Source organism: Bos taurus, chromosome 17 (genome assembly GCF_002263795.3).
Source record: "Bos taurus isolate L1 Dominette 01449 registration number 42190680 breed Hereford chromosome 17, ARS-UCD2.0, whole genome shotgun sequence".
Classification (NCBI taxonomy): Eukaryota; Metazoa; Chordata; class Mammalia; order Artiodactyla; family Bovidae; genus Bos; species Bos taurus.
In genome coordinates, this window is record NC_037344.1 from 18,302,269 (window position 1) to 18,446,447 (window position 144,179).

Here is a 144,179-nt window from a genome sequence, read left to right on the forward strand (position 1 = left end):
AAAAAAAAAAAAACCAAAACAGTCTACCTTAAGAATCACTGGGGTAGTCTTTAAAGAAAGAAAATAAAGGACCAATTTCCAGGCCTGGCTCCAGATAATTTAAATCAGAACTTTGCAGGTGGGCCTGGGCACTGGGGTTTGTGGCTTTTAAATAATCCCCCTGGGACTCTAATATATAACTAGGATTAAGTTTTAAAAGGTTCAATTGCCAGCCCTAAGTAGATAAGATCAACTAGACCACAATTCCAGTGGTCAAGTGTTTAGAAGTAACTACTACAGACCTCCACCTCGTGTCTCTCCTTACTTGTAATGATTAAAAGTGGAGATACTATGATCCATGGGGCCGCAGAGTCAGACATGACCGAGAAACTGAACTAACCGCAGAAAACAGAGCCTTAATAAAGGTTAAGTGGTTTGTGTTACCAGTCTCCCTATACTGTTTGAAAGAAAGAAAAACTACTGAGTGACAATCTTTGAAGTAACTTAATTCCACTGGACGTGATTGTTACCTGGCTGGTTGGTTGCTAAAAACATGAAGGATGAGAAGATTCACTGCCAACTAATGCCACAATGAACAGGCAACTGAGAAAGAGGATGGTCCTTCAGTCATCTGCTTCCTACAAGGCCAGTCACAACCACTCCTCTGACAAACTATAGGAAGAAAACCAAAAATTAGATGTGAGAAGTTCATTCAACATAAAAATAAAATAAAATGGATCTGTGGTATTCTGAGGAAATCTCTGAAGCCCAAGAGACAGGGACAAAGGGAAGAAAAATGGGAATATTCTAAATCAATAGATTAAAAAAACTCTTTAAGCCTTTGCACCAAATGACCTGAAAATTAAAAGTGCTTTATTGCTATTTTCTACCATCTGTAGGCCAATATTCATAGCAAATTTCACAAAGATTTGAATATCAACTATGCACTTAGTCACTACCCTGAAATGTACCCTGTGTAAATTCTTAAGATTTCATACATCACATTAAAAATGGCTTTTCATGAGTTTGTTAATTAATACCAAAGTATTAATCATTTGACACTGTAATTAGGTATTTCTCTAAGAAACAAGCATCCTAGCAGGTCACTGAAAAATACTATGAGAAATGGAATGCGTCAGCCAATAGTAGGACTATTCAAAGGCAAATATTAATAGTTCAAAAGAAAGATGAGAGGTGGTTAGTTATTCACTATTAAGAAACACCAGGAGTTTTAGAAGAATACTTTAGAAAACCCAGTACCTAGACCAGTTGTGATAAGGCATCAGGCACTAGACAATGGACTTGATAAACCTGCAGATCAAAGTAAACAAATGGCAGGTTTATCAAAGCTCAATGCTAGAAAACTACGGTAGACTGGAAAGACAGCCAAAAAAATGGTATGGAGACTCAGACAATTCACAGGTAACTAAATATAGAAGGCAAATTTAATTATTAGCTGAAAGCAGGCCATGGGATCCAGAATATATTCAAAAAATCTCTTCACTCCTATGTTGTTTCTGAAACTTTATACTTATTGAGGCCAAGTTGAGGATTTAAGCAACAGCAGAATTCTTTATAACACAGATAGGAAATTTCCCATCATCAATTTTTTTTTTCAGTTAAAGAGAACTATACCAGTTGTATGAAATAAAAGTTTTTAGACACCAAAAAAATGTGTATTAAAAAATGTAAGAACTATATTACAATCTTATTAGATTGCCAAGGATTACTTTTGTTACAAGAAGCCTTGAAACAAAGTGTATTCTATTTCTTGCACATAGAACCCTTACAAATAGCACTGAGGATTAAAATTCCAAGTTTATCTATAGTTGACAGTTCAGTAAGTTCTAATTTAAATAGTACCAATTTTTCTTTCTTTGGCTATAATCCCAAGATGGGATCACTTCAAAGGCCAACTGGGAAAACCAAGAGGCTGGGAAAAGTCTCTCCTACAACACACTGCTTTCCTTACTGCTTCCCTTTCCTTCTGCCCATTTTTCCATCACCATGAGGGAGGGTATGTCCTGATGGACGCAGCAGTGTTAAATAGGCTGTGTAACCTAAAGTATGTACCCAATAATCTGCTTCATCAAAGTGAGAGCATTCTTTTCTCCAGAACCTCCTGCACACTACCAACATCCCTCTAGTAGGAGCATACTGAAAGTGCAATTCAACAAAGAATAACCTTTTCCAAAAATGTTTTATTGCTACAAGTTGTGAGATTTCCAACCATCAAAACTGGAACAAAACTTGATAGGTTCACCCCCTATGGGGCAGCATGGCCACTTCATGGGAGTTTTTCATGTAGATCTGGCAGTGGGTTTAGCAAAGTTCAGATGTCAGCAGGATGGTATCAAGAAACCTTGCCTGTAACTTAAGAGGTGGAACACAAGGCAGAACAAAACTACCTCCCATCGGAAAGGTCAGTCTTTCTTTGAATTCTTAGTCATTTCAAAGTTTAAGGCTGGTAATTATTAAGACAAATACATACATATCTTGTAAGAAAATCCAACACTTCACTTTCAAACTTTTTCCCAAACAGATGCTACATGTGGTAGCTGAAATATTCCTAGAAATGGTGTACAAGAGACTTCCCTGCATTTATCACAAATGATAAATGATCTAAACCTACCTGATCTAGACCACATTTTTCTGGCCTCTTCTTACAGTCACAGCTTTCATTTCACAGCTCTAACAGCAATATATCGTGGAGTACAAACAACACTGTGAAAAACAAGGGAGTGATAAAACCCACAGGAAAGCTGTTCACTAGTATCGGGACTACTTTTAGTCATGCTATCAGATCATCTTTATTCTTGTGCATAATAAATAGGTACAGAAAAATGTTGAAAATGCTAAAGACTCAACTATCGAATTAAAGCTGAGGAAAACTAATCTGATAGTCAGATTTTAGTTTTTAAATGAGAAATGACAAGAGTAGTAAATATAAAGAAAAACAAAAAGAACTTTACTTCTCCTATGTTAATACAGGTCAAGGAACCCTTTCTTTTCAAAAGGGTTGATAACACCAGTTCTTAGCAATAAACATAAGGCACTTGTTTAGATTACAACGTCACTGCATTTTTCCCCCCACTTTTTTCCTAACCCTGTTTTCCCCCACAGCATCATTTGGAATAGAGTGAATGAGGCAAATGTGAGATGATTCAGTTCATACTATCCAGGGTAAGATAGCACAGTACAATGTTTTAGGGGTGATGTCTGGACATTAAATGAACCTCTGTCAATATCCTCTGAGACCAGACAATGTATCCACTATCAAGTAAACCTGAAAGAAAATAAAATATTTATTTAATAGTTCCAGTAAAATTGGTTTGGAATACAATATACATGTTAGGAATTTCGCTCCTCATGGGTGGCCTCTGCATCAAGAGTTCTTAGTACTTATGAATATTCATTCTAAGACAATCTACATCATTTGAACATTGTCAAGACAAATATAAGAATTTTGTTTCAATATACAGTAGAGTTTAAACATAATTCACACATACACCCCCTGTTTTATGGCTGGTGCCTCCTCCAAACACCTCACTAGTGGCAGAGGTAGCACTAAGTGTTCTCTACCAACAATAAGAACTTCAGTTGCCACTCATAGGAGAAGTTGAAAAAAGTTTTGTTTTTTTGCCATCTGTTAAGATGTTCCTGAGTCAGGGCCAGTTAATAAACATAACAAAGCTCTAGAGTCCAGTCTGTACTTGTCTTTACACCACTAAATTACTAGACTGGGATGTGGAATGCAGGTCATGTACTATGAAATGCTGAGTTTAGCACAACTGTTCAATCAGTAAAAGGATCAGGTCTCCTGAAAATTCCCTTTAGAATATACTTTCTATAAACTAAAAGTACCACAAAAAGGTCAATTATATACAATCGATTCATTTTACTTAATATCCTTATTTGTTGAGATCTTGAAAATGCAATGAGAATACAGAGCCTCTGGCTAGTTCTCAGTGTTTGGGTTTAAAATTTTAAGGCTCACTTTCTCAAACAAAATAGCAGTTCTCACTTTTCCTTTCAAATTACTAATATATTCATAGTACCTGCTGCCATCCTAGCCCTCAAGGAAATCTTAATGCAGGAACAGCACTATGCTTGCTTAATGGAATTTCCCTGACACCAACACTAAGTCCATTCCAAAAAGTTCCCATCTGAACTAGCCTTACAGCACACTACACTGCCTCTGGCTTGCACCTCTGTTTCCACCTGTGTATTTTCACAGAAGCCCAACACATATTAGTTGAAATATTCACACAACTGTTTTTCAAAACAATTTATTGCATCATATTTGGTACCTTATGTTTGACAACAAAAAGGAAATTACATCTGTAACTGCAGGAAAAAGAAGCTGGTCTGTTATTGAAAAAAAAAAAAGAAAGAAAGAAATCTTGGGCCCTTTAAAAATTACAAAGTCTTGGGCTTGCCTGAAACAACTGAGCAAGAAATATATTCTTAGAAATGTAGGGCTTCAAGTATTACAAACCTGTGACACTGTGGAAAAATTCCAGAGGTATCTAAACTGCAGCACATTTTTTTCTGCATATCGTGAACAAGGCCTGCTGAGGTTTTTAACTATTAGTCTCTTGATCAGTCATAGAATGGTAGTCAGGAGTTCTGCTCTTTAACTTCAAGCCATGGTAGATTTTCTTTTTTCACTCTTGGGTGAAAAGTTCATGCTTGCTAATTAGTTGGTGCCACATCACAGTGCATTTGGTTCTTGCATTACAGTTTTAACAAGTTTGGCCAAAACAATGCTGAAAGGTTTGCATTGTTATTTTAGTTCTTCAAGTTTTAGTTAGAATTGAGATTGTTCCAACTGGTTCCTTCAGTTAAAAACTGTGGTACAAGAACACCAAACTGATCATGTACAGTGAATTTTGGAAACACAACAAGCGTATTGAACACCCTCTAGGTTTTCTTATAATTCTGCTTGGTATCTATATGTCCCAGCTTCTACAACATCAAGCATCTGTTGTAGGTTTCTCTGTAAATAGTGATTCACATTGCATACTTCCTATGGTCATAATCAACCCCGTAACAAAATCAGTTAGATGCTAAAGCCCCAACAACTCTTTGTGCTCAGTGAAAGAATCCAGTGCTAAAACAGCATTTACGCTGTCTGAGATATAGTAAAATCTCACAAGACAAATTTAAAGTAATATTTCTGCCACACACCTGCTTTGTTAGCTGTAACAGCCTCCAGATTTTATATAAATTAGTTTAAAAACATGGGTGGGTAGGTAGGAATAGGATAAGGTATCTTTTTTTAACCCCTCAATTTTAGCAGCTTTTAATTTTTTAAGAAACTGAACCTATATCCTGTAATATGTTAGATATTTTATATATACTTTTTCAGCAGGATAAAAAACGTAAAACACTATTTGAAGGCAAGAACATTTACTCTTCTCATTCTGTGTAAGTTAGAGCAATGCAGCAGGTGCGTGACAAAAATATTATACACTAGATATGGTCCAAAGTCATTCCGTTTGCTTGTTTGATGATGTTCAAATTTCATTGGCCAGTTCTTCAGTTTCTGCAGAACTATCTCCATTAACTGTGATCTTCATATCCTCTTCATATCCAGGAGGCATGAAAGCCAAAGCGTAAGGGAAAAGCTTATGACAATTTGCTCTATAAACTTCAGCAGCTTCTTTACAGTCTCCTAGGCTACCATCACACAAGGCTTCTAATACCTCCATACATGTCTGGAGAAAGAAAAAAGGTCACATTATAATTTGCTTAAAAGGAAAAAATTTACTGTGAATTTATTGGACATTTCATTCCCAAAAGGTTTTCAAAATGAGAGGCAAAATGTACATATATAGGAAAGTATTTACTCCCACTATGCATTCCATTAGAATTATGTTCTTCAGAACTGCGAGGTTTACACAAAAGGATGGATATATAAACAGGGTCAGGATTAAGGTGACACAAGCAAGGTGCTACATCCAAAGACACTCAGCGCTCAGAGGTAACCTCTGGAATGCAGCCTGAACCTACCTGGCCCTGGGCGTTAACTGCTGGAATTTACATGCCACTGTCAATGACTATACCCAAGTCTTTAATTTTTTTGGAGGCTCAGAGCCAGATGGCAAAATCAAACATTATTTTTTAACCTTCTATTCAAATTAAAGAGAACCTTTATGGTATGTCCACTGATGAAGAAGGAAAGAGTCTCAGAAACACAAAGCATATACATCCAAGGAAAAATTTTCATGAATACTAGTAATTCTTTCAACCAAACCCTTAAGTCTGTTTATATTTTTAAATGAATCATGGTGACTTGCATTTTCATGTTTTCTTTCTTCACCTTTTCACTTGGAAAACACTATGAAGTTTCCAGATATTTAGTACCCCACAAATTTTCACTCTTTACAAGGTTCTAATCTAACTGAAAGTGGAAGTGTTAGTTGCTCTGTCCTATGAGATCCCATGGACTGTAGCCAATCAGGCTTCTCTGTCCGTGGAATCTTCCAGGCAATAATACTGGAGTGGACAGTAGCCATTCCCTTCTCCAGGGCATCTTGCTGTATATGTGTGCACACATATACAATCTTAAATAAATTTAAGATAAACTAAGTTTCTGAGATGGAGTCATAATAGTTTGGAAAAGAGTATGCATAAATAACAAAAAAAAATTAATTGGTGAAAATTATCCTGGTAAAAACAGAAACAAAGAGTCAAGTAACTCTTACAGAGAAATAATGAAAAACTCTTTACCTGGAGGTTTCTGTTAGTGAGGGATTCATCAAGTGTTGTTGCCAACTCTATAGCTCGCTTCTGACTAGAAGGGTCTAAATAATATACCATTTTGGCAGCTAAATGAGAGGGAAAACGCAAATGTTTATTTCAAGGTAAACCCAGCGTTTTTACCTACTATCCATTCAAATATAAAAGCAGGATCGATGTGCACACAGTGTGGCACTTTACTAGAAAAGTGCAAACAGCCATTTGAAAAAACAAAAACCTGAGAGAGTAGACCAGAAAGTCTAACTGTCCAAACCAAGAGAATGATTAAGGTGAGAGAGACTATGAAAAAACACCAATATTTCTAATAATATTTGTCTTTGTGTGGTGGGACCATGGATAGCTTTCTTCTTTCTAAAATGAAGGTAATTTGGGATTAAGGAGAATACTTGTGTGTGTGTTTTGACAGGTAGGGCGGTGTGTGTGTGTGTCTGGTGTGACGGAGAGGGGTGTGGGAGATACCCAACCCTGACAGGTATGAGTACACTGCTAAAGCACTACCCAGGGGTCCCATCAAGTCCAGACCTTGGCTCATTAGCACAGACTCTTGCCAGATGATCCCTGCTTGGGAGATGGTTTTAGGTGTCCAGCACTGCCAAGTCTCACAGCTTATATAAGCATGAGAAATTAAAGACGATGGTTGCATCTACATGAATTTTAAGAGCATGCTAATGAGAAAAAAAAATAAGAAGATCCTCCTTCAGTGTATATAATAGCTAGCTAAATTCAGTTACACTTGCTTCTTTATAATGCCTATGCAGAACCAGGAGAAACTACTAACCTTGATTCATAGTAATGATTTTATCTAAAACACTAAAAAATGTATAGGAGGTTAAGCTGCCTGTTTCATAGGATTAAAATGTGATATATACACATTTGCCTCTGTCATACAAAAAGTGTGTAACCTGTCAATGACCCACTATAGTAAAAACTGAAGCTGTTTTAGAGGCTGAGATAAGGACAAAATAAACTGATTACCTGATAATCTGTGTGGCAATGAATCAGAATTCCTTTTCAGAAAAGTTTCATTAAAGTTCTTTGGATTTGTTGCTCCAAAAAGACGATTCATTTCTTGTTTTAATACTGTTCTAACTGCATCGGGTAAATCTTTACTTTCACACACTGCTGAACAAATTAAAAACAAACTCTTATTAGCAGTTAGATACTGATACAATTTATAGAATTAAGAAATTAATTTATTGAGGTCAACAAAGCAAAGCAATTATATATACAAAGACTGAATAAACTTACTAATAATCCAACAATTTTCTAAAGGCTACCAAATATAGTGCAGAAGATCAAAAGAATTTTCCTCACCCTATCCCATCTTCTTCTATATCCAAGTAAACCATTACAAATTTATCAGTTTAAAAAAGCCATGGATCTTTATATTCAATGATTATGTGAACTAAGCTATCACTACATAATAATTTCCAAACGACCACCAAAGCATTTTCCTGTAAGGAATACACTGTTGTCATCATATGCTTTGGCATTCGGAGATGGAAAAACTGACTCCCAATCTCTCTGGGCTGAATCCTAGTTTGGTATAGAGAGATAGTCTGGAGCTTTAAGCCAGACAGACCTGAGCATGATTTGAGTGTGGACAAATCATAAGCTCTCTGACCCTATTCCTTGATCTGTAAAATTGAGGTGATATCTAACCCAGAAGACCACAGTAAGAAAAAGCTACAAATAAAATGTTACTGTTTAGTCGCTAAGTCATGGCTGGCTAGCCAGGCTCCTCTCTCCATGGAATTTTCCAGGCAAGAATACTGGAGTGTATAGCCATTTCCTGCTCCAGGGGATGGTCCCGACAAAGGGATCAAACTATATCAAGCCCATGTCTCCTGCGTTGGCAGGTGGATTCTTAGAGCTGAGTCATCTGGGAAGCCCCACAAATAAAATAGCTAATGACATAATAGATATTCCATATACTGTAGGCACTATTTTTGTCACAGACTGAAGAAAACATAAATAGATTTTCCTTATGATTAGAAACTATTGTGGCTTTCAAACTCTTGACTACAACCAAGTATCTGTACTCTGATAAGCATGTTTCCTATAGACATAACTTATTATGGGAAGCAAAAATTTCACAGAACACTGACCCTTACACTGTGCAGCACATTCTTGTATCTTATACTCTAATTTATTTCTATTTTAAGTTTTCAAATGCTTTCAAACGATAATGACCCACTCAACTTCTTTCATTTTCTCACTAATAGATCACTACCCTAAGTTTAAAAAACACTGAACTTTTGAATAGCAAACTTTCAAATGAAATATTCTACATGTAGTCAGTAACTAAATAATTGATTGATATGTTCCCTTTGCTGGTTGAACAGCATTTCTTCTATCATTCTATAGAATTGGTTAACTCAAATAAATGAGCTACTAATTAAAGGATTTAGCTTAATCTCCATTATGCCTGTATTTTCAACTTGGATTTGGCAATTTTATCAATATTTGTCTTGGGGGTGGGGAATGGGCTTAGGAGTACAGAGTGAACTGGAAGGAGAAAATCTGTTCAAATAGGTTATAGCCAATTACAATGAACATTATGTCAACAAACAGGTATCTATAAAATTTATTACTTCTGTGGGCCTCAGTGGTTTGCCTGAAATGCTTTCAGGACACTTTATATATGCAGACAGGAAAGTAATTTTATGGTTCATAGCTGGAAACCATACGTTTCATGTTTTTCATCACTTTTATTAACTTGTTTTCCTCAGATTAAAAAAATCGCAGAAAAGTAATTAAAAAAAAGCCCATACAGTTGAAAATACATAAATACATACGTCTTGTGTTTAGGATGTGTCAAAGAGGGAATATTTAAATAACTACCAACATCGACTAATAGCTATTTCCCCTTTTTTTGTATTAATAGTTTATATTAATAAATCATTCATTTATTTAATAGATTTAAAAAAGAATGTTTCCAAAAATACTTCCTTACTGGTTCACAAATTGTTTTTGGTCAACTAACTCAGTTTTCTCCTCTAATCACTAATCATGTAAACTGGAACTGCAATATTTTTCCAGGAAAATATTACAATCAACCAACCAATCAATTCTACTGTAGCAAAATTTAGAATGTCCTATGGAAGGAGTAGCCTCAAATGTCCCAGATTTATTAAATAATCTTTTATGGGTGAAGACTAACGGAGGCACAGGGAGTCAATCTAAATATTTTGTGACACTGATAAAAAACTAACCAAAAATTACTGACATCTCAAGAAAGTAAAAAATCTCAGACTATCTAATTGTCTCCCATGCTATATTAAACCTTTTCCAAGGGGCCTATGAGTTGAGTCCTGAGATACCCTAAAATTAAAACAACATTTGGTTCATGTTATTATCAGACTGAATAAGTTTAGTTATCACCAACAGTTAAAAGTCACATTAAAGAGGGGGCTGATTCTTAGCAAAAAGAGTTTCCCTGGGTTCCCACACTAGTCAGCATTTTTTGGTTAAAATTTCGGTAGAAAAGGATATTTTGTGTGAGATAATTATTACTCACTACTGATTAAGTACAAGCTACTAAGTGATTACTACTTAACACAGCAAAATAAATAAATGACCATATTAATTAAGCGAGGTTTTTTTTGGAGGAAATACATAAGTACAGATGAGAAATAATCTGCAGAGAAAAGGAAAAAATGAGTTTGTACAAATGAGAGAGGAAAATAATATAAGATTCATTATAGATTAAGGTGACCAAAACCTACTAATTTTAAAAACATTTAAGGGAACATAAACATGTAAGCAGGTATCAAAACAAATGAATACCTAAGGTCCTATTTCTACTTAGAACTGACCAGAAATATAATAAAAATTGCCTTAAGTTCTACAACTTAAAACAAAAGTGAAAAACTTGGAAGAGATACTATCATTCTCATAATTAAAGGGGGAAGGGGACATCCTATACAGTAAATGACTTCGGGGGTGATTACTACTTACACTGGTAATGTAATGTTCTGGAGATTTGGAAGACGCTCATAACTACGCTACAGTGAACATTCACTTAGAGATGCTTCTACAACTAATAAAGTAAGTGTGGAGCCATTGTTTTTTCTTTTTCCTCCATAATTTCTGGAAAGGTGTTATTGTGAGGGTTTCTTTGTAAAGAAATTACTACAATATAACTTAATATGACAAATGTGTTCCTGAGAAGTTACTTCAAAATCAAGTATTTTTCTCAAGAACCAAATATATTAATTAGTAAAAGGAACTCAGGGGGTTTGCAGTAACAGATGCCTAAATGTAGTCAAAATAAGGATTACTTTGTAAATCTCTCCCTGACAATGATGTGAGATAATACCTGAAGCAATGACAATAGGTAACATTAACTCCACTCAATTAATTCTAACTTTTAATGTTGGATCATTCTTTGTTCTTCTAAAGTTCATAAACATTTTAATTTCTGAAACAACTGTTCCAAGAAAATGGTTGTATGTTCATCAAGCCATACACTCATTAGAACTATATGTTTGTCACTTCCAATTTATACTTCAAATGAATATAACTCTAACTCCATAAACTTTATATGTACTATTTTATTATCTTTCAGGAAAGGACTGTATAAAAATGAAGTGTGTACATACTGAAAATAACTTGAATGCATTTCATCCTAACTAAAAATGATTTATGCTGTTATTTCCAGCCTTAACGTTTTGATTCATGATTTCAAAATTTTTTTTTCTTTAATATCAAAAAAAAAGACTAAAAAGAAACTTCCTTATTTTCACTAAATACAGCAATTAGTTCTACTTTCTATAATATGACTACATTCTTACTTTCAGAATTTTTTAAAATTGGGGGGAAATTTTCTATGATTTAGCCTCTATAACAGGAAATCACTTTTTTGACAAGCATAAATATGATCTAAATAAGGCTTTACCTTTTCTTATAAGTCAAAATAATGTTAACTGGGACAGTTTAGCATTTTCAAAAGAATGATTGGGAAACCTGGTTTAATCTCATTATTTTTATATAATGCATGGATTCACATGGGGTTGAGTATTTAGCAATGAGACAGCTAACAGTATTTTCAAATTCTGCAGACTGTTCTACTAAACATTGAATTTCTCCTTATCCAGTTACTTAAAAACCAAAACAAAAAAACATTACTTGACTACAGAAGTACTTTATTCTAAATTTAAAGCTCTGGTAGTAGAAAGAACAATATGAAGATCTGGGTCTCATTCCTGTTTCTTTACTAATTATTGGTGTTACTGTAAATAAGTAATTTAGTGTTTTAGCGTCCTAGATTTCTCAACTATGAGAGACAATTGGCATAATATTCCGCCTTTGTTTCTAAAATTCTGTAGCTTTACTTGACATTAAAACTTCATATGGATCTTACTGACTAAACATTTGAAAAGGACAACAATTTGTTTTAAAGTTACTTTTACCCTACATTTACTGACAAAAATTTTATGATTCAAATTATTATACTAGAGACAGGTAAATGAGATAATTTGTCAATTTCAAAGAGATTTTTTAATTTTACAACAATTAACTACATCACATAATGAAATATGATTCAAAATTTCAACTTATTAACCTTTAAGAAACAGAAATAAAGATGATTCTCAAATATCTGGACTGAATGAGTCTGTGTAAAAATCAGGCAACATTTCTAGCCTTAAAATAAAGACCTTCGCCACAAAGAAAAGACTTTTTTTTTCCACAGGCTAATTTAATTTAAAATGATTTGAGTTTATAACAAACTTGTATAAATCACTTATTCAGTCACTATCAGCTACTGTAGTCAAATACTTAAGTAACAGAAAATTAAAACATACCAGTACTAAAGAGTCGAATCATACATTCATGAAGCCAGGGATGACTAGAATCAATAGCAAATGCTCTCTTTACTGATTGTAGCATCAAAAGAAACTTTTCTATAAAAAGAAAAAGATATATTTTGATCATTTAATAAAAAGAGATACCCTCCTTTAGAGGACTAATAGTATCTTACAAATAGAAAAACTCATTTAGAGTCAATCACATCTGGACAGCAACATATGACTGAAGCAATTGACTTCCTCAGGTTAGCAACATTAGCTAGTATTTTCCACACAACATTAAGAAAAATGGTTTTATTAAGTATAAAAAATTTAGATAGAAAACTTCATTGTTTACACTTGAAAGCAACATTGTTTACACCTTTCTTGTGTTTTGTGACATGTGAAATCATTTCCCTTCCACCTCACTGTTCCTCTCCGGTCAATCCCTGGCTTCTCTTCCTCATCAAAGGTAGAGTATTGACCAAGGTTATGTTTTTAATCACTTTCTAATCTTTCCCAATGCTATCTCTTCCCACCCCATCCCTCATGTTTTCCAAGCTTTAGTAGTGTCTCCACCTGTTGGATGGAAAAGTGCACCCCAATACTCACCACAATTCCAAGTCTCATCCACAGCCGTCTTTGTTAAGGCTTCTCTAATAGGGTACAACTCTCCAAATATCAAAATTTGAAACCCTAGGCTCCTCTGACAATTCCTTTTCCCCTAACCGCTACACTCAGAAAGCTAAAAATACGGCTATGTCCTTTATTATTGCCCTTTTCATGCTGTAGCAATGGACTCCAAATGCTGGAGAGTGACTGAGAGGTAGTACATAGCAAAGAAGCCAACTCAGTAGGATTCAGACTGCTTTTCACTACTTAAAGCAGAATAGCTTTTGTATTTTACATTTTGGGGTTCCATGCAAAAATATTTGTTTAAAAAATATTTGCTTAAAAGAGAGCTATGTTAACTATTAACAAAACTTTAAAATTACTGGACTATTTATTAAAATAATTTTCCCAATTACGACAGGAGCACTGTGGAAAACAGAAAATATAGAAAAAAGTATTTTAATCACTCAAACTCCATCAAGAGACAATCTCTTATGTTTTGATCTTTTTTCTTCTTAGCTAGTATTCTATTTTACATACTCATATAAGTATCTTAATAAAGATTAAAATAAACTATAGTTAGTTCTGAATCTTATTTTGAAACAATGTTATACTGTAACCTTTCCCCAGAATTTGATCATCATGATTTTTTAATGGATACTCTACAGAGGTATCATTTTATTCTATGTCTTTTAGCAGGACAGTTACTGTTTGGAGCAGTATTTTATCAGATGTTACTAACCAGTTTCTCTTTCCTTGAATACATATCACCCTAGTGATAAAATTTTTTTTTCAATGAACCATTTGGATTACATCAATTCAATACCATAAAATCTTCTTAGTATATCTACTACATTTAGCTTATAAGAATTCTAAATCTAGCAACCAAAATCCTCCATCTAACCTTTACCTGGCTTAGGCAGGTAACAAAGGCAACCTCAACATCATTTATACACACTTGTTTTCTCTTAACAGATATTCTTCCCTTCTATGCATCTTTTCTTTTAGAAGTATGGTCTGTTCTTCTAGATACACCTCAAACATCGCATCTTCTATCTGTAACAATGGCTAATGGTTGACATTATTTACTGCTTATTGTGTACCGGATACTATTCTAAGATCTATGTGTATTATTTAGTTACTAAATTTTATCCACATATGAGCATGATAATCACTATATTTCACCTTAATTTTAGTTACATATTGTAAATCTATTTTTTATTTTAATGCCCTAGGAGACAGAATCACATCACTGTACTTCCATATAACATGTTGTAAAAAGCAGGCATTTCTTTGTGAGGAAGCAGCACTTGCATTTGCCAAAATATCCTACAGTGGTGAGGCCATCAGAATTGGCAACTATATTCTGAGAAATAAAGTGATCAATTTTATCAGAGCCACTATTCCCTAATTGCCTACCTTTCCTAAAGTAAATCTCAAAGGCAAAAAGATGAGTTTCTATCTTGTTCTTCACCAAGTTCTTCAATGGCGTTAAAAATTTAATAGCTTCTTCCAATGGAGTTTCAACCTAACAAAAATAAGATATATTATATACAAATAGAAGCAAGATTTGGGGACGGGATGTCACTTACTCTTTCTATTTATTAAAAATACTTTTTCGGTAAAAACCACTTACCAGTCACCCAGAAATACACTGCCATATTTTACCCTCCCACAATCTAAAGGTAGGGGATTCTGAACTCCTCATTCACTGAGATTATACATTATCTGTGGATAGAAACTATCCAACAAGTAAAGAAAAAGATAAAATAGAATGAGAACCAGGAAACGAAAGACAGTAAGAGAAACACGTAAGATAGCCAAGGACGGGGGCCAGGGGGGAGAAAGGATGTGGAACAGGATGACAGGATGACAAGGGCTAAGAACTGTAGAGAACATTAAAGAATGAGTGGAAGTTGAGTATAATCAAGCCATTAAAAAATAGTACAATATCCATTCTGTGTTGCTTTGTTCCACTCCGAATTCTACAGAAATCCATATTTCTTCAAATGCCATACTACAGGTGCGGTATCATTTGAAAAGTTTTACATTTACAGAATGCTGTCTCTACCACCCTGTGAGTACTGAGACAGGCCTAGTCTCTGTAGACTGGGGCAGGGCTAGGGCACAACACTATATTCGCACTCAGCACTGGGTCCTTATACTTGCCCTCTCTTACCACTGAGGCAATAACAATGTATCCTCAGTGGAATTCAGATGTGCCGTATCTTTCCAACGTGACTCTGCCCATACAGTAATTTGTGGCTTCACCAACACAGATTTAGGCCAAGGCAATTATTTAACAGCATTAAAAACAAAATCAAGTTAAACAGTAAGTGGTATCTATAGGATTTACCCTATACTAGTATGTAAAACCAGAGAAGGCAATGGCACCCCACTCCAGTACTCTTGCCTGGAAAATCCCATGGACAGAGGAGCCTGGTGGGCTGTGGTCCATGGGTCGCAAAGAGTCGGACACGACTGAGCGACTTCACTTTCACTTTTCCCTTTCATGCACTGGAGAAGGAAATGGCAACCCACTCCAGTGTTCTTGCCTGGAGAATCCCAGGGACGGGGGAGCCTGGTGGGCTGCCGTCTATGGGGTCGCACAGAGTCGGACACGACTGGAGCGACTTAGCAGCAGCAGCAGCATGTAAACACCTACTCATTATTCAAGGATATAAGCTCTAAACCAGAAATCAGTATCTGGCAGTATCACTACTGTAATAGTTGTAGATATGAAGAGACAGAGGAGAAAATAGAGGCCCCCATAAGTATACCTTTCTCACACTGGTGAATATTCTGCTTCTTATTCCCATGACTCTTTTTTAAATTAATTTATTTTTTATTGAAGAATAATTGCTTTACAGAATTTTGCTGTTTTCTGTCAAACCTCAATAACTCTATGCTTTAATGAGTTAGAATTTGTGGTATACAGGGGAGAAATGGTTACCAGGGAAAAGTAGAGAACTGGAAACTGAAATTACCACCCAGCTATAGCAAGCTTTTCAATTCCTTAAGAAGTATAGACTGAAGTGAAGGTCACTACATTGACCAGGATAATTTACTGGAGAGAGACATGGCTGCTATCATTATAAAATAGAAACAAAAAAGGATATTGTGAAGTTGAATCATTACAAGCATTGGTAGTGGTGATGAAAGCCACTCAGTCATGTCTGACTCTTTGAGACCCCATGGACTATACAGTCCATGGAATTCCCCAGGCCAGAATACTGGAGTGGGTAGCCTTTCTCTTCTCCCGGGGATCTTCCCAACCCAGGGATCGAACCCAGGTCTCCCACATTGCAGGTGGATTCCTTACCAGCTAAGCCACAAAGGAAGCCCATTACAAGCACTACTGTGACTGAAATTGAGTATTTTAATTTAAAAAGAGAAAAGAGAGAAATTAATTCTGTCTGAAACTCTAATAAATGAAAACATATGCCCTCAAAGGAGATGTGGATTTCTTGTCCCCACATGCTTCTGTGGGCCTCTCAGAGGTAAGACTTTGTCAAGTTAAATTTAAATGATAAAATATTATGTACATAACCAAGACAAAGCTAACTACATTCTACAGCTACATATATATGATGCAGTAGAGAGTGATATAAACAAAAGCATATAAATAGGGATGATGTTTTATAACCAGTGCTTTAGGATAAACTACCCTTGAAAATCCCTGAAGTTAAGACACACAGATATAGCTATGAATATACAATATCACTAGTTTGTGTTGTATGTATGAAAATCATATATTTAAGTATCAAAATCGCAATCACTGTAGTAAGACAGTCACACTATGACAGGCATATAAGAACTGAGATGGCCGTCAAACCTCCCACATCTCAAACTCAGGTGGGGTTCTGACGCTCACTGAGGTAAGCACTGGGTGGAACTGCCGGCATTATGTACACTCTTTCCTGCCTCTCTCTCAAAAATGCAGGGGGTGCAGATTCAAGATCAGAGTTAACATCCCACAAGCCTTGCAGCCAAAAGCCCAAAACATAAAACAGAAGCAATACTGTAACAAATTCAATAAAGACTTTAAAAAATGGTCCACATCCAAAAAAAAAAATCTTTAAAAAAACCAACTAAAAACTACTGCCTCATGGTAGTTGGATAAGCAATACATTCCATCAAGCTTTCAGATTTACATTCAGTTAATTCAATATTAAGCTAATAAACCTCTTATTTTCCTTCTCTCTTTCTTAACTAGAATAGCTGCTAATTTAACAATGCTTTTATTTAAATTATCTTGATCTGCTGCTGCTGCTAAGTCGCTTCAGTCATGTCCGACCCTGTGCGACCCCAGAGATGGCAGCCCACCAGGCTCCCCCGTCCTTGGGATTCTCCAGGCAAGAACACTGGAGTGGGTTGCCATTTCCTTCTCCAATGCGTGAAAGTGAAGTCGCTCAGTCGTGTCCGACTCTTCGCGACCCCATGGACTGCAGCCCACCAGACTCCTCCATCCATGGGATTTTCCAGGCAAGAGTACTGGAGTGGGGTGCCATTGATCTGGTGAACTAAATTTATCATTTACTACCTGGAAGAATGATGAAATATAAGATCACCAAAACAAAAAGAAACAAACAAAAAAAGCAACTATAGATTAGAGACCCATAATTGGCAGGCAGTTTTTAAATCAGCCTTCGACACCCCTCCTGATTGTGGCAGTGGTGTGAAGTCTGGCCTTGCACCACATGGGGTGTGGGTGAGTGTGGATTCTATGAGATGCAGGCATCTTGGATGCAGGCATCCTAGAAGGAGAAAGGTGTTACGTGCCTAACAGGTAAGAACAGTATATACTGAAGAGGAGTCCATGAAACCGGGTGCCTTCCACTAGGCTCCTTCCAAATAAAGGAGTCAAAAATACTTTCTATAGTGCTTTTGCTGTGAGACTTTACAACCCTCTAGCTACAAATGACTAGACTATAACTTGACATCTGGCCCCAAAGCAGCTATCATAGGCTAAGCAAAGAAAATGGAACAGCGTGTAAGGAGACAAAGTGTGAAAAATCTGCTATGCAGGGCATTCCTTATCAGACAGCAACTACAGACAAATAGAGCCCTTCTTTAAACTATAAAGAAAGACATAAAGAGTTACAGGAAAAAAAAGTCATTGAGTCATGAGACAGAGAGAAAACGTAAAGAATGAGAGCGGCAGGCAGTCAGTGATGGTGGTAAAAGTGGTAGTAAGAAAAAAGCGGAGGCATAAAGATGGAAGGCCCGTAAAGTTGGTATTATCCCAAAGGAACTCTGCAGTTCTCCATGGGGCCTGAAAGGTCAATTTTCCGTGCTTCTTCACATCCCTGTGTAATAGTCTTTCAATAAACTCCCAACAACAATAAAAAGGCAGTATCTTTGTTTCTAAAAAGCACAAAATTATTTGTCAATACAGCTTTGTGAAATCCAACCTACATTTATCAATGGTTCTTAAATAGCAATAATGCTATGAGATATTACTGTCCATCTGCTAGGATATAATTCTAAAAGTATTTTCGAACTTTATTTGTTAGGTGTTACAACTTTCCTTAGTTATAAAGCAATCAATGACTTTGAATTTTTAGTTACTAATAAGGCTAAAGCTCAACTCTAGGGTTATTATTTATTATATTGCTTTAACATAATAAAGCATGCAGTTACTCACACATGGAGTAGGAAGGTGTCAAGGGTCAGAAGAAAAGTGCATAGGTATGTTACTGATCAAAATGATTTACATGACAACGAATGCCTTGGTTTCAGTCTAACAGTTAAAAATGGCAGATAAGATTTTTGGCTTGGGGAAATATTTGAGGACTTTAAAGACATTAGGTACAAATAGTTAAGTACAATATCCTGTAAGTTGACAACACGAGTGAGAAACATATAGAATTCACTTTTTAAGACGCTCAATTTAGACTATATAAAAACTTAAATGCTACCTACCACTTATAACTCTGATGCTGGGAGGGACTGGGGGCAGGAGGAGAAGGGGACGACAGAGGATGAGATGGCTGGATGGCATCACTGACTCGGTAGACGTGAGTCTGAGTGAACTCCAGGAGGTGGTGATGGACAGGGAGGCTTGGCATGCTGCGATTCATGGGGTCGCGAAGAGTCGGACACGACTGAGCGACTGAACTGAACCACTTATAACAGACTACATTCTTTACACATATATTTTCTCTAGTCCTAACATCTTGTCTAGTAATGATTTTTCCTAGTCACATTTTATAATTGAGAAAACCATCAGAGAAGTTAGACAGAGTGTCTAAGATACACAGTGACATCTAAGAGCTAACTATGTGGTCCCAGATCAGAATGACTCAAAAGCCAAAACTTTCCAATATACCATACACAGTACTCAGAATCATTATTTCAAGTTTTAAATGTGACATACAATCAGAAAAGAGAGAAGACAGAAGAGACAGAGGAAAGAAGGAAAACGAAAAATAAATCTCTTACTCTAAAATCTATCATCAAATTGGCTAAAAAAGACTATAAAAACAAGAGCTGGTCATGAGATTTCACTCAGTTGTGCTAAGTACTATTTTTAAGTACCTTGGCCAGTTTCTCCGGAATAAGCTCTTCTTTTGGGCCTCCAATTTCCTCATCATCATCATCCTTCTTCTTTTTCTGATTTCTCTGCTGCTTTTCTTTTTCTGCATTTTTTTTCTCTTCCTCTATCTGGGCTTTCTTTTGAGCTCTTCTTTGTTTATTACGTAGCTTCTTTAGCTCTTTATCAGACATGTTTGCTGTAAGCAGTGTTAAGAAAACCATCAACGTGTTAATCAGATTTATAATGATCAATCACTACTATATATTAATAATATTCCCAACTCCCATTAAAAATATCTCATATTACACATGTTCATGTGCCTTTAATAAGGCTGCATTTGTTAAAGAACATAAACATCTTCAAAAAATTTGTGAAACCAAGAGGAGACCTCCTGTGACAAGCACAGCAAAGCACAAAAGCATGAGTTCCTCCAGCAAAATTAAACTACCTGCAGTTCTAAGAATGTAACAAGCGGTTTCAGATCCCTATGGCACTGTATTATGCTTTAGTTAGGCCTTCTCTAATCCTGTCAAACAGTGCTGCCCACCATGCCTTATTCTGCTTGTCATGATACTTTATACATCTGTTTCTCTTTTAGACTGTGAGCTTCTTGGTGGAAGAAACCTTGTTTTACTCAAAATCTTTCTGCTGTCAAGGCCTAGCAGCATACCAAAACACACAGAAAACACTCAAATATCTATTGAAGGAAGAATGAATAACTGTATAGTAAATTTAAAATGTGACATTAAAGATTAACAATTATTCTGAGGTAACAGCCACAAAATGTCTTAAAGAAAGTCTAGAAATCTCTGATAAACATGCTATAATACAGTGGTAACACTGTACTGTGTAGACTTAAAGCAATAAATCTGAAAGCCACATGTTCAATAGGTATTTGAAAAACACTTGATAATGAAATGAAAAAAGTCATTCTAAAATACTCTACCACTATGGTGATTTTTAAATATGCCCACAAATTCTTTCCTTCAAAAAGTAAAGCCCATTTCCCCTTCCCTTGAATGTGAGCTATACTTAGTGACTCGATTCTAACTAATAGAATGTACTAGAAGTGAATATTTATGACATCCAAGATTAGGAAATACAAGCACTGTGGATTCCTCTTTGCTTTCCCTTGGATCACTCAGAGGAAACCAGCTGTCATGTTGTGAAGAAACCCAAACCACCTCACGCAAACACCCATGTGGCCAAGAACAGAACTCTGGCCATGAGTAAGCCATCCTGAAGTAAATTCTCCAACCCAGGCCAATCCTTTGATGCCTTGGCTGATATCTTGACATTAGGAAGTGAAAAATGGGTAATAGAAACCTGTGTACCAACATCCATACAACATAGTTTTCAGTATGACTTTATAATAAGCTTTGGGCTTCCCTGGGGGCTCAGGAGTAAAGAGTCCACCTGCCAAAGCAGGAGATGCAGGTTCAATTTCTGGGATGGGAAGATACCCTGGAGAAGAAAATGGCAACCCACTCCAGTATTTTTGCCTAGAAAATTCCAGGGACAGAGGAGCTTGGCAGGCTACAGCGCATGGGGTTACAAAGAGTCAGACACGACTTAACAACTAAACAACAACAACAATAATAAATTTTAATATATGTGAGAACAAGACACCATGGCCACAATCCACCAAAATATTTTTTCAGAGCTTAGATTATGATAAAAGTGACATTTTAAACTTATGGATAACCTATTCAAATAAGAACTATTTCGAAGTCAGCAGTGTTTTATTTGGAGATAAAAAAGCCACCCTTCACCTCCCATCATATATAAAAGTTATCTCCAGATGATCACACAGCCAAATGTAAAAATAACAAAGCATACATTACGAGAAAACAAAGAAGATATTTATAAATGTGTTATACATTTTGAAGGAGAAAAGCCTTTCTAAGCCAAGACCCAGAGGCCATAAAGGACTAAAATAGTTTTGTCTTAGAAAAATTAAAACTTTTACATAATGAAAGATACCCATCATAAAGAAACCTAAGACCCAAGCAACAGGAAGAAAACATTTGCAACACATAAATAAGGATTAAGGTCCTGAACACATACAGAGAGATCTCCTACAAACCAAGAAGTTTCAAAATAAAATAGGTAAAAGATATGAACAGGCAATTCATGTAAGAAACCCAAAAGCAGGACTTCCCTGGTGGTCCAGTGATTAAGAATCTGCCTTGCAATTCTTCCCCATTGCAAGGGACTCAGGATACAGGGAACTAAGATCCCACATGCCTCAGAGCAACTAAGCCTGCAAGCCACAACTACTGAGCTCTGTGCCACAACTACTCAATCCGTGCGCTGCAACAAAAGACCCACACTATGCAATGAAGATCCTGTGTGTTACAACTAAGACCCAAAGCAACCAAATAAATAAATGATTATAAATTAGATGTTTTCCCCTAAGTAACAAAAATGTAAAGGATGAACAATTTTCAGTGTTAGCAATAAAATAAAAGACAATCTCAATACACTGTTGGTGGCAACAAAAACTTTTATGGAAGGCTATGCAATTCTCATCATCTTTGACCTAGTAATTTCCTCTTCTAACAATCCCTGCTAAACAAATATGTGCACAATGATGACTTACAGGACATTTACTTCAGCACTGTGATGGGGAAGAGGGAACCCTCGTTCCCATTAACAAAATTTAAAATGTTGTAAACTTTACAACATTGTGAATGATATCATCCCATTTATGGGTTAAAAAATAAAACGAACAAAAGAACCACCCTGAAACATATGTGCATATGAAACTGAAAATGGTAATTGTGCACAAAAGAAACTGAACATTTAATAGGGATAGCCCTTTGAAAGGAGAAAACCTTCAGGAGGGAGAAAAGTGAAGACGGATTTTCACATATGCTAGGTGTTTTTCTGAGTTGCTTTAACTTTGTATATTCCAGAGTTAATTGTGTATGGGGACTTCCCAGGTGGTCCAGTGGTTAGTACTACACACTACCACTGCAGGGGGAAGGGTTCAATTCCTGGTTTGGGAACTAAGTTCTTGCATGCCACATGCGTGGAAAAAAAAAAAAGTTAATTGTATATTATTTGCAGAATTTGAAGAAGATGTGGAAGGCAGGAAGAGTAAATAGGAAAGTAAATAAGCAAAGCCAGAGGATCACTGCTATCATCTTCAATTATAAATTGTCCTACAGATTCTCACTAGCATTTTCTTTCCAGCTGAAGCAATAACAACAGAGATTTAAGTGAAATCTGTACAAGGGTTTCAATATGTGACCTTAGAATCTAAATTGTTCTTGCTGCTGCTGCTAAGTTACTTCAGTCGTGTCCGACTCTATGCGACCCCATAGATGGCAGCCCACCAGGCTCGCCCGTCCCTGGGATTCTCCAGGCAAGAACTCTGGAGTGGGTTGCCATTTCCTTCTCCAATGCATGAAAGTGAAAAGTGAAAGTGAAGTCGCTCAGTCATGTCTGACTCCTAGCGACCCCACGGACTGCAGCCTACCAGGCTCCTCCGTCCATGGGATTTTCCAGGCAAGAGTACTAGAATGGGTTGCCACTGCCTCTTAAATATTGTATAATAACAAATTAACAAAAGGATCCAAAGGTCTTTAGCAGGAGGAAGAATATAAAAAGTAACCAACCATAACCTCAGAAGAGGAGAAACTCAGGACTGAGGAAAAAAATTCTGACACAGTTTTTATACCCCAACTCCCCTAACATTTTTGCCCTGAATAAAGTCACAAAATTTTTGGACAATTAATTTTTTATCTTTTTACATGCATAGGTCACTTTTATTCTGAGATCCTTTCCCAAATAATTATTTTAAGGAAGACTTCTTCCTACACATCCTGACATCTTGCTATTAAAATGGCATGTTAAAAATGGTCAAGTGATAAATCACTCAGCAATGTTACTGGCTTAATTTTAATTCTAACCTGGGTATTAACGTTCAAGCAATATCCATCTTTTAGTATGTCATGGTTTGTGCTCAGTCGTGCCTCACTGTATTTGCGATCCCTCGAACTGTAGCCCACCAAGCTCCTCTGTCTATGGGATTTTCCCACCAAGAATACTGGATTGTTTTAATTGTTTTAATCTGGGTTGCCATTTCCTCTTCCAGGGGATCTTCTCAACCCAGGGATCAAACCCCTGTCTCCTGCATTGGCAGGCAGATTCTTTACCACGGAGCCACCATATTAAGTTAAAGTTGATGAAATTCAACTCCTTAAAAGCTAATGATCTATGGCTGATTCATGTTGATATTTGGCTGATAACAACAAAATTCTGTAAAGCAATTATCCTTCCATTAAAAAATAAATTAATATTTTAAAAAGCTAATGATCAGTTACAAATTCTTGCTTAACTTTTAAAGACTATAGTCAATAGTATTTTTCTTTTGTTGCTCAGAGAAATTCACAAAACAGCCATCGCCGTTTTCTAAAGCATGGATAACATTGTCCCACAATGTGCAAACAGAAAGCTCAGGAAAAAGGCTTCCCTGGTGGCTCAGTGGTAAAGAATCTGCCTGCCAATGCAGGAGACACAGGTTCGATCCCTGCTCTGGGATGATTCCACATGCCGTGAGGAGGCCAGGCCTGTGCAGCACAATTACTGGGCTTGTGCTCTACAGCCTACATGCTGTAACTACTGAAGCCTACGAGCCCCAGAGCCCTGCTCCACAAGAGAAGCCCCAACAAGAAGTCCATGCAAAGCAACTAGAGAGAGTGGCCCCTCCTCTGCGTAACTAGAGAAAAGCCCCTGCAGCACTGAAGACCCAGCACAGCCGAAAATAAATTTATTTTTTAAAAAAACCATCTTTCAAAAAAAAAAAAAGCTCAGGAAAAATCTATGTTACACAAAAACATAAATATACATATAAACACCACAGAAAAGAATAACTCTTTGAATACTATACCTGTATCAGCTTCATGTTCTTTATTCTCATCTGTAAGAGGGCTGTCATGAAGCTTCAAATAGATCTCTATAGCAATTCTTGCGGCCTTGAAGTAAAATGGATGCTGTCGAAGTACATCTTCTAGCTTTAGTAAGTCCACATATGATCTAAGGGTAATCTTCCTCATACAGTATGTATGAAAGTCAAACTGGTCATCAGTGATTTCTATAAAATGCTAACAAAATTATCTTTTTTATTATAGTGAAGTACAGCAAAGAAGCTACAAAAATGAAAGCCTTGGAATTACTTGTTTCCAGGGCATGAAAATAAAAATCAGTAAAATTTTAAAATATTAAAAATTACAATAATTGGATTTGAATGCTTTACATATCAATTAAGCAAATACAATAGGCCATTACCTAGCATAGTTTGTGGCATACATTAGTGACTGAATTATTTGCTGAATGAAAGGAAACACAATGCTTTATTTTTCTAGTTATTTTATGTTTATTTGACGAATTCACATTTTAGAATATCAATAAATATCTTTTTTTCACAATGATGCTTTAAAATATATTATTCCTTCCTTAATCATATTTAAATAAAGCTACCATCATAAATCCAACAGAATTTATTAGCATACATAATGGTGCAGTACAGTAGATTTACATGTTAAACATTCAGCTTTTATATTTAGAACAATCTGCAAAGGATTTTAATATGTAGTATTTGGCAATTTTTCTGAGAATACAAATCTGAATCCTATGCAATGAAATGTTGGTATGTGGGAGAGAAATTAGTTAGGAAGTAAGTCAAGTAACCAGAAATTAACACATTTCAACTAACCTCTGGGATTCTCAACTTGTAGTAACAAAAGAAGCATGAGTTTATATAAATTATTTATATATATATTAAAAACATTCAAAAAAGTGAAAGCCAACTACTGGTGATAGAAATGACTAAAAAGTGAAAGGACTAAGAAAAGAATAAACATCAGAAAATGAGAAATTATATAGGTTACAGAAGTACTGTGAAAAGGCTTCAAAGCTTGTATCTAATATTTATCAAGGGCATATGGCACCACCAATCAAACTCACAACCATGAGATTTCTAGCATAGCTTAATGAGCTTTGTATGTATTAATGAAGAAGCAGCATCAATTTGAAAGAAACATCCAAAAATCAATGAAAACATAGTCAAGATACAAACTTTCCATTAAGTTTTTCACATGAATTCTGATGGGAAGAGTAGACAATGGAGAAGTCTGCTGAATATGTAATCTATATTATTTTTATTATAAACTTTGAAAAATGTGAATAGTGATTTTTAGCAATTACTTGTTATGCATTAGAAAGTGAGAGAAAAGAAAAATTAAGAGGATTTCCCCAAAACTGTCAATGGGTAACAGAATAAAATGAGAAACGTTTATGTATATATTACTTACTCTCTCAATCTCATGACATTTCTTAAGTGCTTCACCAAATTTATTCATTGCCTTATAAGCTTGGGCACATTCTGTCTGGAACCACATGCACTGCATTTCATTTAAGTTCTCGACTGCTGATGTTCCTTCCTATATGAAAAGCAGACATAATCAAAGACGATTTCTTACCAAATACAGTATTACACCATGGGATTTAATTGACTGAATTTTCAGAACAATTTTCTATTTTTTTAAAACCATTCTCAGAGTAAGAGGGAACAGTTAATATGTGAAAGAAATTAGAATTATATTTCTAACCACTAAAAAACCCTCATAAATGATTAATCAAAAAGATCTACATAATTTGGGATGGGACAGTAGCACATACTCAATTAATATGAGTATATTCACCCCTAAAAATTTCAACTGAACATATCTCAATATAAATCAGAGTTTAAAAACCCACTATAAACCTTATTTGAAAAATGATGCGTGTGTGTGTGCTCAGTCATCTCCACCTCTTTTGTAACACCATGGACTATAGCCCACCAGCTCCTCTGTCCACAGCATTTTCCAGGCAAGGATACTAGAGTGGGTTGCTATTTCCTACTCCAGGGGATCTTCCCAACCCAGAGATCGAAGCCTGGTCTCTTCCATCTCCTGCACTGGCAGGCACATTCTTTACCACTAGTGCCACCTGAGAAATGTTTTATAGTAATACTGATTTCAATTTTTTTTGTCAAGGCAATTTAATTAAAATCTTATCTTGATATGAAAAATATCAGAAGTAAACTTTGAAAAATAAACAAGTTATACAAGTATGAACTTTTTATTCATAAACAAACAAACTAGCTGTACAAACCCTTGTAAACTTGGAGCACATTTCTTCAGCCTCTTTTATCAAATTGGCTTTTAGCATGTACTTTGCACACTTGGAGTTGATAAACCTGTCTGCTGTGTCCAAGGCCTGGGCCTCATCCATCCACCTTGCAGCTTCTTTAATATTCCCAGCATGCTAAAGTAAGAGGACACAAAAACAAAATAAACCTGTCAGTATGCTAATTTTACTACGCAGGTAATTTCTTTCCTGTTCATAAATAACTAAGACACAAATGCTTCCAAAGGTAACCTTCTATCTCTTACAACCCTAATCAACACAGATGCATACCATCTACTATAAGTTCTGATACCTTTCTGGCAATGTAGACTATGAGCTCTCTGACAGTAAAGATTTGTTTTAAAAATTTTGTCTACTGTTATAACCTCATTGGCTACACACTACAACAGTGCCTGGCATACAGTGAATACTGAAAAATAATGGCTGAATCAAAGAATCAAAACCTTTTAAGTGGGAACAACATAATTCAATGTAAAGGTCATAACAGGCAAAAGGATGGCCAAATTTCTACTCTAAGCTATCGTGGAAACATTACAATTCGGACCACTAGTGGGCATTCCATGACGATCCTCATTCTTAATTCATCTAACTAGTCCATCTGGCAAAGCCACAAAACTAATGAGCATTACCCTGGCATTTAAAAACTGCTTTAAAATGTTACTTAATTTCATTATTTTTTGGTACATAAATTATTGGTTTAGAACTTCTTCGCCAAGAGCTTCTATTATTTAATTTATATTAAAACTTTTAAAATGATACTAGAACATATGACTAGAGATTCTCAAGCAAGACACAGGAATTGAAGAAGAAGAGATAACATGTAGAATTCAGAGTAGAAATCTCCAGTTTCATTTTATTAAGATTACCAGATACTGATACATGATCATATTCAGATGTTAAGAGAAACAAACATTTCACAGCAAATTTAATTACTTTTGATTATCTTTGCTAGTTAAAATCAAGAAAATAACCAGATATGTGTGAATGCATGAGAACATATATTATGAACAATCATATATATGAATAACCATTGTGTATATTTGTATACACGTGTTGATGTATATATAGATGCAAATAATTGAGCAAATCAGCATGACCATGAAAAGTCTAAAAAGCAATCAGACTGAGAAAAACATTTGTTATTCCATGTGTGCTGAGCTATCCAATACATCATTTTTCTTAGAGCATTTAGAATGTAACATATGTTCTTAAAAATTTATGTCTCATTACCTCATAAGAAAAAAAGCAGAAAAGATTTTTACCTTATAGATTTTAGCTTTCACAAGAAAGAGTTCTATCAACGTGGGTGTACTTTCAATAGCGGTATTTATGTATTCCAGAGCAATAGATGGCTGACCAATTTTATCATAATGTTGTGCCAAGTAGTACTGGACCCAAAGTAACGTGGTTGGTGGTTCCTCTTTTCCATCATCTTTAAAGAGTGGGGGAGGAGGTAGAGAAAAATTAGTCATTATCTATATTAAAGAGACTAGCCACCTCAAAGTGGCTCTATCTTTATTAATAAGGAAAGTAGGTCAAATCGTGTTATTTATGCATCTAGTTATGAAACTAGCTCTAAATGTATAAGATCTTTGGACAGCACCACACTTTCTGCTCTGTATCATTACAGCTCCTAGCACAATGCCATGCTTATCATAAACATGGCAGATAAATGAGATCAAAGCTGTAACAAATTACCCAAAAAGAAAACTGGGGGGTGGGGGATAGAGACAACAAATTGTACTAGAACTATGGTCAGGATGTTATGTATGAGGGGGGAAAATAAGAATAAAGAGAAAATTTCCATTAATGTAGGGTTAAAAAAAAAAAAAGAAAAAAAGAAAGGCATGACTGCTTAACTGGGTCTCTAGCTAATGTACCAAACTATACAGAAATATAATTGTGATGTGGTTATTTTGAATTCTGCTGATAAGATTCTTAATATATCTTTATTTTGAATATGCAAAAATGCATACTTTGGGTTAAACTAAAAATTATACCAAAAAATGAGATAAGTAAAAATACTTATTCTGTATTTTAGTTCAGTTTTATTTTTATATACTCACAAGAAAATGTGTAAGTTAAATATACAACCCACACATTAAAAAATGCTTTTTAATACAAATTTCTAAAATCTAAAGAACTGTTATTTGCTTTCAAAGAAAGCAACAGATTGCTTATTTTTATCCTAGTAGAAGTAGGATGGCTCAGTGGACAAACAATAGGAGTGGAACTCACCAACTCCCGATCTGATAGATCTGCAACTAAAGTGCTGCATATTCTTGGGCATGTCATTGAACCTCTTCCACATTTGTAAAATATGTAGGAAAATGCTGATAATCAAAGGAACATCATGATGATTAACCAATGAAACCATGGTAACGCCTTCTAAAAAGTACTATTAAAATTCACCTGAGACCTAGAAACAGTGATCAACTCAATAGCAATAAGCACCCCAGGTCCCATATTGGGTTTTCCCACTGTAGGAAACAGGGCTCCTTGGGAAAAACAACCGATTACAGGTCTGCTATGGGCAAGTATACAAGATGAACTAGAATATTTCTTTATACAAAACTGCAAGGAAGCTATCAACTACTACCCTAGTATGTGAAGGTTGGAACCATTTGAAACTGCAATGATTTAAAACATCAAATATGTTTAAAGCCATGAATTCAAAATAATACCTTTATAACACCTTTGAAGGATGCTACTAATAGTCAATTCACTATTTTGAAATTCATTAGTTCAAACTGGTAAAGAACAAAAAAGTAGGACAGGCAAAGGTGAAAAAGCATTTATCTTGCTTTTTCTGTATAACCTGAAATGCTACATTAGCAGATATTAATATTACTAGTTTGTAATTTGTAACAGTTCATGTAACACATGAAATAAACACTTCATGCCTTCTGATCAAAGGACACACCACCACTTGTGGAATAATCTTGCTCATCTCTTTGTCTTTAAAACAAAATGAGGGAAAAAAAAAAAATTTCATCAAACCTGTAGACAGTCAGATCTGTCCATGTGAAGTTTCTGCAATGATGGAAATGTTGTAGATTTGCCCTGTCCAATATGGTAGGCATTAGATTTACAAAGCTATTGAGCAGCACGTGAATGTGACTACTGTGACTAATTAAATTTACTTAATTAAAAAAAATTTAATAGCCCCATGTGACTAATGGCTACCATACTAGACTACATAGCTCTATATTTAACTTACAATGTATAATAAATCCAGAGGACAGAGAAACAACTTGTTAAGCAACACCATATGGGTATATTCAGCAAAAATCAGACTACAGAAAAACTAAACACATACACACACACACACACACACACACACACAACTAATAAATAAATTGCAGGAAAAAAGAAAAAACAGAGGGGAAACTTACAGATTTATAAAATAAAGTTAAAGAGACATATCAACAAAACTCAAAGTAAAGATTTCATCTGGCTCTTCATTCAAATAAACTTCATAAACAAAGAGAAAAAATATTTTTAAGGTACCTGGAAATGTAAGCATGGACATTTCCCTTTGATATTAAGGAAGCATTAATGTTCAAGTATGGTGATGCTATTATGGTTGTGATCTTTAGAATACTGAAATATACATGGATGAAATGATGTGATTTGGGGGATTTGTTTTCTAATAACAAGGGAGTAGAGGAATACCAGTAAGAAATATAGATGAAATAAGGTTGCCCATGAGGTAAAAATTACTGAAGTTGAGTGGTGGGTAAATGGAGGGTCATTATATTATTACATGTAGTTTTGGAGATGTTTTAAGTTCAACATAAAATTTTCAATAAGCTACTGTTATCATCTTCTTATCAAATATTTTCACATAATATACATATTAATGCATCTTAAAGGGAAAAATGTTTAAATATACTAAGCTTATTGACCAAATAATGAACAATACTAACCTTCTGATCAAGAATTTCATAATATAGTAAGATTTTTAAGACTTTTTTAAAACATAAAACTTGAGCACTTACCATTGGGGTTAAATAACCGGCAGCTTTTTAGAGAGGTTTCATAACCTACTACTAATTCTTCTATGATTGCCACCTACAGTACAAACACACAAGCACACTTTAGTAAAAAAAAGAAAAAAGAAAAATTATTATATAGTTACTATGCTTGTGCAAAGCATGTTATTTACTATTAGAGGGCTAAATAAATATTCCAATTCCCTCTCTCTTCTGATTCCACCCCCGGTCTCTCACATACATACCTTTTAACCTATGGATAAAAATTTAAGACTATACACTTTTGAAGGTGTGTTTTAAGGCAAAACTTACAGGATGGACAAAAAGAGGTAATGTTATGGATTATTTTTTTAATCTTGGTTCATTTTTATCTTAATTTACATAAATAATACCCACAGTTAATATCTGCACTTCAGAAATCAAGAATTAAATACTATGTGAAAAGAGAAATTCCACCAATAGATGACAGCATCAAGTCTCAATTTCATCATCCAGGGGAAACCATCAATAAAACAGAAGCATGGAATAGTAGGTGGGTTTCTGAGATCTAGGAGAGTGAGTGGCTGTCCCAGTTCTGGTTTCTCGTGAGTCATGACTATACTACTGACTCCTGGCTTTGTAAGAGATCTGTGAATACTTTTAATTTATAATCCCCTTCTTTGCTTAATCCATCTATAATGAATTTATTACTATAGAAGCTCTCTTAAATGACCTCAACTTAACTGACTCAACATATTAATACCAGCTCTCTCCATTATCTCAAAAAACTGTGGTCACAGCTAGGCTATTCTGAAACATTCATGTTCTTCTGCTCCCATAAAGTGAGCTACATGTTTATGAAGAGTTTTGTTTTCCCAAGCCTGTTTGAATTAGTTGCATTCATTATCATCACTGCAGAGTTTAATCCAATATTACATAAACTTAAGAAATGAGAACAAAAGAAAGAACTGTTTCTGTAAGTTGAATGAATACTGTGTGTGGAAAGACTCAAAAGATAAATTAGGTTGTTTTCTTTTCACCAATCTAGGTTTAAATAAGACAACCATAAAGGGAGAAGTCATAATAATATATATGATTCTACAATCAAGACTGCTTCACAAGCATCACGTTCTCACTCTGCCCAAACCAGAAGAAAAACATTTTATTAATGTGATTTAAGCAAGGAAAAAAAAAGAAAAGTGAAACAGTTGTCAATAAAGCCCATATCCTAGACCTCTCAAGAAAAGACTGGCAAATAAGCACCCTTTCTGTGCACTGGCTTCCCCGGTAGCTCAGTTGGTAAAGAATCCATCTGCAATGCAGGAGACCTGGGTTTGATCCCTGGGTTGAGAAGATCCCCTGGAGAAGGGAAGGCTGCCCACTCCAGTATTCTGGCCCGGAGAATTCCATGGACTGTATAGCCCATGGGGTGGCAGTCGGACACCACTGACCGGCTGACTTTCACTTATGACTTAGACTGTGCTTTAAGTGTTTAGTATGTTTAATCTGTTCCATCTTTGAAGTGTTTTTGTTTTTGTTTTTTTAATCCAGCCAACATGTCTTGTTGTCACTGCACTTAAAATAATCTAAATTAAGATTAAAACACACTTAAACAAGCATTTGAATACTGTATTCATAGCTGAAAGAACAAACTGACTTACTGGGACATTAAACAAATTCTTCTGACAGAATTTTTTTTCTACCAACTAAAAAGGATAAAGATTACTAAGCTAAAACTTAGTTTAGTTTAAAAACAAAAAATTACTTCTGGCTTTCACCCTGAGGAGGGAATAGAGACAATATTGAAGAAATCACTACTGTACCAACTTTTCATACCTGCACTGATTTATTAAAAAGTACAGACCAGAAACAAAAGATAGAAAACAAACAGGTGGTAAATTATTCAGCTAAAGAGAGAAGACAATGAAAAGGAAATAAACAGAAAGCATTTAAAGTCTAAGGGCTAGGAAGACTGTTAGCAGATTCACAAAGTGTGTACTACCTGCATGGGTAATCAAAAACCAATTATCCAAACACCAAGCAAAGAAATCATAGTCAAAAAATAAAACAACCAATGTATTTTGCTTTACCTTTTCTTTATCTTTGTATAACGACCTCAAAGTATTGAAGACTGGTGGACAACCCTTGCTGAAGTTCATCCTTAGGAACTTATCCAAACATTCTTTAAACTTCTCACCTTGGAAGAAAAAAATCTTGTTGACTTAAACATTTACCCAAACAACTCTAACACGGCATACCTTAAAATCTTAATATGCATACTCATATATTTAAAACCGAGGGCAGATATTGTATACCATAATATAATTTCCATTCCTTTGCAATTATTCTCACTTACCAGATAAAAAGTTTAATGGCAGCCTTCTTGGCACTAATCCCCTGGGATATTTAGTCCAGGCCTCCTCATAAATTTTTAGTCGTTCTAACATATTAGCTGCAGACCAAAAAAAATTTTTTCCTTATGTAATTATACATTTTGCTAGAAAATTACAAATTTCTGAAAATATATAAAAATTACCATATTAAACAGAAAATTTGAACATGGGGAAAAATTATCATAATGTAACCACCTAAATATACCAACCATCATTTTAGAATAATTCCTTCTAAAATTTCCACATTTTAACCCACAGTTACATAAAATACATGATTTTCCTTATCCTGTTCTGCTTTAGGTGGCCTTTCAAATTCTGATTCCTTTACTTAGTTCTAAGAAAGGCTCGGTTATTATGTTTCCATAATGGCTTTTCTAATGTTCTCTTCAGCCTCTTCTCTAACATCTTTCCTTTATTTTGGAACTTTGATTTATTACCTATCCTCTATCTTGATTTTTTCATATTTCTTTTATATTTTCTTTTACTTTCAGGTGAGAACTTTCCTTGTTCAATCAGTCTTCCACTTCACTAATTTTCCTCAGGTATGGCCTCTCATATTTAATCTATAAAAACTTTAAGTCCCATCAGTAAGTAGGTTTTGTCATCTCCCAGATTCCATTAGGTCCTTTCTCATAACTGTCCGTATTTCCCCACCTCTCTTCATCATGCACTCTTCTGTGCTCTCTACTCTGCCTTTCACCCGCACTCTTATTTCCATGCTAGTGTTACTACAGAGAATGGCCACTGTTACAAGGTTTCTCTCACATTTATCAATGTACCAGGAATAGTTCACTATCAGTTGTGTAGGAAATTTTGCTTCAAATTGTATCATCCTGGATAAGACTCTTGCCTTTTTGTAGACAGCATGTTTCTGGGACTTGTCCTCACAAGTGGGTCCCATTCATGCGAGAGAATGGTTGGGGGGAAGAGTCTCTGGACCAAGTTTATTTGCGTTCTTCTTCTCACATAGGAAACAGTGCTTCCCTTTCAGCTTGGCGACATTCACTTGCCCTAGCAGGCCACACTCTGCTATAGCCACAGGTTACCACAGAGTTACGCTTCCTTCTTTCCTTTAGGGAAACAGTTCCATTTCTATAAGTTAGCATTTTCCTTTCATATTTCTGACACTGCTATTCATTTGTGAATTTTTAAAACTTGTTTCCAAAACTCTTTTTACAACTATTTCTATGAATTTGTAGTAGAAGAGAGGTTTCAGAAAAACACCTCGCCTGCCATATTAAATGGAAGTTCACAAATGTACTTTTGTATTCAGATTTTGAACCAATTCTTAACCAGTTTTTCTAGTCAGCATTTTCAATGAATTAACACAATGTAAGTTAACAAAAGAAGCAATTAAAGCTTATAAAGTAAATTTTAATCAGTGTTACCTGGCTTAAGTGCCTTTTCCAAGCCTTTGTAATAGGCCCAGTTTTCAGGATTTCTCTCTTGCAATCCTCTGTAAACATCAGCTGCATCTTCCAAACGACATAATTGCAACAGAAGTTCCCCTGATTTAAAAAAAAAAATTGAGTTAACTAAGTATGTTTAACTTTTCCTTAGACTTTCTCTTAAAACCTCTTCAATATTGGGAAGTGGGTTCTCAACTCCCTTCAATAAGACTATTTACAATGTTACAGTATTGTCTCTCCTTTTTTAAAAAGTTCATAAGTAGAAATGTTATCCTCTTCACATCCTCAATTTATTCAGGTATATGTCTAATTCCAGGCTACTTTCTCAAATTGACTGAACACAGTCACTAAGCCATCATCTACTCAGTTACTCCTGACAACATACAGACAATTTGAAAATCTAAACTAATGGCCAGTCCATTACCCTAACCTTGTGATGTTTTAACCAGCTACGAAAAGATTCTGCTCTAGCAGCCCAAATCATGGCCACATTGTCTCTCTTCCAACTAATGAGTATACTCTCTTTTTCATCTACCAACTACGTATCCTGCTTTAAGCTTAACCATCTTGACTTTCTTCCTGTCTCACCAATCCTACCCTTCAATCTTAGAGAAAAACTGTTCCTGTTTCTTCAGGCCTTTCAGCAACCTTTAAAAAGACACTGCTTGTCTTCCCTGGGCTGTATGACCAATCTCATCCGTGAATGACATTAGCAGCCGCAAATATGGTAACTAATCTCAAAACCTAGGCTCCCTGGTTTACCAGTTTTAAGGTCTGTATGATCCCAACTATTCGCTTGCTGCACACCTTCTCATAAAAGAAGCTGCCAGATGAAGGCACTGGGGCACTGGTTTCACTAGAAGCATATTAGCTCCAAACTCACCTAAGCCTCAAACACTGCTCAAGAATCCTTTTCCCTACTTTAATGAGCTCCCATTCACCAAAGGTATTATTTTCAAGCCAAGAATGCATTCTTGCACCCCTTTTTATTATCAGGTAATAAAAATGAACACTTATTGAGTGTGAAAATGACTTTTCAAATGTTTCACATGCATTAACTAATTCAATTCTCAAAGCTCCATGAGATAGGCTACTATTATCTGTGTCATTTTAAAACAAAGAAAATCAGTAAATGCTCCAAGGGTCTCTCAGACAAAGTCAATTGTTAAAGAGTCAGGATGTGAACCCAAGCAATTTGGCTAAAGTAACCCATATTCTTAATGTCTCTATCCTGAGTGGTTCTTACCAGGTGCATTTTTGTCATCCAGGAGACATTTAGCAATACCAGAGGCATTTTCAGTGTCACAACAGGGAAGCGGTGCTACGGTATCTGATATAAGCTACCGATACTGCTAAATATTATGCAACATACAGGAGACTTCAATCTCCAACATCTCAGTCCCAAAATGTCAACAACACCAAAGTTAACAGTCTGCTCTACACTGACGAAAAGACTGCTTTACTAAAAACATAAATAATATCCTGTAACCTTTCTCCCATATGCCACACCCATCCATATTTCCTTCTCATAATCTTTACCCACCTTCTCCTTGTAGAAGGAACTGATTGCATAACAATTAACAATGAAATTTTCTGCCTAACTATGCCAACCACTCACTCCAGGAAATTCCTAAATTATCCTGACCACCTATCACTAACATCAATGCCTTTGTTACTGGAATGCCCAATGATTGATGATTCTACTTTTAGTTGTTCCCTTCTATTCTCTTTATATTCCCTGTCCCCACCACCTGATTCACCATAGATATTCAAAACATATTTTGTGGAATGAACTGATAGCTGTTTCCTATTTCACTGGGAAAATGAAAGCAAGATAAACTTCCAAATTATCCACCACACTGACACACCTACTTGCCCATACACTCCATCATCTCTAATTACTGTGGATGAACTATTCATGTTGTTCTCTAAGGCTAATCCTTCAATTTATCCACTAGATCACATCCCCTCTACTGTATCAAATATTCCATCTCATTATCCGGTGAGCACAATAAATACAATCTGCAAAAATCTTTTGATTCTGCAACCCTTCCACCCATCACTACCCTGGATGTGCTTCCTATACAGCAAAACTACTTGGTTGAGTCATTTATGCAAGCTATCCCTCAACTCCTCTACTAAAATCTCATTGAAATCTACTTGACCTGTTTGGGGTTTTACTACCCTCCTTCCAAATGTTCAGAAAGTCCTTTTGGTAAGGTCATCAGTAACTTCCAAATTGCTAAAATCCATAGGTCAATTCTGAGTCCTTAGCTTGATCTGTCATTCTTCCTCACTAATAAAAGTTATCAAAAGAGTAAAATAAAACAATGTACTTAAGAGTATTTGGAACAATGTCATGTATTTCCACAAAGAAACTGAAGCCCAACCTTGCCCCTCATCATATAGCTGGCTGGTAGACAATGAAGGAACTGAAACTGGTTTTTTAATCTCATCATCTTTCCAATTAGTCAGAAATCTACTCCTTTATAACTAATAGACTGCTCAGGAATGATCAAATCATGTGAAAGTGGCTGTCTTGGATCTAGAGTTCACAAATGAGTTCCAGGCGCCTTGGACTTCCATTTTTTTTCTTGCCAGTAGCATTATTCTCTGCTGAAAAGTTCATCACAGAAGAATAATGGCTAAGTCCACTCTGCACACAGACACCGCACTTCTCCAGTGTTCAACTTCAAAGGCAGTGAGAAATTTGAAACCAACAAACTTCAGCTGCCTGGTCTAACAAAGGCAAAGCAGCATTTCAGAAGGCAAGTCTTAGAAAGTACTCAATTACTTGTTCTTCTTCTTTTGTTTTCCATTATCAGTTCCTGAACTTTTACAACTACAAAGACTCCTTTTTCACAGCCCTCTAATAAATGGTAACACTGGAGATCTTTATTTAAGGATCTACCCATCCTCCTATCATAATCCACACATACAAACCTGAGTTTCTAGTTCATGTTTTCTGTATTCAGAAAGATATTCAGGTAAACCATACAGAAGCCATAAGTATACTGCATACCCATAAGCACTTCAGTGAAGTCTGATTTATCAACATATATTACTGACAATAAAGAAGTCTGTTGTACACATTCAGTTTTGCTAATAAGCAGTTTCTTAGAAACTTAATCTTATCTTTCAAAATTGAGCAAACTGCCTCCTATATTTTAATCAAACTGTAATATTTTCAGATCAGACACTTAAATAAACAATACTGCACTGAGTTACTTCATTCAACAATTTATTGTTCACCATTATTTTTTCCTATAACAACATCTACTGTTTAAATGTTTTTCCTACATTACAAATTATCTGAAGTGCATGAATAAGAAATAGATTTTGTCATCAAAGAGCTATATTATATGCAATGATTTTTCAGGCTTGTTTTCTGTCATAGTTAAATATCAGAATAAATTGCACTCTTAAAAAAAAAATACCTTTGGTTTCTTCTACAGCAAGTTTATCACAAATCTGCTTTTCATAGGTACAAAGATGTTCCAGAGCTTCTCTATAGAGACCTGCTTCACGAAGAACTTGATTCTGATATAAAAGGAGTTCACTATATTCATAATCCACTTTATCAGGGGATGTCTACATATGGATACAAGGAATACTAACAGTGAGAATTTTATTTTCATATTACAAAACTTTTCACACTTAAATACATACAAGCAGTCAAAGGATAATATACGGTTGATAAAACTCATTTTTAAAAATTCCTAAATATCTCTCTAGGAAGCAACTAAAACTGACAATATTAACTTAAAACCCACTGAATAAAATAAGAATCCATAAGTCCTTACATATAATAAATAAATAGGGGAGAAAGGAAAGCTTACTAAAAGTAGAATGTCAAATAAATCTAGAAGGAATAAGAAAAATCACCATTTTGCCACTATCATAGGAATGGCTTATCCAAGGACGAATCATAATCAAGGAATTTCGCTAAAACTAGTGGTGAAAGTCTGATGAGGAAGAGACTACTCATAAAGCCTCACATTATTTATTAAATACAAAAAATAACTGGTTTATAGTGAAGAAACCTGACAGTCACCACCTTAACCAAGAAACCAAACGGATCAGACACCACATGGCTTTTAATGTGGTGAGCGGAGAAGGGCTCAACATCACTTCTGCAGTCTTCTGCCAAAAATACATAACAGTGTCAATACTGAGGAAACATCAAAGAAGTCCAAACTGATGAATATCCTACAAAAGCACTTCCATGACTCTTCAAAACACCAATGTCATGAAATAAAAGAAAGCCTTCGAAACTTCCAGATTAAAAGGGACTATAGGAAAATGATAATTAAATGTGAGGTATGATTCTAAATTGAATCATGGAAATGAAAAAAAAAAAGAAAAAATCCTAGAAAGGATATAAATAGGCCAGTTAGTAAATATTGAATATCGGTTGTGGATTAGATAGTAACAGTCTATCAATGTTAAATTTCCTAATTTTTTGATAATTTATACAATACTATCTATAAGAGTTAACAACTATAGAGATTCTTAGGAAATACCACACAAAAGCATTTTAGGAGTAAAAGAGCATGGTGTCTACAATTACTCTTGAATGTTTTAGGAAAAAATAGCTAAGTACATACAGAGACTATAAACTAAATGTATCAAATATTAACAATTACTTAATGTGAGTGAACTTCTATTATGTTCTTTGTTCTATTCTTGCAACTGTTCTATAAGTTTGAAACTATTTCAAATAAAAAGTCAGTAAATCTGTATACACTTCTCTGTTTTAGTTATACTAAGAATCAGACCTAGTTTACTAGGTCTAACTTCTGGTTGTTACCTGCTGTGTTTTCCTAAATTCTTCTAAAATCTTTGCTGCCATTTCATAGTCTTCTAATAAATGGTAAGCAATAGCATAACCAATCCATGATGCTCTCTGTGCAGGTCGAAGTTGAAGTAACTGATACCTCGTTTCCTTTAAGGGAAAAAAGAACACTTTTTCTTAGGTTTACAAAAAAAGTAAATGCTCCTTGAAGATCATATTAACTCACAACAGTAACACAATGATGGAAATGATAATAAAAAATAGTTTTAAACATCCATATTGTGTAGCTTTATGGAAGCATAAAAGTATTTAATAAGCACAGTGAAGCTTCCAAGATAATCTTAGAAATAATTTTTCTAAAAGTTAAGACATGGTACCCTTTATTACTTACTCATCTACTTACTCTGAGAAGAAAGAATGGAAAAGATAGTCCAAAGGTAAAAAGTTTTTTATAAATGCAGTGCCCAACTACTGAGTTAAGATCTTCAGAAAGCAACTCAGTAGGCACTTCATGGAAGAAAAAAAAAGAGGAACTAAATAAATCTGATTTAATAGACTGATTTTTTTTTTTTTTTTTTGGCTGGGCCATGCGGCAGGCAGAGATCTTAGTTCCCATGCCAAGGATTGAACCCATGACCTCTACAGTGGAAGTGTGGTTTCATAACCACTGGACCACCAGGGAAGTCCCTTAATAGACTGATTTTTAAGGGTTACAATATAGCTATAGTGGTGATCATTTTGCAATGTATAAAAATATCAAAACACTATGTTGTGCACCAAGAACTAATATGGCAGTTAAGGGCAGTTAAACTTCAAAAAAAAAAGCCAAATAACCAACTAACGAAACTCACAGAAGAAGAAATCAGATTTGTGGTTACCAGAGGTGGGAAGGGGGCAGGATGGTGTACTGCATGAAGGTGATAAAAAGGTACACACATCCAATTCCAAGACAAAATTAAGTTCTAGGGATGCAATGTACAAAATGATTAGTATAATTAACATTTCTGTAGGCTATATGTAAAAACTGTTATGAAAGTAAACCTTAGGAGTTCTCATCATCAGGAAAAAATATAATTTTTTTTCTTTTTGTATTATTTTATATCTATATAACATGATGCATGTTCACTAAACTTGTGGTAACATTTCATGATGTAAATCAAATCATTATGATGTACACCTAAAATGTATGCAATACTGTACATTAATTGTATTTGAGTAAACCTGGAAGGAAAAAAATCTCCCCTCACCAATGTAGCTACAAAAACAGAATGTTAGTCTCTATGGAGGTAAAAAGAAGAAATGTGTGTGTGTGTGTTAATTTTTTACTAAATTAACTCAATCTTGTACAGTAATCCAACTGTGCTTCACAGTAAAGTAACTTTTAAATCTGCTTACTCCAGTTACAAACACAACCACTACTGGAGGAAGGAGGCAAATTCAATTAATTTTTTTTAATGGAAAATTTTTTATCAAAAAGTACTCAAAAAAGTTTTAAATACGTTAACAATATTTCCTCATTAGAATAAAAAAAATTCTCTACTTACCCTGTAACCCTCAAGATCTCGCATTTGAATTTGTAATAAAGAAAGGTCCCTTAAGATTTGAAGATTGTCTTTATCCCATTTTAGCGCATTTCTGTAACACTTAATGGCTTCATCATATTTCTTGTCTGACCTCTGGAGAAGGCCATAAACATGCCAACCTAAAGGATTTAGTTAAGGATACAACCTACAAGTCAAGAAATAATATTCCAATAATGTTCTCCAGGAAACTCAGAAAGTTTCAGCTGTTTATAAAATTACAAGCTTAAAAAAGAGATGGAGAAGGCGATGGCACCCCATTTCTGTACTCTTGCCTGGAAAATCCCATGGATGGAGGAGCCTGGTAGGCTGCAGTCCATGGGGTCGCGAAGAGTCGGACACGACTGAGCGACTTCCCTTTCACTTTTCCCTTTCATGCATTGGAGAAGGAAATGCCAACCCACTCCAGTGTTCTTGCCTGGAGAATCCCAGGGAGGGGGGAGCCTGGTAGGCTGCCGTCTATGGGGTCGCACAGAGTCGGACACAACTGAAGTGACTTAGCAGTAGCAAAAAAGAGAAAGAATATAAAATAGTAGTAGCTTGATAACAATGGAAAACAATACAGCTTCTCAAGACAAAGAAAACAGGTCTAGCCTGCCTTATTTTAAATAAGTTAACTTAATCTTACTATGTTTCCTTAATTATAAAATGTAAATAAAGAGAAAGTCCATACAGCAAAGCATAGCAGTATGGTGACAAAATAGAATAACATGTATAAAGTGTTCAGTGGCTGACCCAAATAAATGGCTCAATAGATATTAAGAATTATCTATTTTTGAAAGAGAACAGGTATCCACAACATAGCATGACATACATCAAAACTTCCTAAGTCTAGTAAGAAATACAGGTAAGTAAAATTACAGTAGGTCATACAACTGTACTACAAAGGGGAAAAGTATGTACAGAATCCCACTCTCCTAATACAGGTCTTTTTTCACTTTAGATTTTGATTATTGCAAATCACCCAACCTCCTGCAGTTTCTCTGCTTTCACTCTCACTTGCCAGAGTAATCTTTCTAAAATAAACACAATCAAAAGAAAAAAGTCTATTTCCCTTTCCAGAAAGTTAATATTTCTCTCAGATCAGGTTCAAACTTTCCAATCTGACAACTTTTATAACAAGAACCCTTAATGGAGTCAGGACATGCAGAATGTCTAGGGTGACATGTATAACTAAAAAAATATATATAATGTTATAAATTTTATTTGAAAAATGATCTTTGGTTTTATAATGCAAATCTTCTCAGTTGGAACGTGGCTTTAAAAGCCTGAGATATACTACCCTTCAAAATCTGGCCCTCATAACCTATTTTCTCATTCAGCCCACCCCCATTTTAATAATACCCTATTGTTTGAGGACTTGTTCAACTCTCTTGAGCATTGAAATGCCTTTTAACTGCCTCTAATCTTCACCGGTGGCTCAGTGGTAAAGAATCTGCCTGCCAAGGCAGGAGATACGGGAGATGTGGAAAGATGCCCAAGAGGAAGAAATGGCAATCCATTCCAGCATTCTCGCCTGGCAAATCCCATAGACACCGAAGCCTGGTAGGCTACAGGCCACAGGGTCGCAAAGAGTTGGACACGACTGAACACACAAGCACACATAAATCATCACCTTCTAAAAATCTATCCTCAAAATGTTTAACACTGCTAAAAATTTAAAGAAATTTATGTTCATCAAGAGGAACAGAATTATATAAAGCATGGTAAGTCAACAGAGAACACTACACCAATATTAAAAATGATGGGAAAATAGCTACAACAGCCTTATTAACTAACCCTTTGCTTACCTTTATAGTTTCTGGTTACTCCTAACTCACTTCTGCCTTACTGGATTAGTGATAATTTTTGAACAAGCTTTAACATTTTATGTAATACTTAGAAGTGTTAAGCTTCTATCAAATATCTTCCTGCACTAGGCTCCTAAGATCCTTGAGAGCAAAATCCATTTCTTTTCTTACTTTATATTATTCCAGTGGTTCAGTTCAGTTCAGTTCAGTCGCTTAAGTCATGTCTGACTCTTTCCCATGAATTGTAGCACGCCAGGCCTCCCTGTCCATTACCATCTCCCGGAATTCACTCAAACTCACATCCATCGAGTCGGTGATGGCATCCAGCCATCTCATCCTCTGTCATCCCCTTCTCCTCCTGCCCCCCATCCCTCCCAGCATCAGAGTCTTTTCCAATGAATCAACTCTTCGCATGAGGTGGCCAAAGTACTGGAGTTTCAGCTTTAGCATCAGTCCTTCCAAAGAACACCCAGGACTGATCCCCTTTAGAATGGACTGGTTGGATCTCCTTGCAGTCCAAGGGACTTTCAGAGTCTTCTCCAACACCACACTTCAAAAGCATCGATTCTTCGGCGCTCACCTTTCTTCACAGTCCAACTCTCACATCCATACATGACTATTGGAAAAACCATAGCCTTGACTAGATAGACCTCTGTTGGCAAAGTAATGTCTCTGCTTTTTAATACGTTGTCTAGGTTGGTCATAACTTCCCCTCCAAGAAGTAAGTGTCTTTTAATTTCATGGCTGCAGTCACCATCTGCAGTGATTTTCGAGTTCAAAAAAATAAAGTCTGACACTCTTTCCACTGTTTCCCCATCTATTTCCCATGAGGTGATGGGACCAGATGCCATGATCTTAGTTTTCTGAATGTTGAGCTTTAAGCCAACTTTTTCACTCTCCTCTTTCACTTTCATCAAGAGGCTTTTTAGTTCCTCTTCACTTTCTGCCATAAGGGTGGTGTCATCTGCATATCTGAGGTTATTGCTATTTCTCCCGGCAATCTTGATTCCCGCTTGTGCTTCTTCCAGCCCAGCATTTCTCATCATGTACTCTGCATATAAGTTAACACTTAAAAATTTGTTGTTTCAGCACTTAAAACTGTTAGCCAACAAAACAGGTAAAGAAATATTTGTTTAAAACTATTTAAAAAATAGCAACCCACAATTTTGTCTCTATCTTCCCTTAGACATTTGTACTTGTTCTGACTCTCACACTTCCCTTAATGAAATGAAATTTATCTCATACAGTACTTAGCATTATCAGGGACTATATTAAGCATCATTAAATCTTTACAAGACCACAGTGAAGTGGGTATGATTATTCTCATCTTACACTTGAGGTCTATGCTCTAAGATCACAGTTAAAAAGAAGCTGAGCTGAGATTCAAGCCTAAGTGAAGCATACTCCAAACCCTGGGCTTAATCAGTACACTATACTTGACTTCTAACATGCCTTATCATATATCCTTCTCTAAATTCATGCTATGATGAAACTGGCAGGGTGCCTCTTCTTTAAGTGTGGGAAGAGCTTTCACAGATATTAAAATAGGCAAGTCCCATTTATCTGTAAATAGTTATAATGTTAGGCCATGGTAGGTATACAAAAATGTTTCCTGAATGAAGGCAACTGATGGTACTCAACTGAAGAAAGAATCATCTCTTCTTGAGTTACACAGTACGAGAGATCTAAAACTTCTGACTCTCAAATTGCTGCCTAAACTCAAGCCATCCCAATTCAACCCTTAAATATATCTCAAAAAGGATACACACATGACTCTTCAAGTCATTTCTCAAACCTCTACGAACCAATTCATAAGCTTCTTCCTTTTTCCCCAAACAGTTCAATGTTAATCCTTTCATAGCCAGAGTTTCTATTTAAAAAAAAAAAGAAAGGAACTTAAAGATAACCAACAACAACAAAAAAGGTACTATAATCTCAAAAACAAATGTTACATTATCTTAAGTATTTAAAACTTCAAGGAGATTATTGGGAAAATGTCCAGGCTTTTACAGAATTAAAAAAATTTTTTAATTGACAAATGAAGTAACTACACATTTCTATAATATAGGCCTCCCTAGAACTGTTTTTTAGATAAAAAGATACAAAAATGCATGAATATCTGGTAATGTACATGGTAACAAGACAAAATTATTTTCCATGGGATGATCTAATTAAACCAATCCTTTATCTCTGTGAACCCAAGTTACACAGAAATTAAATTCACTGTTCAATGATTAAAATATATGCATCAATTATCTACATTTCTGATTTTTACAATTTTAAAATGATTCTTTGTGATTATATTAAAAATACAAACTAAAGATGTCAGACATCCACCATTCACAATCCAAAGAGCTGAGGAAAATACTAATTTTCAGAAAGAGAAAAAGCAATACTACTTTTACAATGTATATTCTATGAAACACAAATGAGTATAAAATATTCATTACAGTTACTCTGCCTAACTTTTAGGACTACAAATTAAAATTTATAGAAAAATTAGTTAGGTATAAAAGATAAGGATTAAAGATAGAAAGGAAGAATCAATATTTATAGTAAAATACAGATAAAGAAATGGAAGCAAAAAAAAGAAAAAAGTATGTACTAATCATCATAAATCTGTATAAATTCAAGGAAAAAAGAAGCAAACAAACAAAATATATTTGGCAATTAGCCAAATTAGCAAGGTACCGTAGAAAGTAACACTTTGTTGTTAAACAGATAAAAATCTATTCTTGTAAGAAACTCCTTCAAGTGTTTTCATGAAAATGTAGCTTGTCTGTAAGTTTAGAATAAATCATAACTTATTGCTGTTAAACACTATTGCAATTAAATTATGACACTTCATATGCAACCTGATTTCAGATGTGTTCCAATATGAGGGGAAAGTACACTTTAGAAACAATGAAAGCTGGTTCTATGCTGTACTCAAGCTCTATGGTGTCTATACCACTAAGTTACATTACTGTTACACATACTTTCGGAAAGAATATAAAACAACCTAATATACAACTGGCTAGCATATATATATACACCATGCAGCATGGCACACAGGATCTCAGTTCCCTGATAAGGGACTGAACCTGTGCCCCCTGCAATGAAAGCACGGAGTCAACCACTGGATGTTCAAGGAAGTCCCAAGCAAAACTATTTTTTAAGAAGGAAATGGAGAAAGAAAATTTTACACACTTAATACCCACGGCTTTCTGTCTTTAAACAATGTTATTATAATGAAAGTATGCAAGAGTAAAGAAAGCTAATAGAGAACTATTACTCTCTCTCTTCAATACTAAGAGATCACTATCAAATTAACAAAGAACCATGTTTCCTAACTAACGAATGAGACCTGTGAGAGTTCACTGCTCCTTTGTCTCTTCCGAAGTTGAGCTACAAGCTCTGCCTTTACCCTACAAACGTCTCACTGTCCAGTCTTCTACCCTCACACAGGCCAAAGCTACATAACTTTCACAATATGTATAAATTATGTCTTAAACATGACTGTCTTGAAAAGCTAAGATACAATGCTCTAAATAAGAAGATGCTGGTTCATGAGCAAAGGCCCAAATGGACACTTTCTGAATAAGTTTATTGTAAGGAATAAAATTTCTTCTGCTCAACCAAAGTTGTCAAGCAAAATTTTCTTGTAACCATTTTAAATAAACTTACTTATTAAACTTAAATTAGTATATTTGTTTTACTAGGTTCTTTTGCCCTGCCTATGATGCTAATATTTAAAGCAGAAATAAATCAGAACTCAAGAAGATCATGTTATCCTTTTCTCAACAATAAACTCAATACTAAGTATCTTCCCACAGACATAAGGATAAGGTCCATTCTCTCTGGAAAATAGTCTTGGCATCTGGGAGTAACAGAGCCCAAATAAGTGAAATCAGATAAGTAAGCAGAACCTTCCCTACTTATGCTTACATGCCAGTCTACTACATTTACACTTACCTCCATGCTCAGCAAATTTGGGATTAGAGAGGATTTGTTTACAGAATTTCAATCCATTTCTGTACTGTTTATGTTCATAACACCTCTGTCAAAAGAAAAAAGAAAAAATTTAAGTTTAGTAAAAAATGTAAACTTTAAATTTGGTGCTGCACTTTTGATTCTGTTAAACACAACAAAATGATCTCATGTTACTGCCATATTCTAAATTCCACAAAAATGCCAATTACGCACACACACGGAACTCCCTGGTGGCCTAGTAATTTGGATTTGGCACTTTCACTGCAGTAGCCTGGGTTTAATCCCTGGTTGGGGAACTGAGATCCTACAAGTCACATTCCACATTCAAAATTGAAAAGAAAAAAAAAAACAGTCATACTGAGCAACCAAATTTTTTTTTTTCATATAGACAGTTCAAATACAGAAAGTAAAAGGTAGACAAAGGGACAAAACACACATTAGAAAAAATAAGACAAGCATTAGCGGACTTCAAAAGGTCCAACAAGTGTTAATATAATGTGAAAATTGGGGTGGAGGGTGTAGAAATTATACTTTAAAATAACATTTTCTTTTTAACTGAAGGAAAGAAGTCTCTGAAGCCACAAGAGACAAACAAGTGCATGCAAATTAAAGAAGGGGGGAAAAGAAACACACGTCATAATGAAAATTCTAAGCCAAGAAATAAAGGTCCTTAAAAACTTCCAGAGAGAAAAAAAACAAGTCACATAAAAAGGATATGTAATCAGAACAGCACTGAAGGTTTATTCTAAAGTAAAAACGGTATACTGCTGAAAGTTATAAAATATCTACACAGAGTCTTCAAAATTCAGAATTCCTTACCCAGCTAAATTGTCAATCAAGTATGTAAGTAAATGGACATTTTAAGGCTTCTTAGAAAGTTAAAATTTTATCTTTGCACTCTTCCTTAGGAAGTTATTGAAAGAAATCAAAACAAACAAAAAAGACAACGTGGAACTTAGTAAATAAGTAATCTAATGTAGAAAAAAGAACAACCACTCCAAAATGAAACAGGATTCCAGAGGCCACCATGGAATAGGTTTCTAGCAAAGTCAAAAATGGAACCTGTGTACTTCATAATATGGAAAATATTATTTATAAGCACATGACAGAATACAGGCACATTTGGGGAAAATGACCAATGAGTCTACAGAAAACCAAGTGAATAAGTAAGACAGATTTTAACTCCAGGGAAAATAAAGGCTTGTATAAGAAATTATGGTCTCAGTGTAATATTTGGCTTAATAATAAATAATATACATATAATTATAGAAATGTAAATATTTAGTTCTGATTTATCAAAATACTGTGATATAAGCACAATGACAGAATGAGGAAAAGACAAGTGAGCAAATGTGGTAATGAAGTTCCAAGTTCTCTTTTTCTATAAATGTATCAACATGTGCTTTCATAACAATAATTTTTAAAGCACTGTATTCATTACAGAAAACCTCTGCACCTTAAAGATATGATAATTTATGTCAGAATTTACTGTCCTAAGTTTAAACAAATTTTAGTCTTAATTTTTGAAACAATAACACTCAAAATCTGGCTGAGATAGTTAATGCAAATGATAATAAAATCATAGGAGAAAAATGTGTAGAAACAAAAATGTAAAATTTTACATTCAGCACCAAGAAATCAACTCGTTAAAGCTCAATGCAAAAGCCAACCATAGAGCTGTTCTACAATCAACTATGTACTCACCATCTCTATTTTATTGTTCACATCTCAAACCTAATATACAGTCCAAAACACAACTGATTTTCCCTCCCAAGAATCTATTCTTCATCGTCTTTACCATCTCAAGAGATGCATTTCCTTCAACTCAACCTCATTCAGATGACAAAACAAGAAACCTAATTATCCTCTGTGCTTTCATCCCTGAGACTTCCATCCTCTAATAGATTCATCAGTCCTAGTTTCTCTGCAATAGCTTCCTAACTCTCTGCTTCTCCCACAATCAACAGGCAAGGTGATCTGAGGGATACAAGGGAGGGGAGAGCAGAAACAGTAACTTAACCATACACAGCCAAAGAAACATAAGACTAAGCAACTAAATTTAGTGTTCCTATTCACTCAGCAGAAAGGCTAAAGCAACCTTTTTCTTATAATAAAAGTAAAAGTCATTACAGGACGCTAATTAAAAGCAACACTCATGACTTCTCACTGTTTTCCAGGAACTACATCAAGGGCTTCCCTGGTAGCTCAGTGGGAAAGAATCCTCCTGTCAATGCAGGAGACAAGGGTTCCATTCCTGGGTTGGGAGGGTCCCCTGAAGAAGAAAAGGGCAACCTACTCCAGTATTCTTGCCAGTGAAATCCCAAGGTCAGAGGAGGCTCGTGGGCCAACAGCCCATGGGGTCACAAAAGAGTCGGAAAAGACATACAGACTAAACAACAACAAGAACATACAGACAAAGAACAATTTAAGTACATTGTTCTTAAAACATTTAATTAGCTTTCTACAATTTTATTTCTGTAAAGTGCAGTAAGGAAGTTCCACTTTTGGCCACAGTGAAGTGAGGAGAAATGTGTCCTTTTATCTTAAACAACAAAATGAGACAAAATGCATAAAATAACTGTTGTCAGACACTGGACAAGAGGCAGCACGGGCTGTGAACCATGGAGGCGGGGGAGGGACACGATACACTGGGTAATGTCACTGCTCTACAGATCACAGCACAGGAAGAAGGGTCTGAAACAGCACACGACAGTCCACAGAGATGAAGAGACAAAGACTGAAGTTCAGAGAGGCTGAGCTATTCTGTAGGACAGAGTACTGAAAATGATGGAACTATTAAGAAAAAAAGACATCCCCAAATCTGCATGGGATCCTTCATGCATCTCCTGCCAGAAATTAAAAACCAAGTCAGGGGCAAAATACCTACAGAAGTGCTGGAGGGCTTATCAGTTGAGGCCCTCTCTGAGTCAGTCCCGGTTGAGAGCTCTCTGCACCACATACAGAAATTTTATTAACATTTTAAGTATTATTAAAGCCCAGAGCTGTCATCTTCTAACAGATCTTCCAATCAACAAATTCAACTTTTATCTCACCTTTTGCTTCTTTGCTTATTCAGTGCGTGCATGAGTGCGTGCGTACCTGCGTGCTAAGTCAATTTGGTCGTGTCGAATTCTGTGTGACCCTATGGACTATTGGAGAAGGCAATGGCACCCCACTCCAGTACTCTTGCCTGGAAAATCCCATGGATGGAGGAGCCTGGTAGGCTCCAGTCCATGAGGTCAATAAGAGTCGGACACGACTGAGTGACTTCACTTTCACTTTTCACTTTCCTGCATTGGAGAAGGAAATGGCAACCCACTCCAGTGTTCTTGCCTGGAGAATCCCAGGGACGGGGGAGCCTGGTGGGCTGCCGTCTATGGGGTCGCACAGAGTCCGACACGACTGAAGCGACTTAGCAGCAGCAGCAGCAGCTATGGACTATAGCCTGCCAGGCTCCTCTGTCCATGGGATTTCCCAGAACACTGGAGTGGGCAGCCATCCTGGAAGATCCAGGAGATCTTCCCGACCCAGGAACTGAACCTGTGTCTCCTGCACTGCAGGCCAACTGAGCCACCAGGGAAGCCAAATAGGCAATAAAAATGCCAAAAATAAGGTGACAAAAATGAACACACATAAAACAATTAACCAACTAGAAAATTCCCCCAAATAACTGAGTCTGCCAAATGAAAATTAAAAACCATTCTATTTGAATATGAGATGCTATAGTACTTAGCTTTTTACTTTATCACACTTCAGAACAGTAATTATGTTTCAGTTCCTAATGATTATGTTCCCAATTAATGAAATTTGGTAGTCTTCCATATTGAAATTATACTCAATGCCACTAACCCAATTAGCTCTGTCAATGTGACCTGTAAAAATAATTAAAGATGGCATAACCTTCAGTGTGCATTTAAGGAAACAGACTTCAATCTATTTTTCTTTCTAAAAAGCACTACTCCTACAACAGGTCACTCATTACAAATGAGAGTAGTAGTCTCACAGTTTACTGGAAAAAATAACAATAGATATTCAACTTACTTTATCCCATAAAAATTCCTAAAAAATTCTGCTTTTGCCCAAGGATAAACTCTAATGGCATACAGGGTTTACAAGAAAAATAGCAAAGAGTGCATCATATTTCATTCAATAACTTCTTTCCTCCAAACATAAGACCAGATATATGCATAATTCAGCTTTAAGTGTCTATCTAATCAAAATCCAATCTTATAAAAGCAGTCTTAAAATATAATAGAAGATATAATCATAAGGTGTCCTTTTCTGAACCATTTAAAAGATGTAAATGAATAAAAAAAATAGCAATTTGCTTGTTTTTGCAACTCCCATGTAACACTATCACTAAAGTTCATTCTACAGAACCATGGAAATAAATTTACCACAATAAGATTCTTTCTTTTTTTTAATTATAAGGTTCTTAATATTGTTTTAACCAAACTTGTACACTTAAATTTTTTAGAGAATTTATTTAGGGAAAAAGAGATGGAAATACTACATAGTATATTGTGAGCAAAGATTTCACATCAATTCATTTAAAACAAGCTTTGTAAAATGACATAGCAGGCAGACGTATTAAGTCTTCACAGTAAAATTATCAAACTAAATAAAAATACATGTCCACAAATCTGTCTCTGAAATTCTTGTATATGGAGAGTTCCTGAAATTTCAGAATTATGAATAAGGGTCTCCCTTAGCATGCAATGAATGCCATATTATTCTATTCTTCACCTGCCTTGTTATTAATTCAAAATTAATCATAATAGTATCAAGATATTAGAACATTATAGACTGTTTTCATTAAGCAACTAAATTTTAAAATATCAACACTGCTACATAAACAGTAAAGCTAAACAGGACATAATTAAAACAGAATGAACTGTTCAAATTCCATGTGCTAAATGTTGACAACATACACTGAGACTACGGCTTCTAAATGTATAGGAATAACTGATACAGTTGATGTTCCTGCCAAGCATGAAACTGGTTAAGTAAATAAATAACTATTTTCAGCCACTGAACAAGGGCCAACACAGGATTGTGGACTTTCAGAAGAGAAACAAGGTAAATCTCAAGAAAATCTTTTTTTTTTTTTTTGCCCAGAGGCATTTTCCAGACTGTAGAATAGAGAGGAAGAACAAAAGCAAAACATAGTAGTCTTACTGATCTAAGCAGGTATCAGAGTTAGAAACTGTCTGAAAAGATGAAATTTATAGAGCAAGGTATCATCAAAATGAACTGTACAGTTATGAAGTTTTAGAAATCTGCACAAGAGTCTTGGTCAAATATTAAATTGGTCAGGTACACTGCAGATTTCTACTCAAGTTGGCAAAGAAATACTACCAAGTAGTATGAGCTAAACAGCTATTGCTGCTTATATATGGCTGGGAGACATTTGAGTGCCAAACAGTTAGGCCACATTAAATACTCAAAACCTTAGGAATAAGGATAATCTAGACTCATTTTGGAGAAGGCAATGGCACCCCACTCCAGTACTCTTGCCTGGAAGATCCCATGGACGGAGGAGCCTGGTGGGCAGCGGTCCATGGGGTCGCAAAGAGTCGGACACGACTGAGTGACTTCACTTTCACTTTTCACTTTCCTGCATTGAAGAAGGAAATGGCAACCCACTCCAGTGTTCTTGCCTGGAGAATCCCAGGGACGGGGGAGCCTGGTGGGCTGCCGTCTATGGGGTCACACAGAGTCGGACACGAATGAGGTGAATTAGCAGCAGCAGCAGCAGACTCATTTTTATTAAAACTTAAAAATAAGAACAAGCTGATGCACAAGCAAATTAATCACTTCCCAAAACAAAACTTTATTACAAAAGAACAAGATCCAGACACTTAATATCCTAGCGTCCATAATATACATTATGAAAAAAGAGGAATCATTAGAAAAGTGAAGAAACAGGAAATTGTGACCCTGACCTACAGAAAAAAAAAAAATCAAACAGAAACAGATTCAGAAATAATGGCAGAAGTAGCAGGCAGACTTTAAATGTTTCTGTTATGTACTCTTAAAGGACTGAAAGGAAAACCATGAACATAATCAGAAAACAAACAGGAAATCTCAATAGAGAAATGGAATTATTAAGGAATGGAGATTGTACAATAAAAAATATAGCATCGAAAATGAAAAGTTAATGATATGGGCTTAAAATATTAAACACTGTAGTGAACCTGAAACTTGTGCAGTGAACAAAACCATGACAGAGAACTTCAGTGGCTGCGTGAACTGGAAAACATGTAACAGAAACAATCCAACACGGACGATGAAATAGTAAAATGAGAGACAGAACACAGAACTCCTACCGATGGCACAATATCAAGTGGTCTAATGGCCTAGCACATACATGTAACGAGTCAGAAAAGAGGACAGAAAACTAAAGTGGGAAAAGTATCAAAAACTGCAAATTTGATAAAAACTCTAAACCCAAAAAACCCACAAATCATCTCAACAAACTCCAAGCAGGATGAACTAAAAAAAAAAAAGAAAGAAAGAAAAGAACAAAACAAAACAAAAAGCAAGCAGAAAAAAGGGGCGCATCATAATCCTAATGCTAAAAAATAAGGACAAAAGAGAAAATTATGAAAGCAGTCAGGGAAAAAAACCTGTATTCTAAAAGATCTCCAATTATCATCTTAGCTTCTACCTTAAGAAATTAGAAACATAAGAGCAAATTAAACTCAAAGCAAGCAGAAAAAACAAAAGTAAAAAGAACAGAATTAATGAAACAGGAAAAAACAAAAGGGAAATCAGTGAAACCAAATGCTGGTTCTTTGAGAAGATCAATAAAATCGATAAACTTCTAGCCAAACATGGGCATGATCACAAAAGTATGCAGCAGAGCAAAATAAGGAGAACCCCAGCTTTCTAGTCAGAGGGTGAGATAAGGAGCCAAGGAAACAAAACATCAGAAACATCTCAAAGGAGGTGGAACTGGGGAAAGCAATCTCATTAAGATGTTTACGGATTCCAGGGTTCATAAACACGCATGGATCTGATCACAACACACAAGACTTTGAGAACTGAAACAATAGATAGATCATGCAGGCCTCAGACCAGCTACTGGATGGCACATAAGCAGGACAGAGCCAATAGAACCACAAAGATTTTAAAAACTGAACTGATGTAAGAACTACAGTCCATAGAAATAGTTGGGGCTTACAGCCTGAATCTAACCAGATTTGCTAAAACAAAATTAACATTCTCCAAAGGATTTAAAATAAGACCCAAAGTCTGATACTAATATTCAGAACATCCAGGATAAAATCCAAGATTATGTGGCATTTGAAGAAACAGGAAAATCTCAACTTGCATAGGAAAAAAAAAAAAAAATCAACCAGACAAATACAGAGACTTCTATTCAATACTTTAAATTAGCTATTATGAAAATGTTGGAAGAAGTTAACTAGTGAACCCTTTGCAACATCTTAGAGGAGATGAGGACAGAACTCACTGTATAGACCCAAAACTAGAAAGGAGATAACTGGAAAGAATCATTGTACAGGAAAAACAGACCAATAAAATGTATCTAATCTGGATAACAGAAAAGAGTTTTAAAAACTGGTGGTGATGACCCAATCAAAAAATGGGCCAAAGAACTAAACAGACATTTCTCCAAAGAAGACATACAGATGGCTAACAAACACATGAAAAGATGCTCAACATCGCTCATTATCAGAGAAATGCAAATCAAAAAACCACTATGAGGTACCATTTCACACCAGTTAGAATGGCTGTGATCCAAAAGTCTACAAGCAATAAATGCTGGAGAGGGTGTGGAGAAAAGGGAACCCTCTTACACTGTTGGTGGGAATGCAAACTAGTACAGCCACTATGGAGAACAGTGTGGAGATTCCTTAAAAAACTGGAAATAGAACTGCCTTATGACCCAGCAATCCCACTGCTGGGCATACACACTGAGGAAACCAGAAGGGAAAGAGACACGTGTACCCCAATGTTCATCACAGCACTGTTTATAATAGCCAGGACATGGAAGCAACCTAGATGTCCATCAGCAGATGAATGGGTAAGAAAGCTGTGGTACATATACACAATGGAGTATTACTCAGCCATTAAAAAGAATACATTTGAATCAGTTCTAATGAGGTGGATGAAACTGGAGCCTATTATACAGAGTGAAGTAAGCCAGAAAGAAAAACACCAATACAGTATACTAACGCATATATATGGAATTTAGAAAGATGGTAACAATAACCCTGTATACGAGACAGCAAAAGAGACACTGATGTATAGAACAGTCTTTTGGACTCTGTGAGAGAGGGAGAGGGTGGGATGATTTGGGAGAATGGCATTGAAACATGTATAATATCATATATGAAATGAGTCGCCAGTCCAGGTTCAATGCATGATACTGGATGCTTGGGACTGGTGCACTGGGACAACCCAAAGGGATGGTATGGGGAGGGAGGAGGGAGGGGGGTTCAGGATGGAGAACATGTGTATACCTGTGGCAGATTCATGTTGATGTATGGCAAAACCAATACAATATTGTAAAGTTTAAAAAAAAAAACTGGTGGTGATTTAGCCACTCAGTTGTGTTCAACTCTTGCGACTCCATGGACTATAGCCCACCTGGCTCCTCTGTCCATGGAACGTCCCAGGTAAGAAAACAGGGAGTGGGTTGCCCTGCCTTTCTCCAGGGGATCTTCCCAACTCAGGGATCCAAACCTGCCTCTCCTGGATTGCAGGCGGTCTCCTGCATTGCAAGCAGATTCTTTACCACTGAGCCACCAGGGAAGAGCAGAACCTGCCCAGAAGGGAACCCTCTAGGTGTTCTGGCTCTGTCCATCAGCACCTTAGCTCAGCTGAGGCACTGATACCAATAGATCATGGCATCTGAAAGTCACAACTTTAAGACTTTTTTGTCATAATATGGAAAGTATGTCAAGGCTGAGAAAGGAGTACATCAAGGTTGTATATTTAACTTACACGCAGAGTACATCATACAAAATGCCAGGCTGGATGAAGCTCATGCTGGAATCAAGATTGCTGGGAGAAATATGAATAACCTCAGATATGAAGATGACACCACCCTTATGGCAGAAAGTAAAGAGGAACTAAAGAGCCTCTTGATGAAGGTGAAAGGGGAGAGAGAGTGAAAAAGCTGGCTCAACATTCAAAAAACTACGATCATGGCATCCAGTCCCATCACTTCATGGCAAATAAACAGGAATACAATGGAAACTGACAGACTTTATTTTCTTGGGCTCCAAAATCACTGCAGATGGTGACTGCAGCCATGAAATTAAAAGATGCTTGCTTCCTGGAAGAAAAGCTATAGCAAACCTAGACAGCACATTAAAATGCAGAGACATTATGTTGCTGGCAAAGGTCCATATAGTCAAAGCTATGGTTTTCTAGTAGTCATGTATGGATGTGAGAGCTGGAGCATAAAGAAGGCTGAGCACTGAAGAAATGATGCTTTCGAACTATGGTGCTGGAGAAGACTCTTGAGAGTCCCTTGGACTGCAAGGAGATCAAACCAGTCAAATCCTAAAAGAAATCAGTCCTGAATATTCATTGGAAGGACTGATGCTGAAGCTGAAGGTCCAATACTTTGGCCACCTGATGCGAAGAACTGACTCATTAGAAAAGACCCTGATGCTGGGAAAGATTGAAGGCAGGAGGAGAAGGGGACGGCAGAGGATGAGATGGTTGGATGGCATCACTGACTCGATGGACATGAATTTGAGCAAGCTTCAGGAGATGGTGAAGGACAGGGAAGCCTGGTGTGCTACAGTCCAAGGGGTCACAAAGAGCCGGATGTGACTGAGTGACTGAACAACAACAAGAAAATTATTTCACTAACCCTTTTAAAAACTCATTTCTAATTTTGCTAATAAGAATATGGAGGGTAAGAAATCTCCACAACAGTTGGCTACTTATATACATAAAATAGTTGGATAAGCTGTGAAAAGTTCAGACCTATCGCTAACAGGAAGTTCATCCTTTTTTTCCAAACCCTTGTTACAGGAAAAAAAGGTTCCCTGCCGAAGAATTGATGCTTTTGAACGGTGGTGTTGGAGAAGACTCTTGAGAGTTCCTTGGACTGTAAGGAGATCCAACCAGTCCATCCTAAAGGAGATCAGTCCTGGGTGTTCATTGGAAGGACTGATGCTAAAGCTGAAACTCCAATACTTGGGCCGCCTCATGCAAAGAGTTGACTCACTGGAAAAGACCATGATGCTGGGAGGGACTGGGGGCAGGAGGAGAAGGGGATGACAGAGGATGAGATGGCTGGATGGCATCACCAACTCGATAGACATGAGTCTGGGTAAACTCCGGGAGTTGGTGATGGACAGAGAGGCCTGGCATGCTGTGATTCATGGGGTCCCAAAGAGTCGGACACAACTGAGCGACTGAACTGAACTGAACTGACTAAAGATGTGGGAATGTGACATGGCAAGTAAAAGAATCTAGGCTATTTATGTTAAAAGAAAATAATGATTTAGGTGATTTAAAATAGAAGACTTAAGATTATATGTAACACAAATATATACCATTTAGATTTGACATTAACATTACACAGTGCAAGTGCAAGTCGCTCAGTTGGGTCCGACTCTTTGGGACCCCATGGACTACACAAAGCATGGAATTCTCCAGGCCAGAATACTGGAATGAGTAGCCTTTCCCTTCTGCAGGGACTCTTCCCTACTCTGGGATTGAACCCAGGTCTCCAGCATTTCAGGCTGATTCTTTACCAGCTGAGCCACAAGGAAAGCATTACATTATGTTAACATTAATCTTCTTTAGTATTAAATATACCTTTTCATTGTTTTCTTCAGTGCAATTTTTTTCAAAATTGTTTAAAAGGAATTCAGCCTCAAGTTAAGCTAAATAATAAAAGCAAAATTTAGCTTTAAAAGTCAGCCATTTTGAAATGATGCCTGGGATTTGACAAAATGATCCAGGTGGTAGGGGTGACAGATGAAAAAGAATAAACAGAACCATTGTTTTCATATGCTTGAAATTTTCACAATTAAAAAGTTAAAAAGAAAACAAACCTTAGATATGCTAAAAGCAATTCAAGCAACATTTATTTATTAACTTAATACGAGCCTGGCGGCACGTGGCAGGCCAGTGTCCTGTAGCTACCTTAGTAGCCCTGCTTTTGTACAGCAGGAAAGTGTGCAGAAAGGGCACCTGCAGTCTATACGCTCAAGAGCTATGGCTATTTAACATCTTAATCAGTTAGTATTAAAAAAAACTTTGTAATTTTCAGCAAAGCTCCTCAGCTACGCTAACCACATCTCAGGTGTTCAAATAGCCACATGTGACTAATGGCCAACGTAGTAGTAATTCAGATATAGAACATTTCCATCACAAAAAGTTCTATTGGACAACACTGCTCTACAGTCTAGAGTTCAATTCTTAGCACTTAACAGTTGCGTATCACTGGCTGAATTAAATTCATTAGCGCTTCAACAGTGTCACCTGCAAAATGTGGACATTAACAACCCTGCAGGGTTAAGGTGAGAAATACAAATGTATATAAAGAATCCGAGTAAGCACTCAATAAAATGTTAATAAAGTACAATGTCAGTTCTAGCTTACAATAAATACTTAGACCCAACAAAGCTTGATTACAGAGAAATGTGAAAGCAGAAACTGAATTAAAATACACAATCAAGAGGAACAAGGTCTCTATTCTGAGGTGACGTTAATGTTCTATCAACACATCTTAAAATGGGCATAGGCTGCAATGGTTTGTGATGTGTCAAAACTAAAACAAAAAAAAAGACAACTAATAGAACAATACACTTAAAATCCTGTGCATTTCACTGTAGGTAACAGTGTGTGCTAGTCGCTCAGCCGTGTCCAACTCTTTGTGACCCCATGGACTGTAGCCTGCCAGGCTCCCCTGTCCATGAAATTCTCTGGACAAGAATACTGGAGTACGCTGCCATTCCCTCCTCAGGGGATCTTCCCAACATAGGAATCGAACCTGGGCCTCCTGAACTGCAGGCAGACTCACTGTAAGTAAGTATACTTTAACTTTTTTAATGTTTTTAATCTCTGAAAAACTGCCTTTATTCTCCCTTTCCTTTAATTCTTTTAGTTGGCGCTTCCATTCACAGACAATATGCTATCCTTTTCATATCCTACAGTTTCTGTCAGACTATTACAATCATGAAAACAAACTTAAGGATGATTTCTTCCCCTCCTGGTTTTATACTATTTTAAAAAATAATCTTGTCCTCAGTTCAGTCAGTTCAGTTGCTCAGTCGCGTCCGACTCTTTGTGACCCCATGAATCGCAGCACACCAGGCCTCCCTGTCCATCACCAACTCCCAGAGTTCACTCAGACTCACGTCCATCAAGTCCATGATGCCATCCAGCCATCTCATCCTCTGTCGTCCCCTTCTCCTCCTGCCCCCAATCCCTCCCAGCATCAGAGTCTTTTCCAATGAGTTAACTCTTCACATGAGGTGGCCAAAGTACTGGAGTTTCAGCCTCAGCATCAGTCCTTCCAAAGAAATCCCAGGGCTGAGCCCCTTCAGAATCTTGTCCTACTTCTGTAATAAATGTCATCCAATGCAAATGGTCACAGAACTCTTGTTGGTACCAGCTCACTCAACTGAAATGTTTTTAGTTGTATTGAGCCAAACTCTATATCCCTCTAGCTTCTGTTTACTGATTCTAGCCCGTAAGAGTTCAGTTTTCTCTCATTCAAGCTAAACATCTTTGTTCTTTTCGCTGTTTCTCACATGCAAGTTTTAAGTCCTTTGACATTTTGTGCCACTCTCTGAGGTGGATACAATATTGTTCCCAAACTTGTATATTTTATTAAAACCAGTAAAATTTTTTTTAATTTAAATGGGGTAGCTTAATTAAAAAAAAAAAAACTTTTTTATTTCACAATCAGTATTTCACAAAACAGAAAGCATTTCAAAAATCCAAAGTACCAAGTACACAGTCTCAGAATAGAATTAAAAGGTCTGTGAGAACTTTACACCAGCATTTTTGTAGTGTGTCAGCATTAGGGAGTCATCATTGGTCTGCATCACTCCAAGTTTTGGGTCTAGAAATTAAAATTAAAGATAAGGTCTTACTAGCAGCAGAACTGAATGTGACCATCAGCACCTGCTCACTAGATACCATAATCCTGTTAACACATTGTGAAACATGCCAGACTTCCCTTACCTTTCTTTTTTTCCCCATCAGCATTAAATTATGTCACTTGAGAAAAGAAAATTGAACAAAATTTTAGAATTCCTGCTTAATATGAGTAGAACTCTGCTATGAATGTGAGTGTTTAGGGACAGGACAAAATTCAATAATAACTCCAGGTATATACATATGATTAAGAGCCAGCTATTTAATCGTTCAGTTGCTAAGTTGTGTCCGACTCTTTGCGATCCCATGAACTGCAGCACACCAGGTTTCTCTGTCCTTCAGTATCTCCTGGAGCTTGCTCAAACTCATATCCATTGAGTCAATGATGCCATCCAACCTTCTCATCCTCTGTTGCCTCCTCCCCTTTCCCTCACTCTTTCCCAGCATCAGGGTCTTTTCCAGTGAGTAGGCTCTTCACATCAGGTGGCCAAAAGCACTGGAGCTTCAGCTTCAGCATTAGTCCTTCCAGTGAGTATTCAGGGTTGATTTCCTTTAGGATTCACTGGTTTCATCTTGCTGTCCAAGGGACTCTCAATAGTCTTCTCCAGCACAACAATTCAAACGCATCAATCAGCACTAAGACTTCTTTACAGTCCAACTCTCACATCCATACACTACTACTGAAAAAAACATAGCTATTTAATAGAATCTAATTATTTCAATGAAAAATAATCCCAACAAGCTTAAGGAAAACAATCGAGTAGTCATGGGGACACAAAAAGAGAAGTACAAGTGATTACTCAATTATACAAACGTAAATTATAAAGTATTTTAAAGCAAACATTATTATTTTCCAGCATAACACATAAAAACAGAAATGAATTATTTATAGGGTAATGACTGGCCCCTAATTTCTAAACATTACAAAAGTCCTCATAAAAAACATACAGGCCAAGAAAGAAAGCAAATAAAATCACCCAGAGCATTACAAGATGAGACAACTAAAAGCTAACTTACATCAGATCAGATCAGATCAGTCGCTCAGTCGTGTCCGACTCTTTGTAATCCCATGAATCACAGCACGCCAGGCCTCCCTGTCCATCACCAACTCCCGGAGTTCACTGAGACTCACGTCCATTGAGTCGGTGATGCCATCCAGCCATCTCATCCTCTGTCGTCCCCTTTTCCTCCTGCCCCCAATCCCTCCCAGCAGCAGAGTCTTTTCTAATGAGTCAACTTTTCACATGAGGTGGAGAGTTTCAGCTGGAGTTTCAGCTTCAGCATCATTCCTTCCAAAGAAATCCCAGGGGTGATCACCTTCAGAATGGACTGGTTGGATCTCCTTGCAGTCCAAGGGACTCTCAACAGTCTTCTCCAACACCACAGTCCAAGCATCAATTCTTCGGCGCTCAGCCTTCTTCACAGTCCAACTCTCACATCCATACACGACCACAGGAAAAACCACAGCCTTGACTAGACGAACCTTTGTTGGCAAAGTAATGTCTCTGCTTTTGAATATGCTATCTAGGTTGGTCATAACCTTCCTTCCAAGGAGTAAGCGTCTTTTAATTTCATGGCTACAGTCACCATCTGTAGTGATTTTGGAGCCCAGAAAAATAAAGTCTGACACTGTTTCCACTGTTTCCCCATCTATTTCCCATGAAGTGATGGGACCAGATGCCATGATCTTCATTTTCTGAATGTTGAGCTTTAAGCCAACTTTTTCACTCTCCACTTTCACTTTCATCAAGAGGCCCTTTAGTTCCTCTTCACTTTCTGTCATAAGGGTGGTGTCATCTGCATATCTGAGGTTATTAATATTTCTCCCAGCAATCTTGATTCAAGCTTGTGTTTCTTCCAGTCCAGCATTTCTCATGATGTACTCTGCATATAAGTTAAATAAACAGGGTGACAATATACAGCCTTGATGTACTCCTTTTCCTATTTGGAACCAGTCTGTTGTTCCATGTCCAGTTCTAACTGTTGCTTCCTGACCTGCATACAGATTTCTCAAGAGGCAGATCAGGTGGTCTGGTATTCCCATCTCTTTCAGAATTTTCCACAGTTTATTGTGATCCACACAGTCAAAGGCTTTGGCATAGTCAATAAAGCAGAAATAGATGTTTTTCTGGAGCTCTCTTGCTTTTTCCATGATCCAGCAGATGTTGGCAATTTGATCTCTGGTTCCTCTGCCTTTTCTAAATCCAGCTTGCACATCAGGAAGTTCACGGTTCACATATTGCTGAAGCCTGGCTTGGAGAATTTTGAGCATTACTTTCCTAGCATGTGAGATGAGTGCAATTGTGCGGTAGTTTGAGCATTCTTTGGCATTGCCTTTCTTTGGGATTGGAATGAAAACTGACCTTTTCCAGTCCTGTGGCCACTGCTGAGTTTTCCAAATTTGTTGGCATATTGAGTGCAGCACTTTCATAGCATCATCTTTCAGGATTTGGAATAGCTCAAATGGAATTCCATCACCTCCACTAGCTTTGTTCGTACTGATGCTTTCTAAGGCCCACTTGACTTCACATTCCAGGATGTCTGGCTCTAGGTCAGTGATCACACCATCGTGATTATCTGGGTCGTGAAGCTCTTTTTTGTACAGTTCTTCTGTGTATTCTTGCCATCTTTTCTTAATATCTTCTGCTTCTGTTAGGTCCATACCATTTCTGTCCTTTATCGAGCCCATCTTTGCATGAAATGTTCCTTTGGTATCTCTGATTTTCTTGAAGAGATCTCTAGTCTTTCCCATTCTGTTGTTTTCCTCTATATCTTTGCATTGATCGCTGAAGAAGGCTTTCTAATCTCTTCTTGCTATTCTTTGGAACTCTGCTAACTTACATATAAGTGCATAAACATTCACGACCAGAGCTCCAAGTTTCAAAAGGAGATGTCCAAAAGAATATAGCAGGGTCCTAGTGGCCACTGAATATGGGTTATATTAACTAGGATTCACCCAAGTAAGAAGTCCAAAGGAAGTACTGACAGACATGATGGATGAGGGCAATGACTACTGGGGAGTCAAAATGCAGAGGTTCAAAAAATCTGTAGGAGCAAAGGTGACAGGTTCAGTAGGGCACAGCTTTGGAGCAGGAGCCACCTCGAAAGGAGGGACTGTCGCGTGAAAGCTGGATGGCGAGAGAGCACTGAAGACAGAGGCCCTGCTAAGTCAGCGCAGGACACGGGGGAGGGGGACTCAGTTCATTTTTATTTATTATTTTTTTAATAGTTTGATAGTTTCTGCTATTTAGGCCGTGGTTGGTCTTCATTGCAACACATTTCTTTAGTTGTGGCAAATGGGTTTAGCTGCCCTGTGGCATGTGGGATCTTAGTTCCCCAACCAGGTATCAACCCAAGCCCACTGCACTGGAGGGCAAATTCTTTACCACTGGATCACCAGGGGAAGTCCCGAGAGGACTTATTTTAAAAACTGCATTTGACTACAGCAACAAAGAGGGTATTCCTGAACTAAGAGACTGAAGAAACCACCCAACCTCACCCCAAAATAAAACTGTCTGTATTGCTGATACAGCAAAGCCCATCACAAATAACCTGAAGAGAAAAAAAGAACTCAGCATCCATAGCAAATTACTTACACAGAATTTTTAAAAGTGAAAAATTTGGGCAGATGAAAACACATCGAAAACTATAGCAATAAAACTATATTTTATAGTTTTATTGCTATAAGGAAAGATGTAACACTCCATCACAAATAGGAAATAACTAAAAAAAGATGCAGACATAAAAGAACATCTCAAATCAAATACTCAAAATTTTAAATAGTGAATAAAAAGTTTAAATAACATGAAAAAAGTGAATTTAAAATAGAAAAAAAAAAAACACAAAACCATCTCAGAAATGAAGACTAAATTATAAGATATACAATATAAAAGAACTGAAGGAAACAATATAAAAGAGATGCAAAGATCCAATAAGCAAAGGTCACTGAAGAATGAAACAGCTGAACTAATATTTGAACTAATATTCAAAACTATAATTACTGACTCAAAGAAAACATCAATCTACAATCTGAAAACACATACCAGGGAAAATTTATCTAGAATAGTCAACACAGAGACATAACTAAGTAAAATAATTCAATTTTACAGATAAAGAAAAATTCACATCTTCAAAAAAGACCACATCATCAACAAAGAAAAGAAAACCAGGTTGGCATCAGCAACATATAAACAAGACCATGGCAGGGCAGTCATTATTAAGAAATCTAAGAATATGTGAGTCAAGCTATCCTTCAAACATCAAGACGGCAGGAAAGCACTTTTAACATCTAAGCCCTTAAAAGGTTTCCACAAGCGGGGTTGAGGAATCTCTACTAAACAGTAAGTTTCATCCAGCCAAGAGACAATAAAACTTCAGAAAAAGGTCAGTCACTTAATATTAACTCTATTTATAGAATTAAATCTAAAACAAAGGTATTGATGAGAGTAGAATATACATAAAATGGCATGTTCTCACAAGTAATAAAGTCAAAGGAAAAGAGACTAGAAAAAAAATTGAGTAAAGTAAGTTCATTCACACGTTAATAATCACAGCATAAAATCCCCTCCCCTCCACACGCCTACATAAGAAAAAAGAGAACTAAAAGAATTTTACTTGTTTTGGCCACACCTGCAGCTTGAGGGACCAAACCTGGGCCCAGAGCGTCAAAGAGTTGACTCTGAACTGCCAAGGACTGGAGTCCAGGGTCAGCTGGACTGCCAGGGAAATTCCCAGGAATTTTTAAAAGTATACATATAAAAGTAACTCACTAAAACAAAAATATAAACCTCCTTAAAAACCAAAAAGTATACAAAACAAAATAAAAATATTTTTAAAAATTACAAAATAAGTAACATAAAACCAAGATAAGGTCAATTCAGTAGAAAAGGTAACATCTTTCAGACTATACCTATATTACACATTTACTAACACATACGCTTTAGCACTTACCAAGGACTTTTATACATATCTCACTACCTGACCAGTAAAGTAGGACAGAAAAATACTGTTTTTCTCTTTTTATTCAGATTTACAAACTAACGCTTAAAAAGCATAAAAGATAAAGTAAAGCAGTCAGGATTAAAACCCATCATCTTAAAACACAAATTGAAGAAACATGTAATATTTTATTTCCTGCTTTAAAAGTGTTACTTAGCCACCCGTTTTCAAAAATCTTTAGAAGGAATTAGCCTGAAACTTTTGATATTCTGGGTACAAAGCTTCTTCGAACAAAGAAAATGTCTGAAGAAGTTTAAGTCTATTTAATGGCAGTGGCAACTAAGTTGGCAACGAATGTGACACTATCTCAGGTACTTGATGCAAGAAGTTCTGGTTTGCTGCTAAGTCGCTTCAGTCGTCTCCGACTGTGTGCGACCCCATAGACGGCAGCCCACCAGGCTCCGCCGTCCCTGGGATTCTCCAGGCAAGAACACTGGAGTGGGTTGCCATTTCCTTCTCCAATGCACAAAAGTGAAAAGTCAAAGGGAAGTCGCTCAGTCGTCTCTGACTGTTTGCTACCCCATGGACTGCAGCCTACCAGGCTCCGCCGTCCCTGGGATTCTCCAGGCAAGAGTACTGGAGTGGGGTGCCGTTGCCTTCTCCGATCTCAGGTACTAGATGCAAGATGTTCTGGTTTAGTAAATGACGAACAGCAGAGTGAAGGAAGAGCTACTCAGACCCAGGCTGTGTGATCTCTAAGTTCACGTTCGGCCACTTCCAGAATACTAGTTTTGAAAATACATATTTGCTCCAACACGATTGATACTTACAGGCATTTTGAGCACACTAAATTAGAGATGGCAAGAATACACAGAACTGTACAAAAAAGAGCTTCACGACCCAGATAATCACGATGGTGTGATCACTGACCTAGAGCCAGACATCCTGGAATGTGAAGCCAAGTGGGCCTTAGAAAGCATCACTACGAACAAAGCTAGTGGAGGTGATGGAATTCCAGTGGAGCTATTCCAAATCCTGAAAGATGATGCTGTGAAAGTGCTGCACTCAATATGCCAGCAAATTTGGAAAACTCAGCAGTGGCCACAGGACTGGAAAAGGTCAGTTTTCATTCCAATCCCAAAGAAAGGCAATGCCAAAGAATGCTCAAACTACCGCACAATTGTACTCATCTCACACGCTAGGAAAGTAATGCTCAAAATTCTCCAAGCCAGGCTTCAGCAATATGTGAACCGTGAACTTCCTGATGTGCAAGCTGGATTTAGAAAAGGCAGAGGAACCAGAGATCAAATTGCCAACATCTGCTGGATCATGGAAAAAGCAAGAGAGCTCCAGAAAAACATCTATTTCTGCTTTATTGACTATGCCAAAGCCTTTGACTGTGTGGATCACAATAAACTGTGGAAAATTCTGAAAGAGATGGGAATACCAGACCACATGATCTACCTCTTGAGAAATCTGTATGCAGGTCAGGAAGCAACAGTTAGAACTGGACATGGAACAACAGACTGGTTCCAAATAGGAAAAGGAGTACATCAAGGCTGTATATTGTCACCCTGTTTATTTAACTTATATGCAGAGTACATCATGAGAAACACTGGGCTGGAAGAAACACAAGCTGGAATCAAGATTGCCGAGGAAAAATATTAATAACCTCAGATATGCAGATGACACCACCCTTATGGCAGAAAGTGAAGAGGCACTAAAAAGCCTCTTGATGAAAGTGCAAGTGGAGAGTGAAAAAGTTGGCTTAAAGCTCAACATTCAGAAAACGAAGATCATGGCATCCGGTCCCATCACTTCATGGGAAATAGATGGGGAAACAGTGGAAACAATGTCAGACTTTATTTTTCTGGGCTCCAAAATCACTACAGATGGTGACTGTAGCCATGAAATTAAAAGACGCTTACTCCTTGGAAGGAAGGTTATGACCAACCTAGATAGCATATTCAAAAGCAGAGACATTACTTTGCCAACAAAGGTTCGTCTAGTCAAGGCTGTGGTTTTTCCTGTGGTCGTGTATGGATGTGAGAGTTGGACTGTGAAGAAGGCTGAGCGCCGAAGAATTGATGCTTGGACTGTGGTGTTGGAGAAGACTGTTGAGAGTCCCTTGGACTGCAAGGAGATCCAACCAGTCCATTCTGAAGGTGATCACCCCTGGGATTTCTTTGGAAGGAATGATGCTGAAGCTGAAACGCCAGCTGAAACTCTCCACCTCATGTGAAGAGTTGACTCATTAGAAAAGATTCTGATGGTGGGAGGGATTGGGGGAAGGACAGGGAGGCCTGGTGTGCTTCGATTCATGGGGTCGCAAAGAGTCGGACAGGACTGAGCGACTGATCTGATCTGATCTGATCTGTAGGATTTGTCTACCAGAAATAGTAGTTGAATCAGAAAACTGCACGTAGCTGAAATGAGCCAAATAGGCATGCACAGCACTGACACACACCTCAGACATCTAAGCCCCCTCAATTCATCTCGTGGGTTACCAGTCACAGCCATCCACCTCTGCTGTTACAACTTTCTCTGAGATTTAAGGTAACTTTCCTTCCATCACTTCACAGTAATTCACCAGCTGCAATACTTGACACCCACTTCTACAAGTAAACTTCCAAAAGGCAGTATTTGTATTACAGTATTTACATTGTTAGCCATTTTACATATGTAAAACTGTGCTCTCAGTTTTATTAGGTTCTTATCTTGGTTTCTAATTTGTTATCAATGAATTTTTTAATTGTTGTGGCCCAATTCTATTTTTCCCACAAGCTCTGTGGGTTATTACCTGATTTTAGTCAGCAATTGCATAATGCACTGACTTTCAAGAACTTATGTCCTGATATAGCACAACTGGCTATATATAAAGCAATTAGAAATATACTTTAAATAACACAATCGTAAGTATTGTTTATACTTATTACAATTTCCTCAAAAGAGTAAAACAAGGTTTAGATCAGCTAATATGGGGTTGGGGGGAAGCCTAGCGCAGAATCTAGCTCAAAATAGATGAGCAATAAATGCCAAGTTACTACATTTTCCCTTTCTTAAAGATTCTTAGTTCCAAAGCACTGATAACCAAAGGTGAAAAACAGGATACCATATTAACTGAAAGCCATTAACATAGGAGAACATTTTTTTTCTTAAATCAGAACCACCACCATGTATGGAAGCACACAACCAACTCCAGGGACTTTTTTCCCCCAGGTCTATATTCTTAAAAGTAAACTTTCATTTCTCCTTTCACACACTATCAGATAAAACACCTCTTACAGATTACACACAGAAAGTTCAACTATCTCCTCTATAAAAAAAAAAATCTTTAAGATTAAAATTATCAAACAAGATTGTAATTGTCTCAGGAGGTTTTAGGTGAAATTTCAAAGGATCTCAACTGAAAATGTGTTCATATTATTTTACTTATGAAAGAAAATCTCAGTGGAATACAGCATATAAGGTAACAAAAACACTAACATCACCATCAGTTATTTTTATATTTCAATTTATATTTTACTTTTAAATAGCCAAAAAAATTGCTTTTATTAATCTATAATGGATTAATTCTATAATAATGGAATTATTTTAGTTTCAAATTAAGTAGTAAAAATACAATTCATACCTTACCCACGGACAGGGGTGGGGGAATCACATACAACACATCAAACTAGTTTTGTTTTGCTTTTTAAGTTACAACTTTAATACAAGTTTGTACAGCATGCATCTTAAAACAGCTTAAATGTAAATGCACTGCTGACATTCCAGGGAAATTCCCTGAAGTCAAGAATAAGGTTTTCCTTCCCTCCATATTCTACTATATACACTAAGGACCATCACTTGTGAATCTCCACTTGTTCTTCTTACCATCAACACCAGCAACTGACATTATTTCTGAGATCATTTTTCACTAAAAATCTTAAGTTTTTCTCTTTTCAGTAGGGCTATTGCCTACTAACAGACAGCAGAGTTGTATTAACATTTAGATGTGAATGCTGACAGTTAGCTAGGCTCACTGATTAAACGGCTTGCTCTGCCACACCAGCTTGCCAGCAAGCCTTTCTCAAACTCCAAGAATTCAATTTGATTTTTAAGTTTTCTAAAAAACACCTACAAAGCAACTCTACATTACAAATGTTCTCCCTTCTAACATTTTATATTCCTGTCTCATAATATCATATACACTGGTCCTCAACCCTGACTTTATCAGAATCAGTTTTAGAGCTTTATGAAACTACAGATGACTTACCCAACAGGGTCCACATGATAAACATCCTCATTTAATCCAGGTACCATTTTCCCTCCAATGCTAACGTAACCAAAAAAGAAACAATAAAAATTTTCTCTTGTGCTTTTGTGATGGGAGAAAGACCATGTAAACAAACCTAATACTATGATTCATTCATAAATACAACTTCCAAGGCTTTACCAAGTAATACAGGTTCTGCCTGATATCCTACAATTACCTCATATAATACTCTATTCTACAATGCCAAGGCCCAGGTTAACTCCCTTCTCCAAAAACCTTTACGCAAGCACAAAATCCAAAGATAAAGATTTCTCTCTCTTGCCCTGTAGTCACTGTCTTCACGCTCACTTCATGCAAAAATATGTACTGATTAACAAAGTCCCTATTCTCATAAAACCTACATCTTAATTATAGAAGACATGTGATAAATTTCTTGTATATATATATATGTGTGTATACACACACACACACACACACACACATATCAGATATGTCAAATAATGATAAGGAGAAAAATACAGCAAGGAAGAAAATACACAGATGAGTTGAAGAGGGCTTTTGGTCAAGGAAGGCCGCAATATAACATTTAGAGAATATCTGAGCAAAATTCTATCAATAAAAGAAATAAGAGAAGAAATGAGCCATGCAGGTATCTGGAGGACAAAATTCTGAACAAACAGCCTCTGTATATGATCCCTTCTATAACCTAGCTTTTTATGTCCAAAAGCACTTTTATGAACAAAGAAAATAAATTTGAATCAATGCTTTCTAAGAAATGCATTATCAGAAGCAGAAATATTCAAGGAAACAAGAATGCACACTAAACAAAGAGATCCCTTCTGTTAAAGCCAGTTGGCCAATAGCTTTCCTGTCCATCAATCAAACAGAGCACCCATGTCTGCCTCTGTGGAAACTGCTTTTAACCAGTCTTCAAAGTTAACAGTTGGAATGGCAACTCTTTATCATCAAATAACTTAGTTTGTATAATCCCCAGTAAAGGTTCAAGACTGCAAGGCTTTGAAATACTCACAGAATCGAACATTAAATTCAGGTTCCTATTAGCTTTTGTCTGCTTTTCTACACATATAGTGTTGTCTATTACAATCGAAAACTAAAATGTAGTCATTCATTTTTTTTAAAACCCGAATACTCTATTCCCCAAATATCTGCACAAACAAGTATTATAATCTACTCTCTTAACCCAAAAGCATCATTTCTTAAATATTTCATGTTTCTAAAACAATAAAGCATTTAAAAATATATATGCTTTGTCAATTCACATAAAGACATATACTTATGTGTGTGTTCACCCTACACCCATTCCAGTAAGAATTTAGGATAGTTAAAACAAATTAGTGAATTTGCAACATTATCAGTTTTTTCTTCTCATAAGACTTTTTAGACTTTTTATTAAAAGCATTAAAAAAAACCAAAAAACTTTAAAAGTATGTTGTGCCTTTTAAGAATATAGTGTTTATTAAGAATATAGTTATGCAAAACTGCATTTCATTTCCTAATTCACCTTTAAACAAATTCATTCTAGTTCAAACGTTTGATTACCTACTGTATACAGAAGAAAGGGGACTTCAGAACAGCTAAAACTTTGTATTAATTTTTTGTTTTCATTATATTCTAAACATATACAGTACAGGCAAAGTATATTAAAGCAAATTTCAAGGTTACTATCCACACTCAGTTGCCAAACTATTATTGTCACACAGAAATTAAAGTCAGTTGACCTTCCCATGTGCATATGGAAATCTCCTTGTTAACAATTCCTAATTTTAATTTAGTTCATGTGCAACTCAATCCAACCTACATATCATTAACTGTAGAAACAGCACTTTTTCCAAAAGCAATAACTAAAATGAAATAATTTACCTACAATATTTTAGGTACCCACAACATGTGTAGCCACCAACAATTATTAAAACTCCTTTTAACTAATAAAGAACTAGATGGGTGTAGTATAAGTGCCCTGAAAAAAGTTTCATTCCTTACACTAGCTGTTAACTTTAATCTTAGTGTGTTCCTTAATAAACATGTCCCTATCTTGAAATGCTTTGAGACTAGAGAAGGATTCTACAAGTGCACTCACTGTTCACTGTGGCTATGTGAATTTAAATTAATTAAAATTAATAACTCAGTTCCTCAACCACACTAGCCATATTTCACGTGTACAACAGCCACAAATGGTTAATGGCTATGATAATGGACAGAACAGATACAGAACATTTCTATCATCACAGGGAAGTTCCAGTGCACAATACAAAGAGTAAGCTTCCAATAAATTGCAAATATTATCACCATGCTATGCTAACTTCTCTTACCACTTTTCTAGGAAAGAAAAATTTTATCCATTAGACTTTTAACTAAAGACATAAATCATTCAGGCTATAGTCCAAAAATAGATTAATGCTGTACATATTTTAAGTACTTCGCACTTAAGATTTTTTTTTTTCTTACAGTTCACACTAACATCTAAAGAGAAGAGAAAATAAAGCAAAGGCACTAACAGTCAACAAACTAGCTTCACTGCAAGGTATTAGGGTATGTCCAACTACTTTTCCAAGTGGGCTAAAATCTAAAAAGGTGTGGATTTCACTCTACCCTGGCAATCTCATTATTCCTACGCTTAAGCTATATCCCAAGAAAGTCGTGTAAAGATCTGGTAATGCCCCTCAAACTATTTAGATAAACAAATAGCATCATGAGTAGGCAAATACACATTTGCTAATAACTCAGTTTTCCAAAGTGTTAAAATGGTATGTAATTACAACAACAACAAAACACCTCTGGCAAACACAAATAACTCTTCTTTAAACTCCCACATAATACCACGTTAAATTCATCACCTGTTTCTTCTGTAGACAAATTAAGACATATTTTGCAGACATTTTGACCAACTCATGGCAGGGCTTTAGCATTTCAGAACACAGCAGAGTAAAATGGGGGGAAAAGATGGGCCAAATATGCAACAAAATTGAATTTCAGATACCAACTAGACTAGAACAAGCCAGGAAAATCCACTACAGAAATTCTGAAATTTTTTTACACACCAACGTGTAAACCAGGTTTCTTTTGAAAAATTAAGTCAAAACATACTTCATTATTTTGAAATCAGTGTTTCAAATTTTTAAAAAATACAAACTAATTTCATTCTTATACAACTTTACTACGAACAAGCAGGATACAACTAACAAAGCACTAGCTGAGAAACTGAATGCTAATGGAAGGATTTAACAGTTACTAACCCTGCAACACTTGATTACAAGGTATGCAAACTTTTGGGGGGAGGGGGGCAGGCGTTGAAATCAAAAGCAGTAACTACTACAAGTACTGAAGAAGCAGAAACAACTTAGTAAGAGCAAATACTAACCACACTTCGGTTAGTGATATTTTCATTTTTAATGTAAGAAAACAATAAGGAAATTATATTCCGTTTCATTTAATGATTTTTACACTTCCTCTGCATACACTTTATAACAAGAAGCCCTTTAGCACCTTGATTTTAGCAATGAATTTAAGGGACTTCCTCCACTATCACCAAATAATTTTCTTTTTAAGTTTAAGATGTTTAATCAAAAACTGTTATGCTATGAACTGTAAAGAAAACTGTGGTACATCCACATCGTAGAATTCTACTCAGCAATTAAAAAGAACAAACTATTGATACACTCAACAATCTGGATGAATCTCAAGGGAATCTGGTTACTTACACACACACACACAAAAGGCTAATCCTAAAAAGTCATGTACAGTATGACTCTTTTCAGTAAACATTCTTCAAATGACCAAATTATAAAAACAGAGAACAGATTAGTGGTGGCTGCCAGTCTCAGGTTAGAGGAGATGGGAGGAACAGGAGAGAGTGCAGTTCTGAAACGGCAACAGAGGGATCCTTGTGCTCGTGGAACTGTTCTGTATGTTGACTGTAATGATGGTTATGTAATCTACACGTGTGGCAACACTGCAAAGAACTAAATATACACACAAATTAGTACAAGTAAAATGGAGAAACCTGAATAAGACTGGCAGATTGTATCAACGTTATGATATTGAACTATGGCTTTGCAAAGCATTAGCAGTGGGGAAACTGGATAAAGGGTACAAGGTAATCTATTATTTTTTTAAATTATGTGCAACTCTACAGTCAAGCTCAAACTAAGTTTTTTTTTTAAGTGCTGCCCTAACAATTAGGAAAATTTAATAAACTGGATATTAGACAATATCAGGGAGTGATTATTAATATTCTTATGGTTATACAAAATGATATCCTACTCTAAGAGGATGCTTTGCTGAAGCATGTAGGGATGAAGATCAGACCAGCAATTTCCTTTTAACTCTTGTATATGTGTGAGGACAGAGAAAAAGCAAATCTGGCAAAATGTTAAATGTTTACAGAATTTACAAGGGCTCCTTGTACTCCTCTCAACTTTTCAACTTGAATTTTTTAAAAGTAGAATTGGGGAGGAAGATTAACGACAAACTACTATCCTAAAACTATGTTACAGTCGAACCTACACACCAATTACTCCTTTAAAATATATAAAAATAAACTTCTGGTGAAATAGTGATACAGTCCTACATACACTCCATTAGTCTAAAAACAAAAAAATTGGCATAAGGTAACTAAGAGTTACACCGTATTGGATGTAACTTTCTTACATGCGTTTCCATACTTAATGACTAAATCTATAGGCAAATGGATGTTTCTGTAAAACCAAAGTTAGTTCAACATGGGTCTAGAAAACCCGGGTCCTTGGAGTCGTTATACTTTTCAAACAAACGAAATACACTTAAATTGCAAAAGGAAAACACTAACACTTTCGTAACACATACTCCAAATTTTAAGACTTAAGTTTGGTTGTTGTTGCTCAGTCTCTAAGTCGTGTCCGACTATTTGCGACCCCATGGATTTCAGCCTGACAGGCTGCAGTTTGGCAGTTTGGTAAACGTAGTTAATTCTTTCAAAGAAATGTCTGCATGAAAGCGGCAACCCACTCAGCCAAACAAAAGCGTGCTACAGAGTGTTAATTATAGCACCTAAGCTACAAGACATTCTACAACGTAAACAGTGGCTCCAAACATCATCTTATTAATGTATTTAAAAAAAAAACAATGCAAACTGCACATATCTGAAATGCAGGAAATTATCGAGCCTAAGCTACCGTCAAAAAGATCCATTTCAAAAGTTCTTATATTCTCTTTTCTCTGCTAATTTCTTGCATCCGTTAAGTTAACACACTTCAGTCTATAAGAAACCCTTGTCTAGAACTTCTCAACTAAAAGCTTACGTGAAGTTAACACACTTCAGTCTATAAGAAACCCTTGTCTAGAACTTCTCAACTAAAAGCTCTCAACTTTTCACTTCCTACTGGACCGCCCCCTCGCAATGGGCCCCACCTCCAAGGAGGGTGATGAGGTGGGGCTGTTTCCCGCTCGGAAACTAAGAAATAAATGTCTCTTCCCTACTCCAGAAGGAGGGAACGAGAGAGGCTAAGAAGCTGGAGACGCAAGCATCCCTACTGACTACCAGGGTAGTAGTTTAGAAAGCTTCCTCTCCCCTTCCGAACGCCTTTCTTCCTTCCCTCCTCCCAGGTCAATCAGTGACCCCGAGTCGGGCGGGGACAGGTGAATCCCAAGAGGAGAGTAAGAGGGAGGGACGGACCATGGAGGGAGAGCCGCGCTTGGGCAATGAATGAGCGGTGCGGTATCCGCACCACCTGTTCCTTCCAAGGGTGCCACCCTGGCCTGCCGGCAGCGTTCCCACACCAGCCGGGCCGCCGCTCCTGCCCCTGTCGCCCGGCTCCCTGCTGAAAGCAGGCCTCTCCTCCCTTCGCTCGGGACGAATGAGAACCGGTCGTCTAGAAGCTGGGAGCAAGGGGCCTACTCCGGAACCACGGCCTTCGGAGCGTGGGGACGGGGAGGAGGAAACCTGTGGTCCCGGGCGCGCGGGCCATAGAGGGAACCTCAAGGAAGGGACGAAGGAGTGCATTCAGCCTGACTAGGAGTACGAAGGCGGGGTCCCGGGCGGGGGTGGCCCGGTGCCCGGTGGGCCGAGGTTAGGGGTGACAGGCCCGTGTACCGGCTAAATCCTCCTCGCTGCCTGCCCGAAGCCTCACACTTACCAGGATCCGCTTGAAGAGAGCGTTCTCCTTGGGCGGGAGGCTCACGGCCGGCATCGTTCCGGCTCCTCCCGCTGCTCCCGCCACCGCCCGGCTCGGTCAGCCTGTTTGTCCGGCCGCCGCCGCCGCCGTCGTCCTGGCTGCTTCAGCCTTGATTGCCCGGATCCACCGCCGCCACCAGGCTTCAGGTGTCACCGCGTCGCCCAACCCCGACACCCCCTTCCCCTCGTAGTCTTTTTTTCCTTTCTCACTTAACACTGCCGCCGCCTCCCCCCCCCCAACGGGTCTCCGTCGGCGGTTCACGTGGTAACTGAACAGACCGACAGAGGCAGCCAAAATGGCGGACGCCGAGGGCTTTCCCACCCGGGTCACACCTACTAGCGCGCAAGCGCGATGACCTCCTTTCCCCACCTCCTCTGTCCCGGAGCTTGCTGGGAAACCTGGAGGCCGTCGGCCCGCGGAGGCCTTAAGGGTATCGACAGGCCCCGCCCATCCTTTCGGTTTCTTGTCCTGGAGGCGCTGGGGAAGCATGGGGAAAGTGACCGGCTGCGGTTCCGACCGCCTCAGCATCGCGTCTCCACTGCTAATAGCTAGATTGGCCTTTCATTCATTGGGTAGGCTCTCCCAATGTGTATAATCAGAGTTTGAGCCTGAAGTGCTAAAATGCGGGTGTTCAAGAAGCGCTGTGTTTGATCGTGGACAAAGTGCCTGGTTGAGCAGCAGAGGTGGAGACTTGTAAACTGATACAGAGAGGATGGAGCTTAATGGAGTCTGAAAAGCGTGAAAAAGTTAACCAATTAAATGGGCCTGGCTGGGATATCCAGGATCTACTTTGTTACTTTAAGAGGACCCTGGAAAGGTAGTCAGCCAGATCATATTTGCACTGCCAAAGAAACGTCTGAAGGTTAAACTGTGTGTTTCATTTTATCAGCGAGTTCATGCAATGCAGTGTTGGGTCACCTTGGGGTAGTGAAGAATTCAAGGTCACTGAATCCCTTGGAGCTGGCTTCAAGCAAGTGCTTAATACTCTGACTGCCCGTCACTAGAAATCCTTAAATCTTAGGAAGACGAAAAGTATCTGGCAAGGATACTAGAGAACTGCTGCAGTAAGCAAGGTCAGACTGGATACCGAATAGAACCTCTTCGAAGTCATTTCACTAAAAATCGACAGTGAAGCTATTTTAAAAGTGGCATTCTATCAATGACTACAAATTTTCACATCATGTGAACAATTTATATCCTTGATTGCTCTTGATTATCTCTCTCCAGATCCTGAATTCCATCAGTAGTAGCATTTTTTACATCGAGTCGTTAAATAATACTTCCAGTAGCTTTGATCTTTTAATCATAGTTACACAGATATTTTGCTGGTTTTGGCTTGCTCTTTAATGCACCATGGAAGGTGTGAGTTGAGTAAGATGTTTTCCTGTGGAAAAATCTGGGACTAATACTTGGGTTTTCTGGCTGTTATCTTGAATGTCCTCTCCTTTTGCCTGGGTCACCAGTAAGATCGTTGCAGTCAAATCCCAGAATTACTTCCAATTCTGTGATCTCTTTAAAAGTTCCATTAAGAAAATCTGGGTATAAGAAACAGTGTTTGGGTTTTGAAATATGACCAGTTTTTTAACTTTAATTTTAAAAGAAAAAAAAAAAAACTAAGAACTAATTTAAAATTCATAAAATACAGTTGTTATTTAGTGATAACCTTCAAACTTCACACCCCTCCTCCACAGGTTTTTCAACTATCTGAACTATTAAAAAGTAGAAAAATTGTGTAACTCAAGGTGATAATTTTAGCTTAGCTTCTCACTTGAGTTTCCAAATCTCTAGCTTCATATCTGAAAGTACTTTTAGCAATATTATTTGCTATATTTTTCTAAATTTCTCCTGTAAATAATATTCTGTTTTCACCATGGGGGAAGAAAATTTCTGATCTTTGAAACAAACAGTAGTTTCCACCAGAAGCTGAGTAACTGAATAGATGAGCCAGCAATATAGTTTGGCAAATATGTTCCTTTTGGCTGATGACAAATAACAATATTTAAGACTCAGTGAACACTACTCTGATTCAACATTTATGTGAGTTACATCCTAGTTCAAATGCACCTACTGATAGTTGGACCACACAGTTCGTGATTTGATAGCCGGAACTCAAGAAAATGTCTACTCTGATAGATCACCGCTATTTGACAAATAGAAATCCCATTTAACAGGTTATACTCTGCATGACAGCTATGTAGGGAGTTAACACATCCAAGGCTAGATGTGAGGTGGTGACGATGATGATAATGGTTAGTTCATTCATCTTACCCCATGTATTTGCATATCACTTTTGTGATAAATCAACCAGAACCAGATGGCTCAGCGGTAAAGAATCTACCTGCAATACCAGAGCTGCAGGTTTGATCTCGGGTGGGGAAGATTCCCAGGAAAAGGAAATGGCAGCCCACTCCAGTATTTTTGCCTGGGAAATCCCATGGAGAGAGGAGTCTGTTGGGCTCCTGTCCATAGGGTTGCAAAAGAGTCGGACACAACTTAGCGACTAAACAACAACCATAAATATATAACTTTGCAAACCTTAATTCTACAAAAGGGAAATGTAGAGTGAAATTCCTCTGTCTTAATATATGTAAGATGTTCTCTATTGACACTTTTAGATCTTTACATATTTAAATTTTATAGAAGGAAACAAAAGAAATCTATGTATTTGCCACTCAACGTTTACAAAATATTAACATTCTGTGATTGCTTCTTTCTTTTAAATAAAAGCTTTCAGATACTTCCATCCCTGTCTAGATTCTGAATTTGGTGTATAGTACTCTCATGCTTCATAAATCAATAAACAGTTGTTCGGTCACTAAGTCATGTCTGACTCTTTACAACCCCATGGACTACAGCACGCCAGGGTTCCCTGTTCTTCACTGTCTCCCAGAGTTGGTCAAATTTATGTCCATAGAGTCAGTGATGCTATCTAACCATCTCATCCTCTGCCGCCCCTTTCTCCTTTTGCCTTCCATCTTTCCCAGGATCAGAGTCTTTTCTTTCACATCAGGGGCCAAAGTATTGGAGCTCCAGCTTCAGGATCAGTCCTTCCAATGATGACTGCTCAGGGTTGATTTCCTTTAGGATTGACTGGTTTGATCTCCTTGCTGTCCAGTTCAGTTCAGTCATGTCCAACTCTTTGCGACCCCATGGATTACAGCACTCTAGGCCTCCCTGTCCATCACCAACTCCCGGAGTTCACTCAAATGCATGTCCGTTGAGTTGGTGATGCCATCCAACCATCTCATCCTCTGTCATCTTCTCCTCCTGCCTTTAATCTTTCCCAGCATCAGAGTCTTTTCCAATGAGTCAGTTCTTCGCATCAGGTGGCTAAAGGATTGAAGCTTCAGCATCAGTCCCTCCAATAAATATTCAGGACTGATTTCCTTTAGGATTGACTGGTTGGATCTCCTTGCAGTCAAAGTGACTCTCAAGAGTCTCCTCCAACACCACAGTTCAAAAGCATCAATTCTTCGGTGCTCTGCTTTCATCGTAGTCCAACTCTCACGTACATGACTACTGGAAAAACCCTAGCTTTGACTAGACAAACCTTTGTTGGCAAAGTAACGTCTCTGCTTTTTAACATGCTCTCTAGGTTGGTCATAACTTTTCTTCCAAAGAGCAGGTGTCTTTTCTTTTTTGTGTGTCTTTTAATTTCATAGCTGCAATCACCATCTGCAGTGATTTTGGAGCCCAAAAAAATAAAGTCTGTCACTGTCTCCATTGTCTCCCCATCTATTTGCCATGAAGTGATGGGACCAGATGCCATGATTTTAGTTTGCTGAATGCTGAGTTTTAAGCCAACTTTTTCACTCTCCTCTTTCACCTTCATCAAGAGGCTCTTTAGCTCCTCTTTACTTTCTGGTATAAGGATAGTGTCATCTTCATATATGAGGTTATTAATATTTCTCCCTGCAATCTTGATTCCAGCTTGAGCTTCATCCAGCCCAGCATTTCGCACGATGTATTCTGCAAAGTTAAATAAACAGAGTGACAATATATATACAGCCTTGTTGTACTTGTCAGTAAACATGTAGGAAGTAATTTTATTTTTCTATACTGTTTTCAGTTCTTGCTTTACTTTAACCCTCCCAGAAGATGTGAGTTGAGTGAAAAATCTGGGACTAAAAATTTGGTTTTCCAGCAACACAGATAGACCTGGAGATTATCAGACTAAGTGAAATAAGTCAGACAGACAAAGACTAATATATGATATTGCTTATATACAGAATCAGATCAGTCAAAGAGTCGGACACGACTGAGCGACTGATCTGATCTGATATACATAATCTAAAAAGAAAAAAATACTAATGAATTTATTTACAAAACAGACTCACAGACTTAGAGAACGAAATTACGATTACAAGGGGGAAGTGAGAGGGGAAGGGATAGACTGGCAGTCTGGGACTGACATATGCATATTACTATATTTAAAATAGATAACCAACAAGGGCCTACTTTATAGCACAGGAAACTGCTAAATATTCTGTAACAACCCAAATGGGAAAAGAATTTGATAAACAATAGATACATATATATGTAAAAACAAAACAAAATCATGATTTTTTTTTTTTTTTAGCTGCTAACTCTAATCCTTTGCCTGGGTCATAAATAAGGTGTTAGCATTCAAATTCTGGAGATGCTTAAATGAATGTCATGTAGCAGCTTCTACCAAAATATAGCTATTAGCTCCTGGATGGAATTGCTTCATCAGGATTCTTTTCAAGATGGAGTTCTACCTACAGCTGCCTACTCCAAGTGTAGGGTTCCATCAGCTCTAACACACTGAGAGAAATGTGCTTATACTTCATCACTTTCCCAAAATATACACTAGTAAAAGGATACGGGGGCAAAAGAAGAAAACGGCCTTTTTCCAATAGCAGTAGTGAAATTTAGTAATTTGCCTAATGGGTGTGTGTGTGTGTGTGTGTGTGTGTGTGCGCGTCGCTCAGTCATGGCTCTTTAAGGTCTGACTAAATGTGGCTTCTGTTCCAACTTGTTGGAGTCTAGCAAAAGCTGTGTCAGGAGAAGCTTCCAAGGGATGGTGTAGAAAGGATATACAACTGACAGGTTGCTGAGTGGACAAGAAGCCAACAAGTTGAGAACCAACAACTGACTCAGCATGTTAGTCGGGTGCTTTGCTTACTTGAGCATGAGCCCAGGAGGCTCAAACTAGGGTACAAACTATAAAGTGACCTGCAGTGTAGCGATCTCTGTAGCCACCAGTTAAATGTAAAAATGAACCAAACATCAAACAACTATTTTACTCTTCAGTCAATAATTTTTGGTTAAAAAATTTTTCAATAACATTGCTAAAAAATACATAGAAGGAAAAAGAAATTTGCTAACATTTATTTTGTCTTTAACATGAACCTACATGACATTATGTTTAAAAGATTAAAGTATTAAAATTTATTATTTATTTAGTTAGTTCGGTCACTCAGTTGTGTCCGACTCTTTGCAGCCCCATGGACTGCAGCATGCCAGGCTTCCCTGTCCATCACCAACTCCCAGAGCTTGCTCAAACTCATGTCCATTAAGACAGTGATGCCATACAACCTTCTCATCCTCTGTCGTCCCCTTCTCCTCCCGCCTTCAATCTTTCCCAGCATCAGGGTCTTTTCCAATGAGTCAGTTCTTCACATCAGGTGGCTAAAGGATTGAAGCTTCAGCTTCAGCATCAGTCCCTCCAATAAATATTCAGGACTGATTTCCTTTAGGATTGACTGGTTGGATCTCCTTACTGTCCAAGGGACTCTCAAGTCTTCTCCAACACCACAGTTCAAAACCATCGATTCTTCGGTGCTCAGCCCTCTGTATAGTCCAACTCTCACATCCATACATGACCACAGGAAAAACCATAGTTTTGACTAGCCGGACCTTTGTTGACAAAGTAACGTCTCTGCTTTTTAATATACTGTCTAGATTCGTCATAGCTTTTTGTCCCAGGAGTAAGCGTCTTTTAAATTCATGGCTGCAGTCACCATCTGCAGTGATTCTGGAGCCTAAGAAAATAAAGTCTGTCATTCTTTCCATTGTTTCCCCATCTATTTGCCATGAAGTGATGGGACCGGATGCTCTGATCTTAGTTTTTTGAATGTTGAGTTTTAGCCAGCTTTTTCACTCTCCTCTTTCACTTTCAAGAGGCTCTTCAGTTTCTCTTCGCTTTCCGCCATAAGGGTGGTGTCATGTGCATATCTGCCGTTGTTGGTATTTCTCCGGGAAATCGTGATTCCTGCTTGTGCTTCATTCAGCCCGGCATTTCTCTGCATATGTACTCTGCAGATCAGTTAAATTTTCCACAGTTTGTTGTGATCTACACAGTCAAAGGCTTTGGCATAGTCAATAAAGCAAAAGTAGATGTTTCTCTGGAACTCTTGGTTTTTCTATGATCCAATGGATGTTAGCAATTTAATCTCTGGTTTCTCTGCCTTTTCTAACTCTTCTTCTGCCTTTTCTAAATTATTTCTTTTACCTGTACATATTTTTACATGGTCTTAAAACATCAGTTTGAATTGAGAACTAAATGCATTAAAAATTTTCGTTCAAATGTAAAAGACAAAACCTATTGGTCAGTATACTAGGTATCAAAGAAAATGAAGTCACTCAGTTGTGTCTGACTCTTTGCAACCCCATGGACTGTAGGCCTTCCAGGCTCCTCCATCCATGGGATTTTCCAGACAAGAATACTGGAGTGGGTCGCCATAAGAGATCAGCAAAAGCAAGTTGTTTACAACTCCCAGGTATGTTGTAAGCTTCCCAGGGACCTATAGCGTAGGTGTTCTGTTACAGATATAAAACTGAGGCATAGAGTTTAATCTGCTTCAAAATCATTTAGAATGACTCTTTGAACTTGGCTCTTTGAGCCTGCTCTGCAGCTCTTGGCCTCAGGGGACTGTTTAAACCTGTTAGGTAGGGTGAGGAGGATAGATCTGGAGCCTAAAAACCTCAGTCTAAGAGTCCCTGTTTCCCCGAAAGTATGATCTTGAATTGATCAGGGCACTTCTAAACTATTAGGATTCTCTTTTCCTCACAGGGTTGTGAGGATTTACTATGCTACTGCGTATAAACAAACTCTGGGAACTGTAAGAGGTCCTCTCAAATGTAAGGTATAATAATAGGTCAGGGCTTCCATGGTGGCTTAGAGGGTAAAGCGTCTGCCTGCAATGAGGGAGACCCAGGTTCAATCCCTGATCGGGAAGATCCCCTGGAGAAGGGATAGGCTACCCACTCCAGTACCCTTGCCTGGAAAATCCCATGGACGGAGGAGCCTGGGAGGCTGCAGTCCATAATAGGTCACCTTGGATAAATAGCTTGTCTTCTTTGAGCTTCATCTATAAATTGAGAATAACCACAGCGTGTTATGTGACTGCTGTGAAGGTGAAATGAGACCATGTATATGATCACATCAGATCAGATCAGATCAGTCGCTCAGTCGTGTCTGACTCTTTGCGACCCCATGAATCACAGCACGCCAGGCCTCCCTGTCCATCACCAACTCCCAGAGTTCACTCAGACTCACGTCCATCGAGTCAGTGACGCCATCCAGCCATCTCATCCTCTGTCGTCCCCTTTTCCTCCTGCCCCCAACCCCTCCCAGCATCAGAGTCTTTTCCAATGAGTCAACTCTTTGCATGAGGTGGTCAAAGTATTGGAGTTTCAGCTTTAGCATCATTCCTTCCAAAGAAATCCCAGGGCTGATCTCCTTCAGAATGTACTGGTTGGATCTCCTTGCAGTCCAAGGAACTGTCAACAGTCTTCTCCAGCACCACAGTTCAAAAGCATCAATTCTTCGGCGCTCAGCCTTCTTCACAGTCCAACTCTCACATCCATACATGACCACAGGAAAAACCATAGCCTTGACTAGACGAATCTTTGTTGGCAATGTCTCTGCTTTTGAATATGCTATCTAGGTTAGTCATAACTTTCCTTCCAAGGAGTAAGCGTCTTTTAATTTCATGGCTGCAGTCACCATCTGTAGTGATCTTGGAGCCCAGAAAAATAAAAGTCTGACACTGTTTCCCCATCTATTTCCCATGAAGTGATGGGACCGGATGCCATGATCTTCGTTTTCTGAATGTTGAGCTTTAAGCCAACTTTTTCACTCTCCACTTTCACTTTCATCAAGAGGCCCTTTAGTTCCTCTTCACTTTCTGTCATAAGGGTGGTGTCATCTGCATATCTGAGGTTATTGATATTTCTCCCGGCAATCTTGATTCCAGCTTGTGTTTCTTCCAGTCCAGTGTTTCTCATGATGTACTCTGCATATAAGTTAAATAAACAGGGTGACAATATACAGCCTTGATGTACTCCTTTTCCTATTTGGAACCAGTCTGTTGTTCCATGTCCAGTTCTAACTGTTGCTTCCTGACCTGCACATAGGTTTCTCAAGAGGCAGGTCAGGTGGTCTGGTATTCCCATCTCTTTCAGAATTTTCCACAGTTTATTGTGATCCACACAGTCAACGGCTTTGGCATAGTCAATAAAGCAGAAATAGATGTTTTTCTGGAGCTCTCTTGCTTTTTCCATGATCCAGCAGATGTTGGCAATTTGATCTCTGGTTCCTCTGCCTTTTCTAAATCCAGCTTGCACATCAGGAAGTTCACGGTTCACATATTGCTGAAGCCTGGCTTGGAGAATTTTGAGCATTACTTTCCTAGCATGTGAGATGAGTGCAATTGTGCGGTAGTTTGAGCATTCTTTGGCATTGCCTTTCTTTGGGATTGGAATGAAAACTGACCTTTTCCAGTCCTGTGGCCACTGCCGAGTTTTCCAAATTTGCTGGTATATTGAGTGCAGCACTTTCACAGCATCATCTTTCAGGATTTGGAATAGCTCCACTGGAATTCCATCACCTCCACTAGCTTTGTTCGTACTGATGCTTTCTAAGGCCCACTTGACTTCACATTCCAGGATGTCTGGCTCTAGGTCAGTGATCACACCATCGTAATTATCTGGGTCGTGAAGCTCTTTTTTGTACAGTTCTTCTGTGTATTCTTGCCATCTCTTCTTAATATCTTCTGCTTCTGTTAGGGCCATACCATTTCTGTCCTTTATTGAGCCCATCTTTGCATGAAATGTTCCCTTGATATCTCTGATTTTCTTGAAGAGATCTCTAGTCTTTCCCATTCTGTTGTTTTCCTCTATATCTTTGCATTGATCGCTGAAGAAGGCTTTCTTATCTCATCTTGCTATTCTTTGAAACTCTGCATTCAGATGTTTATATCTTTCCTTTTCTCCTTTGCTTTTCGCTTCTCTTCTTTTCATAGCTATTTGTAAGGCCTCCCCAGACAGCCATTTTGCTTTTTTGCATTTTTTTTCCATGGGGATGGTCTTGATCCCTGTCTCCTGTACAATGTCACAGACCTCATTCCATAGTTCATCAGGCACTCTATCTATCAGATCTAGGCCCTTAAATCTATTTCTCACTTCCACTGTATAATCATAAGGGATTTGATTTAGGTCATACCTGAATTGCTATTGCTATTGCTAAGTCACTTCAGTCGTGTCCGACTCTGTGTGATCTCATAGACGGCAGCCCACCAGGCTTCCCCATCCCTGGGATTCTCCCGGCAAGAACACTGGAGTGGGTTGCCATTTCCTTCTCCAATGCACGAAAGTGAAAAGTGAAAGTGAAGTCGCTCAGTCATGTTCGACCCTCAGCGATCCCATGGACTGCAGCCTTCCAGGCTCCTCCATCCATGGGATTTTCCAGGCAAGAGTACTGGAGTGGGGTGCCACATACCTGAATGATCTAGTGGTTTTCCCTACTTTCTTCAATTTCAATCTGAATTTGGCAATAAGGAGTTCATGGTCTGAGCCACAGTCAGCTCCTGGTCTTGTTTTTGCTGACTGTATAGAGCTTCTCCATCTTTGGCTGCAAAGAATATATATAATCAATCTGATTTCGGTGTTGACCATTTGGTGATGTCCATGTATAGAGTCTTCTCTTGTGTTGTTGGAAGAGGGTGTTTGTTATGACCACTGCATTTTCTTGGCAAAACTCTGTTAGTCTTTGCCCTGCTTCATTCCGTATTCCAAGGCCAAATTTGCCTGTTACTCCAGGTGTTTCTTGACTTCCTACTTTTGCATTCCAGTCCCCTATAATGAAAACATCTTTTTTGGGTGTTAGTTCTAAAAGGTCTTGTAGGTCTTCATAGAACCGTTCAGCTTCAGCTTCTTCAGCATTACTGGTTGGGGCATAGACTTGGATTACTGTGATATTGAATGGGTTGCCTTGGAAACGAACAGAGATCATTCTGTCATTTTTGAGATTGCATCCAAGTACTGCATTTTGGACTCTTTTGTTGACCATGATGGCCACTCCATTTCTTCTGAGGGATTCCTGCCCACAGTAGTAGATATAATGGTCATCTGAGTTAAATTCACCCATTCCAGTCCATTTCAGTTCACTGATTCCTAGAATGTCAACATTCACTCTTGCCATCTCTTGTTTGACCACTTCCAATTTGCCTTGATTCATGGACCTGACATTCCAGGTTCCTATGCAATATTGCTCTTTACATCATTGGACCTTGCTTCTATCACCAGTCACACCCACAGCTGGGTGTTCTTTTTGCTTTGGCTCCATCCCTTCATTCTTTCTGGAGTTATTTCTCCACTGATCTCCAGTAGCATATTGGGCACCTACTGACCTGGGGAGTTTTTCTCTCAGTATCCTATCATTTTGCCTTTTCATACTGTTCATGATGCCTATAAATCATATGATGGATTAATGCACAGTTCCTGGAACACCAAAATCAATCAAACTGATTCAACACACCTTCATTTTCACTTATCTGGTTCACATAGGAAGTGCAGTGAAGTTGCTCAGTCATGTCCGACTCTTTGCGACCCCATGGACTATACTCCTCCATCCATGGGATTTTCCAGGCAAGAGACTGGAGTGGGTTGCCATTGCCTTCTCCAGGAGATCTTCCCGACCCAGGGATCAAACCCAGGTCTCCTGCATTGTAGGCAGACGCTTTACCATCTGAGCTACCAGGGAAGCTCACGTAGGAAGGTTTTGGTAAATCCCTAGGGTGGGGGTCTGAAATAAACTCTCAGAGGACAGAGAACTGGCTAAACTACCTTCTCCCCTATCCCCTCCTGCCTTGCAGTCATCCTCTTCCTAACCCCACTTCACAGAATGAGAACTGAGGACAAGGGTCTAAAGGTACCTGGCCTTATCTGCAATTCTCAGGGTTAGGCGCCCATGCAGCGTGGCCTCCGAGCCACACAGTTTCTCGCCTCCACCCGCCAGGGGGCGCTCGGCCCAACGTCGGCCCCGGGAGCTGCGCGGCTGGAGGAGGCGGAGCCCAGGAAGCCAGGCAAGATGGCGCCGTCCGCGTTGTTGCGGCCATTCTGGAAGCTGCTGGCCCCGGCTAGGTTCCCGAGTGTCTGTAAGTGTCCTTCCTCGAGCAGGCCCGCCCGAGCTTTCAGCCTGCGGCTCCCAGGGTGAGCCCAGCCGTGCGAGGGCAGGAGGGGACTGCGCCCGGGCTTGTCCTGCAGTGACCTTCGCCGACCCTCGTCCCGGAGCCCACCCCTGCCTCCACCCGCGATTCTCGGCTCCCAGTGTCCCCGACCTTACTGGGTCTGTGCGAATGGACTTAGAGTCCCTCCTCCTACAGACGGGGGAAAGGGGAACCCTTCCGTGGGCGCTTCCGAGTCGTCTGAGGGTTCGCAAAAGCCAATATAGAGGGTTTGAAGGTGTCCTGGACGACAGAGGCCACGGTCTGGCCCAGCCGGAGGCCCAGGGAGAGTCACTCGACCTCTCTGAACCTCTCCGTGGCTGTTTAAATGAGAAAGTAGAAGGGGGAATGAAATGCGATTATACGCATTTAAATGGCAGGTTTATTCGTACAAGGCGATAAGTTACAGATTTGGAGAGCCTTTCTGTCCCCTTTCAGCTTCATCTCGGTCAAAGTTCTACATTCAGGAACCGCCACATGGCAGTCCCAACTGGCTGAAAGTTGGCTTGACCTTGGGCACCTCCGTTTTTTTGTGGATCTATGTAAGTACTTACTCCCTTCAATCGTGCCAATCCAACCTATTTCTCCATGAGGGAAATCCTAAGGACTTAAAAATGTTACGATTTCAGAGGCAGGTACACACTACTATATTTAAAATAGGTAAGCAGCAAGAACCTACCCTATAGCACGGAGAACTCGGCTCAGTATTCTATAATAACATAAATAGGAAAAGAATTTGAAAAAGAATAGATACTTGTATAACTGAATCACTTTGCTGTACACCTGTAACACATCATTGTTAATCAAATATAAAACAAAAAAATTTTTAAGTGTAACCAGGATGAAACATGTCATTGTTCCTCTGCATGGTTTTGTGAATGGCAGTTTTACTACATATTATTTATCCTTTATTTCTTAATGAAGATGGAGACAGGTTGAGGTTTTATGAAGGCACTTTTTTCAGATGCCATAGGGTCGGATTGTAAGTGAAGAAGAAGGGGGCAACAGAGGATGAGATGATTGTATGGCACCACCAACTTAATGGATTTGAATTTGAGCAAACTCTGGAAGATAGTGAAGGACAGGGGAGCCTGGCATGCTGCAGTCCGTGGGTTCACAAAGAGTCAGACACGACCTAGCAACTGAACAACTAATACAAATTAAATCCCATTAAATTTGTTAGACATAAGATTTTAGCAGTGTAAATACATTGTTGGAAATATACCTTTTTGTTTGAAGTGAAGTCGCTCAGTTGTGTCCGACTCTTTGCGACCCCACGGACTGTAGCCTACCATGCTCCTCCATCCATGGGATTTTCCAGGCAAGAGTTTTTGGAGTGGATTGCCATTTCCTTCTCTAGAGGACCTTCCCGACCCAGGGATTGAACCTGGGGCTCCTGCATTGTAGGCAGACGCTTTACTGTCTGAGCCACAAGGGAAGTACTTTTTGTTTACAGTATGCCAAATGATTTACCTATGAAAACTTAATAATCTTTTCCAAAGACAACACTATGTGGTAGCACTATTATTATTGACCTTTTATGGATGAAGAAAACACTTGGAGAAATTAATTTGCTGAACCCAGTTCTCTCTAACTACAGAGCTACACAGTAGACCACTGTGAAATTGTGTCTCTCTATAGATAAGTTTTTTAATAGTTGACTTAAAGTATTGATGCTCCGTTAGATTTAAATTTTTTGTTTTGTGGCTAATGGTTTTGAAATTTTCTCCACTGCTGCCCACCTTCAACTCCTAGACCTGTATTTGGGATTTTTTTCATTAAAGTGATTCAGCTCTTTGACATAGAAAGGAGTAAAAGATACTGAAAGTCACTTACAATTTAATAATAGTAACTAATCCTTTTTTAATGGAGAAGGAAATGGCAACCCACTCCAGTTTTCTTGCCTAGGAAATGCCATGAACAGAGGAGCCTGGCTGGGCTACAGACCATGGGGTCAGACAAGACTTAGTGACTAAACAACAACAATCCTTTTTAAATAATGTTTACTATAATGTAATTTTGTATCTTCTTAAAGTTTCCTAAAAAAGAAACATGTTGCTGAGAGCGCTGATTGGTAATGAATCGTTGCAACAAACATCACCCTGTATCAAGGCATTGTTCCAGTTGCATAATCCGTCAGACAGTTATTCTGAGAAAGTGGCTGCCCTCCATGACATCTAACTAACACGTATATAATTGGGGAGTGCAGGTTGGTCACTCACTCACAGTATGAAACTTCTAAGGTTAGAAGTATAATACACATCCACCAACCTCATTTAATAACCGAGTTCTGCTTTGTCATGTTGGTGTGGCCCCGCTGTGGTAAGGCATTCCAGTCCATTAATTACCCACTGAATGAAGTAATTTTTTTTGCAGAAGTTGGATTTAAACTTTGGAGGGTTGCCTTCTCAAATTAGTATGTCAGATTGTGGTGAACAAGTATATATCATTCATTGTTTTGGGACTTTTTTATCCCTTAACCTTTTATTTTTAACTAGAATAGTTGTAATTCTTTTAATGTGTCCTCATTTCTCTTGTGAAATATAAATATCAACTGTTGGTTTCCTTCTTTTAAGTTGCCAGGAAAATTACATTTCTGATTTTAACTGTTACCTACTTTTAGCTCATCAAACAACATAACGAAGATGTTTTAGAGTATAAAAGAAGAAATGGGTTGGAATAAACTTTTGAAATACTAAAACAGTAAGTATACAATTTTATAGGATGAACAGATGATGCAAGATAATTTGACCTCTTTAAATGTGTTTTGCTTGTTATTTTATCAGGTTTATACTTTTCAGCACCTATATTCCTGTCTTTGAAAAATTTATAAATTTTTAGTACCTGATTCAGATATCTCTTAGCATAGTCATTTTTAACCATTTTGCTTTGACTGCATTCAAAGGAAGTTGTGCTTAAGAGTAAAACCGAAATCATATTTTCTTAAATCTAATAGTGCTGTACACAGTGCCTTTCTAGCACTTAGGACAAGTTACCATTGCTTGTATACGACTTTCTTACTATGTCTTTGTCATATACCACACTTGAGTATAAAATTTGATGAAAACAGGGCATTCAATTGTTAAATTTTAACTGCATGATGATTTCTTTATGATTGTCACTACAGCTAATACCTAGTTGGACAATTCGTAATAAAACCTAGCTATGTATATGGATGCCATATTTCTAAAAAGCTTTTTAAAGAAATCCTGTATTGAGCCTTTTGTAAAAGGAAAAGGCACTCTTCTAAATCTCAGCTTTCATGGATTAGGTTGATTAAACTAGATAACTTAGATCTGCTGGATAATAAAATAGTAATCACTAATGTATTTATCACCTTGCTATTTCACTGCTTCAGTCAACCAGTCAAGATAAATATGAAATAGGTATTTAAATTGAAACCAGATGCTTTTGCTACTCCTGTAGTTGGGATGAAAAAAAAGTTTTTTGCTAAAACTTAGATAAAAATGAGGAGTTGATATTTTTTGTGGATTTGGTTTTTAAACTTCCCCTGCTGCTATAAGATGAATTATTCAAAATGGTCTAATTTTAATATTATTTCTGCTGGTTAATGCTATAGCTTTCTTTTCTTTTTTTCATTATAGGTGTGTTCCGTAAAGTGATTATAGCAGTTCCTCTGGATTCACGAATCTGTTGAGTTGTAAACGTGAGAGAAAGAATTACGTGTGAATATATGTCAAGTCAGCATTTGTGTTTTACATGATTAAATTAAAAATACTTCTGTATTCTTCAGATTATGTATATTGTGACAATGTATAGAATGTCAATTCTAAGGTAAATTATTAAAAGTATTTTAATGTCGAACATGCCATCTGATAATAGGGTCAATGATAATTAAGGACACATTGGTAAGAAAACTTAAGGATATAGATTTTAAAAAAGTCACTGCTGGAGGATTTACTCCTTATATCAACTTTTAATTTCTAATCAAAGCATTCATTCTTTAGTGATTAGGGTGGTAGAGCCACTCCTATTCTATTGTCTAAAATACAAAAGAACCCAAATATTGTTTTCTTCTAGAGGAGAAAGTGAAGGTGAATCCTCTCAAAAAGAGTTTCTTCTGACTCCAATTCCTTGAATTTGGATGATTTTTGTTTGGGTAACAGTTTTTACACCTATATGGCCACACAGAGTTTGTGGCCTCTTTTTGCTAACATGAATTTCATCCAGTGAATAGCAGACTAATTCAAAAAGTGAGGGAGCAGGGTTGATGGAAGTTAATAGACACAAATTAACAAACACCTCATTTATCCCTCATCAGAGCCCTTTCTTATGAATCAGTTAAAACTTCTTTATATGCCATTTCACTCCATTCTGATGTTAAATAGAAAGTTTCATTGGCTTTGTGTGTGTTTGGGGCTCTGGCCAGCACTTATTCTGGGAGATTGGTGGCTCAATGTCTTTGGAAGTTACTTCCAAACATAAATTCACAGTTAAAGTATTTCAGAAAAAGTATTTAATCCAAGTTCAGGGAAAGACCAAATATAATAGTAACTATTTGTCAGTTCAGAGTTTTAGCTGGTAGAAGTGGAAAGGACCTTAGGGGTCATATAGACCAATTTCATAATTTTACATGTGCAAAAACCAGAGGCAAAAAGTCATTTGCCCAGCATTAATGGAAAGTAGAATAATGGATCCTTAAAGATGACCATGTACTATTCCCTGGAGTTTGTGAATATGTTAGGTTATATGGCAAAAGGGAATTAAAGTGGCATATGGAATTAAATTTGCTAATCAGACATACAGATAGATTATCCTGGATTATCTGGCTGGACCCGATGTAATCACAAGGGTCCTTATAAGTGGAAGAGGGAGGCACCAGAGTGTGTCAGAGTAATGTGATTGGAGAAGGATTCAGTCAGCTGTGGCTAGCTTTGAAAAGGGAAGAGAGCCAAGGAATGGAGAAGGCAAAGAACTCCCCTGGAGCCTCCAGAAAGGAACTCAGCCTTGCTAACACCTTGATTTTAGCCCAGTGAGACCCATGTTGGATTTCTCACCTACAGAAATAGAAGATGATACATTTTTGTTGTTTTAAACCACTAAGCTTGTTAACAGCAGCAGTAGGAAACTATTATTGTCACACAGTATTGGACCAAGAAGTCGGTACCAACTCCCAATTCAAAGAACTTTAAAAGAAACACTTAAAATTCACATCCCTAAAGGAAACAAAACTCTGACACTTTAAATTCTGGAAGCTGATGGCCTCAGTTGAAAATAAAATACAGCTGTAATAAGCAGAATCTACTATATGTCAGGCCTTGAAAATATTGCTACCCTGCGTGGGCTTTGATCTTGATTGTGCCAGTGTAACCACATGGAGAGTCATCATGGAGACTGCGGCTGTCCAAAAGAAGCTTCTGCAGCGATGGAAGTGTTCTGTCTGTGCTACCCAGTGCAGTAGCCCCTACTTCCATGTGATACTGAGTGTTTATTTCATTTTAATTCTTTTAAATAGCCACATGGGGCTGGTGGCTGGAGTATTGGACGGTAGAGGTGTGGATTCTGAGTAACATGTCCTAGAGTTGTGCCACATAGTTAAGAGGCTACAGAATGACTCTAAGACCCCCTTAACAGGCATGCACCTGTGCCCAGGAATAATTGAGGCCTGGAACTCAAATGTCATCCAGACTTTTGGTGTTGGCTCTGCTCTCTGTATATCTGCTTTATTGCCTTTGCACACAGACCGTCTCTTCCCCAATTCACATTCTAAAGAGAAGGCCACAGTCAGTAGCCCCTGGGTTTACACCTCAGTTTAAGAGAGAAGCTGAACTGAACAAGAATCGTTTTGATACTAAATACCTAAGAGAAACTTGGCCAAATGACAGTTCCTTTAGCAATAACATAAAAGAGCTTCCATAAAAAAGAAGATGCAGGCAAAATCATATGTCCAATGCTGTCAAGTTTTTAGAGTCAGAATCAGACCTTTTTTTTTTTTTTTCCAGATTTAGTATCTGTGAGATAGTCATTTAAATTATTTTCTTAAGTTGCAATAGAAAAAAAGCTTTATGAGCTTAGTTTTAAGACGTTGTGGGTTATGTTTTGGCCGCAAAAAGCTAAGTGAAGTCCTGACCCCCAGTATCTCAGAATGCTACCTTGTTTGGACATAGAGATGTGCAGATGAGTGTACTGGAGTAGCCTGTGTGCTTAGTTGTATCCACCAGGCTCCTCTGTCCATGGAATCTTTCAGGCAAGAATACTGGAGTGGGTTGCCATTTCCTTCTCTGCAGGACTTTGCCTACCCAGGAATTGAACCTACGTTTCCTGTGTCTCCTGCGTTGCAGGAGGATCCTTTATCCACTGAGCCATCAGGGAAGCCCTTTGTAAAATGGATCCTTAATCCAATATGACTGATAATATTTCTAAGAAGAAAAGAGGCAGAGAATATAACCTTAAATGAGGGAGGCAGAGATTGGAGTGATGCGTCTGCAAAGCAAGGATGACTGGTAAACATCAGGAGCTGGAAGAGGCAAGAGAGGATTCTTGCCTACAGGTTTCGTGCCTTGATTTCAGACTCCTAACCTCCAGAACAGTGAGAGAATAAATTTTGTTGTTTTAAACCATCCAACTTTGTAGCAGTTCGTTTTGGTAGCCTTAGGAAAATAATATGGAAATAGTAGGGAATGTCTTGTTTCTTTTACTACAGAAGAGAAAGTGAATAGATGAGAGGAATGCTGAGGAACCTCCAAGAAAAATTGCCATCTTGATTACCCTTTCTCCATTTTATTGAAATATTTTAGGCCATTAAAAGGGTGCTAATCAGCACCTTCTCAATTGCTTGCCAATTTGTCACCTTAGATACTTTTTTTTTAAGTATTTATTTGGCTGCACAGGAGTCTTAGCTGTGGCATGCAGCATCTTTAATTGCAGCAGGTGGGATCTAGTTCCCTGACCAGGGATTGAACCCACCCCCCACCCCCTGCTTTGGGAGCACGGAAGTCCACCACCAGGGAAGTCCCCCTATATTCTAAATTGTTTCACCTTATATCCATATTGATCTGTTGAAAGTACAAGTTATAGCCTAGGGATTTAATATTAAGAAAAACAAAGCTGTTTCTAGCTTTCTATGGAGTCTAGAAAGTCAGTCTTTGAAAATTGCCATTAATTATATGGAACTTAAGCCTTGAATAAGTATTAATATTGTCAGTAGATGATTTGTACAGTATGTTTTCAAAGTTAATATCATCTTTGTCAACAATCACAATTAGGCGGAAATCATTAGACAAACCAATTTAACTCCATCCCTAGATTCTTGTTTTCCCAACAAGACCAAGAAAAAATGTCAAGGATGTGCTCAAGGGCAGCATTATAAACAATGTGACTAACAGCTGGGAAACTTGTCTGAGCCTTACAGAGTCATCTGTGGCAAAGACTTACTGTTAAAATTCTCTTGGGGTTCTGGAGAAACAGCTTGCTATATAGAGTGAATTTGACAACCCACAGGCATGTCCTCTCTTGGGAAGTATTTCATCAAGATGTGAAAAGAGGCTGGCATCAAAATGGAAAGCCACATATCCTACAAGAGCAGTAGTTCAGTTGCTCAGTTGTGTCCAACTCTGCGACCCCATGAATCGCAGCACGCCAGGCCTCCCTGTCCATCACCAACTCCCAGAGTTTACCCGAACGTATGTCCGTTGAGTCGGTGACGCCGTCCAGCCATCTCATCCTCTGTCGTCCCCTTCTCCTCCTGCCCCCAATCCCTCCCAGCATCAAGAGCAGTAGAGTAGATAGCAAATTCCCTTTGATCCAAGAGGCACAAGCTTAAAGCTAAGATGAAAAGGGATCTGGAGAAGTGGCACTGTTTATCACAGTTCTTGCCTCTCAGCTAGAATGGCCACATCCAACATAGAGGACACAATAAACTCCCCACTGGACTTTACCATATGATGAGATGGTGGAATATAATGGATCCTGTCATATGCACACTGAGCGGCTTCAGAACATTGTAAGGGAAACTTGAGCTTCAGTTTAGTCTGGAAGTCAGAAGCTAGCACTGCCTCCCCCAACTGGCTGAGCACGTTTTATACCTAATATGCTTTTGTGCTTCCCAAAACCCTATGAGTAAAGGAATTACCCACATTTTACTCAGACCAGTAAATTAGAACAGGTATGTGACTCCCAAACTCAGACTATTAATGACAGTGTTATACTACCTTGATTTTTTTCATGTGTAATACAAGGATAATCAACATTCCTCCACCTACTCCTTAGGCTTGTGTAGAGGACAAAGTACAGATGTGACAACATGTTGGGAAAAATTTTAAAGCCCGATATACATGTGAGTTGGGCTTCCCTAGTAGCTCAGCTGGTAAAGAATCCGCCTGCAATGCAGGAGACCCTGGTTTGATTCCTAGGTGGGGAAGTTCCCCTGAAGACAGGATAGATGACTCACTCCAGTATTCTTGGGCTTCCCTGGTGGCTCAGAGGTTAAAAGAATCTGCCTGCAATGTAGGACACCTGGTTTCATCCCTGGGTTGGGAAGATACACTGGAGGAGAGCATAGCAATCCACTCCAGTATTCTTGCCTGGAGAATTCCCATGGACAGAGGAGCCTGGCAAGCTACAGTCCATTGGGTTGCAAAGAGACACGACTGAGCGACTGAGCAAAACACAGCACATACATGTGAGTTATTTTTGTATTGTTCGAATTAGTTGGTTTGCATTGTTTAAACAAGTTTGGCTCTAACCAGCGCTCTTTTACATTTATTATTGATATCTGGGCAGAGAGATCTTTGTGATCATTGACCCCCATTAATGGGAGGCTTGGCAGCCACTGCTGAGAAAAAATGTTGCTTCCATGTCTCTGTAACCTGAAACTGTGAGCGGTACCAGAAATCATATCTTGTTCGTTGAAGAACGCCCCGGAACACCAGTGATAAGATACTTGGTAAATATTTGTTAAATAGATTATAAGCAGTCCTCAGCATCTAGAACACGTATGTTGTAGGCATTCTAATAGATCCTGATAGACAGTGTGAGTGACTGATAGCAGGTGGCTGCTGTGGAACCTGGGGATGATCCAGAGAAGCTCAGCCTATACTGAGACCCTGAGTCTACATTGGAATTCCGAAGGGAGAGGTCTAGAACAGCGTTCTGGGAGCCATTACCATTTACAGGTGTTTACTCAGAGAGAATCCTGTTTTAGGGGAGCTGCCAGTACACTAAATACCAGTATAATGTATACACTAGTTCTTTTTCTTTTTTTGACCATGTCACCCCTCTTGAAATATCTTAGTTCCCTGACCCTGGATTGAACCCAGGCCCCCAGACAGTGAAAGAGCCTAGTCCTAACCACTGGACTGCCAGGGAATTGCCTGGTATTCTCCCCCCCACCCCCACATTAATTTATTTAAATGCATTTACTGCCTTTGACTATTTCCTCTCCCTGGAAACTTTGAAAATTCAGACCTACGTAGGCCAAAGAAAGAATGAGACAGATTTTTTTTTTTTTTTTAATCCAGAAGCACCAAATTGGAAATGGTTAGGAACTCTCCCCACTGATTTGATTCTATTTGTCAGTCTGTTCTCTCTGCTGGCGGTTCATTCCAGGATGTGCGCTTGATGCTGGCCAAAGGTAGCAAGTGTACTAATCTGCATTTTGTTATAGTTCAGGACTACCTAACTTCTTGGTGGATGGTCTGGGTCTAGCCCCATCTTCCAGGCTTGGAAGTCTAAATTAGACCTTTCATTAACAGCTTGCCTAATTGCTCTTAAGATTTAGTCGTGGAGAAGGAAATGGCAATCCACTCCAGTACTATTGCCTGGAAAATCCCATGGATTTAAAAAAAAAAAAAAAAATTTAGTCGCTAGGAATAGCTCATTATTCTGAGCATCAAAAATAAAAAAACCAGTTCTGATCATTGGCTTGTACTCGTTAAATGAGAGTATATTAAATATTGTTACAATTGGGTTAAAACTAGAACCTCTGAGGAATGTTTAGTTATTTGCATAGCAAATGAGCAAATATTTTGCCTGTAATACGCCCAGAGAACTTGAAACTAGAAGGACCATGTTCATGTCCTTAAAAAGTCACCACCGGGTTGTTTGCTAAATGGAATAATTGCCACCTTCCTCAGAGGGGCGAAATGAAAATTAAAGGAGAAAATTATGTGAAAGTGCTTTGTAAACTGTCAAATGCCAAACATACATAAGGGGTTATTACAGTAGGAAATGGTCCCTTTCAAAGGTTGATCATTTCAGGGAAGTCCCAGAGATTAATCATTTAAGAAACGTTACAAGCATAAATTACTAGTTTCAGTATTCATATTATGACAGATGCTTGCAGACACAATGAGGGAAGTAATTGAAATTTGGAGGAAAAGTCTAATTAGTGTTTTTAATTGATTTGGAAATACTAGTTTGACATCCCGGAGAAGGAAATGGCAACCACTCCAGAATTCTTGCCTGGAAAATCCCGTGGACAGAGGAGCCTGGCGGGCTGCTTGCTGTCCATGGGGTCGCACAGAGTCGGACACGACTGAAGCGACTTAGCAGCAGCAGCAGCAGTTTCACATCCCATAGAGGAATATGCAGCACTTTTGGAGATTATATTTAAAAGTCATTGTAATAATGAATTGCCTAGAGATTCAGCCATTACTCGAGAATTTTCTTAGGATTCTGAACATCACCCAGAGCACCAGTGGAATGCTGAGGCTATCTCTTTGATTCGTCTCCTGGGAGCTTGCAGCTACCCTTTCCACTCCTAGGAAAGCTAGTGGAGTACATGAGATAAAGTGGGTTCCGATTTCATGGGGCATGATCAGTCATGTCTGTCTTATTCCAGATGCGAGGTCCGAAACATTTCCAGTCCACTCCGAGTGGAAGATAAAGCAGTGGGCAGGCAGATGACAGCGACTTCACGTTTCCCTATCCCGATTCTGAGGTGCCGCCGTCAGCTGAGTTCTCAGGCCCAGGAAAAAGCAACAGAGTCTGGAGATTGGGTTGAGGGAGGAAGGTGCAGAAGACCAACCCCTATGCCCATCCCCAGAGACCGCCCGGGCGGGGCGGGCAGGGGTCGGCGCCCCTCCCCGGGGCGGGGCTCGCAGCCCCGCAGCCGGCTTAGGGCTAGAGAGGCTGCTTCGCTGCTAGCAGCTGGCGCGATGTACCTCCGCCGGGCGGTCTCCAAGACCCTGGCGCTCCCACTGAGGGCGCCCCCAGGCCCCGCGCCGCTCCGGAAAGACGGTGAGTCCCAGGTGACGACCGGGGATCCTCTCCCGGCGTCCAAGCCTGAGGACAGGTGCCTCGCGCACAGATTGCGCGGGCGCCCCCAGTACCCGTCTGCCCTTGATGGGTCAAATCCATCCCCGGGCAGCAGAAGCCTGAGGTTGATGCGGGAGAGAGAGGGGAGAATGGCCGGGAAATTATTGGAGATCTTGGAAGTAGGGAACCTTTCCAGCGCGGGCTTCTGAATCCGGACTAGATTTCCTGAGTTCGAATCTTGATCTTGGGCAAGTGATTTAACTTCAGTTTTCTCAACTGGTAAATGGACAACAATTGTTGTGAGTTTTAATGAATTATTATGTAGTTAGAAGCGCTTAGAAAACTGCCTGGCTAACGTAGGCATAGCTTCCCACTGATAGGGACCAAGGCGTTCTCCATCTTTACGAGGAAGCAGAGGTATGGTGGGCAGATGGTCACAAATCTGCGGGCCATGCGGGTTGCGGGAGGCAGTGTCGGTCCAGTAGAAATTGGGTAAGTGCTCTTGAGAAATAAACTCCAGATTTGGCCAGGATTCGGCCCGCGCGGGCCGCGGCATCCCCGCTGAGGAAGCGGCTTCGTCGCACCTTCTGGCTGTTCGACTGCGGCGCCCCTGGACCTGTCACCCGTAGATTTTCTAAAACATGGGGAAAGGGACGTATTTCCTAGAAGTGAAGTGGCAGTGAGAGTTGGAAGCTTATTAAAGAAAAATTGACACGTACGAAAGCGCCTAGCATAGGGCCTGGGACATCGCAGATGCTTAAGTGTGAGCACTGAAAGCATCTTTCCCGGGCAGCCGGCGACCCTGGGCCCAGGTCCTCGCTGCCGGAGAACTTCTGCCCCGGCCGGCTCATTCCTAGTCCCCATCCATCTCCCCTGTCGTTTCTGTCCCTGATTGGGGCTCCGGCTCTTAGACAACCTCATGGAAAATTCTTAGTTCTCCCTTCACTTTGCCTCTCTCCTAAGGCTTTAGCATTATTCGTGCGTTGGAGTCGGGGAGAGTGGAAAGAGAAAGACTCCGGCGGAAAATTCCGTGGCCCATTTCCACACACCCTCCCCTCACTTTGATTAAGCCTGTGGTGGTGGTTAGTGATAGTGGGAGGGAAGCAAGGTCTGCCTAAGTAGCATTATTTTTCCTCTTAAAATGCTCCTGGGAAGAAATTGCCTCCATTAACAGAAATAAGGAGACTTCGTTTTCCTTGATCTTTATGCCGAGTAATATAGAGCAGGTTTTTCGCTGGTGAAATAAGAGGAAACCATTCATTTGAAATTTCTGAAGATAACGGGGGAGACACATGAGCCCCCTGACCGTGGCCTTTCGCGTTATCTCACACGGACAAGCATATATATCTTTTTTTTTTTTTTTTGGTAGCTACACATATTTCAGATAATTACTTGGGGCAAAAGAAAAGCAATTTAAAAATTCTAAATAGGTTAGCAATACTGGTTGTAGCAGTACTACAAAAAAAGACCAGTACTTTATCTCATTTTCACCTAATTACTTTTTTTATTTCAGTATTTTCAGAACTGTTATTGACTGAAAATTTGGCTTTGGTCGTGAGCATTAACCTTTTATTGGTTCTTTGAACTTTGATGAAAAATGTAGTTGATTCAGTTTATTGAAGGATAAAATTTTTACTGTGCCTCATCAAATTTTGTTCTCTGGTTTTTGCTTTAAAAAATGTAAAATTTTAATGAGGAAATAAATTAGGTTTATAGTAAATCACTGGAAAAACTCAGAAAGGCAAAATAGAAGTCGCTGATAAATCCTATCACTAAGTGAATACCACTGTTAATTTGTATTTTAGTATACACAGTGTTCCACACCTTTTTTTCTCCCTGCATTTTTTTCTTTTGTACATTGCTTCCACAAATCTGGAATAGTCCTATAAAGATTACTTTGCTGTAACTTTTCACTTAATATATTGTAAATATTTTCTCATATCATCTTCTGCAAAAAATAAAATATTTATGTTTCACATTATGAATATGCTAAAATTTATCTAATCCTTGCTGAATATTTATTTCCAATTTTACTGCTCACTTGAATATCTTTGTCATAATTGTATTTGTATTTGTCTTTACTTAAACGTTTGTAATTTTCTCTATTTCTCCCTATTAAAAAAACCTTTATGATATTTATGCCTGGTTGCTGACTATGAAAGCTACATATTCCCTATTTAATAAAAGATGTATTTTTAAACTAACAAAAGCTCCACTATATGTCAAAGACATAACTTCTTACCATAGCCTCTCTGGGCACATTTGTGGAAAAAAATGGTTTTTTCTAAGCAATGATCATTTATATCCAAACTAAGAACATATATACAAAATCTTTCCAGTTCTGCTACTACAGAGATTTGTAGTTTGTGAAGATGTCTTAAGATTTGCTTTCTGCAAATCAGAGCTTCTTCCTGGTCCCCACACCCTTATTCTCTGTGTCAGGTCACATCAAAATACTTTGCATTTTCCTCATCACTCAGGTCTCATGCTTTTGCACACGCTCTGCCTTCTGCCTCCAGCGCCATTTTCCCTCCCCTTATTTATCTGACAAACTCCTCCTTTCCCTCAAAGCTAGGTCATGTCTCTTCAACTGTGACAGTTACATTGAGCCGGCTAGCTGAGTTCTTTCACTGCATTTTTCACTGCATTTTCATGCTGTTGTTGCTTCGGCTTTCATATTTCATCTATTACATCACTTGTCATACTGCATTGCAGTTATTTGCCTACAATTTCTTGTCTCTACATCTTTTCCTTCTCCTTTGAGGCTAGGGACCTCGTGTGTTGTGCTTACAGTCATATGTTTGTGAAGATTATTTAATTAATTTATTTATTTTTGGTTGTGCCTCAAGGCATGTGGGATCCTAGTTCCCCAACCAGGGACTGAACCCACACTTTATGCGTTGCAAGTGCAGAGTCTTAACCACTGGACTGCCAGAGAGGTCCCTTCAGTTACACTCTTAATGCTTCTAACAAACACATAATAACTGTCCAACTGTGTTTGTCAAATAAGTAATAAATGTCTCTACTTTTTTATCTCTAAAATAGAGAATTTGGGCTTTCAGCTTCTTCTAGCTTTGAGTTTATTATAAAAAATTTCAATTCCACAGCATACGGTATATACAAATTCTAGCACTACACAGTTAATATGTTTAAGTAGAGTAATATAGTACCTTATCTATTTCTATTAGTTTGTACAAAATTGCCCTTCTATTTTAGATATGCACTTATTGGCAACATTTGTCTTTAAAAAGTTTATATCTGCCCACCTTTAAAGGTTTTATATTAGAAGAATTAAAAGTTTCTATGTCTACATTTGTGTTATAGATTTATAGAAACATGTTGTATTTCAACATAAATTTTTATTTAACACAAAAATTTTAAGCACAAATTATTTAATTCATTTAAAAAAATAACCTTTTCCATTGAATGCTGTGGTATAGTATATATAATAAATGGATTTCTTTTGCTAACCTGTATTTCATTTGACTGTTAAAATTGTTTAGTGCTTTTGTCATTTCTCCTTGCTCACGCCTGCATTCCTCCTAAGAATAGCATGATGCTGAGCATCAAGACGACAGGTTTCATAAGTAATTATCAAATCAGATTGAGAAAAATGTCAAGTGGAATTATTGCCCTGCCTTGTAATACTGTATTCCTTTAAGCTAAAATCAGTTGATGTTAATATAGTCTATGCTCACTGAGGGAAAAAAATTTTTTATGTAATCATTTAAAATAGTTGTGCCCATGGTGGAGCTAACTGTGTTTAAACTTGTTTTCTTAGCATCTCTTCGCTGGATATCATCTAACAAATTCCCTGGATCATCTGGATCAAATATGATCTATTATCTGGTTGTAGGTGTCACAGTCAGTGCTGGTGGATATTATGTAAGTGATTAAATAACCTTGGTGTTCAAGAATTCATATATTTTACAACCTGTGGTAAAACTCAAAACAATGTCAACATCAGGACCTAGGAGTGATTGAATATACAAGATTATGAAAAAGGAATTTGAGTATAAAATGTTTAATACCACAAAGTATGGATGACTTCCAGTAAAAAACAATGTTATTATAAATACTAGTAGTACTAATGGCTGACATTTGAGACCATATTTCAGACTCATGACTCATTTAATAACTACAACAATTCTTTGAGGTAAGTACTATTAATAACATTCACCAAGAACTGTTTTGAGAGAGAAACTTTTAAAAAAATTAATAGACTTTACTTTAAAGACGAGTTTAAGGTTTACAGAAAGATAAGCAGGAAGTGCAGAGAATTCCTGTATTCCCCCCTTAACCCTCTGACCCTCTTTTCCTTATCAACAACCTCCCGTTAGTGAGCTACTGTTTCTTACAACTGATGAGTCAATACTGATACATTGTTATTAACTAAAGTCTGCAATTTATATTGGAGAAGGAAATGGCAACCCACTCCAGTGTTCTTGCCTGGAGAATCCCAGGGACAGGGGAGCCCTGGTGGGCTGCCACCTATGGGGTCGCACAGAGTCGGACACGACTGAAGTGACTTAGCAGCAATTTATGTGAGAGTGCACTCTTAGTGTTGCACATTATATGGATTTTGACAAAGATGTAATGACATGTATTCACCATAACGCCTTCCCTGGTGGCTCAGCGGTAAAGAATCTGCTTGCAATGCAGAAGTCTCAGGAGAGGCAGACTCGATCCCTGGGTCGGGAAGATGCCCTGGAGCAGAGCATGGCAACCCACCCCAGTATTCTTGCCTGGAGAATCCCCATGGACAGAGGAGCCTGGTGGGCTACAGTCCATGGGGTCACAAAGAGTAGGACACGACTGAAGCGACTTAGCATGCACACATGCACATTCACCATTTCAGTAGCATACAGTCACCCTGCCCTAAAAATCCTCTGTGCTCCCAGTAGTCATTCTTCCTTCTTTCCCCACAATCTTTTTATTGTCTCCATAGTTTTTATTAGCTTTATATTTTTTTGTTAAAAATAATATTTATCCATATTTTTAAAAAAATTCAAAATACCCACATATATAACATCAAAAGAATGTTTTCCTGCCTGGTTTCCCTTATTCATTCCCTGCCCATAATCACTATAAAACAGTGCTTTTAATAGTATGATTTTGAAGCTAAAAAAAAGAAACTGAAACAGGGAATTTCCTAGCAGTCCAGTGGTTAGGACTCAGCACTTTCAGAGTTGTGGGCACAGTTCAATCCTTGGTCAGGGAACTAAGATCCCGAAAACTGTGCAGTATGGCCAAAATAATAATAATAATTCTATTAAATTGAATCATTCCTCATTTTGTCATAAACTTTCTAAATTGAAATCAAATCTTTATTATGAATAAAAGTAGAATAAGTATTATTCTTCAGAAACCATAAGACTACACAAATCACATTTTGGTTTGACACTACAGAAATATACATAAAGGGATTTTTAGTCTTAATTACAAGCAGTTTGTAGGACTATGAAGACAATGAATCCAAAACGCATATTCTAATCTTCAGGAATTTGAAAGCCTCAAGAATCTAGTAAAGTTCAAAGATGTCATTTTTATTATTGTCGTCCTCTAATCGGCTTTCACTCTTACGTAGATTCCTTTGCTTTTACCATCTTTCCACTGCTTAATATTGAATTCACTGCCCACGGCTACTCTAGTCAGATATATCTAGGCCACTGGATAAAACAGATTAAAGTAGGTCATGTGATTATGTGGGAAGCTGGAAGACTGAATTTCATCTGGACGTCGCCACATCCCTAATTATGCGTACTAGTGCCAGACATAAACCTCTCCAGTCCGCTAAATCTTTCTTCACAAAAGCAGGAGTACACTGGACGGTTAGAAACTGGCTACTCGTGAGAACTCTTTCTGAGCTTGTTTTCTGACCGTGGGAGTGGAAATTGGACAAGGCGATGACCTCTAAGTCCCTTTCCACCTCTAAGATTATATAGTTTTAATTTTGAATGATGGAAGCCTTAATTCCCAAGAATCTTAGGCTACTTTCAGGAGGAAATACAGAATGTGAGGCACTCCAAGAACATGTATTCTTATAATATTATTCTATTATACTAGAATAATATTATTCTAATATAGAATAATAAATTCTGTATTAGATTTAATCCAAATTGAATCTACAGATGTTCTGTAGCCAAGAACACGTTTTCATTTCCAAGTAAAATCTTCTACTATGAGAGCCTCTTAAAATCTGAGAAAGGCCCAGGTCGCTTCAATTTTTTGAGAGTCTAGCTATATTTTTAAAAAATTATTTATTTACTTCTGGCCACCCAAGTGGCATACGGAATCTTAGTTCCTCAACCAGAGGTGGAATCTGCACTCCCTGCATTGGAAGTCAGCATCTTAGCTACTGGGCCACCAGGGAAGTCCAAGGTCTGGGTATCTTGAAAAACGAAATGCCAGACTGGGTTTTAAAAGCTGTGGTAGATTTTAAATGCTCACATTTAATAAATGTATAATGTCATTTGGAAATTATTTCCAAAGTCTAACTCTGAGACTCTCTCTTTTAATCGATCTTTCTTCTGCTCTGCTTGATTATGTTAGATTTTTAAAAGCTAGATGAAAAAATAAATAAATAAAAAGCTAGATGCTCTCGGTTACACATGAGTGTGAGCTATTCTTACATCTCTTTGATTCTACTTTGACAACTCAATTGTGTTTCAGTCCCTTGAACAATAAGACTAACGTCCTTGGGATGTTGCTGCTGAGATGGCCATTTCAGGCCGTGAACTTGGACACGGGTTCAGCTTTACAATACTGAGAACTGACTCAGCAGACTAGTCCTGTAAGCCGTCAGGATCTTCCACCCCACTGGGAAAATACTCCTTGCTTTTATACAAAAATATTGACTCTCTTTCTGGCTGATCATGTTTGCTCTGTGTATTTCAAAGCCAGATGGTTCACATCAGAATTCACCAAACCCTAAGGGTTGCTTAAGGGCCACTTTTGCATCATTTTCACCATGAGCTTATACATTTTCCATTTTCATAGTCTAATTTTAACATGCCAAGAATGGTTTGTAACTTGCATAGGAAAACTTCTAATGAGATTAATGATTATGATTATTAGAAATTTAGAAAATGCTACATATAAATTTGTTTTTTTTGTTTAGTTGCTCAGACTCTTTTCCAACCCTCCAGGCTCCCCCCGTTCATGGGATTTTCCAGGGAAGAATACTGAAGTGGCTTGCCATTTCCTTTTCCAGACAATCTTCCCAATCCAGGAATCAAACCCATGTCTCCTGCACTGCAGGCGGATTCTTTACCACTGAGCCACCTGGGAAGCCCCACATATAAATATACAATTTTTAAAATTTATCATCCTACCACTAAAAGAGAAATCTCTACTAACATTTTTTAAGCTGAGATAATCCAAACAATATTATCTAACTAGTGAGATTTTCATTTTTAAAATATCATTGTCTAATATGAATACAGGCCAGAGATTACTGCTTGAATTGGAAATGAAAAGATGCCTGTACAGTGTATCTAAGGTTAAGATAGCTTTATTCCCAATTCTGTTTTGCAAGTAACCTATGGCAGGTCATAGTTCTGCTTTTAATGACTAACCCTAGAAATCTTCACTGGGGTCTACAAGTCTGTCATTTTAGAAGGTTTTTTGAAAACTTCTTATTGTGAGAGAATTGAGTTTCATATGCAGTTATAATAACTAATACCAAGACAGCTTATATACCTTTCACCTCATTTCCCCTGTGCCACATCTCTCCTAACTATAATACAATATCACAGTCAGGAGACTGACACTGGTACGATCTGCAGACCTTATTCAGATTCCACCAGCTTTACATGCACTTGTGCATGTGTTTGCATATGTGTGTGTGTGAACACTTAACTGCATGTAGTTAGTGCTAAGCAATTTTATCACGTGTGTAGATTCATGTGTTTACCACCACAGTCAAGAGACAAAACTATTCTTTCATCACAAGGATCTCCAGTGTTGTCTTTTGTAATTGTGCTTCCTTCCCTTCTGCTCTCTTCTCCCTTCCTCCTACTTCCTGGCAACCACTAATCTAGCCTCTATTTCTATGTTTCTTATCGTTTCAAAAATGTTACCCACCCCTCAAATAACATTAAGTAGATGGAGTCTGAAGGTATGTAACCTTTTGAGACCAGCTTTTTTCACTCAGCATGATTTACCTGGAGATTCATCCGAATGGTTTCCTGTACCGATAGTTCACTCCTTTTATCTATAGTTCATCCCTTTTATGGCAGAGCAGTATCCCATGTCATGGGCACACCACAGCCTCTGTAACCAACCAGCCTGTGTAGGACTTCTGGACTGCTTCCAATTTTTTGGCTATTACAATTAAAGCTACCATGAATGTGTGTGTTCCGGTTTTTGTGTGCACATAAATTTCTGCTTCTCTGAGATGAATGCCAGGGGATATTTTTAAATGCCTATCAGAATATTTTTACTCTAGCATAATTTATTATTTTCTTCTTTGTCTTTATCTACTTTGTGTGTTTACAGTTATCTTTGACCTCTCTCAGAGCATTTCTTTCTTTTCTTTTTTAAATTTAATTTGACTGTGAGGCACATGGATTGTTTGCTCCCCCAGCAGGGATAGAATGTACAGCCCCTGCATTGGAAGGGTGGAGCCTTAACCCACTGGACAACCTGGGAAATCCCTCTTTATTTTTAGAAAACATTCTACTTAATGAAAAAGATTTCCAAAGGGGAAATAGAAGAATAGATAGTGTGTATTGGTTTTTCCTATTTGAACCATAAATACCTTTAAACTTGGCATGGTGAACCTTCTTGCTCAAGAAATAAATTTAAGCACACATTCACTTTCAGACTTACAAGAGAGTCACATCAGGGAAGGCCAAACGCAGCGATCATGTAACAGATTTGAAAGAAAAAACCAAAGCGGAGTTACAACCACCTCAAGGTAAAGTGAATTCACTATTTTCCTTTTCCTTGAGGCACTGATTTTCATCATCATAGTCTAGTGATGAACACTATTTGATTTTGGCTTCTTTACTTAGTCCAGAATGGCTGTGGGTAGGAGTTCATTCAAAAAGGAAAAGTCCAACCAAAGCCTAAAGACATTTTGGATGAGTGCGCTTGGTAAATGAAAACACTGTACATTTAAACTGCTGACCAGCATCTTTGACTTCTTTGTGTGATGACATTACTTTTCCCCTACTCAGGCTTCCATTCATGCCTATGAGCTTGACCTTTCATTTCTCTCATTATTTTTTTAAGTTATGAAACTCATTTTGTTTCAATTTTGGCTAAGACCATCTGTGTGCAGTGACATTAGTAGAGTCAGTCATCTCTACTGAGTCCCTCAGTTCAGATGATTGATAAAATGGCAATTAGTAAGAAGAGAAACTTCGTATTTTCACCCTAATGTATACTTTTTGCCTTAAAGTGCTTGCATTATATCATAGTTTCTTCCATTTCAGCTATCACGTCATTATTATCAAATACTATGATCACTGTTAAGGGAAAAGGAAAATACCTTCTTTGCACCAGTTTTAACCTTTTTTTCATGAGAACAAAAAGAGAATATCATTAATAAACATATTGAATATAATCATGAGATGGTTGACTATAATAATACTAAAATACAGCATTTCCATAGCATTTCCTTGGTTTTAACCGTTTTCATATATATTATTTTAGTCAATCCTCCCAATAACTTTGTTAGGTAGATATTATTAATATACCCATTTTACAGGAGACAAAACTGAGGTTGAGGGAAGATTAATGACTCTTCAAAGTCATCAGTAAGTTGGTTATTTTCCCATGCTACCGCACATGACACATGGCCTGTTTATTTTCATGACCTGTATTTGAATAAATAATACATGTAAATTATTATTTTTTAAAGTTCAAGAGTTCCAAAGGGTTTGCAAAATATCAGATCCCCCATTTTTCCTCTCCAGAGGCAACCAGTAACACTAGTTTCTTTGTGTCCTCCTGGAGAGTCCTTACAAATATAACTGTTTAGGTTTATTTAATCTTACCCTTCTTTCGTCCTATCACAAATAGTACCATACGTGTACACTGCTCTTATCCACTTAACAGACTGCCTTGAAGACCATTTCGTATCAGTACTTATTGATTTGTCTCAGTTTTTAATTTTTATATATTTATTTAAAAATTTTGTTTTTTGGCGGCAAGGCATAACACGCGGTACTTTACTTTCCTGACCAGGAATGGAACCCTCACCCTTGGTAGTAGGAAATACAGAGCCCTAACCTTTGGGCTGCCAGGGAATTCCCTGACTCAGCTTTTAAGATGACTGTAGAGTGTCCACTGTATTCCTGTGCTCTTTTAACACTTTTTTTAATGGACTAAATTTTAAAGGTGAAAAAGAGAACCTTGTGGGTGCTGAGGAAGCCAGTTTAGAAGCCCCTGAAGTATCTTCAACGGAAGCCTCTCCGGTGGTTACTGAAGATATTCCCGATGCTCCAGCTGTGGTCGGAAAAGAGGCTCCCCCCTGTCCAGATGACGCCGAGGCTGCTCCTTCGGAGACCGTGGTGGTCGGTGCAGAACCTAAGCCAGAGATGACAGACGCGGCGACAGTGGAGACAACAGAGGTCAGCACTGAGACGACCTCAGAGGTCACGAGCACAGGTCCGGAGGAAGCTGCTGCCGTGGATAGTGCTGAAGGTACAACGGAGAACGAAAGCCCTGGTGAATGTGCTGAACTGGAAGAAAATTCTCCAGTTGAGTCAGAATCCTCTGCCGGGGAGGATTTACAGGAAGAAGCCTGTGCAGGTTCTGAAGCCGCCTCAGCCCAAGGCTAATCTCATGCTGATTGACACCTCAGCAAAAAAATGCCGTAGAGGGGCTGATAGGTGTTTTTGTAGTTTTAGTAACCTTAGATTGAAAAAAAAAAAAAAAGCTTCTTTTCTGGAAAATGGTATTGTGCCTTGAGGATTTTTGTTTTTGTTATCTACTGATCGATTTCAGAATGGAGAGATTTGAGATTTTACATGTCTGAATAGTTTTCTGCTCTCTGGGATCAGAGTATGACATAGCAGAAAAGAGCTTAAAGAATTTCATCTGTGAATTTAAATTTTATGTGACAGAGATTGAGCTATCTTTACAACCTGCATTCACGTTAATTTTGTTATAATTCTACCTTTCTTTAATGTATGTAAATCTAGGTTCTTGAGTTTTAATTTGAACTCTAAATAAATTTGGAAAATCTTTAGTGCTTCTATTATTATTCACTCACATCTATATGTATGAATAGTATATATTAACATGCACACATATAACATCACATGAACATTGCAGTGTTATCAAAGAAAACATAATCTATGGAAAACTCTGTGTACGGCAATACGTCTATCCTTTCTCCCATCTATGTTACATGGGGACTGTTCCAATATTTTCCATATCAGCTTAGTTCTCTTTGAGCAATGTTTATTGAGGACTTACACTTCGTGCTAGGGATCATTCATTCATTCCTATATTCAGCAAGTATTAACTGAGCACGTATAATTTACCAGGCACTGTTTAAGTGCTGAGATTAAAAAAAAAAAAAAAGCAAAAATTCCTGCCCTTCCCAGCTCATGTTCTAGGGTATATATATTAATAAATACTCTGTGCTGTGCTTAGTCACTCAGTCATGCTCCTCTCTTTGTGACATCATGGATTGTAGCCCACCAGGCTCCTCTGTCCGTGGGGATTCTCTAGGGAAAAATACTGAAGTGGGTTTGCCATGCCCTCCTCCAGGGGATCTTCCCAGCCCAGGGATCAAGCCCAGGTCAACAGATAATAAATAGTAAGCAAGATAAATAAGAAAACTCTAAACAGATATAAATAATAAATAAAATAAATATAGTCTGTTAGATACTGATAAGTATTTGGAAAAAAGTAATGAAAGTAAAGGAATCGTATGTGTTGGTTTAGGCAGGGGGGTTGTGGGTTTAGGAAGTGCAGCCAGAGAAGACCTTATTGAGAAGCTGTCTTGTGAGTAAAAACCTGAAGGATGTAGAAGGGACCTTGTCATGAGAACATGGGAGGGTAGAGAGCAGCAGAAAAATATTCCAGATAAGAAGACTGAAAGGATCTGAAGCATGAATGTGTTAAAGAATTTGAGGAATTGCACGGTGGCCAATGTGTGGCTGCTGCTGCTGCTAAGTTGCTTCAGTTGTGTCTGACTCTGTGCGACCCCAGAGACAGCAGCCCACCAGGCTTGCCCGTCCCTGGGGTTCTCCAGGCAAGAACACTGGAGTGGGTTGCCATGTCTTTCTCCAACGCATGAAAGTGAAAAGTGAAAGTGAAGTCGCTCAGTCGTGTCCAACTCGTAGCGACCCCATGGACTGCAGCCTACCAGGCTCCTCCGTCCATGGGATTTTCCAGGCAAGAGTACTGGAGTGGGGTGCCGTTGCCTTCTCCGAATGTGTGGCTAAGGTGGAATAAAAAAGAGTAGTGAAGATGATTTCAGAGAGAAAGAATGATTATGCAGGGGTGGGCTAGATCACTCAGAATCTAGTACAGTTTTAGTACAGCTGCCCCAGTAAGGGGAAGTTGCAGTGGCTGCTGTTGATGCTCTGACTAGATCCCCTTAACTGGGCCAGTACATTCACTCCTTGCTGCTGTGAGTGTTACACACACCCTGCTCTAACCTCACCCCCAGTGGCTCACAGTGATGACTGACTACCGTGCTGGTACAAAAGGTGGTGCTGACACCGTGGGACAACTCAGAGCTCCCCAGGGGGTCAGGTTGAAGCTGGTTTCCAGCTGAGATTACATCATTGCTTGGCTATTTCTCCTGTTACATTTTGCTTGCCTTCCTCCTGTTTTCTGCTCCCTTAATAAATCACCTGCCTCCAAATTCCTGTTTCAAGCTGTTGCCAGGAAATCCACCTAAGATAATTGTACTAAATGTCCTAGGAAGCAGACCCTAAGAATAGGGCTCTGGAATTGTATTACTCGCCAGCTAGATCGCAATAAGGACCCCATCACTGGCTGTGGGTGGAGGACCGCTAGTCCCTGGCCCTCTGTAACAGTGTGGTTGCTAAGATGTTCACTTAAGGTAAAGTAGGGTAGACTGTAGGTGGAAGGTGGTATACTGGCTGGTTTAATCCCTTTGGAACTTGAGAGGTACCAAGAAATAATAACTAGGACTTGATCGTTGCAGAGCAACATTTCACTCTGAAGTACAGACTGTAGCTGGGATTTGTTTTGAATTTGCCTCAATGGCAATTCTGCATTAGATTTGTAAGTCTACGGTCTACGCACAATGAAGGGATGCTCTTTCACTCAACGTTCTGTAAAATGGAGCAGAAATACTACCCAGTACCACTCTTACAACCTCAAAATACACACAAAAATGCATCCTTCTCCACTGTTTTGGTTAGGACGGTTTCTGCTGCAAACAACAGAAACCAACTCAAAACTAAAAAAGTAAACAACAGAGATAGTTAACTATTTAACCAGCTCTCCAGAGGTCAGGCAGCTGCCAGGTTGATTTACTCTGTGTCTCAGTTGTCAAGAACCAGGTTATTTCTATTATTCTGCTCTACTACCAAGAATGTTTTGGTTTTATCCTTGGTCGGCTTTCCTCATAATCACGGGATAAATCACCGTAATTCTAGGTATTTTATTCAGCCACAGTAATGTCTACTCAGAGTCTTTCAAAAATAAGAATTTCCTCATCTTAAAAAAAATATGTATATATATTTTTTCTTTTTAATGTTGTATTGTGGAAATTTTCAGACCCAAAAAACGTAGAAAGAGCAGTATAAGAAATCTTCATGTGCTCTCACTCAGATTTACCAGCTATCAACTCTTAGTAATCTTGTGTTCGTAGTCTCACCTACTTAATCTTCTACCACTACCACCGTCTGTATGTAAAATAATAATTATTATTATTGTTATTAAATAATAATAACAATAATAATAACTAATTCTCTAATCAGAAAGCAAATTTCCTCAACTGCCTCATAAAGGATTTTCTCCCTACCTTCAGTTTGTTTTTTGGCTCAGAATCTGAAGTCCACAAATTGCAATTGGTTAATATATCCTTGAGTCTTTTTTTATAGGTTCCCCCTTCATCTCCCTTTTGTTTCTCTTTGTAATTTTTTTTTTAATAAACTGAGTCCTTTAATCTGTAGAATGACCGGATGATTCACAGTCTGGGTTTTGCTTATTGCCACTACATGTATTTTTTTGGTTTTATTTTCACATGTTCTTTTCTCTTATACTGCCTGTACGTTGGTGTTTAGATCTAGAGGTTTGATCAGATTTAGGCCTATTGTTTGGACAGGAATACTTCATAGTATTCCTGTATAATACTATCAGGGCTTACAATGTATAATTGTTTTTTTCTTTTTGATGAAGTCATCCATCCATTATTGGAATCACCCATTATTTCACTAGCAGTTGTAAAATGGTGATATTGTAATTTTATCATTACATATGAGCAGGACTACTTCTATAATGGAGAACTTCATTCACCAACTCTTTGATTATACTGAGGTAGATTTCATATAGGAAAGATAGATTAAATACTTGGGTCTTTTTTTTTTTTTCTTTTTTTGGTGTGGACTAGTTTTTAAGTTTTTATTCAGTTTGTTACAGTATTGCTTCTCTCATGTTTTGGGGGGTTTTTTGGCCCCAGAAATTGTGGGCTCTTAGCTACCTAACCATGGATCTTGAGCCGGCATCACCTTCATTGGAAGCCCAAGTTTTAACCACTGGACCACCAGGGAAGTCCTGGATCTTTCTTTTTATTTCCAAGTTTCAAAATATGATGGCTCTCCAGCATGCTCCATAAGTGCCCAATACATTATTTTTTATGATCATTATGAACTCAGTAATTTAAACATAAATTATATGCTTTAATCAATTGCAGTTATTATCCTTATCAATACTCAGATTTCCCATCCTTGACAAATGGGAGATTCTTAAATGCTCTTCCTGACTTTTTTGACTCAAAACTAGTAGTCTTGGATAGCTTCTTTGCTTTCTGTATATAGGCTATAGAAATCATATCCGAAACCTAGAATCAGCTATTTTTTTAAGAAGCCTTGCTTTTTTTTTTTTTTTAAGAAACCTTGCTTCTTTTTTTAATGTGATTATAGTATTTAAGGATTTAAGTATTGAAACTACAATCTAGGTGACTAAGGGATCTCCTTTGCTACTGGGTTGGTCATTGTATCTAGGCCTTTAAGTAGACATAGTCATGTCATTTCACATTCCCCCAAACAGCACTCTATGTGAATACTTGTTTGCCATGAGATATACTGTCAAATGTTCAGATTTTTGCTCACATGATGGATTAAAAAATATCAAAGTTTGGGTTTAATTTGCATTTCCTTTATTAACAGTAAGGTTGAACATTTTTTCATTTGTTTAACAATCATGTACATTTCTTTCATGCAAACTATTTGTTCATATCTCTAGTATATCTTCTATAGTGTTGTCAATCCTTTTTTTATTTTTAGAAGTCCTTTATGTAACAGAGATAGTAAACTTTTGTCTATGATGTAGACAAAAATATAAATATTTTTTCAAGCTTGTCATTAATCTTCTTCATTTGCTTACAATGTTTTTGTAATATAAGAGATTTTTAGGTTTTATGTAATCAAATTGATTAATCTTTTTCTGTATTGTTTCTGAATTTTGAGCTATGATTAGTGTAGCAGATTGGGAAAAAAAAGTAACTACACATTCTTCCCTTGTATGCACACTCCTGTGAAGTGTGACTTTACATCTTTTCCTGTCAAGAGATGGGCACTATTTTTTTAGCTCCTTGAATTTAGGCTTGCCTTGTACTTTGCTTGGTAGAATGCTGAGGAAGTGACTTCATGAGAGTTCTCCCTCTCTTGGATCTCTGGGACCACTGAGTGGAAAAGCCTGGACTAGTCCATGAGGATGAGAGACCATGTGGAGAGAGAGGCCCCATCTATCACTGGCGCCAGCCCCGGATCTGTGAGTGAGATCCCCCTAGATCAGCATGCCTGATTGCTGCAATTGTGAGTGACCCAGGCAAGACCAGATAAGACCCACCCAGCTGAATAGACCAAATTGCTGGTCCTCAAAATTGTGAGCAAAAAAGATGGTTGTGTGTTAAGCCATGAATCTGGAGCAGTTTAAGCAGAGGTGTAGTTAAGATATTAAGAAATAAAATTTTCAATTTGGTGCAGCCCAGCTTTCATATGTTGCATTTCACATTCCTTAACTGGGATGAAGAAAGAACTAGCTGTGCCCAGCAGATACAGAATTGATCTGGCTTAACCTCCTGGCCAGCTGTTGCCTTTTCTGAAATTTTTTTTTTAGAACTACTAAATGCCAAGTGTGACTGACTGTACACAGAGGATTTTTTTTTTCTTTTAAAACTCAATATTGATTGAAAATAATCTTTTCAAGTCTAACAGCAACCTATATTTTATTAACTTTTTTTGACTTTAATAACCAGTGTAATGAAAGCTTAACAATGGTAGTCTATAAGCAGCATTTTAACGATCAGACCACTGACTGATTTTAATAGAACAAAAAGATGCATTTAAAGAAAAAGTCAAAGTGGGAGAAATACAGAGTGTGGGGCCTAAGATGGAAAACCCATTGCAAAAGATAAAAATTGGCATCAGAATCAGACAACCAAGTTACTTCTCTTTGATGAAGACAGAGATATAAAGGAAGAGTAAGTTTAGGAAAATGTAACACACATTCTAATCAGTGACATGCTCATGAAATTTAAATATTAGTTCAACTGTGGAAAGAAATGTATGGAGCAGTCTTGAACAGTGGATCTGAGGTAACTACTCTGTCCAGTTTTTCAAAATGTGAATTTTCTATTACAAAGTACAGTGTATTCCACAGCCAGCTTTTGAGAGTTGAAGCTGAATTCAAAGAAGATTAGCTTCTGGATGTGTTAGTAGTTTCTGTGCCAAGCATTAGTCCTGTCAGATAGCATCTGGTGACCAGAGGCAACACTGTCCTTTATAATAAAGCACATCATACAATGTTTTCCCTCAGTTAAAAATCCCTTTAAAGAAATTTCTAGAAAAAAAAATGTATTTATTTTAACTTTGGGGGTAAGTTTTTAGTGAATAAGCTGGAGGAATTTAGAAAGTTCAGCATTATTATTTGACTTTTTCACATGGATATATAATTTTAAATATTCATTGCTCCTATTAGTGATTAAATTTAACCTGAAAAACTTAACCTTTATTTTCTGAGATTAAGTCATATGGAGTGATTTCTGGGTTGTAGGATGAGAATAAAGAGAAAATTAACATTTAGGAGGAATTTGCTAGTGGTCTAGTGGTTAGGACTCTGAGCTTTCACTGCTGAGGGTGACTATTCAGTCCCTGGTTGCAGAATTAAGATACCACAAGACAGGCAGTGTGAACAACAACAATAACAAAAATAAATAGGATGACCAATTAAACTGATTATAAAAACTCATATTTAGATGATAATTGATTGAATTAATACTGAAGTGATTTTTATATGAAACTTTCAATAGGAAAATAATATATTTTATGAGAACTCAAATAGTAGCAAAATATTCTGAAATTAAGCTTTTTTACAAATTTATCACCATCATATCTCTAACTCCTCCCAGTCCATTTCATTTCCAAACTGTCTCGAAATTGTCACCTTAGTTCAATTCCTCATACCTGCAGCCTCTTAGCAAGTCTCCATATTAGTCAGTTCACTGTTATTTTTCTAGAATGGTTAGTTGACCATGTTATCTCTCAGTTTAAATTCTTCATTAACCCACCAATATCTGATTGAGGACATTTGAATTTGTGACTACTTTGCAGTCAAAATTCTTACTTTATGGTATGATATTTAGGGCCCTCCACAAACCACAACTGCCCAATATCTCTTCAATCTTATTTTTTTTGTCTTTACTCCTATTTTCCTACAGCTTCCAGCCACCTCCCCTCTCCCATGATCCAAACAGCCTCGATGACTTAGCAGCATCGTTACTTGAACTTCCTATCCTGTATTTTGCATCAAAGAACTTGTATACATGGTTCACTCCAAAAGGAAAGACTCCCAATCCCTCAGCTGGCTCAACTTCTTTCTAATTACTCAGTTCAAACATTGTCTGCTCTGCAACACTTTTCCTCACCTGACTGAGCTGAAGCCACCACATCTTCTTTTGTGTCAGTCTATACCTCACTCTGCAATGGCATCCCACTCCAGTACTCTTGCCTGGAAAATCCCATGGATGGAGGAGCCTGGTAGGCTGCAGTCCATGGGGTCGCTAAGAGTCAGACATGACCGAGTGACTTCACTTTCACTTTTCATTTTCATGCATTGGAGAAGGAAATGGCAACCCACTCCAGTGTTCTTGCCTGGAGAATCCCAGGGATGGGGGAGCCTGGTGGGCTGCCGTCTATGGGGTCGCACAGAGTCAGACATGACTGAAGTGACTTAGCAGCAGCAGCAGCAGCATACCTCACTCGAGGGCTTACCAGGTGGTGCTGGTGGTAAAGAACCCGCCTGCCAATACAGGAAAGATCCCCTGAGGAGGGTATGGCAACTCACTCCAGTATTCTTGCCTGGAGAATGCCATGGAGAGAAGAGCCTGGTGGACTATGGTCCATAGGGTTGCAAAGAGTCAGACACAACTGAAGCTCCATAGCACGCATGTACACACCTCACTCTATTATTGCACTTATCAATTTTGTTTTTCAGTCATTTTTTTATATTTTGGAACCTCTGAAGAGACTGGAAGTTGCCTGCGATGAAAGACCATGTTAAGGCCCTCAATAAGTGTTTGGTGAATGAAATCATGATGCTCACAGAGTTTGGCCTGTTTTGTAGAGTTGCTTCTATGGAACTGCTGATATTCGGCCATTCTTGACCTACCAAAATGGCATTTTTATAAAATTCAACCTAAATATATTCCAAGAGGTAAATCTTGAGAAACGTTCAGATTGCCAATGTTGTTAAAATATTTATAATTTTGATTGTAAACACAGAATTTTCTCAGATTATTTGGAAAATCAACTGACGAAATCCCCAATTGTAGATACATACATATATATATATATATATTTTTTTTTTTTTTTACTTTTTTATTTTTGGTAAAGAAATCAGCCTATATTTTTCTTCTCTTAGTACCAAGCCCACTTGTCATTTTGAATTGAATTTTCATCCCATTTGCACTTTTTTTTTTTTTTAAGAAAACATTACTTCATAGATATCTTGCTAAGGTTTCCATCCAGACCTTTTCCTTCCTGCCTTTGTTGACAGTCTAGAGAGGGCAAGCACAGGCTTTTGGTTCGATAGTGCTCTGGGAAGACTTTTCAGCTTTGGAACAAGCATCACCATGTTGATCAATTTACATGAGAACTGTAGCTGCGGGCAGATTCCAGTGCAATCACATGTGCCACCTCACATTACTTCAGCTTCACTGTTCCTGAAGAGATTGTTTCCCAAGTATTTCAACACAACTCCACAATAATGACTGTCTCTGTCCTGAAGGGGGAAAGTTGAACAGAAATACCCAATATCTTCAGATTATTCCTCAAAATTCATTCAAAAATCAGGTCAGTATAATAAAGCTGATCTGGGAGCTTATACAAGTTTTTGTAAAAACATTTCTCATCCAACAAAAACTCACTTCAAAAGATTTATCCATGAAAACAGTAGTAGTGAAGCAGAGTTCATCTGACTCTTTTTTACCTATTGGCTATTTTGGTTACTTTGTATTTTCTGCTTCTCCCTGAAAGTCAATTTCCTCATAACTCAGCATTAATTGGAAGCAGAACTTCTCATACTCTTAGTGCACGCAACTGGCCATCATCTGGACTGTGTGGATTATCTTTGTATGGATGAGTTCTGTCTAATCAAGTTTCCATAGCTTTCAGTGTAATATAAATATATGGCTAAAAATGTATGGTGAAAAATGAAGGTAGTTGTGTGATTGTTAACTATACTAGATATAAAAACTTATAAAGCTATAGTAATTAAAGTATTAATTGCTGTAGTTGGTATAGCTGAATAGTGGAGAAGGAAATGACAATCGTCTCCCGTATAACTGAGCGACTAAGCAATAGCTAAAGAGATGAACAAACAGCAGTGGAAAAAAACAAGCAGCTGACAAACAAGCCTACGCATATCTGAATAGGAATATTATGATTGGTTTGAAATCACTGAAGAAATGATGAACTCTTTAGTAAGTGATACAGGGACTACTGAGTATCCATATGGAAAAATAAAATAAAACTAGTTTCTTATCTCACAACACACACACACAAAAGTCCAGATGGATTAACAATTTAAAAGTGAGAAGAAAAATTCTAAAATTTTTGGAAGAAAATATTTCTTTGACTTCAGGAAAGAGAAGGATCCCTCAAGACACAAAATTGCAAAGCAGAAGAAAAAGACTGATACATTTGATTACATTAATATAAAACCTCTATACAATAAAAATAACCATGATGAGAGTGAAAAGATAAGACACAAGATATGAAACCTTCAGAGATATAAGAATCTAGGCTATTTCAAGAATTTCTACCAATAAATAGAAAAAGAGAAACATCCTTAGCAGCAATTCACAAAGAATAAGAATTCATAGATGAAAGAAACTAAATGGCTAATATATATACGAAAAGATTCTCAGCTTTAGTGGTAACCAATAAAAAAGCAAACAAAAACAATAATATGCAAAAAATGCATACTATCAAATTGGTAAAAACTTCAAAAATCTAATAGTACCAGTTCAGTTCAGTTAAGTTCAGGCACTCAGTCATGTCTGACTCTTTGTGACCCCATGGACTGCAGCATGCCAAGCCTCCCTGTCCATCACCAACTCCTGGAGTTTACTCAAACTCATATCCATTGAGTTGGTGATGCCATCCAACCATCTCATCCTCTGTCCTCCCCTTTCTCCTCCCACCTTAAATCTTTCCCAGTGTCAGGGTCCTTTCCAGTGAATCAGTTCTTTGCATCAGGTGGCCAAAGTATTGGAGTTTCAGCTTCAGCATCAGTCCTTCCAATGAATATTCAGGACTGATTTCCTTTAGGATGGACTGGTTGGATCTCCTTGCAGTCCAAGGGACTCTCAAGAGTCTTCTCCAGCACCACAGTTCAAAAGCATCAATTCTTCAGTGCTCAGCTTTCTTTCTAGTCCAACTCTCACATGCATACATGACCACTGGGAAAATCATAGCTTTGATTAGAAAGACCTTTGTTGGCAAAGTAATGTCTCTGTTTTTAAATAAGCTGTCTAGGTTGGTCATAACTTTTCTTCCAAGGAGCAAGCATCTTTTAATTTCATGGCTGCAGTCACCATCTGCAGTGATTTTGGAGCCCCCAAAAATAAAGTCAGCCACTGTTTCCCCATCTATTTGCCATGAAGTGATGAGACCAGATGCCATGATCTTAAATTTCTGAATGCTGAATTTTAAGCCAACATTTTCACTCTTCTCTTTCACTTTCATCAAGAGGCTTTTTAGTTCTTCTTTGCTTTCTGCTATAAAGGTGATGTCATCTGCATATCTGAAGTTATTGATATTTCTCCCGGCAATCTTGATTTCAGCTTATGCTTCATCCAGTCCCGCATTTCTCATGATGTACTCTGCATATAAGTTAAATAGGCAGGGTGACAATATACAGCCTTGATGTACTCCTTTTCCTATTTGGAACCAGTCTGTTGTTCCATGGCCAGTTCTAACTGTTGCTTCCTGATCTGCATATAGGTTTCTCAAGAGGCAGGTCAGGTGGTCTGGTATTCCCATCTCTTTCAGAATTTTCCACAGTTTGTTGTGATCCACACAGTCAAAGGCTTTGGCACAGTCATTATAGCAGAAATATATGTTTTTCTGGAGCTCTCTTGCTTTTTCCATGATCCAGCAGATGTTGGCAATTTGATCTCTGGTTCCTCTGCCTTTTCTAAATCCAGTTTGAACTTCTGGAAGTTCACAGTTCATGTACTGTTGAAGCCTGGCTTGGAGAATTTTGAGCATTACTTTGCTAGCGTGTGAGATGAGTGCAATAATGTGGTAGTTTGAGCATTCTTTGGCATTGCCTTTCTTTGGGATTGGAATGAAAACTGACCTTTTCCAGTCCTGTGGCCATTGCTGAGTTTTCCAAATTTGCTGGCATGTTGAGAGCAGCACTTTCACAGCATCATCTTTTAGGATTTTAAATAGCTCAACTGGAATTCCATCACCTCCACTAGCTTTGTTCGTAGTGATGCTTCCTAAGGTGCACTTGACTTCGCATTCCAGGATGTCTGGCTCTAGGTGAGTGATCACACCATTGTGATTATCTGGGTACCAAGGGATGTGTTTAAATATTCAATGTTTATTGGTAGATCCAATTTGAAAAGGAATTTGGCAAACTCTAGTAAAGATGAAGATACCCTGTGACCCAACAATTCCATTTTTAGGAATATATTCTAGAAATGGAAACTCTCACATGTGCTCTTGGTAATATGTACTAGAATGGTCAGAGAAACACTGTAATAGTGAATAAAATAAAAATAGCCTAAATTAATCTTAACAGAAAATGGAAAAATGATTTTGTTCATTGGTATAATTGTTTTCTGGAAAATTGAGATTTTGGGTGGATTTCAATCTGTTTGAGCTCTTTATTCATTTTTTTTTTACTTGGTTACAAGGAGGAATACCCTTATCTATTAATTATACTTTATAATCAATTATATATCCCACATTAATAAGAAAAAGTTTAGGGAGTTCCCTGGTTGCCCAGTGGTTAGGATTTCACCGTGGTAGCCCAAGTTCAATCCTTGGTTGGGGAACTGAGATCCCACAAGCCATGTGGCTTAGCAGGGAAAAAAAAAGTTCAGTGTTTTACATTAGCAGTGAGGTGACAATGATTAAATATGAAAAAGTTATTGAGCAAAATCAACCTCCTATGCAAACCTAATTTATAAAGTAAACAATTTTCTGCAGCAAACATTTTAGCAAACATAATTACTTACTCAAGTAAACCTTTAACAATTTTTTTGGCCATTTTTAGTAAACAAACTTAGAAAAGCTATTTTCTGTTGATAGGATAGAAAAAAATATGCATATAGATTTCACTTAAATTTTTGGTAACTAGTATGAGAAACGCTGGACTGGAAGGAACACAAGCTGGAATCAAGATTGCCGGGAGAAATATCAATAACCTCAGATATGCAGATGACACCACCCTTATGGCAGAAAGTGAAGAGGAACTAAAAAGCCTCTTGATGAAAGTGAAAGTGGAGAGTGAAAAAGTTGGCTTAAAGCTCAACATTCAGAAAACGAAGATCGTGGCATCTGGTCCCATCATTTCATGGGAAATAGATGGGGAAACAGTGGAAACAGTGTCAGACTTTATTTTTGAGGGCTCCAAAATCACTGTAGATGGTGACTGTAGCCATGAAATTAAAAGATGCTTACTCCTTAGAAGGAAAGTTATGTCCAACCTAGATAGCATATTCAAAAGCAGAGACATTACTTTGCCAACAACGGTTCGTCTAGTCAAGGCTATGGTTTTTCCTGTGGTCATGTATGGATGTGAGAGTTGGACTGTGAAGAAGGCTGAGCGCCGAAGAATTGATGCTTTTGAACTGTGGTGTTGGAGAAGACTCTTGAGAGTCCCTTGGACTGCAAGGAGATCCAACTAGTCCATTCTGAAGAAGATCAGCCCTGGGATTTCTTTGGAAGGAATGATGCTAAAGCTGAAACTCCAGTACTTTGGCCACCTCATGCAAAGAGATGACTCATTGGAAAAGAGTCTGATGCTGGGAGGGATTGGGGGCAAGAGGAGAAGGGGACGACAGAGGATGAGATGGCTGGATGGCATCACTGACTTGATGGACGTGAGTCTGAGTGAACTCTGGGAGTTGGTGATGGACAGGGAGGCCTGGTGTGCTGCAATTCATGGGGTTGCAAAGAGTCGGACATGACTGAGCCACTGATCTGATCTGATGCAAATACAGTATTAATCCTTACATTTCTTTCCAAAGAAAGAATACATTGTAATGTGGTTCTTGAAGTTCTCAAAATCTCCTTTCACTGGCTTCTTTTTTTTTTTTTGACTTAAAAACATTTTATTCAACATTTATTTTGGATGTTGCTTCCCACCTTTTAAATACAAAAAAGACATTTCAGTAAAAGCAAATATATAATGAAGTCATCTTCCTCTGTGTGAAGAAATATGAATGAACTCTACATTAACATTTAAAAGCAAAACAGTTCATTGCCAAAACTTTACATATTTCTAGAGCACAACAAATTCTAAGCACACTGAGATCACACTGCTAATTCTCCACTCTTGGGAATGGACAGTGATTACTGGTCTATGGTTTAGGATCAGTTTCCATGCTTGCTTCTTGAGCTTCTTCTACCTCTGAGAGCTTTTCATCATTTTCCAGTGTTTGCTGAAGTTCATGGATGGTACTAAGAAGAACATGAAACTGTTTCCGTCTCAATTCCAGCTTATCTTCAACACTTTCTTTAATATGTGAAAGATGTTCTAATTCTTTTCCCAGAGCCTCTAGTTCTTTTAACGTCTCATGCCTGTCTGGATGATGCTGGATCACTTTTGCCAGTGCATCATATTCTTGCCGATTTTTTCGTATTCGTTTTGCTTGAAGAATTTGCTTTTTGCACTCAGCAATTTTTTCATGGGCTCCAGCAATGCTACATTCTATCTCTTTGTAAATTTTTTCATAATTTTCCATTTCTCTGAGATTCATATCATATACCAGCAAAGTTTTGCCCATTGAAAATTCACACTGGGACAGCGTGCTCAGCATACGTTGGTACTGGCTGTATCCCTCTTCCTGAGATCCTGAGTTGCACCATTTAATGAAACTTTTCACCAGCAGATTAATTCTCCGATCATCTCCAGCACCATCTCCATCGATTAGGAGACGCTTCCGTATGACTTCGTTGGTCATTTTGAGGTGTTTTTCTTCATTTTTTCTGTATTGAAAATTCTCATCAGTGTTCTTTAGTAAATCGTCAGTCACGGCTCCCATGGCGTGCGCGGCGGCGGCGGCGGCGCAAGCAGAGCCTTTCACTGGCTTCTTAATATTTTCTACTAAGTGCCATTGAAATTTATGATCTATTATTTCAACTTCTAATCAATAATGAATTTTAAAAATGGAGAATTATACATTTGTATAAGCAGAAAAGCACTGAGGTGGGTGGGAAGAATGTGAATAGAATACAGCAATGAAAGTGAAAGAAATAAAATGACATATATCAACACGGATAAATCTCAAAAATATGTTGAATGGAAAATGCAAGTTGTCTGTAATGTATAATTGTTGTTTAAGTTCCTTAGTTGTGTCTGACTCTTTGCAACCCCATGGACTATAGTCCCCCGCAAGGCTTCTCTGCCCATGGGATTTCCCAGGCAAGAATACTGCAGTGGGTTGCCATTTCCTTCTCCAGGGAATCTTTCCCACCCAGGGATCTAACCCACGTCTCCTGCATTGACAGGTGGAATCTTTACCACTGTGCCATCAGGGAAGATGTGAGAATTAATACAAAGAAAGTAGAAGCAGATAGAAGAAAGAGGGAATATTTACAGATTTATCAGTAAGTTTATTGAATATAAACCCTTCTAGTATTTTAAACCATCCACTCAAAGTTAATCATTCACTACAATGACTTCAGTCAGCTGTCATTTTAAAGGAGAATGAATATTATATTTCTTTAACAGGGTAAAGAAGTATAGTAATGAGAATTCGTTCAATTATAATGTAATTGACACCTACTTAAAACATCTTAGAACTTAGGAAAAGTCACAGAGGGAATCCTTTTCTGCCTCCCTACACGAGTCCCAGGGAACTCTGTAGGAGACACAGAAAACTGAATAAATTGCATTTCCCTATCACATTCTCCACTCTCAGATAAGATAAAACCAGGGACTTCAGTGTCTAGGACTCCATGCTTCCCATGCCAGGTGGAGGGGTGGGAACAAGTTTGATCCTTGGTTAGGAAACTAAGATCCCACATGCCACCCTGCATAGCCAAAAAATAACAATAAAATTTTTTTAAAAAAGATAAAACCAGTTAGGCACTTCCCCAGTCCCTTTTGGCTTGGAAGCAGAGCTGCAAGTGACAGCCAAAATGCTCTCCTCAGCCAAAGGAGGCGGACAAGAGGTTGTCTTCTCTCCTCCTTTGGATTCCTGTCATGTAGGAGGTGAGAGAGAATCCTGGTGTGGGTCCAGGTACGAATGATAAATGACCCAGTGGAAGGAGAGTTGAATCATGGTGCATGATGGTATGGATAAAGGCATTATAGCGGGGTTTTTTTTGTTTGTTTGTTTTCCTCTTTGAGATTTTAAGGATTACCTATTACTTGCTTCTTTCTCCCTTGGCAAGTTTTAATTTTACAAAAATTCCTTTCCTCGAAATGGTTTGAAAATATTTGATTTTCTTCCAGGCATTTTATTGAAGCAATTTCCTGCTTTATTTTTTAAAAAATGTAAAATGTGGAATGGGGATAACAAATGATCTACCTGACTTTAGAACAAATCATGCTTATTTAAGGCCTTATCCAAAGTATCCCAAGAAAACTGCATGCTTACCATCTTTCATAATTGGTTGAAAAAGTTAAAAAAAAAAAAGTCTGTTACTTGTTTGCCCTATAATAAATATGGAAAATGATTCCAGTTTCATTTTGAGCCTGCCCAAGTTATAGGACTGAGTGCTTTCTTATGATTCCTTTCTGAAATCTGTTACAGGTTCTGTGATTTGCTGAGTGATCAAAGACCTGTGATTATGCCCCTCTGCATAATCTCTCAACTGGAAATTTAAGAACAGTTTTTCTCTTTAGCCATAGGTGTTGCAGATTAAAGGCTAGATTCTCATTTTTTGTTGTCAACAGGAAATTGGGAATGGGCTATCCTGAGCTTGGAAGAGAAAGAAACGGTCCAGATTGTCCAGAGCAGTTGTTTAGTTTGCTAAGTCGTGTCCAACTCTTGGCAACCCCATGGACAATATAGACCACCAGTCTCCTCTGTCCATGGGTTTCCTTCAGCAGGGGATCTTCCCGACCCAGGGATTGAATCCCAGGGATTCAATCTCAACCCAGGGTTTGAGTCTCCTGCATCTCCTGCATTCGGCAGGCAGATTCTTTACTATTCTACCATCTGGGAAGTCCTATATATATATATATATTTAAGTATATGTATATAAATTTTATTTAATTAATTAAATAAAATGTTTGGGATATGCAGGTTATTCCTGTAGGAGGCACTGCTACTGTTCTAATTAGGGTGTATGCCCCAGTAGGCTAGATGAGTTTCAGTGCTACCTAGAGCGCTAACCAGGTGGATATAAGGTTATAGACCTTAGACATCACAGAGCAGGGACTTGTTTGGACAGGACCATTGCTTTTCTAGTCTTTTTCCACAGTTAATGCTGTCTTCAGGACTAAAGCATTCCCATGCTTTCACATGAACCAAAACAAAAAAAGAAAAAATTAACGTAGGTATTACATAATCAGAACACTGGTACCTACAGGCAATGCTTTTTGCCATTAGTCAAATATTTTATTTGTCTCAGTTAACCCATCTGGACTGCTTTGTACTATTGTTCAACCGCATAAAGTTTCACTTTATTTTAAGGCAATAGAACATAAGACAATTATGATATTTTTGGGCATTTCCTTGTTCAGAAGTGAGAAATACAAAATAAGGCATTTTATTAGATGATTTGAATTTAATTTTAATTTTTCAAGGAGAATAATACATACATCTACAGCCTAACCATTAAATTGTAGACTGGTTCCAAATAGGAAAAGGAGTACATCAAGGCTGTATATTGTCACCCTGCTTATTTAACTTATGCACAGAGTACATCATGAGAAACGCTGGGCTGGAAGAAGCACAAGCTGGAATCAAGATTGCCAGGAGAAATATCAATAACCTCAGATATACAGATGACACCACTCTTATGGCAGAAAGTGAAGAGGAACTAAAAAGCCTTTTGATGAAAGTGAAAGAGGAGAGGGAAAAAGTTGGCTTAAAGCTCAACATTCAGAAAACGAAGATCATGGCATCTGGTCCCATCACTTCATGGGAAATAGATGGGGAAACAGTGGAAACAGTGTCAGACTTTATTTTTCTGGGCTCCAAAATCACTGTAGATGGTGACTGCAGCTATGAAATTAAAAGACGCTTACTCCTTGGAAGGAAAGTTATGACTAAACTAGATAGCATATTCAAAAGCAGAGACATACTTTGCCAACAAAGGTCTGTCTAGTCAAGGCTATGGTTTTTCTAGTAATCATGTATGAATGTGATAGTTGGACTATGAAGAAAGCTGAGCGACGAAGAATTGATGCTTTTGAACTGTGGTGTTGGAGAAGACTCTTGAGAGTCCCTTGGACTGCAAGGAGATCCAACCAGTCCATTCTGAAGGAGATCAGCCCTGGGATTTCTTTGGAAGGAATGATGCTAAAGCTGAAACTCCAGTACTTTGGCCACCTCATTCAAAGAGTTGACTCATTGGAAAAGACTCTGATGCTGGGAGGGATTGGGGGCAGGAAGAGAAGGGGACGACAGAGGATGAGATGGCTGAATGGCATCACTGACTTGATGGCCATGAGTTTGAGTAGACTCCGGGAGTTGGTGATGGACAGGGGGCCTGGCGTGCTGCAATTCATGGGGTCGCAAAGAGTCGGACAGGACTGAAGGACTAAACTGAGCTGAACTTATGACCCACTTAAGAGATATCATTATTTGAAAGGTATTTTCTAATATTCTTTCCATCTCTCCCCACTCCCCTGTTAAAAAACCCCAAAACCCTAAGCAAGGTTACAACTGGACCATGCAAAAGATGATTTCTGTTTCTTAAATCTGGTTACTTCTGTCTAGAACCAAGTCAAAAGTCCCTCTCTTGGGAAAGAGTCAAGGTTTTTGGAGGGCACATAGGAGCAAGGAGGGAGTTAAACCACTCCTGAGCACCAGTGGGATGACAAGGCACCCTCACTCTTGACTTGCTAGAATGAGCTAGTAAAAAGCTTTCCTTTAGATGAAATCATGCTTCTCTCAAAGATCGCTGATTCCAGAACTTGCCTGCCCTTCACTGGCCTCCAGGGTCCTTGCCTCCCTGCCAGGACAGCTGTTGTGCTGAAACTCAGATAGAATCACAAGTCAAGGGCCTGGCTGGGTGCTCACTCATACATTCCTTCTTTCATTCAATCATCTTTACATAAGTCATTGTTGAGTACCTGCTGCATGGCAGGAAGTGTTCTAAACAGACACCAAAACAGACAAAAATCAACAGACTTCTATTCAAAGGTACGTTTCTATTAGCTCTGGTGCCCTGCTTTCCATTTCCATGACTACCGATATAGGTGTCTGCAAGTATGGCTGGGGTTTGGTATTTCTTCCAGGCACTTTGCTACACACTAGCAAAGTAATGCTCAAAACTCTCCAAGCCAGGCTTCAAAATACATGAACCATGAACTTCCAGATGTTCAAGCTGGATTTAGAAAAGGCAGAGGAACCAGAGATCAAATTGCCAACATCTGCTAGATCACAGAAAAAGCAAAAGAGTTCCAGAAAAACATCTGCCTTATTGACTATACCAAAACCTTTGACTGTGTGGATCCCAACAAACTGGAAAATTCTTAAAGAGATGGGAATACCAGACCACCTTACCTGCCTTCTGAGAAATCTGTTTGCAAGTCAAGAAGCAACAGTTAGAACCGGATGTGGAACAACAGACTGATTCCAAATTGGGAAAGGAGTACGCCAAGGCTGTATATTGTCACCCTGCTTATTTAACTTATATGCATAGTATTACGTTATGTGAAATGCTGAGCTGGATGAACCACAAGCTGGAATCAAGATTGCTGGGAGAAATATCAATAACCTCAGATATGCAGATGACAACACCCTTACGGGAGAAAGTGAAAAGGAACTAAAGAGCCTCTTGATGAAAGTGAAAGAAGAGATAGAAAAAGTTGGCTTAAAACAAAACATTCAAAAAACTAAGACCATGGCATCCGGTCCCATCACTTCATGGCAAATAGATGGGGAAACAATGGAAACAGTGGCAGACTTTGTTTTCTTGGGTTTCAAAATCACAGCAGATGGTGACTGCAGCCATGAAATTAAAAAATGCTTTTTCCTTGAAAGAAAAGCTATGGCAAACCTAGATAGCATATTAAAAAGCAGAGACATTACTTTGCTGATAAAGGTCCGTCTAATCAAAGCTATCGTTTTTCCAGTAGTTAAATATGGATGTGAGAATTGGACCATAAAGAAACTGAGCACTGAAGAATTGATGCTTTGAACCATGGTATTGGAGGAGACTCTTGAGAGTTCCTTGGGCAGCAAGGAGATCCAACCTGTCCATCCTAAAGGAAATCAGTTCTGAATATTCATTGGAATGACCGATGCTGAAGCTAAGCTCCAATACTTTGGCCACCTGATGCGAAGAGCTGACTCACCAGCTGACTCTGATGCTGGGAAAGATTGAAGGTAGGAGGAGAAGAGGGCGACAGAGGATGAGATGGTTGGATGCCATCACCGACTCAATGGACACGAGTTTGAGCAAGCTCAGTATGTTGGTAATGGACAGGGAAGCCTGGTGTGCTGCAGTTCAGGGGGTCACAAAGAGTCAGACACGACTGAATGTCTGAACTGAACTGAACTTTTAGAAGTGATCTTCTCAATGTGGTGCTTCTGATTGATTACTTGCAGACACTTTCCCCTCTGCAAGGCATTTCATAGTATTTAGGGAGGGAGAAATTCATGCCTCAGCTTACACTGTGCCCCAGCCAATGATTCAATGTACTCCAATGTACAATGATTCAATGTACCTCCAATGATTCAAGTACTTTGGAAAGGTCTGGATCATCAGCTACATTGTCCCTTCCCTACAGTAAATTTTCCCCAAGGATTTTCCTCTCCCACTGCCACTTTTTAAAAATTAATTTAAAAAAAATAAAAATTAATAAAAATTAATTTTTATTGGAGTATAGCTGCTTTGGGCTTCACAGATGGCTCAGTGGTAAAGAATCTGCCTGCCAAACAGGAGACATGGTTTCAGTCCTCTGGTCAGAAAGATCCCCTGGATAAGTAAATGGCTACCACTCTAGTATTCTTGCCTGGGAAATCCCATGGACAGAGAAGCCTGGTGGGCTAAAGTCCATGGGGTCACTAAAGAGTCAGACACAACTTAGTGACTAAAGTAGCAACAATATTGCGTTGCTACTGCTGCTAAGTTGCTTCAGTCGTGTCCGACTCTGTGCAACCCCATAGACAGCAGCCCACCAGGCTCTGCCATCCCTGGGATACTCCAGGCAAGAACACTGGAGTGGGTTGCCATTTCCTTCTCCATTGCGTGAAAGTGAAAAGTGAAAGTGAAGTCGCTCAGTCGTGACCGACTCGTAGCAACCCCAAGGACTGTAGCCCACCAGGCTCCTCCATCCATGGGATATTCTAGGCAAGAGTACTGGAGTTGCTTGCCATTGCCTTCTCCGATTGTGTAGTAAGGGGTAATTTTTTAAATTGGAGGATAATTGCTTTACAATGTTGTGTTAGTCACTGTACAGCAAAATGATTCATATATATATAGCATATGCTTATCTTTTCTGTTTTGGATTTATTTCCCATTTAGGTCACCACAGAGTATTGAGTAGAGTTCCCTGTGCTATACAGTACATTCTCATTAATTATCTATTTTATATATAGTATCAAAAGTGTATATATGTCAATCCCAATCTCCCAATCCCTCCCACCCGCTCTTTTCCCCATTGGTATTCATATGTTTGTTCTGTATGTCTGTGTCCTTATTTCCGCTTTGCAAATAAGTTTTTCTGTCTCATTTTTTCTAGATTTCACATGTATGTGTTAATACACAATACTTGATTTTCTCTTTCTGATGCATTTCACTCCGTATGATAGTCTCTAGGTCCATCCACATCTCTATAAATGACCCAGTTTTGTTTCTTCTTATAGCTGAGGAATATTCCACTAAATATATGTACCACATCTTCTTCCTCCTTTCCTCTGTTGATGAACATTTAAGTTGCTTCCATGCCCCGGCTGTTGTAAATAATGCTGCAATGACCCCTGAGGTGCATGTGTCTTTTTTTTTTTTTTTTTGCGTGTGTCTTTTTGAATTATGTTTTTCTCTGTATATGGCCCGTATCTCCCACCGTCACTTTAACTGTACAACTCTTATCAGGCTTCACACAGCCTTCTTTGCCATCAGACATGTGCTACAAATGTGATCTTAGAAGGGAGGATCCACATCCAAAACTCTAATCTCACAAAGGTTTGTGCTTTTTTTTCCTCCCACCTCTATGTAATTTTGTAGATGTAAATAAAAATGAGAATAGAATACTTTCCAGCTTCACTGGACAGCATCCAAGCTCAAAGTCCAATTGTTGTTGCCTCTTTTTATCTAAGTGTCTAAGCTCCTTTGTTAAGCTAAAATAATCTCCCATTATATATGAAATATTTCTGTTGTTCATTTGCTCAGTTGTGTCCAACTCTTTGTGACCCCATGGATTGCAGCATGCCAGGCTTCCCTGTCCTTAACAGTTTCCTGGAGTTTGCTCAAACTCATGTCCATTGAATCAATAATACCATCCAGCAATCTCATCTTCTGTCGCCCCCTTCTCCTGTTCTCAATGTTTCCCAGCATCAGGATCTTTTCCAATGAGTCTACTCTTTGCATCAGGTGGCTAAAGGATTGGAGCTTCAGCTTCAGAATCAGTCCTTCCAATGAATATTCAAGGTTGATTTCCTTTAGGATTTAAGTATAATATATATATATACACACACACACATATATAATAAACATTTCTACTAAAGGTGACTTTTTAAAAAGCTATTTGAATATTTCCTGGTTTTTTATTTTAAATTAAGTTATTCCCATGTGCTTGCTTCAGGAGCACATATACTAAAAGTAAGCTCTTCCCAATTTTTATTGTAAAAATAATCTATAATCATTTTTAATTAAAAAAAATGTAAAGAGACAAGAATATAAGCAATGTTTTACTAACCAAAGGAAATGATACTTATAATTCCATTACATTTTATATATTCCTATCTCGCAAAAATATTTTAAAATAATTTTTAAATAAATTATGGTCCCCCATATAGAAAAACATAGTGTATTAAAAAGTTCCCAGTTTTCCCCCCAATAGCATTGTTTAACCACTAAGTTGTGGCTGTCCTCCTAGAAATTCCTATGTGTACTTAAACATAATTTCAGTCTTTTTGAAAACATAGGGTTTTGGGGGGAGGCTGGTTTACAAAACGTTATCTTTCTTTTTTTTTCAGTAATTATGTTGTGGCATATTTTACGTATCACATATTTCACTCAAGTGTGGAATTCAGTGATTTTTTTTTTTTTTGGCCACACCATGTGGCTTGTGAGGTCTTAGTTCCCCAACCAGGGATTGATCCTGGGCCTTCCATGATGAGAACATGAAGTCCTAACCACTGGACCATGAGGGAATTCCCTCTGATTTTTAATACAATTATTTTACTGTTTTACATGTGCAACTATCCCCATATATTCCCATGTTTTAAAATACTTCTATCACTCAAGATTCTTCACACACATTTACTGTCAACCTCTGTTCATCTGAACCTCAGCCCAGGCATATACTAACTTTCTGTTTATAGCTTTGCATTTTCTGGGCATTTTATATAAATGGAATCATACAAAATGTAGTTTCTTGTACCTACATTCTTTCACTTAGCATAATACATTTTCAGAAAGTGGAGAAAAATGTTTATGAATACTTAATAAGTTTTATTTGAAAATTATCTCTCACAGGTAATACCAAGAAGTTTTATTACTGTCAATGTTAAGGCAAGAACTAACAGTAATTTTCAGCCGTTGAGATCCAGTGCAAGATATCCAAATTTTTTGACATTCCACTCTTCCCTCTAGTGGCCAAGATGAAAAAAGCATATTGTGTTCGTTGCTAGTCCAAACACATTCTAGAGTCTTCAAATGCTCCTGGATGATAGACATTACATTTGGGAATTTCATGTAAGAGAGATTTCCTTTTTGTTTATTAGAGGCCTTTTATAAAGCAGGTTTCCTGAGAGGCATAATTTGTCATTCTCTGCAGTTCTTCCCACCATCAAATTTACTAGCCTCCCCATGTGGAGGAATTTAGTACTAGTATTAAGAACTCAAAATGTGGTATCCAATTTCCCAAGTTCAAATTTCAGCTCTGCCACTTCCTAGTTATGGGACCTGGGGAGAGTTACCTGCAAGTTAGTGGCTGAGTTTCCTCTGTAAAATGAGGATATAGTAATACCTACCTCATGGTGTTATTGTGAGGACCCAATGGATTAAGATGTGTGTAACTCCTTAGAATGTCCTGGCACATGGTGGGAGTTGAATAAATCGTACATATCCTTCATTCCGGGCTTCCCTGGTAGCTCAGCTGATAAATAATCTATCTGTGATGCAGGAGACCTCTGTTTGATTCTTGGATTGGGAAGATCTCCTGGAGAAGGGATAGGCTGCCCACGCCAGTATTCTTGCCTGGAAAATCCCCTGGACAGAGGAGCCTGGCGGGCTACAGTCTATGGGGTTGCTAAGAGTTGGACGTGGCTGAGCAACGAAGCACAGGACAGCAGAGCATCCTGGGTTCCATTTTTTCTGCCTTCATTCCTGCTACAGTAAATGCCCATGCCAGCCCTTCCCTGTGCTTTCCTATTATCCCCACCCTTCTTCCCAGTGACTCGCTCTGGTAATTTTCTTATCTTTTTCCGTTCTGTGATTTCCTCCTCTTCACCTGATCATCCTGCTTCCTTCCATCACCAGTTCATGCCAAAGACGATCCCTGCAGTTTTGTGATCAGTCCCCTGCTTCTATCCCTACAGTGTGCTGCCACTCAGCATCCTGAGTATTTAAAAAATATTAACCAAAATTTACTTTCAAAAAACAAAAACAAAAACAAAATTTACTTTCTTCTGCTCAGAATTAATGTTTTGTGGGGCTGAGTAATTGGCATGTTGTGTGTGATGGATGCTGAAAGGGTTTCTTGTCAAAAATAGCTCCTCCAGGGCCAACTCCCGATGCCTGAAAGTCCTTGCTTTTCTGTTTTCTGGGTCCGGCACTGTAACCATGGACTTCTCAGTTTTGGAGACAGTCCTGACAAAGGCAAGCAATATATAGAGAGCCCATTTTCACCCACAGATGGTGTCTGAGATTAATCTTACTGGTATTAGCCCTACAAACTCGTGAGGTGAGCCAGGGTACCCTAACACTACTATCCTGTAAGCTGCACACCCTCCCCAAACACCTGTTGTGTTTGCTTAGGGTATGTCTGCTTTAGACCCCAGGACCATTTGTGGGAAATAGAATCTTTCCTGACTACAAACACTGGGCTTGTAAAATGCTTAGGCTTTGTCATTTTTCTTTCCAAGGGGTTAAGGTCTTGCTTGGAGGCTAGGTGTACCACCCAACACTGCCATTCACCTCACTCTGAATAACATCCTTCCCTAGGAGAGCCTGTTGACATGTCCTGCCTGCTAGATGACAACTCCTTGGATATCATGAGGTGTGGGGATGCTTGAAAAGCGAAAGTGAAAATGTCAGTCCATGGGGCCTCTGATTCCTTACAACCCCATGGACCATAGTCCCCATGGACAATAGCCCATCAGGCTCCTCTGTCCATGGGATTCACCAGGACAGGCTCCCTCCCTCCATTTCTTGCTGCAACACGACTACAAGTTATTGAGGCTAACCTGGAGTGAGTAGCCTTTCCCTTCTTCGGGGGATCTTCCCAACCCAGGGATCGAACCCAGGTCTCCTGCACTGCAGGCAGATTCTTTATCAGCTGAGCCACAAGGGAAGCCCCTAGAAAGTAGGACAAGAATTCAAATGGAAGCCCACATATTAAATGTCTACACATGTATAGATCATCAGTCAAATGGACAACTAATTCAAAAAAATCTATTCCATCCTCCAACCTTGAGAAATATATCTTCAAAGTAATAAAATTGAAATATGTGTTAAAGCTATGTCTTTTAATATGACCAAAAAATTGGCAAAATATTCAAGATGAATGGTTTTAATTATTACTGCATGTCTGGGCATTCTATTGATGAGAATAAAATAAAGGTAATCATAATTCATAAATTTTTATGTATTTTTCTGGTCATCATCTTAGCAAATCATTAATTATGATGTTATAATCAAGATTTTTACAATGATTGGCCTTGACATGTGCTGTTTCAGTACTATTTTGGGGAATGGCAAACCTCCTTTGCTCTGGCTTCACATCTAACATTCCTGGCCTTTCTCTGCGCCGTTCACGGTCTGGTCCCTAGGGGAGGAGTGATGTATTTGAATGGAAAGTTTGAGAGACGAAACTGAAATTATCGAGTTCATTCTCCTTTTTCCTTTGAGTTTTGTCTGCCCTCGGGGTGCACAGTCTTCTCTGCTTTTCCAGATGATTATCCAGCACTGCCTATGAGGAGGTAGGTAAGTTCAGTTTAGAGATGACACAATAAATGGGCTAACCTACCTAATCTACATCCTTCAATACTTTTAATGGTAACAAAGGTAGTATTCTTGCTCTCTTGCTGCTTTACTCTTTCATTTCTCTCTCAGTACGTTCCATGTTTCGGCAGGAAACAGAGCTATCATCCATTGGGTCCTATCAACTCTAACACACGTGGTGGATGAGGTTCACATGAGCACATAGCCTGGCATTGTGCTTCTTTCATTGATTTGCCCAAACGTGGGTTGTTTTTTTTTTTTTTTTTTCAGAATCACAGTTCCCTGAGCAGAGATTGAAACTGAGCCATGGCAGTGAAAGCCTGGAATCCTTACCACTAGGCCACCAGGGAACTCACCAGTGTGGCCCAACTTTTAGCTAATTCTCCATAACACAATTTAAACCATTGTTTTATCGAGCAGGATTTCAACACAGAAAATAAAACTACAGCTCAATCCTAAATCTATCCTGCAGTCTTGGTCCAAGTTAGTGCCCTGCTTGGCTCAGGCACTATTGTTATTGATCTCAGAGAGCTTGCTCTTTCACCTAAATATCTGGTTCATTACTCTAATCTTGCCCTTCCGTCTCAGAAGCCAGACACCACAACCACCCAGTCCCTGCAGAGTCTCAGAGAATAGGAAGACTTCTGTCCCAAGTCACAGTCCACTTTTCTTAAGTCCTCAGCTTCTTCTGTGCCTGAACCAACTTTTCCCCAAGTTGAGCAATAATGGGAACATAGTTTGTCAGAGAAAAGGTCACCTCCACAAATAGGTGTGAATTTTGGCCCTCTGGTTCTTACAGAGCAGTTCAAAAGTATATTTTCCAAAGTTTTAGTTATATAGTGTTAAGTAGTATTATGGGTAGCCGTAAACCAATCGGTTACACAATTCACAGTGAGCTATATCAAGCCCTAAGATCATGGCATCTGGTCCCATCACTTCATGGCAAACAGAACGGGGAAAAGTGAAACTAGTGACAGATTTTATCTGCTTGGGCTCCAAAATCATTGTGGGCAGTGACTGCAGCCATAAAAATTTTAAAGACGTTTGCTATTTGAAAGGAAAGCTGTGATAAACCTAGACAGTGTATTAAAAGCCAGAGATATCACTTTGCCTACAAAGTTCCATATATAGTCAAAGCTTTATTGACTATGCCAAAGCCTTTGACTGTGTGGATCACAATAAACTGTGGAAAATTCTGAAAGAGATGGGAATACCAGACCACCTGACCTGCCTCTTGAGAAACTTATATGCAGGTCAGGAAACAACAGTTAGAACTGGACATGAACAGACTGGTTCCAAATCAGGAAAGGAATACGTCAAGGCTGTATACTGTCACCCTGCTTATTTAACTTATGTGCAGAGTACATCATGAGAAATGCTGGGTTGGAAGAAGCACAAGCTGGAATCAAGATTGCCTGGAGAAATATCAGTAACCTCAGATATGCAGATGACACCACCCTTATGGCAGAAAGTGAAGAGGAACTAAAAAACCTCTTGATGAGAGTGAAAGAGGAGAGGGAAAAAGTTGGCTTAAAGCTCAACATTCAGAAAACGAAGATCATGACATCTGGTCCCATCGTTTCAGGGGAAATAGATGGGGAAACAGTGTCAGACTTTCTTTTTTTGGGCTCCAAAATCACTGCAGATGGTGATTGCAGCCATGAAATTAAAAGACGCTTACTCCTTGGAAGGAAAGTTATGACCAACCTAGATAGCATATTCAAAAGCAGAGACATTACTTTGCCAACAAAGGTCCGTCTAGTCAAGGCTATGGTTTTTCCAGTGGTCATGTATAGATGTGAGAGTTGGACTGTGAAGAAGGCTGAGTGCTGAAGAATTGATGCTTTTGAACTGTGGTGCTGGAGAAGACTCTTGAGAGTCCCTTGGACTGCAAGGAGATCCAACCAGTCCATTCTAAAGGAGATCAGTCCTGGATGTTCTTGGAAGGACTGATGCTAAAGCTGAAACTCCAGTACTTTGGCCACCTCATTCGAAGAGTTGACTCATTGGAAAAGACTCTGGTGCTGGGAGGGATTGGGGGAAGGAGGAGAAGAGGACAACAGAGGATGAGATGCCTGGATGGCATCACCGACTCGATGGACATGAGTTTGAGTAAACTCCGGGAGTTGGTGATGGACAGCGAGGCCTGGCGTGCTGCTATTCATGGGGTCACAGAGAGTTGGACACGACTGAGTGACTGAACTGAACTTGGTTCTTCCAGTAGTCATGTATGATGTGAGAGTTGGACCACAAACAAGGCTGAGCCCTGAAGAATTAATATTTTTGAACTGTGGTGCTGGAGAATACTTTTAAGAGTCGTTTGGATTGCAAGGAGATTAAACCAGTCTGAGAGAGTCATTTCCTAGGCAGGTTGATAAGAAGTCTAGGGGTCCCCAAGGAGAGAGGGATCTGGAATTCTCAAGGAGGAAGAAAGGACAAACATGTTTTCCCTCTACATTCCTTAGGATTATATAACAATAATGTATCCTCCCTGAGGTCAGTCTCTGGATTAAACCTTCTGGCTAATCCTGTTATCTTAAAATGTAAATTATGGGAGTAGGTCTGGTCTTTACAAGGATTATAAACAATGTATCCTGCCTGCAGACAGTCTCTGGATTAAACCTTCTGGATAATTCTGTTATCTTAAAATGTAAATTATGGGAGTAGGTCTGGTGAGGTCTTTGCAACCTCCAGACATTCTTTGGATTCACTGGAGAGTATATAACTCCATTGCTAACACTAGCAAGGGGGAACTCTTTTTACCCCTTTCTGATGTCCATGTCAGAAGCTTTCTCTATCTCCTTTATACTTTAATAAAACTTTATTACACAAAAGCTCTAAGTGATCAGTCTCTGGCCCCGGATTGAATTCTTCTCCTCAGGAAGCCAAGAATCCTGGCATCTTTGCATGGTTCAGCAACAACCTTTCATCTCAATCCTAAAGGAAAACAACCCTGAATATTCACTAGGACTGATGCTGAAGCTCCAATCCTTTGGCCACCTGATGCTAAGAGCTCATTGGAAAAGACCCTGATTCTGGGAAAGATTCCAGGCAAAAGGATAGGAGGGCAGCAGAGGATGAGATGGTTAGATAGCATCCAGACTCAATAGACATGAATTTGAGCAAACTCTGGCAGAGGGCGAAGGATAAGGAGGTCTGGTGTGCTGCAGCACATGAGGTTACAAAGAGTTGGACATGACTGATCAACAACAAAAATATCAAGCCCAGAGCCTTTCCTTCTGCCTGAAGAGAAGACTAAGCCTGTACATTTCTCCTTTATGTTTCCTCTCTGAATTCTGCCCCTCCAAACAGCTACTCCAAAACAATGCAGGACTCATTGAAAGCATGGGCAAATCTGGTTGCCTAACACTCAAAAACTTTAGCAGACAGTGAATTACTGCCTAGCAGTTACAGGCTTTGTGAAGATAATGTCACAGTTGATCAGATATCCTTCATCAGCTATCTCCAACCTCATTAGTTTTCATATGTGTCAGTAGGGCCTAAGGAAAGCAGATAATGAGACAGAGTTAGGAGATTTATTGGAATTAAGGCTATGAAAGATAAAGGGAAAGGATACAGGATGGGCCAAAGATAGCCTTCAGATCTTGATGTAGATCTGACATGGAGGAGCAAGTAGGACGGGGCAGAGAGAACCTCGGGCAAACATAGATCTGATAAAGGCTCAGCCAACTGTCCGGAGCAGATTGCCTGTTAGAGCAGATTTCTATTTGGGTAGAAATGACCAGACCTAGTAACCTCGCTGTGCACAGTCATTGGCTGGGGTTGCCCTGGAGGAGCAGCCTGAAAGCCAAGATGGATAATTCCTTGCAGCTGAACAGCAAGTTCTTCCCTGAAAAGAGATCCAAACATGGACACTCCTTGGCTTTCACAGCAGGGAAATTTCTGTCAGCTGACTTTCCATCAGGGAGAGGACCAAGTGAAACTTTACAAAGTGTCTTGCTCATCACTTTAGCAAGATCCATGTCCTAACTATTCTCTTTCTCGTTTACTTCTTTCCATCACTACTGCCAGGCTCCACTTTGAGCCTTTATTTCTTGCTAGAACTATTGTAGTTGTCTCTACTGGTCTTCCTATGCCCTGTTGCACCCTCCATTCTGTTCTTCCCACTGCATTCAGAGCCATCTTTTCAAATCTAAGTCTAATTAAAACCCCTGGTAGCTTAGCATTTCTCTTAAAACACACATTAAATTCCTATCATCTTTTTCAAAGTCCTAAGGGTTGCTGCCAACTACCTCTTCAGCCTAATCTCATACTCTTCATTGGCTATGCGCTAATACAGTAGCCATCTTTCTAATCCTAAGAAACGTGCTTTGCTTCTTTCTTTCACTGGGCTTTTACATGTGCAGGTTTCTCTGTCTGGGATGTTTCTGGCATTCTTTCCATGTCTGAGAAATACAGCATGAAGCGGCTGGAGTTTCTTTTCTCCCTATTGAACATACTCCAAATTTCTTTTTTAAAATTAAACAAAATGTAGATCAGAGGGCAACATTTTTTATAAAAATAAAAGTATAAATAGACATGTAAGATATTGAAGGACAATATTACCACCCAAGTCACTTGTAGAAAAAATTTGAATACAATGTTGTTTTTAAGAAATAATTTATTCATTATTTTAAAATTATCTTTCAGATCACTATAAAGAATATATTCACAGCCAATTATTTCTGTGGAACCATGAAAAAATTATGCAGTGTCCTTTGAAAAAAGTGAAATACAAATTGATAAATATAAGACTTTCATTTCTAGCAGTTCAGGCAACCAGACAACTGGAAAAATCCTTGCCATATAATATCTAGAAATTGTAGATAAAAACATTATAAATATTCCTTTCAATGCATAGCTGAGAGATATCTCCAAGAGAAAGAGAGAGAGGGAGAGACAGAAAGAGAGAGAAGATACTAATAACTGATAAAATCAGGTGAGGTGTGTATGGGTATTCTTTGAATTATTATTATTATTTTTTTTACTCTTCTATGTGCTTGAAATTTTTCAGATTAAAATAAAGTAACACAATACAAACAAGATAGGCCCCAAATTAACAGAATATCAGGTGAAGCAGGAGAGAGGTTGGGGGGAAGGGGTGATCAAAATTATAGCATTTCAAGGTCCTTGTGTTCTACAGGAAAGTAGAGATAACTTTTGTAACTAGAGAAAAAAGAAGCTATATGTATTTTCCCATTTCTGATAGGTATATTTTTTGTATATATTAATGTATATTAATTTTTAATGTGTATTAATCCCAAAGATATTACACAGCCTCATTTAAATACTTCTAAAAGCAGTGAAAAATATGCACAATGACATTTATCGCAACATTGCTTACAGTAGCTTCACAAATTGTAAACAGCCTACTTTAGGGTAATACTGTGCAATCATAAATAATAATGACGATCCCCCATATGTATTGACTTGAAAAGATTTCAGGCTTACGACTGAGCAAAATAGGTCACAGAATACATGCAGAAACACATTTACATAAAATTGCTTTTATACATCTATGATTATGACAATGGTTGTCTCATGACAAGTGACTAGATGGTTTGACTTTGTGCCTTACACTTCTGCATTTGAATTTGTTAAAATGTGCATAAAGAAATAAAAAAAGTAAAGATGTTCTTAAAGGTAAATGATAAAAGAAATTACAAGTACATTCTGCTCAATGTGGAAACATGTACATTATTATATGTAGAATAGAAAGCCAATGGGAATTTGCTTCATGACTCAGGGAACTCAAACTGGGGCTCTATAACAACCTAGAGAGGTGGGATGGGGAGGGAGGCGGGAGGGAAATTCAAGAGGGAGGGGACATATGTATACCTATGGCTGATTCAAGTAGATGTTTGGCAGAAACCAACACAATATTGTAAAGCAATTATCCTTCTATTAAAAATAGATGAATTTAATTATTAAAAAAATTCCAAGTACTTTCTGCTCTTTCATTTCCACCTGGGCTCTGTTAGCAAAGTTGTCTGAAACCATTGCACATAGAAATGAAGAGAAAGCAGAGACTAGAGCACAGCTCCTCTTTTGTAAGCAGTTGAGTGTGCACTTTGCAATAGGACTTCAACTTTCATAACAGTGAGTATTGTATTCTTCTTATCTGAAAGTCAGGAATACACGGCCCATTCCTGTCTGGCTAGGACATCCGTGCAGAGAAAGGGGTCATCGTTTCCCCAGGCCAGTGAAAAAAGGGTTGCTCAAGGCTCAGCTGCCACCAGGGATTAGAAAAGCAGCTGTGATCAAGTAAGTGCCCTAAGGCTAAGGAACTCAATATCAAAGAATCCTTTTCCATTCTAGCATTCAAGATGACCCCTCCCTTCACATTCTTTCAATAGTCCACCTAATTCATCTACCAGAATACTTTCCAGTTCCTTCTCAGCAATTCATTCCTGTCTTTTCTAAACTTTGCAGTAAGGCACTGCTTCCATCAGGGATTTAACACAGTATGCCGGTGCACCAGCAAGCTTTTTTCCGATCTGGGTGCCTCTTGGGGACCAAAGGTGCACCCAGGTTTGTAACTATTAGGATCACAGAAAAAGAAATGCATCCGAGAATTTAAAAAGCATTTAATATCAGAACATGTCTCCTGACCTCAGTGCCTTCGCTGAGCCTCCTGTTTGTACAGTTATGAACATCTGTCCAGCTTTTAAGTGTTAGTCACTCAGTCGTGTCTGATTTTTTGTGACCCTATGGACTGTAGCTCATCAGGTTCCTCCGTCCGTGGGATTCTCCAGGCAAGAATACTGGAGTGGGTTGCCATTCCCTTCTCCAGGGGATTTTTCCAAACCAGGGATCGAACTCTGGTCGCCCGCAGTGCATGTGGATTCTTTATCATCTGAGCCTGCAAAGTCCATTTTCAAAATACTATAGGTTTCTAAATGTTCAACTCCTGGTGGGAGTGCAGGGTAGGCACTCTCGAGCACTACCGGTGGGAGTATAAATTTTTTTGCTATGGACTAAACTATGTCCCCCCAGATTTGTACACTGAAGCACTAACCCTGCCCCAACAATGTGCCTGTATTTGGAGATAGGCCCTGTAGGGAAGTAATTCAGGTTAAATGAGGTCATAAGTTCAGTTCAGTCTCTCAGTCGTGTCTGACTCTTTGTGACCCCATGGGCTGCAGCATGCCAGGCTTCTCTGTCCATCACCAACTCCCGGAGCTTGCTCAAACTCATGTCCATCGACTCAGTGATGCCAGATGAGTGTATCTTTCAGACGGGCATATCTTTCCTTTCTCCTTTGCTTTTCTCTTCTCTTCTTTTCTCAGCTATTTGTAAGGCCTCCTCAGACAACCATTTTGCCTCTTTGCGTTTCTTTTCCTTGGGGATGGTTTTGATCACTGCCCCCTGTAAAAAGGAGGTCTTAAGGGTGGGGCCCTAATCCAATGCAACTGGTGTCTCTATATGAAGAGGATGAGACACCAGAACTCTCTTCGTGTCTCTGCACGTGCACAGCAAAAGGCCCTGTGGAGACACAGGGAGAAAGCAGCATCTACAGGCCAGAAGGAGCCCTCATCAGAAAGTTATTTGCTGGGCCTCTAACCTCCAGAATCTTCTGTTGCTTAAACCATTCAGTCAGTGGTATTTCGTTATGGTAGCCTGAGAAAACTAATACAGATACCAAAACTTTAAACAATGCTTAACGTTTTATACAGTTCTACTCTAGGAATAATCTCTAAAGAAATCATCATGAATTTACACAAAAATGTAAGTTCAAAGGCAGTTTTTGCAGTCTTATTAATAATATGAAAAAAATTAGAAACAAATATCTAGGTCCATATGATTGAATAAAGGTGAGTGTATGCTCAGTTGCTTCCGTCGTGTCTGACCCTTTGTCACCCTATAGACTGTAGCCCACCAGGCTCCTCTGTCCCTGGGATTCTCCAGGGCAGAATACTGGAGTGAGTTGCCATGCCCTCCTCCAGGGGATCTTCCCGATCCAGGTCTCCTGCAGTTTCTGCATTGGCAGGAGGGCTCTTTACCACTACACCACCTGGGAAGCCCTGAATAAAGGTCACTGAACAAGTAAATAAACGATGAAATTCTGTCTTTTAATATGCTGTGGAAGGATAGTTAACATGGGAAAGGAGTCATAAACATATTATTAGGTGAAAAAACAAGGTTATGAAATAGTGAATACAGTCTATTTATTAGGAAAAAATATTGTTATGCACAGAAAGAAGTGGGGGGACTTTCCCGGTGGTCCAGTGACTAAGACTCAGCTCCGAAAGCAAGGGGCCTGGGTGCAATCCCTGGTCAGGGAACTAGATACCACCAGCTGCAATTAAGGATCCTGCTTGCTCCAACTAAGACCCAGCACAGCCAAATAAATAATAAACACATAGATATTTTTTAAAAGATTTGTATGTAAATGCAAGTTTATGAATAATTTATTTAAAAAGAAAGAAGTGGGGATGGATTTACTTATATAAACACTTATTTTTTTAATATTTATTTTTATACCAAAACATTAAGAATAATAACGTCAGGATGATGGACTAACTAGCAATTTTTAGTTTCTTTTTTTGTTTATATACAAGTTTTTTTTAAAAAATCACAGTGAATATGTGTTAATAATTTTTGGAATAAGAAAAAAACACTACAAAGTTTGTTACCTTCTTATAGTTATGAGCTTGACAGACCAAAACATCAAGCTGGAAAAATAGGCGTGCATTCAGAGTCAAACTGTAATTTTTCAGTAAGGAAACAAACTAACTGAATATCAATCCTTGGGTTTCAGGTGATGATAAACTCACCTAGAGCCAACAGTACAATATGACTGCTAAAAAATTAATATAATATTAGGTTGCATAGCAGAAGTACAGCTTATGATACTTTGTTTAGCCCACACTAGGGCTTCACCGATGGCTCAGCGGTAAAGACTCCAACTGCAATGCAGGAGATGCAGGAGATGCGGGTTCGATCCCTGGATCTGGAAGATCCCCTGAAGGAGGGCACAGCAACCCACTCCAGTATTCTTGCCTGCAGAATCCTGTGGACAAAGGAGCCTGGCGGGCTACAGTCCATAGGGTCACACAGAGTTGGACACCCTGAAGCGAATTAGCACACACGCATGCAAAACGTAATACTACCACATTTAAATAAAAAGAATGCCACATTTAAAAACAGATAAACTGAGTTCATAGGAAAATAACTGAGACAAAGTAGGCTCACATGGAGGTCGAATGAGGAGGCTTATTGGGCTCATAAAAGATAAGAAGAAGGATAGACATGGAAGCTGGCAACAGAGGGCTAGCGTATGAAAGACAGAACTGATTTTGTTTTCTATTGTGCCCTTGAGAGAAGAACTAGAGTGAATCATTATTGCTTATAGGGAGGCAGTTTTCATATTAACTATAAGAAAGAACTTTCTAACAATCAGCCTATAGCAATAGGATGGGTGGGAAGCTGTTGAGTAAGGGTTGAGATAAAGGAGATGTAGAAAGTTGGGTATCCAGGTGGAAATTAGACCAGGTAACCAGTCAGGTCCATTCTACACACAGGGTTCCAGGATATTTTCAGAGCATACTGCTGAACTCTGTGCTCGTAATAAGGAAACATATCTCAGCGCTCAACAAGGCCAGTCAGGCAGCCTGAGAGCTGCGACTTCAGGCTCTTCCTCACTCCTGTCATGCTTGTTTCTTCATGTATTTGTTCCCTTCCCTGCCTCCTCCCCCCCACCCCAGAGAAATATCTTTACAAAAATGATTTAAAAGCAATATATATGCTCACTGTAAACAGCTTAAATAATGCAAAAGTGTGAGACTGAAAAAACCCTCCAGACTCCTTTCTGCTCT

General features: G+C 38.2%; 4 protein-coding genes across 6 annotated transcripts; 2 read left to right on the plus strand and 2 right to left on the minus strand.

Moving 5' to 3' along the window:
- Positions 1-2,771: 2,771 nt before the first annotated feature.
- NAA15 (N-alpha-acetyltransferase 15, NatA auxiliary subunit) lies at positions 2,772-75,587 on the minus strand. Of its 3 annotated transcripts, none has more exons than NM_001191319.1 (20): positions 75,219-75,587; positions 46,776-46,860; positions 44,587-44,691; positions 40,996-41,153; positions 39,467-39,601; positions 38,094-38,247; positions 34,636-34,755; positions 33,211-33,306; positions 32,945-33,051; positions 30,882-30,954; positions 28,143-28,312; positions 26,845-26,997; positions 26,004-26,132; positions 24,581-24,794; positions 19,686-19,879; positions 14,565-14,673; positions 12,552-12,650; positions 7,720-7,866; positions 6,715-6,812; positions 2,772-5,699 (listed from the first exon to the last, which is right to left on the minus strand). In NM_001191319.1, exons 1-20 carry the CDS (start codon positions 75,270-75,272, stop codon positions 5,499-5,501), a joined length of 2,601 nt encoding a protein of 866 aa, NP_001178248.1. In that variant the 5' UTR covers positions 75,273-75,587; the 3' UTR covers positions 2,772-5,498. The 3 variants fall into 3 exon arrangements, 2 of the variants coding, with proteins under 2 accessions (NP_001178248.1, XP_005217625.1); XM_005217568.5 differs by having other exon boundaries at positions 2,927-5,699; positions 7,720-7,863; positions 75,219-75,549; XR_009490951.1 differs by lacking the exons at positions 2,772-5,699; positions 6,715-6,812; positions 7,720-7,866; ... (3 more) ...; positions 24,581-24,794; positions 26,004-26,132 and adding an exon at positions 29,119-29,213 and having other exon boundaries at positions 26,909-26,997; positions 75,219-75,549.
- Positions 75,588-86,574: 10,987 nt separating this feature from the next.
- NDUFC1 (NADH:ubiquinone oxidoreductase subunit C1) lies at positions 86,575-90,481 on the plus strand. The gene is made up of 4 exons (NM_174564.2): positions 86,575-86,659; positions 87,167-87,270; positions 89,352-89,431; positions 90,334-90,481. The coding sequence occupies exons 1-3, from the start codon at positions 86,593-86,595 to the stop codon at positions 89,409-89,411; spliced, it is 231 nt and encodes a 76-aa protein (NP_776989.1). The 5' UTR covers positions 86,575-86,592; the 3' UTR covers positions 89,412-89,431; positions 90,334-90,481.
- A 7,288-nt stretch (positions 90,482-97,769) lies between these two features.
- On the plus strand, positions 97,770-109,145 carry MGARP (mitochondria localized glutamic acid rich protein). The gene is made up of 4 exons (NM_001166611.1): positions 97,770-97,927; positions 101,727-101,830; positions 106,772-106,865; positions 108,293-109,145. The coding sequence occupies exons 1-4, from the start codon at positions 97,846-97,848 to the stop codon at positions 108,733-108,735; spliced, it is 723 nt and encodes a 240-aa protein (NP_001160083.1). The 5' UTR covers positions 97,770-97,845; the 3' UTR covers positions 108,736-109,145.
- A 12,807-nt stretch (positions 109,146-121,952) lies between these two features.
- LOC101907835 (THO complex subunit 7 homolog) lies at positions 121,953-122,903 on the minus strand. The gene has a single exon (XM_024977577.2). The coding sequence runs from the start codon at positions 122,889-122,891 to the stop codon at positions 122,208-122,210; it is 684 nt and encodes a 227-aa protein (XP_024833345.1). The 5' UTR covers positions 122,892-122,903; the 3' UTR covers positions 121,953-122,207.
- Positions 122,904-144,179: the final 21,276 nt, after the last annotated feature.

Coding starts and splice junctions, on each gene's coding strand:
- NAA15 (NM_001191319.1), bottom strand. CDS start 75,272: ATGCCGGCCGTGAGCCTCCCGCCCAAGGAGAACGCTCTCTTCAAGCGG. Junction 7,867..12,551: donor GATTCGACTCTTTAGTACTG/GTATGTTTTAAT, acceptor TAATTTGTTCAG/CAGTGTGTGAAAGTAAAGAT. Junction 6,813..7,719: donor ATTGCCACACAGATTATCAG/GTAATCAGTTTA, acceptor CCTCTCATTTAG/CTGCCAAAATGGTATATTAT.
- NDUFC1 (NM_174564.2), top strand. CDS start 86,593: ATGGCGCCGTCCGCGTTGTTGCGGCCATTCTGGAAGCTGCTGGCCCCG. Junction 86,660..87,166: donor GGCTAGGTTCCCGAGTGTCT/GTAAGTGTCCTT, acceptor GTCCCCTTTCAG/CTTCATCTCGGTCAAAGTTC. Junction 87,271..89,351: donor CCGTTTTTTTGTGGATCTAT/GTAAGTACTTAC, acceptor ACCTACTTTTAG/CTCATCAAACAACATAACGA.
- MGARP (NM_001166611.1), top strand. CDS start 97,846: ATGTACCTCCGCCGGGCGGTCTCCAAGACCCTGGCGCTCCCACTGAGG. Junction 101,831..106,771: donor TCAGTGCTGGTGGATATTAT/GTAAGTGATTAA, acceptor ATTCACTTTCAG/ACTTACAAGAGAGTCACATC. Junction 106,866..108,292: donor GGAGTTACAACCACCTCAAG/GTAAAGTGAATT, acceptor TAAATTTTAAAG/GTGAAAAAGAGAACCTTGTG.
- LOC101907835 (XM_024977577.2), bottom strand. CDS start 122,891: ATGGGAGCCGTGACTGACGATTTACTAAAGAACACTGATGAGAATTTT.